The following is a 126,115-nucleotide window of genomic DNA, read 5'->3' as shown; positions in this document are numbered from 1 at the left end:
ATAAATGACACAAAATACAGGAAGTCAGCTTCAGATGGAGAGCAACAGCCCTCAGGCAGTTTCAACAGCATGAGTGTCACAAGGACCATCTCACCTGCAGGACTTACTTGGTGGCTTCTCCAAGCTGGTTAAGCCAAATCTCTCAGCACGTATTTCCTTTCAGATATTCCTAAGGCTATATGGATATCTTAAAAAAATTCCCTTGCTCAGATATAGCATTGCTACAGAAGCCCAGCTTTTTGAGGGGATCCATGTTGTTAGTGAATTTAATGGGTTAATCCCATTATCACAGGATTTATCATGGATGTGTGGACTTTGGAGGACTTGCTCAGGCAACGATGCTGGTGCCTGAGTCACTAAATCACTGGTGGGACAGGAGATCCCAGTCTTTTATGTACAGTCCCTATGGTTTGGGGGGATCTGTTCTGAGAGGAGCACAGTGCACAGCGGGGGCTGTTGGAGTATCTGACACCCTGGCAGGAACACAGATGGTTCAAACCAGATTGGCATTGTAGCATCTGGATCACTTTTCAATTCCTTCCAGATCTTTTAAGACAAAGGTGGAATTTACCCTGTAAAGGGAAGGTTAAAATCATGGAAGTATTCATCAAGCAAAACTGGATTCAGTTGTTGTTGAAGGTCCTGCACACAGATCTGTGATTTACTGTAGGCTGGAAGCAACGTTTAGAGTTCCCTGTCACGGCTCTTAATTATGTTGTGCAGAGCTCTGAGCTTATTTAAAGCTGTAGCAGACATGTGTGATTTGTGTGTTTAGATCAGGGTGATTCACTCAGCCACATGAAAACCCGTGGCCTGCACTGGCAGGGGGACAGCCAGGGACAGCTCAAGGTCTGCTGAGAGGGAGCTCTGCTGGTTTCAACTGCAGTTATTCCCTTACTTTATTTAAAGCCAAAAAGAAGGAGCAATTTGAAGGTAGTAGATTTAGAAGAATTACTAATATAAATCGGGGGGAAAATCCAGCTAAATGGAGAAACCTCTTTTAGGTGCTGCACCTCCTTCTGCCCCATCAGTTGTGTTTCAATTCTTCTTTCCCCAGACAGAAAAATAATATAGGACCTAAACCAACAATCCCATTATTAGTTTGCAATTTATGGCATAGCACAGCTGTCCAAAAGGATGCTGGATTACTGGCTCTGTTTGCTTTTATCTGTTCACATTCTGGGATGATGCTCTTAATTCGGTGTTTCTCAAGTTTTAACTGTGGTTGTGCTTTGACAATTGAACTACACCCTGGGAATGGGATGTCTGACACCTGGCTATCACACCTCCACTAAAAAAACACAGCAAAGGTGACATAATGGTTTTTTTGGTAGATGACTGTAGAGATTCCACATACCACTGAATGGATGAATCAAGCAATTCACCTTTCATCAAAACCACTTTAAGATAGCTTCAGAGGATTAGTAAACTTCATGGGAAATAACAGATGAATGACAAATGTGCTCTCATTTAAGTCATTGCACAGGCCATGACTGCATCCTTACTGGCACCGTTGCAACCACCTTTGTCAGTCTCAGGACTGACAACAAGTTCCTGTTCCTCTCTCCTGGCCAGACAGAATAGCATTAGCAGGTTTGTATCAAACAGTGAATGCAGTTGAAGAACACCCCAGGGAGAATTTTGCAGGGTCTGTACTACCTGTGGTGACTTGTTTCTACACCTGTGATTTGACTTGCTAGCATTTTGATCTTGCTTTTCATAGAAAAGTCTGCACAGCTTTCAAAGTATCAGAGAGTTCAGGAACCCTCTGATATGAAATGAGAGGTACCAGTCTGGCCAGGGCAGTTTCCTGGCATCCCAGAGTTTCATGGCAGGTGTAAGCATTGCCAAGTCCAACAAGGTGACACTATTGATGAGCTGGGCTCCCAGAGAAGGCACTTGCACTTTCAGGAAATATTTGGGGAGTTCTTAACCCAATATATTTTTTGTGGGTGCCTTTCAAGAATGACTTGTTAGCTGGTAATGTGAAAGAAACCTTGAAGTGGCCTGATAAAGCAAGTTACATTCACAGTGGTACGTTAACGATACCCATTTCACCCATCAATACAGACATGTGAAGGGAGGAGGTTTGCCAGAGCTCTGTACAGTTCTGGGTTTTGGCTTGTGACCCTGTGCAGTGCCCCCTGCCCATCCACTCACAGTGACTACTTCCACTAGTCAGAAGCATTGAATGACTGGGTTTACTTTGCCTTTCCACACCAAGCAAACTAGAAGAACTTGCTTGTATAAAATGGCTATATTATTAATCTCTTATTTTCCATATCAGGGAATCAAGAGAATTACTGCATTTTGTAGATCAGGCATCCTGATTGCTGGCATCAGCTGCAGTTAGTAACCTCAGAAAGATGGTGTGTTGTCTTTTGTGCAAGATGGACGTGTACAGTACTAAGGAGGTCTCTGCTAACTGGACTCCAACACTACTTGAAGGGAACAAAGTGTTCCCATCCCTCTTTCCAAAAAACAGAAAAGGGAGAGACAATACTCCTTAAGGCATTTGCCAAAATGATAAGGGAGATGAACAAAAACCACTCCCAGCAGTACTTTGGGCTCACCAGAGTGCTGCTTTACCTATTCCAGTGCTGACGCTGCTGATCCCAAACTCTTGGAAGTCCCATCCCACCTGCACAGGGCAGCAAGAAACAGCAGCGTTATCTTGCCTGCATTTTGAAATAAAATCATTTGAGGGGGGAAAAAAAAATGTTAGTGAACTTCTGAAGGAAGTGACAGACTCTTTGATGGTATCACCTAAGTCGGCATGCCCAGGCCTGAAACCCCACCTCTCACATGTTGTTCGCTGTACATTTAGGTCACTGAAGTACATCTCCAGGGAGGGGCTGTCTCCTGAAAGCTTCAAGATAACATTGCTTCCTGTCTCCCTAATCAGCTGTGCAACAGGGTAAATTTAGAAACAAAAGGCAGCGCAGCAGTGATGGCAAATGGGTTTAATGCACATTAAAACCTGTTTTGGAGAAGTCAGAACAGGTTGTGCATGTCTTCAGCTCAGGCTCTGAGCAAAATAATAAATGACTTGCATACATTTAGCACCTTTCATCCTGAGAGAGCCTGCAGTATTTTACATAATAGGAGTTATCACCTACCCACCCATGAGCAGGCACCTGTGGAAGGCAGGGCAGGCTGCACGGGCCAGATGGGGCACAAGCGTGGTAAAGAGGCAAGTGAAGATGATCATCTCTATTCAAACACACAGGAGGAATTTAGGTGGGCACATGAAATAGCCAGGTTGGAATTTAGCCAGGAAAACAGTGTATGAAATAGTCCTTGCTTGGCAATAAGTACAGTGAATTATTTAATGACCCTGAGCCAAACACAGAGCATTTCATCTTAACTTACTGAAATTGCTCCCAAACATGTTTATATTCCAAAAAGTTCTCTTTCAAGTCTTCTGAAGCTTATTTATTCAAGGGCAGAAATGCGAACAGCAGAAAGTCAGCTACAAGGAAGACCTTCCTCAGTAGGGAAAAAAAAGAAAAAAAAAATGTAGAGAGAAAGTTTTGAGGTGAAGGGGGTGGGAAATATGCCACTCCCTTAAGGGAAATACATACCAGTAAACAAATGATGTGTAAGTCTGCAGGCCATCATTTTTACCACACTGCTCTACACCAGAGAACGTGCAAAAAAAGACTGTTCCATCAGAAAAGACCACACACTTCTTTGGCTGGATTTTTTTCCCCTCTTACCCAGTTAGATGCTTCTGTTTTTGCCAAGACTGGTATCTGGGCTTAGCTTCAAGCTCATCAGTACTTCTCCCCTAGAGTTGCAGCCAAAAATACATCTTTTCCACAAAGGCTGGATGATTTTCAGGATGATTTTACTTCTCTGCAGGAGGTTTTTCTCCTACTAAGTGGGAGCTGTGCTCAATATATTGTATCTTGGCCACACTCGAACTCGACTTGCTGGGTAAATTCACAGACAAATTGCACACATGCAGTACATTTACTTAGAAGACAGATAGCAATAAAGTGCCCCTTACCACAGTGGAAATATTTTGTCCAGTTTATTAAAGCAGCTGACCTTATTTAAAGCATGCAAATATTTTCAATAGAAGAAAAGAGCAGGTACCAAAGGGCATCTTAAGCAGAGAAACAATCAAAGCTGGACAAATGGAACTAGCAAGTAAGTTTTCTTGGATTTAATATTTTGCATTTTTACACCATCAGTATGATGGTCCATTGTAAGGAACTACCAGACATATTTGCAGGGTCAAAAAGGTGCATATTTGCACCTTTCTAAGGTGTTTACCTTAGCTAACAACAAATTGCAGGAGCAACAGGGGTTACTAGCTGATATAAGGAAGGGGTCTATTGATCTGAAACTCTAGGAACCTACATTTTCTAACCTACAACCTTGAGTTGTAGCAATGGCCCCAGTTCTTTGACTTGGTGCTCAGGAGTGGACCTCAGAGGTCAGCTCAATCTTCCAGCCGCCCTGAGGCACAGGGTGCTGTGCTCCAAAGTCAGCTCCAGCCCGTTTCTGAGAGATGGTCATCAAACTTTTTCTTTGAATGCTGCCACAATGGAGCTACTACAGCCTCCTCAGGCACCCCAACCAAACAGCCAGAAGAATAAAAGAAGCTTTTCCTAACCTAAAGTTTACCTTACTCCAATGTAACTTCTCACCCTTTACTCCATGGATAATAGATTCATGGTAGCACTTGCCTTTTACTTGAAGATCATCTTTCCCCATTTAGTCAGCTTTTCTGTAGATAAACAGTCCAGCTACTTTCACCTTCCTCTCTCACATTTTCCTCATCATCACTGCTTGCCTCTGGACCACCTTGAGTGCCTGTCTTTCATTACCAAAGTCTGACCAGCACTCCAGCTGCTCACTGATATGAACCAGCGCAGGATTCCTTTGTGCCTGTTGTATTTGCATTTGTGCATTCCATGAGAGCATATATATTTATCTGCCAGTTAAATAACAGATAAGTCAATTTTGTGTTGATCTCCTGAGCCACAAAAGCAATTTTATCTACTGAACTAGTAGGTCCTAATTTATGATTCCCGTAGCTGACTACTTCTTAGTACATATCTGTGTATCTGTCTCAATTGCTTAGTCTCCATTTTTTCTCCAAACACTTCATTGTCTGATCTTGTCTTATGACACACTTGAAGCCCCTCTGAATTTTGTGTATTTTTAAATACAATTCACAAATATATGCAAAGTATTAGTTCATATAAATGCATAAAATGTAAACATCTCATCTGAGATCTGAGTATTTGGATAACATAGAAAGTATATCATCCATTTTTACAGATGACACAATGAGGAAAAAAAAAAGAAAAACAAAAGAAAAGCCTAAGAGAGTAGCCACTGTAGTCAGTTCTAGAAGCAGTCAGAGCACTGTTTGCCTATTATGGGGTATCAAAATCTCCTCTTTGTTTCAGTAGCAGGCTAGGTCCAGTGCAAGCACAGCACAGAGTCCAAAGGGCTGATGCAAGATCTAAGGTCACATAATCATAGAATCATTATGGCTGCAAAAGACCTCCAAGATCACTGAGTCCAGCCTTTGACCGAACACCCCCTTGTGAACTGGACCGTGGCACTGAGTGCCATGTCCAGTTGTTTCTGGAACACCTAAATGGATAGTGCCTTCACCACTTCCCTGGGGTGCTGAGGGGCCACTCCATCCCCTCGTCCAGATCATTGGTAAAGACATTAAACAGGTTTGGTCCCAGTACTGAGCCCTGGGGAATCCCACTCGAGCCTGGATCCCAGCTGGATGTAACTCCAGTCACCAACCCCCCTCTAGGCTCGGCCATCCAGCCCGTTTCTCACCCGGCCAGCCAGCTGTGCACCTGACCTAGCCATGAGCAGCCAGCTGTTCCAGAACGCTGTGGGAAAAGGTTCAAAGGCTTTACTGAGGTGCAGGCACACAACATCCACAGCCATTCCCTCATCCACAGGCAGGTCACCTGCTCATAAAAGGAGATCAGGCTGGTCAAGCAGGACTTGTCTTTCCTAACTCCATGCTTCCCAGACTTCTGGCTTCAAAAGCACCCCAAGTCTGCTTCCAATGCCTGGACATCTACTTGTCATCTTATATCCAGCGCTGCTGCTCTAACAAAGACATACCTAGCAACAAAGTCAGAGCACAGAAAGAGTTACACTCGAGTGCAGAGTAAATCCATGTTAATACATTTTAAAACAGTCTAGGCCCACCCATGGAGGCATCTTAAATCTTCAAAACTGAAAGAAACCCCAGCAACTGTCATGGGATCTTGGGGATGGGGAAGTAATCCAAAAACATCTTAATCTCTATTTAAAGAAAATAGTTGGAGCAAGTAGCACAGTATGTGCTATGTGTCAGTGGAACATGGCACTCTGTTGTATTAGGCACCCCTTAGGGGTTAATCCTTGCTATGAGTAAACTCTTTACTCCATAATGTACCAGTTCCAGTCTCCACAGCCACACACACACCTTTTTTTGTGACTGTGCAGTTACAGAATGTACACACACTAAGGTGCAGAGCAGGGATTATGCATTAAATGTGGAGGTAAACGTCAGTGTAGACAAATCTGACCTGCAGCAACTTCCCTTCAGTCCCAGCTTAAAAGCAAAACTTACTCTTTCACAGGGGGCAGAGACTGGCAACCCTACTCTTACCCCAGCCCCTTGGGTTTGGGCCTTTTGTGTGCAAGGTGCCTTTAAGTCCCCAGAAGCTGACTGCTCAAGACTGGTTTCTTGAGAGGCAGCACAATGGAATAACAGATGTGTTCATATTCTCTCATTATTCGTTCTGGTTTTCTGATTGAAATGATTCTACATCACACCTAAAACACTAAATATTTAAAAATAAGCAACAACCATGCAGACTTTGTAACTGGGATGACACTTTTACTGTTTTTTTTTTTCCTTGTGAAGCCTAGAACAAACAAAATGCTCATGAGAAACTGAGTTGTCTTTAGGCAGGAACTTAGTGTTTATATATAGTGTCTATATATAGACACACACACAAATGCATGCAATGATATTCTATGCCTGTATATATATATATATATATATATATATATATATATATAATGAGGCAAGATTTTTCTCCCCTCACATTCATGATCAATCAATGTACTTTTACACCTAAAGGGTCACTCTGTCTTCTCAGAAGCAGCTCAACAAGAAAGCTCAATCTAAAAAATAACCTAACACCTAAGGACTTAGGCACAAAAGTTTTCAGAGAAGGAAGAACTGGGGCACATTAATCTGTCAGTGGTAACTGTGCACTCCTTTCTACCAAATAGAAGGGAATTGAAGTTAGCTGGTGAGCAGCACAGGAGGGCTAACTTGAGTCAGTTCACCCTTCCTACTGAGTGTCCACATGCCAGTGAAAACCATAATTTGACATGCAATATATGACCTTTCTATAATGCATTTGTGAGTTTAAACTTGTAGAATCAGATGCATAGCTTATACTACACTGCAAAGATTTTATTCATAGGGGGTGATGTCACTGAGTAGAAGAGCCCTGGAACAGCGCAGTTCGAGAGTGAATTAATAGGAAGCACTTAATGCTTAACCCTCAAAGCATTTTGCAAACATTAATATTTCAGTGCTCCCAGGACACAAGTTAAACCATGCACATGGCTTTCCTGGGAAATGGTAAAATGCCTTGCTGGAAGGCACAGCAGGAAGTCAGATGTGCCATTACAAGGTGGGAGCTGCCTTTATCCAGGGCAACGTGTACCCAAGTAGATTGTACCCAATTACATTTTAAAAACCATCTTTATCCTGTTTCAGATGTCACCAGTGCAATCACTTCAATAATGTGGTCAGTTAGATGTTAGTGACATTGAAAATAAAGTGCAAGCAAATGTCAAGTGCCAAGACCACCAGATGTCTTCAAAGGAAGACATTTCCAAGAGGAGCTAAGAAACATGGTCCTCATGCAGCAGCAGTACACGTCTGCTTGCTTCCCATTTTCATGAACCTCACTGGGCTCCATTACTTTATTTTCAAGGTGATGATAAAGCAAAATCCACATACTGCAATAGCAAATTTCACCAGCACAGATGGCAGTTGTAAAGAACCTGAGCCTTATTGCAATCATGGATTTTCATGTAAAACCAGTTTGTTTTCCAAACCATGGCTAGTACATGGATGAGAGGAACTTGGATGCTGATACTACTGTTTGGGTGACAGGTTTTCTAGCATTCTTGCCACTAAGCTGCAAAGAGAAATTTCTATTTCTCAGTGATTTATTGGTGCTTATCACATTCATATTCATTAGAAGAATCTATATCCACAGAAAGATTACCAGATCCTGAAATGCTGTTCATAGGAACAAAGGCCTTTTTAGTGAAAAACAAACATCTAAAAAGTAAAGGAAGCCACAGTTTTACACACTGGCAAATACAAATCTGAACCCCAGGGCTTTAAAGCAGTTGCTTGAATCAGCTGTGGGCAGGGATGAAGGAGGTGGCAGGTACAGGCTGCACTGACAGGGGAGCTTTAATCAGCCCAGCAGTTGTCACCTTCTGTAGCACTGACACTTTTCTCAACTACAGCCTGAAATCTCTCCTGTATGGCAAGAGTTGGGCTGCCCCACGGGCTTTGCTTTTGTCAGCAACTTCTTGGACTACACAGCCACTGAAAACCACTTTCAGGCTGAACCCCACTGGCCTAACCAGCAGGTACCTCACAGTTACTGCCATTACTGAGGTACCACCACCTAAGTCACATCATTTCTTAACACTGTGTGTTTGGGATTTTATCATACACAAACGTAACCAGTTACCTCATTTTGACTGTAGACTTTGACAGTCCAGGACTGCAGCTGAACCTCTCAGAGGCCTCTGGGTCACAGTTCAACAGCAGATGATGGGTATGAAAGGATTACATCGCTTGGCAAAGTCTGAAAAGGGCCCCTTGTCAGTCAAGAGAGCTGAGACAATTGTATTTGCATGCCTAACAATGAAACTATGAGAGAAAGACTGAATTACTCTGTCAGCTTAAAAAACCCAATCACGGCTAACATCAGGTTAAGTGCTGGGTTGGAGTCCTCCAACAGGCACTGTGGCACTCCCCACTCCTGCTAGGACAGCTGGCTGCGGAAATCAAAGCAATGGTATAGCCAAACTTTGCCAGTCTCCAACAAGAACAGGAACCCACCATCGTCCAAAAAAGTTGTGCTTGCCGATAACCAACCTGTACCTGCTGCTGTTGGGGCAGCAACACGTTTGGAGTCAGACTGTAATTTCTGTGTTAGAATACAGACTTCAAACAGGATGGCAGCAGGATTTCAGGAAGGAGGAACTCTTGCTCTCCTCCGGGGACAAACAGCACCTAGCATTACAGTCCAGTCTTTAGGTGGTAGGAAAGCAAAACTCACAGATGGTAAATACAATATATAATTTAATACACACACTAGAGCAGGTCAGAATTAACATATATGGGAGGAGGAGAAAGAGCATTTCAGGTGAGATCGAATGTACCATTTTTATGGAAATCTAGTTTGTTGTTGCAGAACATTGAAGACAAAGCCTCTCGGGCTGCTCCTGACCCCTTCCCTTAAAAAACAAAACAAAACCACCACCACCACACCCCAAACACACTTGCTAATAGAAGGGAAAATTCCGTAAAATTACTTTGCCTCTCGTGTTGTAATACAAGGCAATTTAATATAGAAAATACGATCATCAGAGTGACCAACTTCATTCCCATATAGAGAAAATAAAACCAGTCTGTGACAGCCTAGATCTGTAGCATTCACTGTTACAACCTCTGCATTAAAGACAGAGGAGTATGCCTGGAAAAGTAAAAAATGGCGAGTTTTCCACAAAATCCATCAGGCAGCTTTGTCAGATGTGTCAGTGTTTATACGTTTCTCACTCAACATGTTCCCTCAGTGCCTAGAGAAAACCACATTGGCTGTTTTAATTAAGAGGCATTAAGTACTGGATATGGCAGTTGGTACAAAGCTCTACCCTCTGTTCTAAAGACAATTTGATTCTTCAGTTAGCGTTGGTTTTACCATTTCACGTCAACCAAGATCTCTCATCCTGTACCAACGTCTTCCTATTTTGATGACACCTAAATTTAGAGGGTGCAGATAACCCCCATTAGCAATAAGAAGTGGTGACAAGGGACAAGACACACACCTTTACTCCTCAACAGGAACATATGAACTCTGGATGCTGATACTATAAATAAAATCAATGGCCCTGGTTTATCTCTGAATGAACCTCCAAAACAGGAGGTGCTATACAGATCATAGCCTGATCTCAAAATAATTATTCTGTTGATGATCCAACATGAAAAATGCTTTCTTTGGCTGATAACTTGCACTTGTTTCCTTGGAAGCATATTATTTCTGGCTTACTGAAATGAATACTTTTTATTTTTAACTAAGCATTGAAAATATTTCAAAGAGAATTGCCAAGTGAGGCTGTAATACCTGGACCAAATATCCTGTTTTGCAGTAATACAGTCTATTTAGGGCTGCCTCAGAAGGTCACCGATACTTCAACTACTGCAATATGTCACCACCTTATAAATGAGAGTGATATCAGCAAACAAAATTGGTGCCTTATCATTCCCTGGCACTGGCTGCCTACTCCCAGGTGGAAGGTGTGATGTTACATTTAAATTTAAAGGATCTGGGTGACTAAAGTTGGCTATGAACTCAGAAGTACAAGACAAACAGACAAAACCATCAAGGGCTGTACCCTTACCTAAGAAAACACACAAATGTGCTGAATTCAACAGGGTTGGGCCATTCAGTGCTGAATAGTAACAACTCTGGAACTGCTAAAATGCTAACAGTGTCTGACTTTGGCCTTTCCAAATTGCACTGCATTAAAAAAAACTCCCATCTTTCAGACTTTCTGTTATACAGAAGGTCAAAATTAATGAAACCTGTCAAGATATTTTAAACTAAAATCTTCAGGCACTTTCAAGGTATGTCATTACATATTTCACAATTCATAAGTCAAAACTTGGAAATGAAAACAGTGTGTCTTTATTGATAGTCTGCCACAAATTAATGCATAAACTTAAGAGTTAGCCAAAACTGTATCTGCCATCCGAACATGGCAAGCATTATCTGCAAAAAGTGGATGTTTTCTTCTAGCAGATACCCAGATGTTCTGTTACCAGGTCTCACTATAGTGCCATATGCAATTAAAGTATTGTTTTACACAAGTTGCATGATGCTCACCAGAGTCACTGTCTCTTCATTACTGCAAGCACACAGAGATGCAAGCACACTTTAATGTTAAGCCTTTACTGAAGTCAGTGGAACTCATTTGTCTCCCAGGTGAGCTTGCACACCGTATTTGCAGGCCTGGAGTTTATGACTACAAAAGCAAAGACAAGGGGGACAAGAACAGATGCACCACAACAGGCATTCCAACAATTCAATGCATCTATCTTACTGAAGGAAATCGTATCTTTACATACCATTAAATGTTAAAAACAAACAAGGATGTTTAAGCACAAAGTATATATTTATACCAAATAAAACAACTGAAAAAGTATTACATAAAGAAAAATAATGTAACAGAATGTACTTAAGTACCTAGCTTACAGTCATGCTCATATCTAAAAATAACATTGTTAAGTAATAGATATAATTTTGGACATAATTCTCTAACATACAACATGATTCTGTGATTCTAAATGTGGAGAGTACTTTTTCCATGATACAGAACACAAATTATTTTATACAGGCACACCTGCTAATTTGTATAAAAAACATGCTTGTAAGTGAAAAGGTCACTGTAGTACTAATTTACCATGTAGTGTTAATCATGTTGAAATTGTCTCTTCTCCTTTTGCATTGGTGAGCGCCAACACTGAATGGTACAATATTTGATCCATATGGTTCACCGACACTGCAACCTGCTCCCAAGCAGTAGCCCTGCCTGGATGTTAACAGTACAGTTCTGTACAGCCCCATCTGTCTGCATATAGTGTATTTAAAACTAAAAGCTATTACAATTATTACAATGATTTCTGTTTCAATATATACATCAGTATAAAATACTACCCAAAACACTTTTGCATTTCAAACAATTTTAACCACTTCATCAAACAATGCATTTGCAGAATTAAAAAAAAAAAAAAAAAAATCCAAATTAATATTGATTGCCAACAGTACAGCATCTCTATGGTATGTTTCCTAATAAATGAGAGAACGGAAATGTCTTAATTAAAGTAAGTATCACAAAACATAATAATGTTAGAGCAGTTCAAGGATTCCCAGTTTGTCAGTATCTACCCTAAGCAGTGCTACCCAAATACAGTATAAGCCATTTAGTGTTTCTACAATGAGAATAAAGCATTCAAATATTAAAGCTGTGACAAACACACAAAAGCAAGGAAAGATAATTTGTTCTGTACTCACTTCTGTTGTAGCAAGGTACAGCATGTCAGGAGTTTGCACTCAGTGCATCATATCGGGCTGTGTGCATGGACTGGGGAATGAGATGCTGGAGAGCAGTGCTGCACAAAGGCACCTGGGAGTCCTGGTCAATGGAAGTTGGACATCAGCAGTTGGAGTCAGCAGTGCCCTGGCAGCCAGGAGGGCCAAGCATGTCCTGGGGGGCACCAGGCACAGCATCACCAGCCGGGCAAGGGAGGAGATTGTCCCACTCTGCTCTGCACTGGGGCAGCCTCACCTCGAGTGCTGGGGGCAGTTTTGGGTGCCACAATGTACGACAGACATTAAACTATTGGAGAGTGTCCAAAGGAGGCCAATAAAGGCGGCTCCTTTGAGGGGAAGCCAATCCTCATGGCTGAGATAACTTGGTCTGTTCAGCCTGGAGAAGACTGAGGGGAGACTTCTTTGCAGTCTGCAGCTTCCTCATGAGAGGAAGAGGGACAGGTAAGATCTCTTCCTCTTGAGACCAGTGACAGGACCTGGGGGAATGGCCTGAGGCTGTGTCAGGGGAGGTTTAGGCTGGGTATCAGGAAAAGACTCTTCACCCAGAGGGTGGTTGGGCACTGGAACAGGCTCCCCAGGGAAGTGGTCACTGCACCAGCCTGACAGAGTTCAAGAAGCATTTGCACAACACTCTCGGGCACATGGTGTGACTCCTGGAGTGTCCTGTGCAGGGCCAGGAGTTGGACTTGATGATCCCAATGGGTCCCTTCCAACTCAGCTTATTCTGCAATTCTCTGTGTGCTATGATACCTGGATACAACTATGGAAGAAACTGAAATAGAATCAACTCTGAATTTCCTTGCTGTTGTGGTTTTATGTCAGATCATTCAAGTTATAAAAACTTAGTGTCTTTTTCTTTTCCTGAAGGGAAGGAGAGAGAGGAATTCATGATGAAATTGCAAAAATACTACTAAAATCCCTATCTTGGACACAATACACTGCTTTAGGAGCTACTGTGTCATTGCACAACATAAGTGGCCTATTAATTGCTGAATTACTGGTGTAGCAGAATATATATCATTGTGAACGTGTTTTAAAAATTGGTATTTTTAAACTTGCCTGTATCCCATAACAAGCCATAAAATTTTGTGTTTTTCAAACACTAATATGTTTATGTAAAGTAGTAAATGTACATTTATAGTGGCAAATTTCAAATCTCTGCCTCTACTGCTTCAGTTTTTAAAATGGGATTTGGTTAAGAGTTTTCCTTCTTTACATCATCCTAAAACAGAATTATTTCTGAAGCATAAAAAAATCCAAATGGCAATAGAAATATGATGGGGGTTTTTTGTTTGTTTTGCTGATTTGTTCCTAGCTTAAAAAATAATCAATGTCTTTAAAAAAATGCAAAACAGTAAAACCCAAAAAATCTCTCCTCAGGAGACGTCCCTGCTAACTGAGAGGTTTTTTTCCAAAACTAAGTTTCATGCTTACAGTATCTTTATAGTCATGTTATACACCCTTGAAAATAAAGGCTCAATGTTGAGAATGGTGACAGGCCCTTAATTATAGAGGTGTTAACTGGTGACACTATTTTTCATCAGAAAAAAACCCGAAAGCCCCACAAAAATTCATAGCTTATCTTGAAAGTTTGATTCATGCTCGCTTTGTTTATTTAAAAATACTCTTTGGAAACTTGTGTCAACTCCTGCAGACAACTTAGTGATACATCTTTTCCTGTTAAAATAAAAATAATTCTTATTCACCTCTACCCCACGCTAAGCTCTACTACTAATATACACTTCATTACCTGCTCATGTCACCATCTAACACGTATCTTTACATTCTTCTACATATAGTGTCCAGGGCTTATTTTTCACCAAACAGAACTTGATAACTATTACACTTTGAAGTTTTTATTGAGGAGTTTTTTGGTGTTCTAGCCTTTTCATTGCAATGCACAGTGATATTAATAGTTCAGAATTTTTTTCAGTGATAACTTAAGAGAAACTTTTCATAAATTTTTGTTTCCCATTAAGGATTTTAAAATCTGAACTCACTTAGAGACCAAAACTGAAAACCAGAAGAGAGATTAGATGTAATTTTAAAATGGTTCTGCTACTTTAAAATGCATTTAAAATTTGTACACATGACACACGATTCTAACTTTTACATTGCTGTAATCAGATTCTAATTCAAAGTCTTGCAAATACACATGAAAAATAAGCCACTGGTCATGAAATCTAATGATTACATTCAAAGCTAGCCTTTAAAAAAAAAAAAAAGTTACAGGCAAAACATACTGGTTCATGTACTCACTAGCTTATCAGGCTACAATAGGCATGGTTTAAGTATAAAAAAAAGCAGACAATTCAGATTTAAATAAGACTGTGTGAAATCAGAAAAAACCCTTAGATTTCACTACTAAAAAAAACCCCAGAACACCTATAATTACTTCCCATCCTACCGCTACAGTTAAACCAACTAACAAAAATAATCAAAAGTATTTTTGACAAATGGAAGTTAGGCTAGAGTATGTGGCAACAATCAAAGTTCATATATGTTTCTATGTAAAATGACTCATGATTTACTATAACATAAAATATGAACAAGAGCACTTCATGACTAATGCAAGAGCTACTAGTAGGAACACTTAATGCCAGTCTTCAGCCCTCCTTTACGTCATATCTCCAAATCAGTATTGACTTCTTTTGACCAGATACATCATTTTTGGCTTGTCACTCCAGTATGTCATGTTTTACCACTTGCCACAGGCAGCAGGAGACAACTAGCTGAGCAAACTACAAGCAGTGACATGCAGAAATTAACTCTCAAATCTGAGTACTTAGATAAAATGATATGCAAGCGCACACTAGGACAAAAGGAATGGCATTCGTCATCCAAAATAGGCTCATCATCCCTCCCCACCCCCCTTGAACAGTAGTTGCAACAGCAATAGAAAAAGATCAAGAAGATGTCTGTTCTTCAGAGTCAACTGTGGAAAAAAGTCAGCAATATATAACAGCAGCGATGGACAAGGAAGAGCAAACCCAAAGAATGTTGTTGAATATTTGTTCATTTACTTTTTCTGAACACAAGCCAAAGTGCACCACACTGGCTTGTTCTGAACTTCAGATACAGATGTCCTAATCTCCTTAGATCCTTCACAGATTTAGAATTCAGTCTCCCTGAGGCCCCTATAACCAAGTAAGAAAGCTCTCTTTATCTAGCTTGGTGGCTGCCAAGACAGATTCCATGTCATTAAGGATGTCAGAGCTCAAAGCCTCTTGCAGACTTGGCATCAGTTCTTCTCCTTCTATATTCATTCCATCTCCTTCCAGTGTCCCAAGGTCCACATTTGTCCCTGGAATGGCTTCAAGGTAGTCTGGGAAACGGTTCTGATGGGATGGTATGTTACTTTGGCCGATACTGTCACCTAGTTATAACACAGAGATGAATATTAAGTATACTGGAAGTACCAAACCTACAATTTATCAGGACAACTGGTAAAGGTTACTCATGTACCTCTTGCATCATACAAGCAGCATGACTCATAGAAATCCATGACAAAACCCAAAGATAACTTGACTGCATGCAGATGTACATTTTGTTTCAAACTTTCACCTACTGACCCAAATCTTACAGATCTTTGATGTCATTTAGCATAATTTAATTTTTATACTTGAAGGAAAAAGACAATACTGGATGAGGTACTATTCTTAGCTCTGAACAACATTACTTCAGAAAGCAAACACACTCAAATTCCTTATAAAAACAGGAGTGATACTACTTATGAGCAATTTCCCCATCCTCCTAATACAGCTGATTACAAATATATTTTTTCACAAACCTAACCATAATGTTTCTATTACAGAAATAGGGGAAATAGAAGAAGGTAGAAAAACAATGCAAAAAGTATCACAGCTTTTCAGAGTTGCTTGTTTTCATTGCAAATGGATACAACTGTATTTGGAAAACATGCATTGAAAATGTACACAAAACCAGACCTGTATCCATCTCATCAACACTGTTCAGGAAGTCATCTGGGGTTCTGGGTACACTGTAACTGCTCATGCTAAGTCCACTATCTGTGCTTTCATCTCTGGAGTGATATGTTCCACTGTAACAGAAGAACAGGAGGAAAAAAGAAATGAGGGTAGAGCACTCAAGAAAATAAAATAGATGCTTGTTTTGAATTAATTTATGGGCTTTTAAAACATTGCTACCATGAGAAATCCTCTATTCTAATAAAAAACTGAAGCATTTGTTTGCATGAGACACCTGGGTTTTATTTTATGCAGACCTTTTCCAATTAAAACCATGTTATTTTGATTCAATTTAACTTGATGAGAACATACTTATGCAGCTTTAAGAAACTGCCTACTTATGTTCTGCATAATTTTAATATTTTCACACTCACCCACAGCTAAAACCTTTCGAAGCATATCAGATAGTCCATAATGATTATAAAAATAATAATTATGGTGTACCCTTTTATGCTTCCATAAGGATAAAAAAAATTACTTCTAAGTAATGTTCCCATATTTAATCAACCACTGAAGTGTATTTTTAGGTCACTGCTGTTATAAATAGTTGGAACTCCTTTAGCAATTCTTCAATTGCTTCCCCCTGCTGCATTACTACTTGTTCAGTCACACATGTCAAGGCAAGAGAGCACCCTAATATAAATCAAATACTGGTACAGAAGCCATCCTGTAAACAAACCCTGCTCAGAATGATCTTGCTGACAGAACAGTTAACCAAACCGATGGCATGGGGCCTTACATGCCTTCACTTTCTTACTGCCATCTCACTGCCGGAGCAGCAAGCAAGACCAAGAGAGCCTCAGTGGAAAATATGGGATGGGGCAGGGAAGCAGGCCAGTGTGTTGAGTATATAGCAAGGTTTTGGTAGCAGGGATCTGCAGGGATGACTGTGTGACACAGCATGAGGAGCTGATCCCACGTCAGCCAGCTGGTTCCAGCTGTCTCCAAAGTGGTCCAGCAGCCCAAAGCTGAGCCCAACAGTGACAATGGTGGTACCTTTGTCATAACATATTTAAGAGGAGGGGGAAAACGCTGAACAGCAGATGGGAGAGAGGAGTGAGAATATAGGAGAGGAACAGCCCTGCAGACCCCAAGGTCAGTGCAAGAGGAGGGACAGGAGGTGCTCCAGGCACCAGAGCTGAGATTCCCCTGCAGCCTGTGGTGCAGCCCATGGTGAGGGAGCTGTGCCCCTGCAGCCCCTGGAGATTGAAGGGGGAGCAGAGATTCACCTGCAGCCCGAGGAGGATCCATGCCAGAGAAGGTGGAGGCCTGAAGGAGGCTGTGACCCCATGGGAGGCCTGTGCTGGAGCAGGCTGACAGCACCTGTGCTCCCATGGAGAGAGGAGCCCATGCTGGAGCAGCTTTGCTGGAAGGAGCTGTCGCCTGCATAAGTAGTTCTTGAAGCCCACCACTACCTCCCTCCCCACTGCATCTCCTAATATTCAGTCTTCACAAAGTATTTTCAAAACCTGTATTTCTTCAGGTTATGGGAGCATTCACTGAGAATCCTTACTGATTTTCCATTCTGCATCCTAAATGAACATCAACTTGATTTACTGTTCAAATTAGCATTTGAAGACATACTGATCCTCCTCATGATGTACTTGTGAAGTATACAGTATATGCCTTTTTGTCAAATATGAAGAACCAAAAAAAATATGAACAGCTATTCAATATTGCATGCCAGTAGAATGCCATCAGCCATGTATATAAATATATAAACATTTTTTTTTTTTTTGATTCCGTAAGGACATCTTTGCTGTACAAGAAAGGAACCTAACATTTCTTTATAGATTAATCATAAATATTTTTCTCTTTTTTTAGATTGATTTAAAAACAGAATCACCACACGTTCGATACAATCCTAGTAATTAAACGATTTAAAACTTCTGTGAACAAAAATGCTGTTTTAATGGGACAAAATACTAAAAACAGAACTGAGACTATGCTGAACTAAATCACTCCAGTGGAGAAGGCTTTTTGGCTGTTTCTCTCACATTTGGAATGTCCAGCACTTCTCTTCAAATCACTCCTTAATACACATTTCCTCTTTCTTCAACAAGGATTTGTTCATTTAGTAGTCACACCACCCAAAATTACCACATGCAACTAAACAGCATTGCCCAAAATAGAGCGGATTCTTCTTCAACTAATAATTGTTAAAATATGTGTATATAAAAGAAGAAATACCAATTTAGGAGTTAAACAGAGAACTACCATCACTACCAATATAAATCTAACCGACAAAAATATATAAACAAGTGTGGCAAATCAAAAGGTAAAATAGTTTAATGCAGTCTGTGCTGATGAATATCCCATTCAAAAAAAAAAAATCAAATATACCTTAATGACTGTAAGTACTGAAGATAGCAGGCAGATTTGACTATGCATTTTAAACCACTACTGAGTATTTTCTCTAATTGCTCCAATGTAGTGATTTTCTGAGATTTTTTAATGTTTCTATTATATAGGCAGCAGAAAATATCAAACAACCTAAACTTTGAATATATAACTTCGGGGCCTAAATTTAGCTCTGTCTCACCAAGAACTTTATATATACCCTATAAAGATAGAAAGGAGCATTTCTCCAAGTCTGAACTTTAACATAAGGAGTATCAACAAGATCTTTAGGTCAAAACTACTGGACTGCTTTCTGAGATAGCAGTGCATATTCACAAATGTCCTTTCTTAAAAATCCCTCTCCTATACCCATATGACACCATTAAGTGTGGTGCTGCACATACAAAACCCTAGAAGGAGACACACGTTCAGACCAAAATGCAAATTAAGATAATCTGAACTCAAGTAAAATACAGATTTTCAATCTTTTGCATGGGGTAAGGGCTACATTTAAAAAAAACCCAGTTAAACATATATGCAACTAGGCAAGCATAGAATTACAAAACATAAATTTGCCCTTCCTAGCTTTTTCCTCTGTTTCCAGTCAATGGCAAAGATCCATCACTTTATATTTTATGTGTGTAGACTCACAACGGATAAACTGCAGCAATCCACTGCTGTGGCCATTTGAAACCTAAAGATGCATTTCCTTCAGGTCAGAAGACAGGTTTTGAAGATGTGAGGACCTGTACGATGTATTAGGGCAACAGCCTTTCAGAAGTTCAAGCTAGTATGTTACTACACCACATCAATACCATCGTCGATCTACAGAGGCTTCCCATACGAGAACAAGTCAGGTTTAAATTGTCTTGTCTCTTTTATTTCTTAGGACAAGGCCAGCACAGTCCAGGCTCACACAAGAACATCCTACAGGATGAATTCCATGTAGGATAATCCCTCCAACAAAAAATCAAGTTTTCTAATCGTAGTTGTCTGTGTAAGAGATAAATCTACCCGAAGGGTTTACCCAAAATACAGATATCACTTATCTCAAGCTGGAGCAGTTTCTCCAAAGTTGCAATGTTTGGTATGAAGCATTTGCAAGCTGTAATTTGAACAGTATTTCCAGCAAAATAAACACTTCAAGTCAGAGGGATTTAGGAAGAAGTTTTATGAAAGACTAGTCTATACTGTAAGATTCTAAATCTTGAATGAAAATACCCACTTCAAAATAATACAGCATTTAAAATGAAACATGCCACTATTTGTAGACCTAACATTAGCAGAGTAAAAATACTGCTAAATACCTGAAGTGGAGGGGAGGGGTGAATGGAGAAACCTTAAAATGAACCTCAAGCTATAATCCTAAATGTGCATCACAGTTCATTTGATCTCACAGCGAGCTATTCACAAATTCTTTGAGTCAGTAATTTGAAATGACTGTTAGTCAACAGATTATGCAGAGCCAAACATGTTATGACTTTGAATAAAAACCTTCCTACAAGTCTGAACAGACTACTTCCTCCCACAGGAGACAGCTTTTAATCTTCAACTTTTACTAGACTTGCCATTTAAGGAAAGATTCATTTACAGCTGTGGTTCTTGGCATAGACAGATGTTCAAAATAAACTATTACATATACCAAACAGAATTTTAAATCAAATTTCTTTCCTCTAGTAGCTACTCCTACAAACCTGTTAAGAAAGGGATCAGAACTATTTGTAGTCATTGTTCTCAGTTCCTGAGACATTCCAGGAGATGACACGGGGTTTTGAGATCCACCGTCTTGTTCCATTGTTGGAAGCTGGCTACGGAGAGCCAATTCCTAGAACAGCAGGAGAGGGAGAAAGCAAGATTAAGTTAGGCATTTGAATGCACTTTTTGGATACATAAATACATGACATTATGGATAACTGATGCTTTTACTGCTTCCAGTTACAAGAGTTAAATGAAATTAAACTAAAGTTTCTGAGGATAAAGCAAGAATCTGTACTGCCTTCAATGAAAATGCAAGTTCCACCAGCCATGCCTGACATTACAGAGACTGCACTGTACATGTATTCATGGATATAAACATCTGTATGTTTACACAAATATTTTCTAGTTCACTTCAGTATCCTTCTACACTTAAACCAAACCAAGAATTGTTAATACTATCTGACCCCTAAGATAACCTGTTTAGCTCTGCTAAATAGCATTTTATCCCCATTTCTTTTAAATTCTGATTTAGTTCCTGGCTTCCTTTGTACCTTTCTTGTTTCAGTCAGCAAACTTTCAAGTCTTTCCCTAAAAGTTCCCATTCACTCCTTCTGTTAGAGGCATGCATTTGAAGTTTCTGACTGATCAAATCAGTGATTAGTTCCATAAGTAAATCTCAAAGCTCTTCAAATTCCGAGTAATTTCTTAGTAAGACCAAGACACTGCACTTCGGAAGCTACAAAATTAAATTGCATAAAATTTTTTACACATCTGAATGTTCACCAGCTTGAATCAAACCATCCATAAAGCTTGTAATTACTAATTAATGAAAGCAAGTTTTAACATAAAATACATTAAATTAAAGGTGGATGGAAATAAGCAACATTAAGTGGTATTTCCAGTGACCCCTCTCCCCTTTTTAAACAACTAATCCATGAGTTATGCATGTGAAAATACAGTAATTTTCTTCAAGCAACTCTATTCCAACATCATCAATGTCTCACCAAGACTGAGCTTTGTTAATGTCAAGACTTGTAAATCCATTGACTATCTTGTTACTGTTATTGGTAGTACGTGACTTCCAGACGGTGCCTGGGAAAATAATATCAGGCAAAACCAATCCTGTCAGTCTTGACGATAGTCAGTATTTCTCACTTGTAAAATGAGAGATCATCCATTTTCATGATAAGCCTAAGGACTACTGTACTGTAGTCTTGTAATACATAAAAATAACTTTTCCCCAATTCTTCAAAGTGATTTCTTTTTAAGAAATTCTAAGGTTATTTAATTTTATTTCCAGCAGACTGTGCATTGAAGCTTCTCTACTGCCTAATTTTCTTTTCTAATCTGCTTCAGTCCCACTCCTATTCTATACATTCCTTTAAGTTTTATGTCATGTACTAGAAAATCTTCTCACTACAGTTGATTAGATCTTTGCAGAAAGTGTACAAGCATACCATTGGTTTTTGTGTTCATCACACCCAATTACTACTTCAAGTAAACCCAGCCCTCTGCTCATCACCACTTACTTGGCCACTGTTGTAACAAACAGTAATAATACTCCATCCGCGTTTTCAGAGCACAGGATGTTAGCCATCTTTTAATAATTTCTAAAGGCCTATCCATATGATTTTCATTTGCTTATGTAATAAACCCAGGTGCAAAGCCTATATAATGACATCTTATTTCACAGCTAAGTTTGCAACCTTGTATCAGTCACAAGTTACCTGATATACAGGTAGACTCATCCATTTGAAAAAAAGAAAGGAAAAAGCATTCTTTGTTGGAATGCTTCCCAAACAGTGATCTGAAGAAGGCAGGAGGTCTTAGAGCAGCCATCCCAGAGATGGCTCAAGAACTGCTCAACCATGTGCTCTGTCCTTTTCCCCTTCCTTCTTGGTTTGATCTGTACATTACATCTTTATTTCCTTGGGCTGCAGTCCCTGACTTGGATGAAGAGGAAGAGCCAAAGTGCCAGCAGACAGCTGAAGAGGCTTAATCACACACCAGTGCCACAAAGAGTGGTAACAAAGCAAAACCTACATGGAGTCATTTCTGTATATAAACTAAAGAGACATTTTATCTCCTTTGCGTGGTCTTTCCAATCAGCACTGCCTCCTGATTCAATAGTTGTGAGGAAGGTAAGAATTCCATACAGATCCCCTTTTCAAGAGCTACTGACACCGGGAAAGAAAAAAACCCACAATTTGTCTTCTTTAATTGTTACTTTAAGAAAAAAAAGTCAGTACAAAGAAAAAAGAAATTTGGTAAAACAGAGGAGTTACCTTTGTATTCTTCTAAATCCTCAGAGTGTAGGAGAGGCTGAAGTTTCATCAATACATGAACTTAAATAGTATGGTAAAAATAAATGTAGCTCAAGACACTACCCAGCTAAAACCAAAAAAATCTCATTTCACTAAAGGCCCACTAAAAAGAGGTGTATTAAACCAGGAGAGAGAACTGTATTTTGCCCATTCTTTGGCATGTACTATGTACTGAAACTAGTATTTTTAAAATTAGTACTACTTTTATCCTTGTTTCAACAACATTGCTAAGAAATGCAAAACTGCAACTATTTTTAACTACTTGCAAGTAGCATTACTGCTACTTTTTCAGGAGTCAGAAGCACTTTCCCCTCAAAAGAATGTTATTACTCATCTAAGTAATAAATTTATGTCATTCTGGGAGTCTGAAAGAGAAAAGAATTACCAAAAAAGACGAGCTATTGAAAAACAAATACAGGGCAATTTTTCATCATTCTCCAAGATAAGCTAAGTTTCCTGAAGGCCTAAAGAGTGTGTTAAGACTATTTTTCCTAAGAGGTGTATATAATGGAAGCTGAAGTTGTGTTGCTTGAAGAATGGTCTTTTCATTTCTCCTTCCTTATAAACCTGTTTTGCAATAAAAAAAGTTGTGTGTTTGCTATACTTAAAAAAATGTATGGGAGTGTCCAAGCCTCTCCCAGCTCCAAACAGAGCAATGTGAACTCTAGGCTTTTAATTCATGCTTTAAAATATATCCTTCATTAGAAGTATTTGAAGTCTGGAGTCAAAAATAAAACTATGACAAAATCCTGGCTTAGATTTCTATGAATTGATCTCATCATATTTTTAAAGTATGTTAAACTTGTTTTAAGTATCTCTGGGAAAATAAAAGTTTAGTATTCCTATTGTTAGCACAAAAGCTGAATTTTGGTTATTACACAGAGACCAAAATGATCTGTCATCTTAAATAATTTTAAAAATAATGTCAGCACTGTGTAATTTATCTGGCTGACTTCATCCACATTTTTTTTTCATAATTGCATACAGATTAAGTTTTACATGAAGTTAGTTACAGGTAATTCACACCATGTCCAAATTAACTTTATAAAACTACCATTTTTAGAGCATTTTTATCTTTACAGGCTTTTGAGGAAAGGCAGATGACTTGTGCAACTCACATTCTTACTGTATTAAACCTATGATATGCTACTCAATTTGACTTGATATATCCTGATAATTTGTTTTGTAAATTTACTTTAAAAGTGCCAATTGTAACATTTCTGCTGCCAACCAGTGCTCGACTTTCAAATGATCTGGCTTTCCTGGGATAGGAGAGAAGTCTTAGGGGAAAGAGAAGACCACAACACTTATGGGTAGACTTACAGCACCAGTTGCTTCTTCAGATTAAGTGTTTGCACTCTTGTGAGGGCCACAAAGTTACACCACATGTACAAAAGAAAGAGGGAAGACATGTGGACAGATGAACACAAATGAACTCAGCTATGAGGAGTTAAGGCAATTTGTGAACACTAAGGGGAACACGTACCATTCACTGCTTCAATCATGACAACCAGCATAGCCAGTGAATGCAGTTCTGATTTACTATATAGACTTTTAAACAAGGTATTTATCCATAAAGTGCTACATACATGAGCAAGCAACACAATTATTTTGTGGATCTGTAAAGCTTAGAAACAAGCTAAAAACAAGCAGCAGATACAGAATGAGCAAGCATATACAGAGGAACTTGTCTCATAAATGTGTAGTATGCTGATCTTACTAGCAAATACTCTAATATTAGCAGCAGATAAATAAGAAATCTTCCATTCTTAGCACAAGAAAGTAGTCCGCACAACATCCAAGAATAATGCCATCAGTACCTCGACATTATTTGCCTCTATTTCTTTCCACAGCACACTGTAAGGGAAGAAATCTGTTACTTAACATCTGTTCAATTTTGTGATAGATACAAAACTCGATTGACATCTGCTCTACGTGAGAAATTGTTGACAACCAAATGCTAACTGCAGGAAAATGGAAGGAGAACTAGTGGGGATGGAGTGAACGTCAAGTCATTCACACTTTTAACTAAGACAGACAGGCATCTTTAAGGTTTCACAAATAACTGATGATGATGAGTACAAGTAACTGAACAGATGCTCAGTGTTTTCAAATTTCCTGGATGTATCAACAGTTCTTGCTTATACCCAGTAAGTCTGAAAGCTGGAATTTTTGCTACAGGTACCTTTGACATTTTTAGAATTACAGTAGAATATATCCTCATTCAAACAAGAAGAGTCTCTTACAGTGCTTGCTATAAAAATTGAAGTTGAGCAATTATTTCCTCTTTCCAGAAGGTGCTAAGGCTTCCATACGTAACACCTGGAGCGTTAGTGTCACTACAGGATACTACAGTAGCACGGCAGAGAGAAAAAACCTGGCAGGGACACTACGGGTACTCAGTACCAAAAAAACCTGACTGTAGATATCAATACAACCATGGTGCTGTATCCAGGCTACATAGCGAAAGATGTCAAGAAGGATGAGCATGTTGGGCTAGATGACCTCTATCAGTCCCTTCTAACCTAGTGATTGCTTGACATGAAAAGCTCAGAGATCCAGTTAAAAGTTAAGGAACATTTCTCAGATGTTTTTAAGCCATCTAAACCAGAGACTTCATTAGAGGCAAGCTTCAAGAACACCGGTGTTACATAATTTCTTTACAAACGAAGGACCTTGGCAATCCCTCTCTAAAACAGACTTAGCCTTCCCAGAATTAAGAGAACTGAACATATGAAGATTTAATTTTTAGTATTCCTTAAAAGAACTTCTAAAATTTAGCAAGAGAAGCTATTACTCTGCAACCAAGCACAACTTTATCATCAGGAACGAAGATAATTTCTCCAAACTTCATTAATTTTATTCAAAAAAAAGACAGACCTGTCAGAAAGAAAAAGTTGAACAAAGAAATTTTTATTTTCTATACGTTTTTCAGATTCAGTAGGTCAACTGTGACCTGATCAGACGTACAGATTGGGACTTCAATAACAGCATCATCAGAGAAGACAGACTACATTTGCCTCTACAGTACAAGGCCTCAAGAAGCATTTAGAGAACCAGAACCCAGAAGCAGTTCTCTGAGCACTTTCTTCCACCTGTGGCTGCTCATTACATTACTGAGGTGACATGAAAACACAAAAAATACATTTAGATGGTACAACACTAATAATCTAATATTATAGAACTTTAAAGGTGACATGGTTGCCCACTCTTCTACCCAACAGATCACTCAAACACAGCTTGACTCATTAGCAAGTGTGGACTAATAAAATTGATCTCAGGCAGGAGGTATGGTAGGAAGCAAGTTTAAATATAAATGGAATCCTGATTTTTCTATGAATCCTTTCATCAGTTCCCATCCCAAATAAAGCAGAGTGACCACTACATATACATTTAATGAATTATCAATACAGTCCCCTTGAGTTTTCCCAATTTTTTAGGATTTAAAGCCATAATTTCAAGAAGTTCCAAAAACCTCATCTGACAGAGTTAAGTATGAAACTGATAACAAACTTCTCCATTTCCTGTATCTTTTTGAATTGGCAACAGGAAGAAGTTAGTGGAAGAGTGAACAATGGTATGACAGGGCTTCAGGCATAGAAGAAAACACAGAATACACTTTTGGCATTCAGTAAGAAAAACATCCCTTATGAACAACCTAATTATGCCAGAAGATAAGGTGTTTTCAACTGGTGTGGAGGAATCCTCCTTTATTTATTCTCTTGTATACCCACAATTCTTGAGGACTTTTTTTTTCTCTTCCAGAATAGGATCAAATATTGATTGATAAGATCATTATGTGGTTAATGCTTTGTAAATGAATCAAGTGACTACATCTCAGTTAAAATGCTTCTGTTTAAGAGCTGCTCTGGTATTCCCAAACAAGAAAGTATTTTTTCCAGGGTGTCAGCACTAAAGTCTGAGGTTCCTATTTCTCAGAACTAGTAACATACAAATTTTGTGGTACTCTTCAGAATGCAACAGTACACCAGTACTCATGGCTTCGAAACAGAGGATACTTTCTTTTATTCCGTTTTTCTTGCCTAGTGCATACAGAGGTTTTTCTTAAAAAACAAAGTACAGTACAAGCCTATATAAATATTGTACTAAGAACCGGTAGATTAAAACACTGTTAGCAATAGTAAACATGAAGTTCTCTGAATATATCCATAAATCCACCCTTCCAGAGTTCATTCTATATTCAACTTCTTTAGAGACTGAAAGAAGATCACATTAAGCTGCTTATTTTGCTTCACATTTTGAACAATTTTATTTTGGTCTGAGCTTGAAAGGCTTTTCATAATTGTTGTTTCCTATACAGAAAATGTATCTGTGCAAGAGCCAGTTAAATGTCAAAACGGAAAAACTACATACTATATCTGCATAGCAATTATTTTGTTAGTCTATTAAGTAATTCTGTTACACTATGCATGCTTAAAAATCGTAACTATTTCAAGTGACTTAATTAACTGATAACATTTATCCTTCTTTAAGATCATACCTGCTTAAACAAACTGATAAGAACATTTATACGAACAGTACTTAAAAGTCAGCAACTACTACCTTAGATAGTTTGCTTTAAATAAACATCTTGATGACATCAGGACTGGAACAGCAGTATCCTCAAGAATGCTAAACAAGAACGTTGTTTCCAATGTAAAAAAATGTGCAATGAATTCCTCGTTTGCTCTTAGATATTGATATAAAGTTGTGGCAATGCAGCACTCCTAAAAACAGTGTTAGGGCCATGACCAGAAAAGTAGTTCAAAAATGTGCATGGCAGAGCTTGGTTTTTGGCTTGTTTTTTTTCTTTTTTAGAATGCTTTCATGTAGCAAAAAGTTCCCTGCTAGCCTAATTTAATGCTTTCATTTTTCTAATTATGCTGAAACATCAGTTAAGAGCCTACCTGATGTTTTGGAGAATTTGCTGTGCTGGGATTGATATTCCGCAATGCCTAAGAGTAAAAATAAGACGGATAAAAATTACTTTAGCTGCACGGTTTACCTATGCAGGCTGTCTTATAAATACCATCTTGTAGTATCAAGCCCCCGAGACAGGCCAGATGAGACAGGATAAGGGAGTTAAGAAACTGTGAAAATCATGACACAGTGAAACAAAACTCACAGATTTACCAAGGATGCATATTTGATAGATAAGCTTAATGACTAAGGACAACAACATGAAGAGAACTGGTTGTAACCTGGTCCAAAGTTAGTCAGGTTCTCAATGACAACTGAGGCAAGAAGACAATTAGAAGGCCTACCTAGAAGCATGCTGGCACAGGGTAAAATATCTGTTTGTGGATTAATTGCAAAGCAGGAACAGCAGAAGCCCAGGTGCTTAAGCGGAGAGAAAGTCCTGATGCCACCTTTGCAATGTATTCTTACCTAGAGTGCTATAAAAAGTAATGGCTGTAAAGATGACCCATCTTACACCAAGAGATGCTGAAGATTCCTACAAAACAGTCCTTGACTACAAAGGGGATAACGGGAGTCAGATTCCAGGACAGAATACTGCAGGTGATGAAGAAAGAGAAAAGCTGTCTTTGAGGACATTAGGGTATTATCCTCTTCTGATACAAGGCCCATCACCCAAAGTGAAAAGGGAAAGATTTTAGAAGGTTTTCCTCAAAGGAAAGATTAGTGCTTTTTCTGGCAGCGTCAAAGACCCAAAGAAATATCCTAAGTGTCTAGCACAGATGGCAGTAACTCTTAGAACATTCAGATTGAACAATCGAAGCAGAAGGCTTAGAGTCAAAAGGAGATCAAGCCCGAATGCCAATCCAGAGATTGCAAAGTCCAGTCCTACACTTTCATATTTGCTACAGCCATATCCATTATAGTAGAAAATACTGAAAGGCATAACTTGCAGCCTTATTATGAAATTCTTCAGCATAAGAAAACCACAGGTTCAAAATGCAGCACAAGTTATTCAGTTGTTCCATGCTCACTCCACTGTTGAAACAGGTAAGATTTTGGCAAAAAGGCATCTCCTTAATGTATCTTATATAAACCTTAAAAATACTTCAAAATCCTACAGACTGCAAACAGGTTCTAAAACTGAAGACTTTCCTCCACTTAAAAGGGAGAACTAAAATAGCTGTGGGAAATAACTTTTTGCATGACTTGGAACTCAGCGAATATGAAATCTATTCTCAGGAGGAATATTCAATCACATCAGCAGTGCATGTTGTCATCCTTATAGTTTATGAAGCCTGCTCTTTAAGAGCATTGTTAGAGGAAGGAAAGCAAAATCCTTCAGTCTAAAAAATCAGATACTTTCACCACCAAGCTGATACCAGTAAGAGAACGAATTCAGACCTTTGTAGATCTCAAAGCTTTTTGTACAGTCACTGGTCTTTAAGACTCACTGAAACAGCAACTTAGAAAAATCAAAATGTAACATACAAAAGAAATAGTGGAAGTAGGTGTCTAACCTGTGGCCTCACCTGCCGAAGCAGTTCTTGATGCTTCAGTCTCAGCCTTTCTTTCTCCATCTGTAGCTGCTGAAGTCTCATCTGTTGCTGCTGATTGGAGCTACTCCCACCCATCACACCACCCTGGGGACTCTGAGGAGCCAGAGGAGGTGGCTGTTTAACTGGAGCACTTTGGCTGATTCGCTGATTCATGGCTAAGGAACCAAAACAATAAACATTTAATAATTAAATTCAAACAAACACATGCAAGGAAAGTATTATCCATAAAAGGTATACATTAAAAAAATTACAAAATTACAAGGCATGACAGTACAAAACATGCAGTTACACTGATGTTTAGAGTGTGAAATGTATGCTCACGTGTGAGCAATCGATGTGTGTAAAATTAAGGCAATAGTCTCATGTTTAAGGTCACATACATGTTCTAAAAGCTTCCAAAAAGAGTTAAATGTGCTAACTGGTGAAAAATTCAAAAGCAGTAGTAAAATATTTCAAGTTGAATTAGAAGGATCTCTCTTTTTTCTAATAAACTATTCTCACTTCAGACACAAATAGTAAATTATCTTGTTTTATTCATGTGAAATCTTAGATTCATTGAACTTGAGAACACACAGAATGACAAAATGGATCATCGCACTTATATGGAAAACCATTAAAGGTTACCCACTGTGGTGCGAGGTCATGCAACAAGCATTCACATCCTCATCACATCAAGATTTTAGTGTTAGAGACTTAATTTGGAGCTTCTTGACAGGCAAAATTAAGAGTTGGTACAGAAGTGGCAGATAAATTATACAGCCATAAATACTAACATCAACATAGGAAACATTTTGCTAGTGCTTCATTTTCTTTTACCCCTCAGAACTATGCAATGCAATTTTCCCAGCGAGTGGAGAAGAAAAGATGTCACCTTGTACGCATAATGCACAATGAGAACCCATCTTCCCTTCCCCCATAAAAGCAAGGCCTAAAACAATTTTATTTTGTAAAATAATACACGACTGGGATGCATCTACTTGACAGGCCTGATTTCTCCCTCACATGAGACCAATATGGTTAAAGTCAACAGAGGCACTAGAGTTCCCAGAGTGAAACAGAGGGTGGGAAATGCTGACTGTATTGCAAGGCACTATTTTCAGGGGCTTTCAGTTTGGAATTAGCTCTCCATCATGTTGTCTGTAACAGACTGAATCTGTTAACATTCACAGTATTCTGCAGAATGCAATTGCTGAAGCAGTGATGCGAGAATGGTAGGGATTTTTTTTTCCTGGGAATGAGGATTATGGTTTACAGAAACTAAGAAAAAAAAAAAAGGAGAGATCTTCTTTTAGGATGACAGGGTGATCTGAGGCAAAAAAACCCCATCTGTAGAATTAGTTTGAATTAATGTTTTCATCATATAGAGGACTCCTGGAATACTAATATTTCTAACTACCATAACAAAAGAAAATTCTCTCATAAAAACATCTGTATCATCTTTTCACTGAAAAGCCCCTCAGTCTCCACTGTCTTTTGAGTGTTCAATTTAAGGTACAGTAGTGCTGTTCTTCTGTTCCAAAAAAGCCTACAAATATTTATCACATAATACTAAACCAGTTAGAGACCCAGCTCTGCAGTCTAGCCTTTCAACTAATCCACTGGTCCAGCACAGACTCAACAGTCTAATGGGCAGAAAGGTCACATTTTCATGAGTCCAGTTAACATAAAATGCCGTCAAACAGCTTAAAGTGATTTGAAACAGTATTTTATTACTTGTGAAAGATTCCTAATAAGACAGAACTTCCTGTAAAGGTAAGCAAACCCATGAAACAGGAATAGAAACCGGATCCCAGTATCAAGCAGAAACAACAGAGTGAATGCCTAGGGCTGCAGTTCAGCTCCAATCCACAAGTCTCATCCCGGCCCAAAATGAAAAAAAAAAATAGTGGGAAAATGACATTCTTGTGGATCAAAGCCTAAAATCAAGCAGTTGATGTTATGAGATATCCAGCACCACTTCACCATCAGAACTGAACTTCAGGAAGGAAGGTGACCAGAGTGAGCCAATTAACCAGCTTTGCCACAAGAGCTGTGGTCTCTGGGCCAGTGACAGGATGACTGGCCCCAAGACACTAGAAACTGTTAAGCAAAAATTCTAACAGCATCAACAACAGTCCTGTAAGGATGTGGGGAGTGAACACTTAACTACAAGCACCAGGAGCTCCACTGAGCAATATCTGCTGGAAGCCTGACTACCTACATTTACCAAAGCTGAAGCTCGAGAAAACAATGCAAAAAGCAAAGCAGCCCATGTAGCAGTTTTATACAAGCTAGACATGACACTGCTGGAGTAGGGAATAGATCTCCCCCCTTTCTCTCTCTTCAGATCTGGAACCAGGACCATGCCTTTTGCTTTATAGATCTTACCCTCTTTCACCTTAAAAGCAGAAATGAAGGGGTTAGTAGGGGACAACAGAAAACAGCCTTCTCCTGCTTTTCGTTAATTCTACAACCCTATCTGAAGTCTGTACTACCCCTCAGAAGTTCCAGGCTTCAAACCCCGCTATTAAACAAGATGGAAGGTCAATTACAGGGTAAAGTCAAGAGGGAGAAAAATTAGAAAATTACAATCACCTGAAATGAACATATTTAAGTTAAAAGCAAACTAGCTTGTAAAATTTAAGTACCCAAAGCTGGAAAATGTCAATTTTCTTTTGGTTAAAAAAGCTGCCTTTATAGTCTAGTCCCAAATTATATATATAATCATGGTTTCAGAGTCCTACCTCAATGCAGTTCACAGCCAAGTCATGTTACAGATAACCTCATAAAAATTTAACAGTGTCTAACCTTAGTTAAACACTTCAGTGCAATATCACTAACATTCCTTCAACATGTCAAGAATTTGTTTTTCCTGCATGCACCATACAAGTATCTCTTTTCCACAAATAGGTGGCTTTGTACTTCTTGCTCCTCTTATTTTATATACGCATATCCTTCTGACAGCTGCCTGTATTTTTCCTGTTCTCTCCAACCACTGTTGGCTCCATTCTTCTCATCTACTGACTTTGCAATTTTAACTTTAAGAAAGAAACCGTGTTTCTCTGATGTTTTTCATTTTATTCCCTCATCGTAGATCCCCAAAATGTCTTCTAATGTCCATTTTGAAAGTATTATTTCTAACTAAAAGTATATCTAAACCAGGAATATCATACAATACTGAGACTTTGGTGTATACTTAAAATTCATCAATAAATATTACGGGATAACTTAATGAGATGGTTTGGTAACTATTTGGAAACTGAATTTAAAATTCCAGTTTCTAAATTATTATTATTATTCACACATCCATTGAAAGGATCTTTCTGAACATTTTATAATTTCAAGAATGAAAGTGCAAAAGACTTCAAATTGGTAAGATCTTAAACTGTCCTCAGAACAGATCATGGAGATGTTTTTATACGAGCAAACTATTTTTAACCATGAAATTAAACTAAAAGTTAGGATATTAGAAGAAGATGCTGCTAACTGAATTTTACTGACATAACATATCCAAGTGAAGAACCAGCGAAAAAACCACAACAGGAGTATCAATGATTTTCATACACCTTGGTGATTACACAAGTGTGCTATCTCTTCAAGAGAAACTGAAAGAAGAATGTAATTATCTATAATTTCCAACACAATATTTAATGAAAAGAGGGGGGAAACACATCTTGTTTCAAGAGACAGGAAAAAACAGAGGGTTTTAAAGCCCCTTTGGGGTTGAGGTTTTTTTGATTGCTTATTTTGTGGGTGGGTTTTTTTTCTTTTTACACTCCAATTCTCCATTACTTACCAGGACACGACTGCAGAAATCTGCACTCTAAAGAATATGCTTATCAATGTGATCACAGATAGCAGATTTTATTTTTTCCACACCTCGTGCATTTGTAGTGATCCTGACATGCATAGGTCTTTCTAAGTACTTTGAATTCAAAGGCGAAGAGCTTCATTTTATCTGTTAGCTAGGACTTACCAGTTTTCTAATGCATCCTGTTCCTCACCTTCCATGGCTATGGAAAGCATTTAAATAAGGGGCTCTGCACCCACACAGCAGAGGCTGCAAAGACCTCACAGGCAGAGCAGGAACAAACAAGTCTTTGTTTCTAGAAGAGGGGGATTTGAGGGAGGAGGAGGGGCAGATAAGTTAAAAAACATGGGCAACTTCAGACAATAAAAATGATCTTGTCCTAAAACATGGCTTCACCATCTGCAGGATACAGTCAATTGCAATTGCTGCAGTAAGTTTTTGAGAAGAGAAAATTACTGGTCTTCAAATGCTACACATTAAATGTTCTACTGTCAACAGCAGAAATGTCTCTTCTGTACTGTACCAGACAATAGCTGACAATTCCTGAAAAAAGTTTAGACTGCTGTCTACATACATGAAAAAAAACCAAACAGCCAAAACCCAAAAAACAAAACCAAGAGAGAGAAACAATTACCAGGCATTGGTGCTAGAGAGAAAAGGCCAACAAATTGTGAACAACTCAAACAAAAAAGGATAATTTCTCTCCCAAGATCCTCTGTCAGCTGAAAATCCTAAGTCCCAGGGCAGTGACAGTTTGCAGCAACACAGCACCTCTCTCCTATGCAAAATTACATCCAGAGATTGCACCCTTAATGATTAGTAGACATGGGAATGTTTGATGTTTTTTCTTTCCTACTTATAATTTCACCCTTCAAAGCTAAACCTAATTTTAATCTGCAATTTGAAGACATTTTTTAGTTGAATAAACAACAACAAAAAAGCTCAGGATGTGAGCATACTATAGCTGACTGTCCTTGCTAATAAGAATCAATGTTTTCATTGGGGGAACTAAAAAAAAAGAACTTGTCCCCTTCAGCTTCATTTTGAAACTAGACAGCTACTGTGCATCATTTTTGGCTATAGTCAGGTTTTTACCTGGTGCTAGTTTGCAACACTACAACAAAGGCAAAAATCCTCTTTGATTACATTTAAAAGAGCTGTGAAGAAAAAAAAAATACCAGCAGAATTTGAAAGAGTCTTGGAAGTAATAAAAACATGTTCCAAGGGGCTTTTTAAGAAAGGCTTGCTACAACACTTTGTTGTTTAATCAGGATATAAGTCATGTATCTGGATTGTATTCTTTATAACGTATTGCTATATTACTCTAAGGAAATCCCAGTTGCAGTTTCATAATGCCGCTGTTATAAAACAACCTAAAAATTAGCACAATAAACTATTCCATTGCTTTCAGTCTCTGATTAATCTGACAATCCTGGATCTTAGAGTATGGGAGAAACCTCAAAGAGACTGTTCTCTGGGCTAATTTTGCTGCTTTAAGTGTACAAAAAAATCTTAGTGTCTTAGCCAGGCAAAAGAAATATTCACAGACTCCTGAGCTGAACTTTTGATTAAAGCAAAATATAGCCAATGAAAATACTATTACAGAAGCATGTCCAAACTACAGACTGGTTACACTGCACTTATCAACTCGTTTAATTCAAATTAAATTAGTATTTTCCTTTTTGTTTTACTACCAGTACTGCACCTGCTGATTAAAACAATATAAATTAAGTTTCTTTTTCTTTGATAAATCTGCCATTGTTTTTGAAGTCTTTCTGTATTGTAAAATGTAGATGTGCAATAGCCAGACTGACTTGAGCACCATTAAGACTCTACAATGTGTACAGACAGACTCTTGAATTGCTGGTAACTAAACCAGAGTAAAATGCTGTGTCAGTTCTTTTCCCCCCATAGCAGTAAACAGCAGTATTTATAAAGCACTTTCACTCAATGTATGCCAGTTTCAGAAGAACTAAAATATTCTGGCCAGCCAGAAAAGCAAATATCAATGATATTCAGCAGTAAAGTAAGTTAAGTAAGTAGCTTTTAGGAACTTCTGCTCAGTGCACACAGATAAAACAAAACTCTTTAAATAAGGGGCTCTTACTAAAACTCTCTTAGAAGTCTTTAAATAAATCTTTTCCACTTTCTAAAAAGAAATCAGTTTTAATTTTGGAAGTCTAAACAAGTTTTGAATTACTGACACCGTAAGTATTAGTATTACAGAACTATGTAAGACATACTGCATTGGAGAGATTATGAGAAGAAACCTGAACTAATGTTATTTAAATTTCAATTCTGTGTATGAAACACTGATGACTACAGTAAGTGCAGGGATCTGAGCTCACCAAGGCCCCAAATGTCTGTCCAGTGAATCTCTGGCAACATGTATTTAATAAAAGCTAGTCCACAATTTAGACCCAAGTTTAATCAGTGAAGAGTCTACATAAGGCTATTAGCTGTGAACAGTTTCACTGTTTAATCACCACATAATACTTCCTTGGGTTAACTAAGCCAGAAGACAAACTTCTTTACAATTTCTTATAAAATAATGTGAAAACTTCTTAAATGCAGGGTTCCTTTAATTTATTTGAGTGGAACAAACCCTGTATATATGTATCTGCATATCTTCATCTTTTTTTTAATCTCTGTCATAAGACCATTAGAAATGATTAAACAGAAATTACAAAATCCAGTAAAAACTACTGAAAAAAAATCAACAGTATACTGTCAAGAAACATTTCTATGGATAAGAAACTGCAATCATGTTTCAACACGATTGAATTCAAAGACAAAAAAAACAGCTGCATCTTTGAATTTAGAACATATATGATTAGATAGAGAGTATATAATTATTGTGTATACATATATTTATTTAGATTACAGATAATGAATCATGTTCAAAATGATCCACCTTCAACTTTTAACATTAACATTAAGAGAGAAGTGCAAACTTCTGTATTAGAAGGATATCGTGGAAAAAATGTCCCTTTTAGGAGTTTCACTGTCACAGCTGCTTAGTACAACACTGCAAGCATGCATTATTTTTACTGGCACTCAGACATGATTAGCAATAAATCTCCTTTCTCAAAGGATTAAATTACTCTGAAAACAAAACAAACCCCAAAACAGGTATAAACTTACATAAACCTACTGTCCCGATAAATTCTTAAGAAAAATGTGGGTTTCTCTCTCTTTAAGTCTAGAAATATTCTACCTAAAGTAGATAACTGCATCCTGACACAATACTTGTGGACAGATTTAGTGATTTCTTCGGTGACCTCTGTTCAGTTAAGAGGTATAAATACATCCTGCTTTCAAACAAACCAAGACTTCACTTTCTGATATAATCATGCACAACAAATAACTATTTATCGTCATTACCATAAGGCAGCATCTGCCTTTTACAAAGGGATGCTTACCACTGAAATTTCATCTGCCTCTGCAGATTCCCAGCATGCTTTGACAGAAGTCACTGGTTCACTGAAAAATGATGCTGCTTCATCTGTACACATCTCTGACACACATACCAAAATACAGAAGTCTTTACCCCATCCTAAGAGATCTCCTGAAACTGTTCTTCTGGAAAAACAGAGACAGGGAAGTGAAAAATCGAATACCACTAGACCTTTTTAGATGAGTCAAATCCTCTTTTGTTTTACAGAGCATGCAAAATAATATGCCACTGCATTTGCAGATCAAAACCACTTGTGGCTCATGCTCTGCTTTTTGTGCAAAAACCTGAAGGCAGATCTGGAACTTAAGAAGTCTAAAATACTATGACCAGACACAAGGTCTGGGCCTTTTTTTTTTTTTTTTTTTTGACTAGACAAAGACCAAAACCCAGGTTTGCAGTCTAGAGTTCCAGTTCTATCTTGTCCAAAAATCTGCATTTTGAAGGGCTCCTACAAACTAGCTTGAAGGAACATATATTAAACAAAGTGCTAGACAGGTAAGGGATGAGAAAGCAACACTGTGGAATAACTCCTTTTCATTTCTGATACTTAAAAATTAGCAGATGCTCTGAAGCTTAAACTTTTAGTTGAATTTCAAGCTTGTTGTGTGTTTGCTTGCTTTTTGTTTAAATAGAAATTAAAAATACAGGTTTCAATGAAATGTATGTTTTACTTCAGTGTTTCTGAACAAGCTCTTTTCCCTTTTTCAAAGGTGTAATGTTTTTAGACTACAAAAAATAGGAAGCAGAAAATCCTGGTGTGCATTCTCTATAATCATACTGTCATCATCAGTTTTATTTCATTTCCTAATTATGCTGTCAAACAGCTACTGTACACAGAGCCCCTATGGCACTTTCCATAATGATATTAAACACTGTCTTGCTCATCCCTCATCTAAAATTCCCCCTCATCCAAAATTCATGCAGAACTTCAAAGAACATTAATATAATCTCTAAGTGGGAGTGATAAAGTTGTGGAAGTGATTTCAACCTGAGGTCACATATTTTGCTTCATACCCCATATCACAGCTCCAAGAATTGAAAGAACAAAAGGAAAGAGACTGGGAGTATGTAACACTGGTATGACCACTAGTTACAAGCCTTTAAAACCCAAGTCTAGAATAAAATAATGAGGAAACTGAAACAATATCTTGTTTTACTCCAATCCCTACAGACACTTGTTTGACTACTCTGCTGGAGTACTAAGGTCTCCACACCAAACGTAACCCAGCAGAGACAAAGAAATCAACTGCCAGTTTCCAGTATTTTCCCACTTCATCTTTGAATTTAACATACTAAGCATCCTCAAAGGGCAAATTATTTAAGGCTGCATTTCAAAACCAAGTACTATCATTGGCAAACTTAAATAAGAGTTAAAATCCCTCTAATAGTATTTAATACAAAAGCCAATTCTTGGAAACTTATAGCAAAAAAGCTGAACAATTTCAAACTGCAACTGGTACTAGGAAATTTAATTTTATAGAAAAAGCAGATGTTCTTCTACCTCACCAACTCCAGCCACTCAGAACGCATAGCTGACCTGCTTCCTTATCCAGATGTTCTTTGACTATCAAGAAAATGCATTATGTTATCTGAAAGGCTTAAAAATCCAGTAGGATCTGTGAAGACTGACCAATAAACAATAGCAGAAAAGACAAAACGGTCCAAAAGACAAGCTCAACCTGACAGTCCAATTCCTTTAAGGAAAAAACCCTCCTAAAAAAAAAAAAAACAAAACCACCAAAAAAAACCACGGCAATTTGAAGCCCCTTACTATGAGGCCTGCAAAGGCACTGAGAAGGTAGGACAGCATGTTTTTACCAGATGCTCCACTAGACAAGAATCCCGCTGACACAGGCCTAAGGACCAACCCCCTCCCATCCCCACTCCTTTGATCCCATGTCATCTTCTATGACTGTCTGTGCTTGGCATAAGAAGACCCTCCTTTCATACTTAGTTCTTTCCTAGATATTAAAGTTTGTGAATTGCCTGAACACAAAACTGTTTTAAAGTTGTATTTGCAGACTTGGAGGATGAAGGTCTGAGTCACAGGGCTTCACTGATGCTTAAGTGGTGTAGCCAAAAACCTCAAACCCATTTCAAAGATGTTTGACTTGAGTCTTGGAACAAAGTTCTTATCTTCAACTTGGAGCACTCAGGTTTTAGACCCAGCCTAACCCCCAGCTGACTATTCTGACAGAGGCTCTTTTCTGATGCATTATTTCTAAAAGTCTGCTCCAAGAAAGAATACCTGCTAACTACATTCTTTTATTTTCTGTTTAAAAGCATGAATGCTCCACCAAAATGCCCCTTACCAAGTCAGTCCATCTAAAATAATTTTTTCAAACTGATTCTCCTTTCCCCTCTCTCTGTTCTAGCTACAATAATGGGAAATTCCAAGCACAATTCAAAAAAGAGCTATATCCACACCTACTCGACAAAATAAAGATGAATGCAAAGCTTCCATCTGATGAGGAACATACAGAGACATAAAGCTGGGAATTCAGAAGCAATAAGGGCAAAGACTCTTCATACCTTCTGCTTCTGAATACTGGAACAGAGTATGTTTGCGCATACCATTCAATAGCTTTGTTTTCTTCAATGGTTCTTAAGATTGTTGAAAGTGGCAGAGAGAGAAATTAATTCCTCCTTCATTTTCAAATCACCATTAGCATCACTGTAACAACCAAAACCTTCAACAAGACAAAGATGAATTCATCCTGCTTCTGGAAGTATTAGCAGTCAAAAATACTGAAAACCAAACCCTTATATTAAAAACAGTGATAGATCCTCAGGGGCAAAAATGCCAACAGAAGTTTCAACCTATATTAAGCACAGAAAGGTAAACTTCTGAGTCATTCGCATGCTATTTAAGGTCACAGCACATATTTGTTGAGGATCTCCACATGATAAATAAATGCAAAGCTCAGTAATTTAACTCTGTCAAACAGATTTTTTTTCCTTCCTGACTGGAGTGACTTAAGAAGGTCACAAGTAAGAAACCAACAGGAATAGGATTTTGTATTTTCTTGGCTCAAATGATAAAAACATAAACCACAATACGATGTGTACAACTTAGGTTTTCAAGGAAAACTCCTTCAAGCTCAACAGCAGCTAGCAGCTTGTCTCTATTTGCCGTCACTCTAGATCAGAAGAGCTCACATGCTTTTTTTTCCTTTCCTGCCCCTTTCAGTTACACTTGAGCTCTTTGACTGAAAAGGTCTGGAACAGATTAAAAGTCCGACCACAAAATAAAGAGCCTTGGCATGTACTCAAGCCTGTCTGGGATACACATACACAGTGGGCCCAAAAAGGGAAGCTATGCAGCAAGAAACCCTTAATCAGTCTTTTGGACATTTCTAACTTCTTTAACTGCACAGCCTTAACATTTGATGGAGTTTAGTATGCACAAGACAAGTATCTTTTGCCCTTACAGTTAGACCACTCTATTTGCAGCAATACAAAATAGTTGTGAAAAGCAAGATTCATCTCACTCATGACCTCTGTCCATTAAAGCATTTTCCACACCCCTTTTTAATTCCAGCTCGTCATTGGAAACTATAAAGTCATGCATGTAAAGAAAAACAGATACCCTGCAAGATTACCTGAGTAAACATAATTGCAAAAGGCAACATTGATTTTCAAAATGACTGCTTCCTTTTCAGCCTTATTCACATACTAAGTAATTGTGAAGTTGCAAATTACCCACACACTCCTCCTGCAACATGCAAACAGGTCTGTAGCTCTAGCTGGTGTTAAAGCCAGCATGGACATTTGCCAAAGCTGACACCCCACCTTTGGGTTCAAGTTGCATAGTGGTTCAACTTGTCTACGAACTGGTGAGCAGTTTAAAAACAAAGTGTGACAATCTGGTGTTCTCTGTAAGAGTGAACGGATGTTGTAAATAAGCACTCAAGCCTACAAACCAAAAATGCAAAATTTCTAACAGACATTTCAGAAAACAAAACAGAACAGTGACTGTTGAGTTTTGCAGCTCTGTATTTATATGGCATTCATGGAGTTAATGCCTCTCCCAAAAGGGGCCCACAGTTGTTGTTAGGTCAACCCCTGTAAAGCTTCAAAGGTTTTGCATCCCCTCAGCCTGACCTACTCAGTGATCTGCACACTGTTTTCATTTAGCTGCATTGAGTCCAAAAGTAAAGCCTGAAAACCACAATGATCTTTTTTTTTTTTTTTTTTTTTTACTCCTACTGTTTTTCCATGGCTCTGGAAAAATAACTAAAATCCAAAGGAGCTGAAAATAGTAAGTTATTGGGAAAACAAATCAAGGGCAAGTTAATACAGCTAATAAGGCTGACACACACAGGTCATGGCTTCACAAAAAACCAGAAACTGTAATGCCATATTAAATACATCACTTGGACAAACTAAGAAAGTAGTTTAGAGTCTTCACATTGTATGTGATTTCCATTCATAGTCATCAGTGCCAATATTTTATTAAAAAGTTTGCACTTCTGCTCTTCATACCGATCAAAAACATTACTGAAAAAAATACATAAAAGTTTGGTTTTGTTGAATTTCTCCATCTAGACTTTGTGATCCTTAAGTTACTATTTCTATTTCCAATATTACATAGTTCTTACCCCACAAAAAGGTTATTAAAGTAGGAACAACAAAACTAATAATTCCTCATCATATAGTTTAAACCAGAAAGTTTTGTCATGATAATCACTGTGACAAGCTGGAATTATAAGCTGGTATATGTTTCAAGTGTATTTAAACAGCATGAACTATTATTTGATTATGCCCTCTTAAGATAGCACAAAGGAAAGTAAATATTTGTTTGGGAATTAAAAGATAGATTCTTCTGTAGTAGAGTTTTGATAATTTAAAGGGATGACCAAGCTTGACTGAAACTGTCTTGATAATTTCTGAATGTCACCTCTTTGGGGAACTGTATGGATCATAAGGCAAATATAAATACCAACCTGCAGCATTAGAAACTTGGGTAACATACAGCCCTGAAGGATATAAGCTAATAGGTTTTATCTTAAAAAAATATATATATATTTAAATAAGGCCTCTATAACTCAAAATATATTTTAATTGTACTATAAAAAGTTTTCAAAATATGCCTGCAAAATTAAAGCTGAGTGAACTGAAGCAAATCGAGAATTCTGAATTGAGATGAACTTTTACCAAAGCGTGGGTCAAGCCTTGGGTCTAGCCAAGATGTGGTCTTGTTCTTATGGTTTATGTAGTAAATTTCTCCATCCTGGGTCATAGCTTGTTCCCATCCATCGGGGAGTGGGCCTGCAATATAGAAGGAAGGAGTTGATGGTGGGCTCTTGTTTGCTCCAGCTGAAATTGATCTAAAAAAAATTTTAACATTTTACATATATAACAGTACATGAAACAGAAGAGTTTCAAGCTCATGTCTAACATTTCTGGGATAAGGGCAAAGAATTGGTGGGTGGGAAAGCAAGAAACAGGAAACACTTCTATAATTTTTATTTAGGATTTGGACTTTAATTTTCAAACTTGTTTGCATCCTTTCATATGCTTTTGACACTTCTTTTTCCTATGGCATTCTAGTATAAAACCAGCAATAAGTCAAGCCTGCCAGAATGAAACCAGCATGAGCACCAGGAAAAAGCAGCATAGAATAATTCTACCTCTCATAGGAAAGTTCATCTAGTGATTAAGACACAGCTGCAGCAACAAGCTAACACTGAGGAGATCCTGAAATATTCCTGTATTTCACAAACAATTAAAAAAAAAAGTGACAAAACTAATTTCCCCTTTACCTCATACTCTAACTTTCTGTGAAAGCATTCAAGGCTTAAGCAGGCAAAAATGCAAACCTCACGAACACGGCAGGCAAACAAGCAATGACAAAGCAAAGGCAAGAAAACACCATGAGCAGCCACAAAGACACAGTGCTATCAACACAGTGCTACGCCTCTACAAGCAGAAAGGCACACACAGGGGAAACTACTTCTAGAAAATTGTCAAAGGGAGGTACATAATGATGTTGTGGAGTCCACAGCTGATGTCTGAACACAGAGCCTGAGGAGTGGTTACCATATGTTCCCATCAGCAGCTTTCAAGAAACCACCTTTCATTCCTATACAGTTCTTAAACCCCTCATTTCCATCTCTATATGATCGTGTACATTCACCTGTACTTTGCTTAGACTGAAAACTATTTTAAAAAGTTAGATTTATCTCATCTTATCTGGCAGGTGCTTTACAAATACATAGTTTTGAATTTCTATGCTCACATTGACATGGACTTTTAAAAATATCTAAATTAGATAAAGGAAGATCTTCCCTGTATTTTAGATTTAAGTACAATCCTCAAATTATACAACAAAAGATTCACTACAAATGTTAAGAATGTAAAAGCAATTAGAACAAAACCTGCTGTAGCAGCAGGCCATTCTATTTCAAGTTCTTCTACTCTTCCTCACTGTAATACAGTAATAAAACAGCAGAAGCCATCCAGCTGTCAGACTTGGACTAACAGATTATTCTGTATAATGTAAGATACACAAAGTATACATAAACATCATTATTTCACACATGAGATTCAGATATACACAAAACTATATGTGTCTATCTGATAAATGTCTACTATATTAATCTTCAAACTACATTAGTTCTTGACTGTAACTTTGTCCTGAAGTCATGCTCCTGCTGAAATTCAGTCTTTAGCTGGGAGGAGAGGTGGGGAGGATAGATTTGTTTGCTTCATCTCAAAAGATGTTCTTGGAGAAATGTCAGAAAGAGTAAAAAAATAATTCAGTTGCATTCCAGCAATATCCCAAGGCATAACCAGGACAAGAATTTCTTACTGTGGTCTTTGAAGATCCCTTGCAAACTATGTTTCTAAATTAAACTTTCATTTTGGCTCAGAAAACAAAGCCCTTCTCTAGCAACTTCACTACTCCATCATTAGACCTACAGGTTTTTGAGAGAGGAAAAACAGTGAACACTAAGACATTTTCTTCCCACCTCTAATGCTCATAAGCTTTAAATGTTGCCTGCAAGTAATGAGTACCCCAGCTTTTATCAGAAGCTAGTGAACAGAACAGGCAAGGAAGCATGACAATATTACAAATAATTCCTAAATCCTAACATATTAACTGTACAAAAGGACTTCGATGCAGAAATGAAAGCTCCAGTGCAAAGAATGGTGTATTTTGTTACCATACCCAAAGACCAGCCAGCTGATCAGTGAGATGCTATTTTATAAAACTGAGGCATAAGGAGCACAGTGACATGCCCCCCATCATCCAAGTGTAGAAGCCAATTAAGAACCAAACCCACTCCTTTACTGCTAAGCCAACACGCTAGCCATGTAGGCAGACCTTCTCACTACCATTCTCCTCAGAGTCCTGCTAAGCCACACATCCCTTGGAGAAACTCAGCAAGAAATTCTTTGTGAACTGCAAAGCCAAAAAACCCCTGTTTGGCTTTAGGAAAAACAAACCCAGCCTTGGGGTGTCAGTCCTGCTGAACACTGAAGTCTGTACTGGTCCAGCATGTTCCTTCGTAGCAAGTAAGAACAAAATGCCTTTGAAGAAGGTTGCCAGGAGCTGATCAGTCCATCCACCTGGTGAAACAATGCTACTTCTGAGATTCAGTGATCTGATGAGTACTAGAAAGCACAGCTGTGGAACACGACAGGAAAGGTCCATCTGCTCACCTGGTTGTCACATTAGCAAGTCTTCCTTGCTAAGTGCCACAAATGACTGCAGAAGCAGAACTTCTATCTCTAGAATCTTTTGGCGTTACTAATGTTGCTTTCTTCCTTGGAGAACAAACTGCTCTTGGGTTTCTGCTGTGATCCTTACACATTGAAATGGAAGTTCAAAAATTGAAATGACTTCCTTCTGTAATTCCTGAATGGTTTTGTGAGTAATTGTGAAACTAGAAGACAAGTCTGATTTTCTAAATGGTCACCTGACAAACTTTGTATTAGAGGCAAGTACTAGAGGAAAGAACTAAATCCATGCTGAGGAACAGCAGACACATTCACCCAGAGCATCTAGGAAAATTCCTTTGCAATTACACGTCCCTTTTCACCCAAAAGGTACAATAGGAACAGAATTTCCAGCATTAGCTTTTCTGACCTAGGTTATCTAAGTCCTATATTGCTGATATTCAGACCTTCTCACTAAAATTTCCATATTTACTGTAGCTTATGTTGTACAGAATCAGCAATACTGGGTCTATTCAAAAGTCCATTTAGTCCAGGCATCTAGCCTGGGGTGATGGACGGGTCTTGTTGGTTGCTGAAAGTAGCCCATTTAGTGACTGTCACACTCTATAAACTTTGAAATAAAGCGCTGAATACATACAGAGACCTAAAAGGTAGAGAGGTTATGAATAGTCACTCGGCCTCCAAGTATGCTGGGCACTGGAACAGGCTCCCCAGGGAAGTGGTCACAGCCCCAAGCCTGACAGAGCTCAAGAAGCGTTTGGACAATGCTCTCAATGGTGTGAGTCTTGGGAATGTCCTGTGCAGGGCCAGGAGTTGGACTCGATGATCCTTGTGTATCCTTTCCAAATCAGGATATTCTGTGATTCTATCACAAGTTATTCTTTGAGCCAGTTTCTGTCTGCTTACTAAGTGCCAAAATATCTCTCTTTCAAGTACTTCTCCAGTCTCCCCTCCAACTTTTGTAAATATTTAGCACAAACAATATCCCTGTGACATGGTCCCCTACTAGTTCTGTTTGGTGCCTCCTATGACCATTGAACACTTTCACAACTGTAAGTTTAGAGTTCGATGAAATAATTTGCACAGGGAGAGACAACCCTTCTAGATAGGGAACTCAGCCTGCACTGTGGTGCTTTTAAGGACAAAGTTACCAAAAAAATTAAATGCTAATTTCCAAATGTAAGCCATCTTTACAGAACTACTGATAAGTCATACCCCTGTAACTAAATATTTATGTAATGGTGTAACTTCATAAGCCTGTGTGCATGCCTCTTTGGTGCATGTTTCCACTTTTTTTTTTTTTTAAACTTTCTCATATGCCATGAAATCTGGAATGCAAAGCAGACCTCGCTGCTGGCAGATAGAAAGCAACCGGAGGAGTAACTAAAGCAAAAATGCAGTAGAGATTCAGCCTATGCTGGGATATGAAGTAAATCTTCCAAGACTCTCCAGTTCCTAACACTTAATTTTAAAATAAATGTAAACAAAGCCATATTTTATCAATAAGTCAATGCATGTAAGAGGGCAGCTGTATCTATCTACTAGCTGAATATGCATGGACAACCTAGGAACTAGAACACCTATGTTTAACAACAGGAATCACCTTCACCTAATACAAACACTGATCTCCAAGACCTTTCCTAATCTTTCTCTCTGAAAGCTGAACTTCTCCCCTTCAGTCACTGTCACTGTGGTTCTAAAACTTCTAAAAATTATATCAAAGTCTACAAAATTTACTTAAAGTACACCTTTATCTAGTCAAATTAGTATAAAAAGACGCTATTTAAAAAGGGGCAGTTTTTGCAGATGAAGAAATAAAAGAACATTACTGTCACGCAGATACTCAGAAACTCAAGTTTCACAAAAGATCATAGCGTCAACTGCACACAAACCAGAATTTTTTGGTATGACTGACTACGTAGGAACAATCTGCAACTGAAGTGAGCAAGGATCTAAGAGAAGAGCTAGAACTTGTTTTAGTTATTGGCATATTCCTTCCTACTCTCCTGTCCCTCAGGAATTATGAATTCAAGTGTCCATTTTCTTACCAACATTTAACATGGCACTACAGCCTTACCCTAAGAGACAATGGAACTGCATGCACTAGGTCTACAAACTTTCACTGGGAAACTCAATTCAGAACTGCAACATAAGAATGAAGACAAAAGAGGAGAAAGACACATAATCTGCTCCAACGCTAATTATCTAACGTCTATGTGCAAGCAGAAGAGGCTGAAGTATGCAGTGCTGTCAAGCATGATTCAGGAAGTAAAAGTATCTGAAGAACAGATTCTTTTGTATAAATAGAATTATCCCATCTCTGTTGTATCAACTGTAATTGTAGAAGAAACAGCCACTGTTTATTTTCAAATGCATAACTTTACCTCAGTAGGAAATTTATAGATGTTCCTCAGAAGAACAACGTACCATTATTACTACCTTTTTGTTTGTTTTAAGGCAAGACAGAAGAACAAAGTTTCTTCTGTCATACCTTTAGGGAAAAAATGGTTAGAAACGTAACACAAAAAAATCAGAACAGTCACAATGTTCATACACATGTGGCATATTTACAAATAATGGGCTTGTTTCAAGACCACTGTGCTGCTTCTCTGCATACACGTGGCCCAAACCATTTTAGTTGATTACACGTAGCACGCTAAGTTCAGAAAGATTGAGACAAAACCCCCGTCACTTTTCACACACTAATGAGTTCCTATAAAGGATGTAGCTAACTAACACTCATAGAATAATTCATTCACAAAATCATTCCCAAAACAGATAAAGCTGGTTCAGATGTCCATTAACTTCCTTAAAGAAATGTAACTTGCAGCAAGATACCTGGGTTCTCATCCAGTTTTAAGTGCCTCAAGAGCTGGAATTTCTTAAGAAAGATAACCGAAAGATTTCAATCTCATGCTGAACTACAACTTTCCCATTTTTATATTTTAAACAATCTTTTGACTTGCCCTCACCCTTATCACATCTTTTCTGAGTTCTTCTTCCCCTACTTATCCAAAAAGACAACAGGTTCATCTTCAATATGCATACATCAGCTTTCAGAGTTCTCGTCTCTCTCTGCATCTTCAGTTTGTTTTCTTGTTCTTAATTCTAGATAATGTCAAGAAGTCTAATTCTGTCTAAATGGTTAAAGCTTCTAAAGACTCTCAAGACAGCTCCCAGAAATCTCTCTTACATTTCAGCACAGTAACTTGACTTACAGGCTCCTGGGGCAGTACACTAAAACTTGGACAGTAACTTTGGGTAAGGGCTAAAATTAACGAGCACCATACAAGGTCTATACAGAAAGGAAAACATTCTCCTTTGTGGCATTTCAGAGATTTTTTTGCAAGTCAGTGATCTCCAGCTGTCACAATACTTACACTCGTTTTTTCCCAATATCTTTCATGAAAGACTCTCATAGCACTAGGGCATGTTTCACTGCCAGCCATATTTCATAACAGGAAACTTCTGTCTTAAAGGTCTCAACTTGATTTCCCGGTTCTTGAGGATGAATACCCAAATTAGAACATTAAGTAGTCTTAAATCTGAGTGCCAACATCATGACTGTAAATTCCACTATGCTGAAGTGGTACATAGTTACTTGACTTTCCCATTTCTCTCAAAGATTATTTAAGAGGCTACCAAGGAAGCATAAGCTACCATGAACTCAGCAGTATAAAGTAACAAAACTAGATATGAGACTTTAGTAAAAATAAATATATAGTAATAATTTAAAGTTAGTACATAAACATTTGCCAGATCAAGTATCAGAAACAGAATCGCACCCAATAAATGCAGGTTCAGTATTATTTAATTCAAAGCAGACTTGTGTTAATAGCAAATAAGGGTAAGCAAGTGCATCCAAAGAGCCAATTCCAAGTCCCACTACCTCAACTGACTTAAGCTTAAAAAGCCTAACACCAGGTAACATGTGGTGTAATTCAGTATACATAGGAGTTCTGAGTCCTTCATGCACTTTATCAAATTCAGAGCACGGAGGGGAAAAAAAACTTCATGGGATTTTCAGCTGATATTCAACACAGTATCATCTGTGAAATTAAAAATAAATGTTCAATGAACTTGGATCCAAGTAAGTGCTTTCTCAAATCACAAGACAACCCACTTAAACATCTCAACTGTCCTTTATTACATGAGCAACAATAGCTACGAAGCAATCACTCTTTCACACGCTTACATCAGGCAATTACATGTAAATTCTTCATGTTCTTTTAAAAATAATCCTTCTGTCCAGATTGCTGGCTTCTTTCCTGGTTTGTTACCACCCTGTTACAACTTAACAGTACATTGTTTTGCTAAGGACCCTTCATTTCTTTCTAAGTATATAAAGTGAATCCTACTTTCCTATCAATATTTTTTCCTGTGAATTCTTGGTACAACTGAAGGTTTGAGGAGTTAGCTTAAAATACAGAATTTATGTCAATGTTGAAACAGCGAGCATCTAGTTTTAGCACAAATAAGCGAAAAAGCAAGACAGAGCAAGGGAGTTGTTTCCTTTCTCCTATTCTCTCTACTTTAGAAGTGTCCCTGCAAAAACATGCCACCTCTATTGCTGCAAATTTCCTGGGATAAATTTACAGAAAAAATAATCACACTGTTTTATTTTCACATCAGAGCCTGAGACCTTAATTGCTGTGAATCACGACTTCCTGAACTTGAACAGGACTCATTTGTTTCAGTATAATCCAGCCTCCTGGCCTAGCCAGCAAAAAGTTTGATTAACTTCCCTTTCTAATACTCAGTCATGAACAGCACAGTTTGGTCACGCCTGTTAATCTTTCGGTATTGTCTGCAGCACATGAATTGGCAGCATGAAACAAAGCTGTCTAAACAGACCACAAAAAGCAGCACCAGAGAATAACCCTTGTGAAGTACAGGAACAACAGACATACACAAAATACAGTCAGACTGTGAGAAAATAAATGTAACATGAACCTCAGTGACAGACAGGAGGTGACAAAGCAAGGGGAAGACGAAGCACTCAAACTAGCATGGCACCAAATTATCTGCTTGCTCTTTGCATAATCAGATGAGAGAGCTCTGAAAACATACAGTAGATTCTATATCAAGAACAAGAACATTTTAGTGCTGTCTAGTGACAGCTCTGTCCAGGCCAGCTGAAGAACAATTCTATATTGCAGGAAAAAGACATCAGACTTCCTCAGCTAGAGCAATAATGATCATGATATTGGATTTTGGCGGTAATAGAAAAACAAGAGGAAAACCATTAAACATTTTTGCTTCTAAACAAGATTTTCAAGGTGTTTGCTCAATCCATTTAGGGAGGACAGCAAAAATGATATGTTCATAATAAATGTAGGAAACGTAAAAAAATGGCAGTATACCATGTCTACTCAGTGAGCAAATGGATGCAGAAGAACAAAAGCTTTAATGTAAATTGCTTTTAATTTAATGGGAATTCTGGTCTTCATCAATTTAACAGCATTTTTCAGGCAGAAGAAAACAGACAAAAATTCTGCTTCAAGAGTTTGAACCATTCATTTGAAAAAATAAAAGCACAAATCAAAGAACTACAGTGTACTTTCTACTGACAACATAAATATTATACAAATTCTCTTACTTCAACTATCAGCCTCTTGCTTGATGAATCAGGTATCAACAAATTTGAAGTTTCAAACCAGGAAAACTAGAAGAATATTTATTAAATTTGGACTTCCTCCCCGCCAGTTACAATAGCTTGTGGTTTACTTGTATGATCTTTTTCATAAATACAGATTTTGCTTACCTGATGCCGAGTTCATGATGTTCTGCTGCACAGAAGGACTGGTGGGAGCTGTAACATTCATCTGGGAAAGCATGGCCTTCCTAGGATCTTGCCATGTTGTTGTTTGATCAATGTGACTAAGACAAAACAAAGCAAGAGTTAGGACAGTCATGCATTCAAAACAATGACCTGCTAGCACAGAAAGTTTAACAACAAAAGGTTAAGCCTGCCAACAACAGCCACATTCAAAACCCAACAAGAACTGTTTGGATTCTCTCCAAGCATCACTGTATGTCAGATTCTCAAACCCTTATCCTGGCCACCACCACTTTCCAAACCAACAGCTGTAGCAATCACAGCTAGAGCAATGGCGAGATAAGGTTCATCATGAATATCTAAACTGTTGTACCATAACTAGATGTTGTACCCTTGAACTAAACATTCTCTTCCTTCTCTCTTTGATCAGTTATTTGCCATTTTTAAATGTGACTTCAGACTGTCAAACCAAGCCAGTCATAGCTGGAATCTCAAGCACAGTCCAGTACCTCGGCATGATGAGTTCATAGTCAGTGCCTAGGGAGTGGTAATGAACTGGCTAGTATGCAATCATTAGTCTTCCCAAACTTTCTGTGCATAGACCACATCCTCAGATTATGGGACAGACTACTCTCATCACCACTGACACCTGAACAACCTCTCTGCGGTAATTTAAGTAACCAGTCGCACTAAAGCAGTAACGTGAAAGTGACGCGCAGCTGCCTTTCAACTTCACGTGAGAAGATGAGAACAGTGTGACTGCCAAGTAACCCACCCAGCTCGCTGCAGAACTTTGGAAGCTTGGATTTCTCTGTTTTGAAAAAAAATGGCAAGTACATTCACCACTGTCATTCATGGAAGTATTCAATTCAATGAAAATACAGAAGTGTAATGAATCATTATTTCACTTTTGGAGTATGTGATTAGCATGTTTTGCTAATGAACAACGAATGCAGTCTATTCATAACAAGCATCAACATTATCTTGATGCCATTAAGCAACATTACTCTGAGAAGCACACGGGGACAAAAATACAGCTTCAAATGCACATGAACACTGACAATAAAATTTGTTACCCATTTATTCAGAACTGGTATAAATTAGAAATCATATTCAGATAGTATTGTTATAAATTAGAATCCAATGCATTATTAGCAGTACCATTCTTTTCTTAAATTAATTATCATTAAAATTCTGCTTTTCTGGATTACATGGAATGCTCATTTTCATTTACTTCAGCAAAACCACAACATTTAATGAATTCAGAAGAACACAAAATGAGGCAGTAGTCACCAAAATAATTACTTACGTCAAATTACTTACCACATCCTAATCTAACCTTCTGTTACAAGGTAGACATACCATGAACTGGCTTTAAATAAAGTTTTAAGATCTGTATATTTTACCCTCTCTAAACATGCACACAAGCAATTCTAGATCAGAGAGTTACAGACCCTACTCTATTGTAGTAGGGTCACAACAGAGCTCACTTAATACAGTATGTGCTGGTTTTGTCTGATTTTCTTCACCATGGCTAGTACTGGGCTATGTTTTGGATGAACCTGACCGCCCTCTGATCATCACACCAATGAATTAAACTGTTTCATTAAACCTCAACAAGTCATCACTAAGCACACTGCATCTTTGGTTGCACAGGTTTTCAAATATTCAGCTTCACTGAGAAACATGAGACATACAGCAAGACTTCTTTATTTCTTTTTTAAGCCTATTTATTAATAAAACATGGTGCAACATAGTAAAGACTGCCCTATAGTCCCTACTGGACTATACATAAACCTTCATACTAGAGAACAATTTTTCACTTTTCTGCTGGTCAGTTTTGCAAAGCAACGAAAACAGGTAAAGATAATACAGATGTAAAAACACTGCACTGTAATGCTTCACAGACTGTGTGTTTAAATTACTGTACCAGCATGTGCTACTCCTCCCCCACATTTCTGGTTTGTTATATTTGTTCTGGGAATAGTGGAAGCTGGGAAAACACTACTGTATCCATGATAACACATTCATCTATTTCCATTTAACTCATGTAAAAATACATGTAATACTATGAACTTATAAAATGTAAGGTACCTCATTTATAGCCTTTGTTTTTATATGCTATTTGAGTACACAGTAAAAAGTAGAAGGAAAAATATTTTCTCCCTGAAAATGGTTACAGAACCATTTTTGCAGTTAACTGTAGGAATGCACTGAAACAACAACATTTATCAATTTTTCAAAACATATCTGAATATGGGATAGATGAATGGGCTATGGAAGAAGAAGTTTTAGATGTACCTCCAATTTTGAGCACAAGAACAGCATTATCAATTCCTCAAGACTGCGTAAGCATACCACGCAAAGTACAGTTAATGTTCATATGGAGTTGTTAACAAGGATAGCTATTTTAGGCAGCAGCAGCTTCCAGCTTTTCCCTAGCTCAGTATCACTTGAGAAAAGTCAGCATGTTCCTTACTTGACCAGCTGAACTACAATCAGCAGTCTTAGAGCAAAGAGCCATGGAGGAAAAGCCTCAAAGTAAGCAAGCCGATTATATTAATATCATACTGATCATATGACTGGTTCAATAAGGCAAACTTTTTTCCCCTTCCCATTCAGCTCAGTGTTTCATGACCTACTCTACATATCCATTTCCCCCACACCTTCCCTCAAAACCTTTCTTCTTCAACCTCCATCAAATCACAGTCCTCATATGTATCTTACCTGCTCCATATCCTGAGTGTTTGAATGCTATATACTAAGAAACCACCCCAAAACACATCACAACAGATCAGTTCCTTCCTACAAATTCCAAATAATGCTCAGCAACTGATGGAATACAAAGTAGGCAAGCCCCCACTTATCTGGATGAAATGTTTAAATAAATCCTAGTACTACAGGGAAGAATACAGGACTTCATTTTGTTCCTGTTCGCGGCATGTGGACCAGGGTAACTTACTATAAACACCATGTATTTTTAATTATCAAGTTAAGTATTGAAACAGGACATTCTCCACAGGTAAAGAGCTTTCCCTGTGTTTTGAACAGCAGCGCAGAAAAGGTCTAAATGGATATAACAAGAACTGACATTAACACTAAATTATCTTTCCCTGCATTAAGTAGATTTTTTTCTCATAGTATCTGCTATACGTGACAACTGCCCCATCCTTACATTCAAGATCTTCTCTTTTACATGATCTTCACCATATCTCAATAAGAAACTAGTGTCAAAACAAAATAAAAGATTAAAAAACATTAGCGAACAATATGAAATCAATGTAACCTATAAATCAGCCACCATATGTAGTATGTATTATCAAATTAAAACTTAGATTCTACCTACTCAGGAACAAGAAACACAGCTCTGTACTGTGTGAACAGAACAAAGTGAGTAAATACTCCTGGAATTAAAATCAACATCTCTAGGATAATCAAGGAATGTTAGACACTTTATTTCACAGAATAAATTCTCAAATCTAACATATATCTATCTATCTATCTGGCACTATTTATTATTGCTCATTTATGTAGGGAGAAGCAAATTCTTGTTAAAGTGGACAAACACAGTATAAACTAAGGAAATCAATTCAGACTGTACCATAAATGTAGGTCTGTGGTAACAGGCCTTAGAAAAACAAAGCTAAAACACCCACCACATGCTAAACATTTGTTAGCAAACTTACGTCAATTCCAGTACCAAGAAGAGTGACTGTTCCAAGACAAATCACCCACCAACCTCTACCAAAAAGGACTCTCAAAGTGCTGTGCATTACAAAGAGCACAAGCTGCATCTCTTCACCCATCCCCAAGTTCTACAGTCAAATACAAACTATTTGCCATTTTGACAAGAACAGTTTCAAAGAAAAGAAAAATGTTCCCATATTATGTACACAAAGAGCACTTCTGCAGCTACTAAGGATCAGAATTTCCAATGGAAAGAAATCTTTACCGGCATTAAACACTATCACATGCTTGAAGATTTGTCAGATTCAAATTCTAACCTAATTTTAGAGTTTAAGGTTTGGGTTTGTTGTGGTGGTGGTTTGTTTTGTGGTTTGGTTTTTTGGAATTTTTTTTTTTTTTTTTTTTTTGAGGGAGAGGGGTGCTGAAGATTTTGATTTGGGTATTTGTGGTTTTTCTTAAAGTACAATGGAAAAGAAGCAGGAGATCTAGAGGCCAAAAAAAGAAAAAAAAATTACTTTTGATTTTAAGAACCCTCTGGATCCTAGCAGACTAATAAAATAACACCATTTATAAAACAAGGAACTCTCATCTGCCCTTGTACGAAGTGTAATATACCTTTCCCAATCATTCTTCACAGTTGCTGCACTGAAAAGACAGGTACTGCTTTGTTGAAAGCCATGTCAGAAACTAATTAACACAAAAAAGACACTCAAAGAATTACTTAAGAATGAAGAGGCCTTCAGTTTTGATATTCTGTAGTATGTATTGCAACTACAGTGTCCCCACTGGCAGTTACACTTTCCAGGGTATGCTGAGAAATTCATTTGTATAACAGAATTCCCATCATTACAAAATCATGTCTTTCTCCCCCTTTTTGCCTTTATTAGCATAGAGTCACCTTATACATGCTACATCATATGTAATTAGAACTTCCCTTTTACAAAAACAGATCTTCTTACAACAGACATTATTAACATAAGCAGCTCAGAACTTCAAGACTATTTTACTTAAGTGTGCAATAGACATGTAATGTTAGGAAGAAAAGCAAAAGAGAATGAAGAGATGTTTTAATCCTCAGTACCAGATGAACATACTGTATAAAATTTCTGCAACAGCAAAAAACCTGAAGAGGTCTCATCTACACATAAAAAAATAGATAAGAATAAATAATCCATCGCTTCTCAGTACATTTGGACATGACTCTTCATGAAAGGACATTTCAAAATTTAGTCTCAAACACTCAGAAAGAGAAGTTGTTCTTAAGTATAAAAGCATCACTGTAAATAACTATGCAAGTATCTCTCCATAATGCAATGCTTGTGTTTTAACAATCTAGACAAGACTTATATTTTATGTCTGTGAGAAAATCATTTTCCGTCTCTAGTGAACTTGAGATGACTAACTTTGGATACTGGTTTTCAGGTTTTTGGGACTGTTTTAAGAATTCACTGGAAATCACAATTTATGAAAAGCAAAACACAAACACACACCACTGACCACATCATGACAGACCTCCCAAGACTGCTGGCATGGCATTGAGTACTTTTTGTTCTGGGGACAGACAGGAAAGTCTTTGTGTAACACAAGCAAGTGCACAAATTAAATGAAACCTAATTATGTTCTATTTTTGGTGTGAAATTTAAACTTTTCATTAAATCCCAAATGTCAGCTGCTCCATTGACAAGCATGTCACCTATGATTCTGTTTGACATTAAATGAATGAGATACAGATTCTACTCTTTCATTTTTTCGTCTTCCTAACCACCTAGTTTCTTTAATCCACATAATGCATCACTTTCTGAAAGGTTTTCCCTTTTTATTTATATTTGTCTATAAGGATTAGTAAAGAGTGAGTGTCTCCTCATAAATTCCAGAATTATTTAAGAGTGTGCACCAGTACATTTCAGTATGTCAGGTCTTGATGTATATACTGAAAGTCAGCTTTCCTGGTGATGCCAGGAGAAACTTGAGTATTTCTGCTCTTGAAACTATCATAAATTGTTCAACAAAATCAACTAACCCCTTTACCAAATCTTATACAAACTTGCCTGTGCACAGGCAGTGTAGGGTATCTTGGAGATATTCACATAGCTATTATCGTAGCAGGCAGAGAAGAAATCAGAATATCTACTTCTGCAGAGGCCTGAGCTCTACAGCAGAATACCAGTGTGGTGGTCTGACCATAGGGCAGCTGTGAAAGTGATAGTATCCACTAATTCAAGAATAGAGCTGGATGTATATTCCTAAGAAAGTTGCAATAGCTGGAAGGCCAAGATCAGTTTGACAGGGCTGATGAGCTTGGGGGATTCTCACAGGTAAATTTTCCATAGTTCCATTTAGAAATGGGATGAAAGAAAAGGTTTAGAGTATAAGGAGCCTCCACATGAACTGCTCTAATTACCACTGTCAAAAACTGGAGTGCAGCATGCAGAGACTTCTGGGTTATGGCTGCTGATGATCTTAGGATATTTACACACAATGGAGTGGATTCAGCTTTGCCTGAGGATAGAAGGCGTGACATTCTTTGTGCATGCACACTTTTCTATCCTATTCAGGGGATTTCAAGAATTGGAAAAGATTAAAACACGGATCTAAGTCTTCAGATATATGGGCCATTTTTATTTAGTGCAGCTGACTTAAAAGTGAAGTACATTCCTTTGCAGGTGTTGTAACAAAATTACAAATTTATACTTTAAATACATTATTTGAGATTATTTCAATTCCAAGCAGCAACAGTACAGAGAAAAGCCTGAAGGGGAGATGAGACAGCTCAGTTAGCAATTACCTCCACCCTCAGTTCAGTCCTCCATAAACACTTCCCTGAATCCACACCATTCTTAGACAAGGACACACACTTAAAGTGCCCCAAACCCTTTGAGGACCTTCCAGCTGGCTTTGTAAAGAAAAAAATCCAACAAAATCCAGCAAAAGAAAAGCCTGGTCACAGAGCAATGAAAATCTCATCTGCCATTCCTGGGGAAAGCACTGTCTCTCCACTTGTGCTGTCCATTTACTTGCAATATTTCCTTTCCAAGTTTCAGGACTGTTACAGTCTAATTTATGTAAAAGCACATGGCAGTAACATTCAGAACTTCCTAATCTCACTGTTTCCCAAAAGCATCAGAAAAGAAAAGTTTATCTCCTAAGGATGGTAATGTCTCCAGGCATGGTCTAATTGCCTCAAAGAAATAGAAACACTAATACAATTTTCTGAATACTGCAATACATAAAATGGCTGTATTTTTGAGTTTTCCTTATTCTTCCTTCTGCTTGACAGAGCATTAACTAAACAAAGCTTGTGTTGGGCTACTCCATCAACACCAATTATGTCCTCATCGAACGGCACCACAGGCATACAATGCCAGAGCACAGTGATAGCTCTAACCTTCATTCAACTTGCAAAAGCATACCTTAAAATTGACATACAACTGTTCCATGTGCAATTGTGTGGTGCCACAGTAGTGATTTCATTAACTTTGAAATAGAACAAAAGTCAAAAGTCAGAGAATGGTGGGCACAAACATCCTGTTGACCAGGTGGGAAGACAGCCTGTCAGAGCTCAAGTCCCTTAACCTAAGTATGAAATAAAACCACATATGCTATCCTATGAAATTACAGTCTTAGGCAGCAGGAATTCTTCTAGCAAATTAATGGTTTGAGTCTGAACTAGAACGATGCAGTAATGGAAACTTAAATGCATCTGACAAAAGTCTAATTCATCAAGAAGTAGATTTTGCACAGTCATTACTAGTCAGACAAGTTCTTCTACAAACCCCTCTGGAATTTATTCCTAAGGTGGCTGAATATTGCAAGATGCTAAGAGCTACCAGAAATTCCAGAAAGCATGGCCCATAAAGCTGTGGACAGAGATACATGAAAAAAAGAGCTTTTACTGATACACAAAACACAGTATTTAGTATTAAGGTATTCAAAGGCAGCTTTCATTAGCACTGGTCTGCCTGCAGACAGTGCACAATACAAACACCAAGGACTTAAAAACTAAGCTTCCTGTTCTGAGTATAAGCACCTTGCTGCTTTGAAGCTGCAGAATAGCACTGCACTTCTTAGAAAAGCACTCACAGAAAGGTCCTCACTTCAGAGCGTGTAATGCTAAAATGGATGTGTGGGCAGTAGGCAGTCTGACCACACATGCCTGAGTAACAGAAAGAGATGAACACATGATATGATGTTCAAAGGTTTGCACCACTTTTACTATAATGTTCTCTTGAAACAATTACCTTTTGTTAAAGCAAAAATGGAGCAAGAACATGCTTATTTTTGCATTTATTATTCTTTTTCCTCCTGCCCCTCTTCCTGCCCTGCACTCAAGGACTTCATATAGAAAGATAGGGCTAGTATCACAATGCTTAGAAGTTTTAAAATTGATTCTCAAAAGTATTGTTCTTGGATTCCTCTGTGGATTTCCAAAATAAAGTAATTTTCTGCATTTCAGGAACAAATACGAAGTACAAGGACATTTTCATTTCCAGAGCTTTTTCCGTTACTTTGAAAACTATAAGACATAGCAATATTATAGATGCTAAAAAGTCCTTGTTTCACCAGTTCAATTATTTTCCAATAGCTATTATCGTAGCTATTATTAGTCTATAAAAGACTAAATGCTGTGATCACATTCTATGTCACCAGATTTATTTAAACTTCCCCTCTCAGTTTCACAGAAGAAAAAGAGGCTATTTTTAAAGGTAACCTCCCTTTCTTTCTACCCTACCTCCAAAGTTAAGAAATTTGCTTCCCATGGCTAAGTCATTCAGCACACGCAGAATTTATCTTTTTTTCTCTCTTTAATTTTCAATGAAAGACATAAAGATATATCACCAAGGAGGAAAAATCTAATGAAGAACTGTCTCTACTGCTATTTCAAGTGAAATTACCATAATTGTTTAACTTTACAGATACCCTCCTACACTCCGCTTAGCAAATGCAGAAGACCTTCTCAAGATGTAACCATTTTGCCTTCTGTAACACTAAAGACAAGATTACACAAACAGTAGCTTTTATTAAGAGAAGGCAGATGATTTTCAGAAGTGATGGGCAATGGAATACTTTATCACTGTCGTGTCCTTTTATCTCTGAGATTCTATCTCATTTCTCTCTCTTAAAAGGAGACAAAGAAAGCAAGAGGGAAATCAAGTGCCTCTTTGCATGAAGAGAAGCCAGGCAATTTTACGCCCCTCTCAAAACACCCAACTTTTGTTGCCTGAAGGTCTTCAAGTCAGAGAGGCTTGCCTAAGCATGCTGCAATAAAAGCTGCTACAGCCAGCTGTCTTAGTTTCTTAAGGGGGTTCCTAGCAATCCTGTCAATTAACCCTGAGGCTAACCACCACCAAGGAAAACGAAATATTAAGATAAAAAGATTCTTTAGGTTGTTTCCTTATTGCTCTAAGTAGGAAGTCTCAGAGGGCAGCTCAAACTGGTTGCTCGAGTGTTCAGACAATGATCACTCCCAGATGGCCTTGACAGGATGAGCTGACTCTTAAGAAACCATTAGGTAGGACCTACTGGAAATGAATGCACAGCTTTCTACTACAAAGAATAAGTGAACCTGTTTTTCTTGCCATTAAAATCATTAGTATTGACATCTCTTTTTATTTTATGCTTCAGAGCTCACACTTCACACCTTAAGTTGATCAGCTGTTTAGATGGTCTTGGTTTTAGTCATACAAATAGTCTTACAGACTATCTTTTCCCTCATTTGAGGGCTGCATTTTATTTAGTAAAAAACCCCAACTCATCTGTTTCCTTCTTACGACTCTGTCTCAGGGAGAGCTTTTTATTTTCACAATTCAGACAAGCACCACGTGCTGCTGAGGTAGGAGGCAATTATTCCTGTCCCTGAAGACTCTGCAGACTGCTAAGTAAAACAAAGGAGAGAATCTTCCAACAGCAAGTTACTGCCTGAGTCAGTACTTGTAAGATACCTGCCCAGTCAACTCTAGGCAATCTTGTATACTCTGTTTTTCGCCAGCAGATTATTCTTTTTCCTCCCCCACCCTTCAACTCCCTGAAGTCAGATTTCCCAAGTTGCAAATCCACCAGAGGCAACACATTTCTTGACCCCAGATACACCATATTGTCTGAAGGCTATGCTTTGAAAAGTTATTTTTATTTACCCATTTAACACAGAGTGGCAAAGAAAATACAGAGCAAAACCCTGAGAAGAAATTAACCTACTTAGTGTATAATTTTCATTATTATACCTATAATTTAAATGCACAGTATACTTAAATATAATAGCTATTATATTTCTTTTTAAAAGTGGCCTAAAAATGTTTTTGACCTGAGGATTTTAAAGTTTCAGGTTCGACATTTCTCTTCACCATTCACAGAGTTTAAGGAGCATCAGTTTAAGTAGTACTCAAATGCCCACTGTAAAATAAGCACAGGAAACTAAAACTAATTTTGAACTCAAATTTCACTGCATGTTTCAGAAGTTATCAGCTGGAAATATTAATTTACTTTTTGGTTTATTATTAAGAATTTGGGTATTCACAGAAACTGAAAGGTTGAAGGGATTACTGGAGGTCATCCAGTCCAATCTCCCTGCTTGAGCAAGTGACAGAGTAATCAGGAAGAACAGGACTGAACAGAAACCAAAAGTTTGAGTGTAAAATCATCATCAGCAAAACAAACCCTAGCTTTCTAGAAACAAGTAAGTTTTCATTTACTTCATTAAATCATCATGATAAATACCAGTATCTCAGCATTTATGGAATTGATTTGCAGCAATTTACTTTGCTTTCTGAGTATCTTTTGGTACAGAGGGAATTACAAATCGCGATTAAAAAATATGCCAAGCACATGATTTTATTTAAAAGCATATAACTTAAATTACTAACAGTTCTTAAAGTTTAGTCTTTGCCAAAATTAGCAACTACCATGTTTTATCAATAAACATAGTGAAGTACTTATTTAGAAATTGATCCTACCCTTAGACACAAAACAGATCACAAAGCAAAAATCACAGATCTCCTAATTTCACTAAATTTCAGTAGATTTGTAAGCATTGAAGTTCCAAATAAATCCTAAATAACTTAAAGTTAACACCTTAACTTAGTATAAATTAATCCCAAATTTATAATCACTGCAGTCTTTAACTACTAGTTATGAAAATCAGCATTCATCACTGGTGGAGGGGAATGGTGAAGGGGCTGTGCTGCTGCCATGAGAGAGGGGAAAAACCACTGTATTTACTTATTGGCATACATTTTTAAAAAACGTACTCATCAAACATATGTCTAGCATTTAAAATCATGTTTACTAGTAACAGGCCTCTCTAAAGATATGAATACATCCTACCCACACAAGAGATCAGACTACAGGTCACACACTACTGATTACTACTAACTTCTGTCTCAGAAGACAATTGTGTGGGTTTTTAATGGCTAACATAATTATAATCAAGCTTTCCTTCCAGCATCGTCCCTTCCCACTTTCTCATAGTCCAGTTTAGACACTTCCCCAGCCCAAACTTTATGCTTGAATAGTATAGAGTTTATTTTCCTTTAGGAAGTGAGGTCAGTTCTTAATACAAGAACTCCCTTACACTGTTTGCTCACCATTAGTCAGCACTTCCCTATGACCCATCCCTTTCCTCCACTCCCTTTCAGTTCCAAAAGCTGTTATTATCACCTTCCAGCTTTTCGGTTTTTTTGCCTGCAAAGTCACAAACTATTTTAGAAATCCCCTGGAGGGTGAAGCAGTTTTTTTTCCATGAGTATTGTCACTTTGAACTCTTGGACAAACTGAGTTCCTTTAATCTCTTCTATAAGATACACTTCCTATAGCCAAGTCTTATCACCATTTTTACAGGACCACTTTTGCCCATCAACTAGGCAGCCAGAATTGTTTTGAAACCTTCAATTCAAATAAAATTCTAAGTGCAAGCTCTGGAGGTTGCTTAGGTTTTGTCTGTTTGCTTGGGTTTAGCTCATTCAGTAGCTAGCATATAAAATTCCAAAGACAATACATATTTGCTTCATAACCCATGTTTGGAAAATATAATGCTCCTGATGTCAGAAGAGCCACTATGTACTATCACATATCAGTAATTTCAACAGCTGAGTAATAAGACACAGCTTTTTGAAATTTAAGCAGTAGATTAGAGAATACAGTTAATGGAACAATACTGATCCCAGTTCTACGCCAAGTTCTCAGGAAGCAAGCCTGTAAAAAGGTTACCTGATACACACCTGCTGGGGCAAGGCATCTAAACTGCACATGAACAGTTACAACACTCAGTGACTCACTGTCACTGCAAACTTCAGAATATATCCACTCTTGTCCTTTAAACTCTGTACTCTAGATTGTAATCTTCAGATCAGAGGATGTAAACCAGTACCTGAAGGCAAAAGATGAGGGATACATCAAGAGGAGACAAACTCCCAATGTATTTTTTAATTCATAATACTTCATAGTCATCCACACTTAGCTTGCTAATACTGAACACCAAACTAATATAATCCTTTTGGTCTGCCCCGCTCCAGTAATCTTTAATATTCCCATAAATGTCTGAACTGTATTTATCAATGTGAATCAACTGCTTCTAGTCACCATGTAAAGGAAGCTTCTTGTAACAGATGTCTTTTTTTTTTTTTTCCACGTCATTTTTTACATTCAGAATTATGGAAAAAGGAAATAAACACTCTGCTCTTCATCTCCGAATTTCTTAGGTTTGAACTAAGATGCTTGAATAAACCAAAAAAGTAAACATTTACTTGGCTAATGCTTTCTAAGATGTGGTTTAACACTTTATAGTTCCAGGTACATACACAGCAACTTCCTTCCGGAATTTATCACTCAAAGTTCAGTAGCAAACATTCACTGTTTAGTGTTATCTTAAAATTTATTTTGCAGTCACTTCATTATCACTACACAGGTCATAATTTTAAACTTTATCTCAAAACCTTTTAAAAGTAAATTGCACATTAAAAAGAAATAAATCTATTCCTAGATACTGTGACTCTAGTTGTATAAATTGGGACATTAAACATTCTGGTCACTCTTCTCTGATGTCTTGTTATACTTTAAATGTATTTTCAGAAATCTCTTCCTTCAGAAAATTGTTACAAAATGTTTATGTTCAAATGAGAACTGAAAAGGACTGTTACAGATCTGACAATGTAACATGCTTCTCTACAAGAAATCTACTTACATTTTCATGTATACCAAGAACAACAAAATTTAAGAGTATACCAAGAGCAAACAATATGTTGCAGAAGACAAACAAAAGAAAGTCAACAAGGCCCTGGAGTTGAGTGGCTCTATTTCAGAGTTCCATTTCTACATTTCTCCTCACCTCTGACTTGACCACTTATTTATGCTGAGCTTGTCAGGATTGCAATCTTACTTAAATAACTTGCAGTAGTCCTGTAATCTTGCAGTCTATCTGCTAACTCTCCTACTCTACTACAGAGAACAGCTGCTTGGACAGCAAGCATCAACCAAGCAGCCAAATACCACCTTCTGTGCTACAGAGTGCATCGAGCTGGCTGGAAGCTGCTGCTGCCAACACTGCTCCCACATGAGGGAGGAGCAGGGCCTGGGGCACCCCTCCTCCTGCTCACAGAGCAGCCAAAACTGCTCTTTGCTGATTCTGTTGGTGCAATCAATGGGGGAGGCAGCAGGCAGATGTTGGATTTGTCCCTTAAATACAGTAACTGCAGTGCAGCCATATCAAAGTGTCAGTACACACAAGACAAATTAATCTGCTGATGGACTCACGCTGCTACAATATACTTAGAAAATCATCAGTGATGAGGGATTTCGAACAAATCAATCTCCTGAATATCTTCATCAGATGCTGTTATCTAGTACCTTATCTGAAAATCACTGTATATGTTAGACTAAAAATGTCCTGCAGGTGAAAGCTGCTGAAGAGCAGTTTGCACTAAAATAAATCACACCCATTAAAAATTAATTTGCATCCTATCCAGAACTGTGCAAGGATCTAATAAACTGTTTAATTACTGAACACCTGTAGCTATTTTGTGAGATAATGACAGTCATGTAACTTCTGTACTTTCATAAAACTGAAAGGCACTACATTTCAAAACGGCAGATGTGAAAACATGGTTTACCTGACTCTGTAATTGCTATTTATTTATTTATTTAGCCAAGTAAAAAAGAAAATCAGTGTGAACCACTTCAGCACAGTACTAGGGGTGATTAACTAGGGAGCGGCAGAGGAAAGGATGAAACATCAGAAGAAAGTGGATAGTGAAAGTGAAAAAGAAGAAACATGTCTTGCAGAGGGATCTGGCAATCTTGTAATACCAACATCTCCCAAGGAGTCAAGCCGCATGAAGAGAAGCTGAAGCAGCCAAGGAAGGAGGTCAAAATCTGCAAATTTACAAACCACAGGAAGAATTCTTGCTGAGAATGAATGAACTGTTGGATCCACTGGACAGAAATATACTGGTCTGGGAGATTAAACTGGGAGGCAGACTCTCACTGGAGTGGAAGGAGTACCGAATGAAAACATTATGAACCCCCTCCTACTCTCAGGCAGAGGAATAACACAAAGCACATCAGCTCAGGTGGGAGAACGAACTCAATTTGTTGAGCAGAAAACTACCACAGATGAGCAACACAACTTATCAGACTAGCAACAGTAACAGAAGGACACAGGCATTTGTGTATTATCAGCAGAACAGTGAAAGAACATCATGGAGAAGAGAAGCTAAAAACTAATATAAAATTTTCCCAATGTTAAGCACAGATTTGGTTTGGTTTTTGATCTGTACATGCCAAAATAAAACTTTACATACTTGAAAAGCAAAACTACTGTTCTTTCTTTAAGCACGCATCTGAAATGCACTGTAATGGAAAAAAAATCATCAAAAGCTGCAAAGCAGTAAGTTTTACAGTAAAAAGTATTTCAGCTGCATACAAGAAATGATCACTTCCCAATGCTAGAATTATATTTTTAGCACTGTGCAATCCTTCACTTTTGAAAATCTTGCCCTCCAAGAAATAAAAAGTTTCCTCACTCTCACATTGCAAATTATTAGATGAAATGCTTTTACTTCACCATAACCGGTAACAACCAAGATTTTCCCTTAGTTTTGAACTGGAGGGTTTTCTAAATGTGCAACAAATATCCCAGTACTGTATATAAATGTGCACATACACTATGTAAGGTGGTAACACTGCTCTCAGCACAGAGAATGCCAGTACTGACTTAGCAGTTTTGTGCACAAAGCTGCCCACTTGCTCCTTGCTCTCCTTGTTTTTGCTTTGCTGATCAAAAGACTTGCCAAGTTTTTTCTTTACCATTACAAGGCAGGAAAAATGGCTCTCCTCGGAGAGGCCCCTTGTGAAGGTCACAAAGGTTAGCTCCACAAGCCCTGGAGTCCGCTCTGATGCTGGAGTGATTGGCTGGCTTCCCTGCAGTTACCCTGCATTTCCCCTCCTTCACAATAGTGCACTGGTTATGGAAACTAAATATGAAAGAACGTGGTGGGGGAGGAAAGAATTTCTATGGAGACACATTCTAAAACACAAGTTCTACTTGTTTGAGCAGCCTGGAAACCTAGCATTCTAAAACATTTGATTTCTTTCTGGAAAACTCAAAAATTTCAGCCTGCAATCCTCTCTATTTTGAACAGAAAACTGACAAACCTTGCTTTTTTTTGGTATACAAATACATCGATACTAGTCTGCCTTGATCTGGAAAAAGTTTAAGATGTTTACTTGCCCCATCTCTGGACTTCAACAAGTGGAACCCACACATCACACCATCTTAATGAAGACTAAAATGAAGTCAATTAGTCAGGATTCAGATTTGTAGCACTTTCCAGCTGCAGAGCAGTATCACACCAAAGACACTTTTAAAATCCTACAGAATATATGAAAATTTATAGGCATTAGGCTCCAATTACTTTTAGGTCCTGAAGTTAAGTAATGAAGACATCTTGAAATACCAAGCAAAACAATCATTGTGTTTTAGATGGCTGATTAAATTCACTCCCCATTTTCTACAAATTCAAACCTACCAATCCACAGGTAGCCACAACTATTCAGGTTTTTCTTATACATAAAAAATTTAACCCAGTGTATACACTGAAAGCTCTAAGCCACGTAAAAGCATCTACTCCTAGGAAACAGATTCAATATCGGTCCAAGTAGGTGAAAGCAGTATAAATTTTGTATATTGAAGAAGGAACTTTCTGAGGCTTCATACTTTGGGGTCACAATTTCATACCGCTTTACAAATAAAACTCTGATTCTCAGCATTGCTCAAAAAGCTTTCTTACCACCCTGAAAGTAAAGCCAGGCTCTTTCTAACTGTAGGTGTCAAGTTTTGTCTCCAGTGCCATCACCCATATGTTTGGACAGATGAAGCCAATTAAAATTCAGCCGGTGTGTTTGATGCTGAACCTACCTCTGCAGCTGTTCTGAGTTCATTATGTTACCAGGAGTCAAAAGTACTTCCAGAACAGTCAAGATGTACAGGCCCACCAACTAGGTATTTCAATCTGTTTAAGTACTCTAAAGATTTAACAATACCTAATAAGAGAGAAGCTCATACTACAGCTTTATCTTCCTAGGTGGAATCAACAGGCTTCCTCTTCTTAACCAATCATCTCTGTTCACAAAACATTAAGGAAAACAAATCCCCTCTATTGGGAGACAGCAATAAAATACGAGAATGCCAGAATCCTAAGCTGAAAACAATAAAATACATAATTGAAGAAGGAATATTATAGTTATAAAAGCACATAAGTTTAAGTGAGATTTTTGACCCAGTTACTTGGATTTGTTCACCTGTAAAAAGATGTAATGAAAGTAGAGACACCTCACGGGGTCTCCAGAACGACTTCAACAAGTCCAGATGTAGATGCAAGGAGAAATCCATAAAATAGCCATATTGCAACAAAAAGCAAAAAGTGTATGTAGGAAAGAGCTGCACCTGATCATCATTAATATTTACTGGAGAGACTTCTAAAGAGGCACAAAAACACAATACCAAATTCCTCTTTTCATCCTCTGTAGGAGAGCTTTTATCACCAACACTTGCCATTTCTTTGCTAGCTGGTATATATAAGGCATAGCACTTCTGACTAAAAACTTTATCAAACTTCTCAAGCCTCTTTAGGGATGGGCTGCAAAGGTCAGCACACCTAACACCGACCAAACCCAAGCCTTCCTCCACTCTCATGCAAATGCTGGGTACACCATGTGCTTGCCAACAGAAAGCACAAGACACCAGATCACCTGAGACATTTGCAACACCAACACATCGTTAACTTTCAAACTTGCCGTGACAATAAAACCCCAGTGGAGAAAGAATTGAGTCAAGAGTCAGTAATACATGCTATTTTGCTACCAGGCCCATCTTTGACCCCCTTGGTATAGAACAGAAATTCTTATCCTTCTGGCTGATGTTGCTATGCAGACAAGAAACCTCCCATGGTATAAGTTGTGATAACATTAAGGCATTTCTGCTGCTTTTGTTACTCAGATGATACAAGGCAAAAAAACTTCCTTATGCCACCACCTTCCCAAACCACACTAGGGGACTCTGCTGATGTCATCACATTTTCTGACAGGTATTTACTTAGTGATTATATTAACCCATTCCCATCTAGGGATTTATTATCTGAAAAATGTGGAGCAACATCAGTTTATTGCAATTCCTGTGTTCTTGCAGTCCCCACAGTTAAGATGAAAGAAAAAACCTTGTTCCAAAATATCTAAAATATCAAAAAGTATCAAAACCAACAGTAGACACTAACAGATGAACAAAAAACCCTCTCTGCAAGCAGCAGTAAGACCAAGATACCACCCAAATCTGTAACATGGGAAAAGGCTAAAGTTTAGGACTACAGTTTTGTAAGTTTTTATGTTAAAGGTTCAGATTGCTGTAATGCTTTCATAATGACACAGCTGGGCCATGGAATAGATGCACTGTAACCAGCCTCTTCTTTTTGCTTTATGTAATGCAGGAACGATGTCCAAGACTGCTTTGGAAAGCAACCCCCTACAAAAACACTTCATGAAAATTCTGAGTAATACCCTGATACAGGATTCAAGCAATATAAGAATCTTTGGACTGGCTGGAGGACAAAGCATCCTGCCTCAATCCTGCAACTATACAGAAGAAATATGTTCATAGCTATTGCCTTTTTTTGAGCAAGTTACAGAAAAATTACTAAAACCAGACTGAACACCCATTTCTCTTAAAATTTGAATTGAAAAGAGTTTCATATATGGCAAAAAGCTTAAGCATTTATTTGCACCTCAGTTTCCTTCATTTTACGATTTACAATGTAACCACGAGGTCAATAAGCTTATAATTTCTAAATTAACAAAAAAAATTTACATAAATTGATATAAAACTTAAAAAGAAAAGAATTAGACAAAAATGAGGATGAAGGTCAAAATAATTTAGTTTAAAATTTTCCACTTGAGTAATATGGATGGCTCAACTCATCAATATCGCACATGACCTCCAAAGTTAGGTTTTTAGCTTAAAACTGTGACAGACTTTTATTTTTTGATTTAGCCTATAAACACCAGTAAACCTAACACTATGTTGTTAAAAGTGCACAGTAATTTTTGGAAATATAAATTCCAACATAATAGAAAAGTACAACTTGCAAAATTTTTACACCAGAGCAACTGAACCAAAGCAATCTTTACTACAATTTAATTGTTCACACCAGACAACCTCATATATCCCCACAGAGGTAAAGATCTACTAAAAACAAAAATGAAAACCACTTTGTTCCTGATATTTTAAATACAGTTAGAGAATGCAGAGGTTTTCCAATAGGAAAGGGGAGCAGGACAAAGAACACAACAAAAATACACATGCTGAAATATTTGTTACAAGGTAGCTTAGACCAGTGGTCTTCAAACTTTTTTACCACAAACCTTATCAGTAAAAATTTTGAGTATGCACCCACAATATATGTACATTTATAAATAATATACATGTCACACATGATGTACCTTATAAAACATATACAAAAACAGGAAGAAGAAAAGGATGTGCTAAAGATGGCCTAAGCACTATTCAACGTCTTAATTTTTATTTATTAACAGTCCAAAATACATGTTCCCCACCCCACTGGACTGTCTTTCATACCACTTGGGATACATACACCCCATGTTGGAGACCACCAGCTTATACTGTCCAAAAGATGAATGTCATCCTTTTGAAATGCACTCAGTTTCAGTAGTTGGTCTTTTATATGTAAGTTAAACAGCTATTGGAAAGGCTGATGAGAGCTACACTTTAAATAAAGGCTAAAATCATATGTGTTTTGATTCTAACAAGACTTTTATTTTTAACAGGGATAATATTTGTTACATTCCACCAAAAGTTTTTGACACTTCTAGAAGTGTAGGGAAAAGACAAGACAAAGGTGGCAGCATTTAACAGTACAAAATACTATTTTGTAAGAGATTACATAGCTTCACCTTTCCAACTGGGGAATCCATTTAGGCACATTACTAATACTACCTGAAATTAGAACTCTACACTGAAAGCTACTGGAATTTGTGTTGCCTCTTTTCATAAATGCAAAAGAGAAATCTGATCTGAGATTCATGCTGAAGGAGATTCAGTCTGAATTAATTCTCCACCAAATACAACAGGATTGGGAGAGGGGGTGAAAGGAGGAAAAACGATTGTTCTAGTCTAAAGCCAAGTCCGAGTCCAGAAGACAAAACAAAATCGTATGTGGCAATGAAACCAGGCCTAATGTAGAAGGCACCATCTACTACAAAGACAAGGTTCCTCTGTTTGCTGCTTGATGCAGACAAGTAACCCTTTAGTTTGCCACTATTTTAACATCAATTCGCATCTAAAAGGTGACTAGATAGTGACTGATCACCTCCTCCTGAGAACTATTACTTCAGAGAATGCTGACTTTAGCTCGAAGGAAGACACTCTATTAAGAAAACAGCTATGACAATCTGTAGGGATACTTATTTCTTCTAAATGCTATTACTTTTTGCTAGATCAAACAATTAGGTGGTGTATTCAAGCTATTGAAAAGAGGGACAGGTTCAGGAATACTCTTAATGATTTCTGAGCCACTGGGCCACAAGGTTCCATTTCTACATATGGATAAACAGAAAAAACAAATAAAAATCATATGCCTAGGAAAGTCAGGAAGACAGACAACACTTTGAGAAAATCAGCCTTAAGTTGACCCAACACTCCCTAGGCACATAGCATTAGCACCCCAAGACAGTCATCATAAAGACTGAAATTCTTTGTGAGTACAGTTGCCTAAAAACCCTGGTAAAGTGGCAGGAGAAATTATGGCCCACTTACTAAGCTTACATTTGTTATGAGAGGGTGCTATTTATAATGTCACATGCTGGAACTTGTTCCCAAGCTCGCTAAACCTACATGCTTAATTGACTCAATAGACAATGCTGCATTGTTAAGACTAATCTCTTCCTACAGGCTACAGTTTCTAAACCATGAAAGCTTTTATACATTTTAATTTTTTCAGCAGTTCTGAAATCAGAAAACTTCAAAATACACATGCTTCAAAATACACATGCACATAAAGATGCACAGTGTGATATTGACTACCACTAAAATTCACATATCCATATGCAAACTGAGTCATCAGAAAGTCCAAGTATTTTAAAGAACATAGGAGCTTAAAGTTGCTATTTCAGACATCCAAGATGGAAGGGACTACGAAAAACCCTGGGAGTATGTTCATGTCAGCATGGAGCAGCAGCTCTCACGTCACACTAGATTTTGACTAAGCCACCTTATAAAGTATTTGTTTCAAGTTACTTCCCAAGAGTAAGGTTTTGGGAACTTCTAATTAGTTTAAAGTCTGACAAGTTCACAATTAAGAACCAATTTTAACTAAAATTACCCTGAATGCTGCAGACAGACTGGATTGCCAACAACTGCAGACTACCTTGGTTTTGCATAGTAAACAAGTTGCATGAAGTAATTCAGCCATGAAAAAGAACTCAAGTTTTTAAACATTTGCATACCAACTATCAAAATAATTGCCGAATTTTAGGAATTGAAGTGATTAAATTACTATTTGTTTGAAACAGCAAATTGGTTCAATCTCCTTTATAACCAGCTTCAGAAAGCTGAATTTTGATATCTTAGGATCCATCAAGCTACTTTTGTTTTTTAATATTCCTTCTGACTCCACCCCAGTCCCAAACTGATGAAAAGAAACAACTTAGAGAACAACACCATTAAATCTCAAAATTTCTTGAGCAGCTTTAGGAAAAAATAACAAATAAAGAAGAAAAATAATTAAACTATGCCTTCTCAAACTACTGCCAGATGTAAGTGATTAGCAGAACTGAAGTCTTCATAACACCGCCAAGCAACTCTGACAAGAGCACTTGAGTTCTTTAAGTCAATTGTGATTGGGTGCTCTAAATGCCTATAAACCACACAATTACACACACCTAACAGTTACCAAAATACAGAGACTAAAAGTCAAGATAAACATTAAAAGGCATCAGTGTACAGATGTACATATATCTTTCTGTACAGACTTGCTGTTTAATGAGTTTACCTTTGAAATTTTTACTGTTAATATAATGAAGATTTGTATTTGAACTCCCTCTTTGTTGCTAGTATCTCAACAGGATAGCACTCAACAACCAAAACAACCATCCTCTTTAAACAGCAATGTTTCAATGTAAAGACAGCCTCCAAAAGGATGTATTTACATACATGCAACATTTCTCAAATAACATGACAGCAGGAATGACATGCTGAGCACTGCTGATAAAACCTGTTTTAGATAGTCTCCCATATCTCATGTTTCATTGCCTTCTAAAACATAGGAAGGTTAAATTAACAACCATCATGGCTTTCCTCTATAACACATCTGATCTTCCCATACCAAGAAGCCATCAGGTTTATAACTGCAGAAGGATAAAACAGCTTTGCAAAAACAATGTGTGATTCCCTTTAATCTCAAGGGGTTTTAGGCTGAAGGGCATCTGGTCCCACTTGTTTCACTGTTTTCTGATCTTCACAAAAACACTATTATTCAACCTGATTGCAAAAATTAAAAGAAAAAGATGTAGATAGAAAACTGCTAAATTACTTAAAGCATAAAACATGGACTCCAGAAAGTCAAACCATGTTGGAAGATGCTCTTTCAATCGCCACAGGGTCTAATGATATTTTGACAAGACTGCAATTATGCTTCTGTTATAAGAACAGAGATCTTGTTCTCCACGTCTTGCCAGGATAATACTGCTTTTAATTAATGCTTTTGTTGTGAAGTGTTCCCTCAGGCAGTAATAACTTTTATAATAATTTCAGTATGTAGCATGTATTTCCCCACACCATTTATTCAGAATTTCTCATCATTTGGCTTCACAGATAATGCCCAGGCCCTTGCTTCCCAGAAGGCTTCAAAACATGGCTAACCACTGCCATGCTGAGCAAGACACTGTTAAAACATGTCTTTGTACGATTGTTTTCCTCTGCTTCCCTCAGGAAGAAAGAAACATTACACGCCTATCAGACTGGCACAACCACAAGAGAACCAAATTTCCTTAAAAACATCAGTCCCAGTTTCACTTTCAGGAAGCAGCACGCACATCTTTCTTCTTTTCAAGTAGTTGGTACATGACTTTAGTGTACATTTGAAAAAGAGTTGCATCCATTGCCAAAGTGTCATATGGTGCTGATCTTCAATTTAGTGATCTTACTGATCACTAAACCGGGGTAAAACAATACAAGTGCAGCTTTTCTTCCTACAGTCCACTATATAATGCACCTCTCGAATTTGTAAAGTTATGTTCAAGGAACCTCCAAACCAGAGTTTCAGCAAACAGGCCATGACTGAAGCTGTGGAACTACAGACACACATTTATCTGAAGCTTGAGACAAGTACAATGATGTGTGGAAATACTATGAAATCCCTGTCAAGAAAACTAGGCCTCAAATTTAATCCACTCACTGCCTCTTTCTACCACAAACAGCTGTGAAATAGCTAACTTGTTTTTGATTTAAATGTTACTAATTAATAAAACATGACTGTCTAATTAACTGTACAAGAAGGTGGGAAGTTTCAAACTAATTCCTACATGCCAATTAAAATTGGCTTTACAAGGTATTTTGATAGATTGCATTGACTTGTAAAGTCAATACACATACTGCAGGGACTCATTTTTATGTCACATGTTCTCTGACCATTTTCAAGAAAAGAAATTAAAATATTAAATCTCACTTTCACTGAAATATTTAAACTTTGTGCTTTTTTTTCTTCCTTTAAAGTGGTCTCTGAATTTCAGCAGATTCTGTTCTCCAAAGTTTGAGCACTAAAAGCAATAGTATGTTTATATCTTCAACAGAGGGAATAATTAATGTTACAAACAGAATTACAAACATGATTTCCAATTATTTTCTATTATTCTGTCAGATCTCTCAAAAGCAAAATTAATTTCAGAATCCTGTCCCCATTTCATGCACAAACAATTTCTCCTGCATGATCTTTGCAAGACTTCACTGGAAGTCAATATTTAAATAGACCTCTATTTGTTAAGAATAAATGTATATATTGTCAATAGCAAAACTGATGGATTACATCATATGGCTTTTATCAAGAAGGTCAAACTAGGTGACAGATGTCTCTAGTGTTTCCAAATTCCCTGGCTGTAACTGGAAAGTGCATCTATCTAGAAGGGCATCACTTAAATTTTTTAACCAGGTTGGATTTGTGTTTAGTCTAAAATCTGATGAACGAGTAAGATAACAAGTTTTGTGGCTGTGATTTGCAAAAGCAACCAGTGAAAAAGTTCCAAGGCTTTCAATGCCACAAAAAATGAAGTTATTTAGTATGAACTCTATTTAAACAGCTTAATAGACATAAAACCACTCACACACTGAAACAAAAATTGGAATTGTGATCATGTAACTATTTTTAGACTCAAACCTACCACAATGTTGAGTTTTTGCAATCTTAACTGCCAATTTCTTTTACATTGCCGATATATTTGCCCAGAAAATAACTACTGATGGACTTAATCAGAGGTCAAATCCAAACCAATAATAAACACAGGCTTTCTTTATAAATGGTTGAATTGCCACAATCAATAGAGATCCACTGATTGCCTCTGAACAGCAGGCTACAAGCATCGATTAAAGAAATTATCCTTTTGACCCTTCCCCTTTTCTTTCAGAGGAAGCCTTACTGCATTACTCCATTCCCAACATGTTTCTCACAATAAAGCAAACATAATGTTGGAATTAAAATGGACTCACCAGACAGAAGCAGATTGAATAAAGAGTTGAAATACTAGACTTTTGGTAATAAATCTTAATACTATTAATACCAAATCATTCACTAAAGAAGACAGTATTCAATCTCTAGAAACCTGTAGATTGGCTTCAATTAACCCTACAATCAGAAACTTGTATTCTGAAACAGAGAAGTATTAAAAGGAAATCAAAGCAATTAATTTTTACTGTCTCTCTCCTGTAGTTACTGGGTGACATTTCCATCAATGGCACATCTAGGGCTACTAGAAACAAAAAATAGTTCACAACCAAAGTGAAAAGTGCATAACTCAGAATTGAGATCTCTTTCTTTCTGATTTTGTCACACTGGCTAAGCTGTATAGTTACTGTGTAAAGACTATTAAAAACCACATGAAATTACTTCAAATACGAAAATTTCCAGAATCAGAACTACCACTGTTAGATCTCAGGCATACCTGATAATTTCTACTTTGAGAGAAATTTCATGCTATACAAAACCCTTGACTGAATTTACACGAAATATTTAACAGTGCTGTACTTTTTCGTTCCAAGGATGTGTCAGCCATTGAAATTCTGTATTGAACACTGAGAATTTTAATGGCACTTATTTCTTAAAACATGCTTTTGTGTTACAATTCTGACTTCTGCTTAAAATCAAATTGTATGTATTTCGATCTATTTATCTGATTATACACATATGGGAGAATAAAAGGTTCACAGATGAGTTGAATACATCTTTCTGTAATGAACACATACACTGAAATGATTTGCTCTATCATCATATAGTATGACAGTTAATTAAAGCATTCAAAGTTTACTTTAGTTTTACACAGCACAGCAGCTAAACCAAGCTGGTCAACTGGAAGAACAAGTCATAAATCAAAAAGGAGCCATGTGTAGAGAGGAACAAGGTCATTATTTATTCTGGTGTTTGAGATGAACTGCAACTGCAGTAACTATTTACATAAGGAACAAGAGATTTTAGAAAAGGATTGAACTTTAGAAAATTTATTAAATACTTCTGTTTACTCACACTTTTAAATGTTTAGTAGAATATCTGAAGACAGACAATGGTACAGGCTTGAATTCGCTGTTAGTATCAGTTCCTCCAAGAATAAACCATGACAAATTCCTTTAGTAGCAGACTTGTACCTACATGTTTCTTGTTTTCTTGTTTCCCTACATCAATTCCTATTGGTCTGACACTCAGTATTCTTCATCACCCTGTTTAGCCTACGGCAAACAAAACAGCCATGTGTATTTTCTGAGAAAAAAAAAACCTCAGCAAAAACCCAAGCCCATCCCTCCTTTTAAGCTTCCATATCAAGCCTAACTTTACTACAGGACATAAAGCAGTAGCATGCTAATTTTGTCACTAAAAAGCATAATACACTGTACTGTGTAAGCATGCCATTGTAATTTCAAACTGTCATTACTACTTAAAAGTGAGCTAAATCATTATGTCTTTTATTGCTTCTGTTGAACAACTTTTCTTTAGCACAAGAAAGAAATGAAGAAATGCCAACACTGCATTATTTTTCAGTTCCTTTCTATTTCAGTCTCCCTCTAAACCCTACCTCACATTACCTGCTGTATGAATTTGAACATTGCTCTACATTTCAATTTTGCTGGTAAGTGTGCTTCAAGAACTTGCAACATGTTCAGCAACAAAAAATCTAACCAAGAAACAAGAGTGTGGATAAATTTATGAAAAAATCTATGCATTTACCCTTCTTAATAAAGCTTTCATTTTCTGTGACTTATTCTACTGACACAGACCTCCACAACACCCAAGACTTTTGCTTGCACAGGTGTACTACAACAAAAAGCTTTTGAGAACAGAAAATACTTGTTCTGATTTTACCTGGACCAGGAGCAGTCAGAGTTCCAACAGACCTACTACTTAAGAGTTGTGTTGGTAAGTACAACCGTTAGTGTTAAATATCCCACTTAAATCTAGTACAACTCAAGAGTATTTATCAATACCTCACTTTAGATCTAAACCACTCAGCTTTTGTAAAAGCTTTTTTTTTTTCTCCCTCCATTTTATTTTTAGCATGCTTTGATCAAATTATTACAGTTTTGTGCCAACAAGGCAGATATTTTAGTGGGAGCCTGTTACAGACCACCCAACCACGACGAAGAGGCAGATGAAATATTCTATAAGCAGCTGGGAGAAGTCCCACCATCTCTGGCCCTTATTCTCATGGGGAACTTCAGATGTCTGCTGGAAGTACAACACATCAGAGAGGAGACATTCCAGGAGATGTACCTGGAGTCTGTGGAAGAGACTCCCCTGACAGCTGGTGAGGGAGCCAACTAGGGAAGGTGTGCCCCTGGAGCTGCTATTTGTGAGCAGAGGACTGGTGGATGGTCAGAGGCTGTCTTGGTCACAGCAGTCACAAAATGACAGTTCTCAATTCTCAAAGTACAAGGAGCATCAGAAGAACTCCCACCGTGGACTTACAGAAGGCAGATTTTGGCCTGTTTCGGAGCCTAGCTGAGAAAGTCACTTGGGAGGCCATCCTGAAGGGCAAAGGACTGCAGGAAGGCTAGACATTCTTCAGGAAGAAAATATGAAAGGTGTGGGAACAGGCCATCCTCACATGGTAAAAAAGACAAGCTATTGAGGAAGACTGGCCTGGTTGAACAGACAGATTTGGCCAGAAGTAATGATAAAAAGAAGAGTTTGTGACCTTTGGGAGAAGGGGCAGGCAGCTCATGAGGACTACAAGGATGTCGTAGGTTATGCAGGGAAAAAATCAGGACCAAAGCACAACTAGAACTTAAATCAGTTACTGCTGCTAAAGACAGTAACAAAATGTTTCTGTGAATGCATTAGCAACAAAAGGAGAGCTAAGGAGAATCTCCATCCTTTACTGGAAACATGGAGAAGCATAGTGACAAAGAATGATGAAATGGCTGAGGTACTTAATGCCTTCGTTGCCTCAGCTCCTCTTATTATTAAGACCAGCTGTTCTCTGAATACCCAGCCCCCTAAGATGGAAGACTAGGATGGGGAGCAGAATGAAACTCCCATAATCCAAGGAGAAACAATCAGCAAGCTGCTACACCCCATAGACACATGTCCATGGAGTCAAATGGGATCCAACCAAGAGCCCTGAGGGAGCTAGTGGAAACGCTCACCAAGTCACTTTCCATCACCTACCAGCAGCTCTGTTTAACCAGGGAGGTCCTAGTTGACTAAAGGTCAGCAAATGTGATTCCCATCTATGAGAAGGGACAGATCTGTGGGATTACAGGCCTGTCAGCCTAACCTCAGTGCTGGGAAGGTCATGGAACACTCAGCATGTGCAGGACAACCAGGGGATCAGGCCCAGAAAGCACAGGTTTGTGAAAGGCAGGTCCTGCTTGACCAACCTGATCTCCTCATGTGACCAGGTAACCCTCTCAGTGGATGACAGAAAGGCTGTGGGTTTCATCTACCTGGACTTCAGTAAAGCCTTTGGCACCATTTCCCACAGCATCCTCCTGGAAAAACTGGCTGTTTGTGGCTTGCAGGGGTACATTGTTCACTGGATAAAAATTACCAGGATGTCTGAGTCCAGAGAGGCGCTGTGAATGGAATTACATCCAGCTGGCACCCAGTCACTAGTGGGGTTCTCAAGGGCTCAGTATTGGGGCCAGTCGTGTTTAATGTCTTTACTGATTGTGTGGATTAGAAGATCAGCAAGCTCACAGATGACAGAAGCTGGGTGGGAGTGCTGATCTGCTGGTGGCTCTGCAGGGCAATCCGGACAGGCTGGATTGATGGGTCAAGGCCAATTGTAAGAGGTTCAACAAGGCTGAGGTCAGATCCTGCCCTTGGGGTCACAACAACCCCAGGCAGTGCTACAGGCTGGGGGGAGGGGCTGGAAAACTGCCTGGTGGAAAAGGACCTGTGGGTGCTGGTCGACAGCAGCTGAACATGATCCAGCTGTGCCCAGGTGGCCAAGAAGGCCAATGGCACCTGGCCTGCATCAGCAGTGGTGTGGCCAGCAGGACCAGGGCAGTGACCGTCCCCCTGTACTCGGCACTGCTGAGGCCACACCTCCAATCCTGTGTTCAGTTCTGGGCCCCTCACTGCCATAAAGACATTGAGGGGCTGGAGCGTGTCCAGAGAAGGGCACCGGAGCTGGGGAAGGGTCTGGAGCACAAGTCCTGTGAGGAGCACCTGAGGGAGCTGGGGGTGTTTAGCCTGGAGAAAAGGAGGCTCAGGGAGGACCTTATCCCTTCTCTACAACTGCCGGAAGGAGGGTGTAGCCAGGTGGGGGTCTGCCTCTTCTCCCAGGTAACAAATGACAGGACAAGAAGAAATGGCCTCAGGCTGTGTCAGGAAAGGTTTATGTTGGGTATCAGGAAAAATTTATTCACTGAAAGGTTTGTCAAGCATTGGGACAGGCTGTCCAGGGAAGTGGTGCATTCACCATCCCTGGAGGTATATAAAATACATGTAGACATGGCACTCTGGGATAGTGAACACAGAGGTGTAAGGTTAGCAGTTGGGCTCCATGCCCTTAGAGGTCCTTTCCAACTCAAATGATTCCATGATTAAAAGTCAGTTGTAGAACAGTCATTAGTTCAGGTCAGTATGTTTCTTTTTACAGTAACTTTCTAATACCAGGTATACAAAATTTACACTATTAAGAAACTAAAATTAATATTCTGTTCCCTCAATGAAAGTTAACTACAGTAACATTATACCTTTTGTGCACATTTTAGATCCTGTTAATGGCTTGAACAGGCTGAAAATCGGTTGAGCACTTGTATGCTTAAAAATCAACACTTATATGCAGTGACAAAAATCCAAGTTGTCTTCCTCCCACCACTCCTCCAAAAACCCACACTATTTCAGATCTTCCAGTTAAACCAGAAGTTTTTGACTCTGATAAATTACAACGAAACGGAAGATTCTATACAAAGGCAATAACACAATTTTATTTCAGAACAGCTTTATTAGCACATCATCTTTGATAACAGATATCAAATGAGCTAACAGCTCAATTCAGTGTTCAAGTTTTTTAACTTAAGAAAAAAAAACAACAAACCAACCAAGAACCCCAAAACCACAAAAAAAAAAAAAAAACCACCGAAAAAACTAACCACAAAACCACCACACACACCCCTTGCTGATTTCAGCTAAATTTATTTCACACATCAAATCAGTAATTGCAGCAAAGCCAAGTTTATGCATACTGTTAGAATAAAACCAAGCTCAGACTTCAATGAATTAGCTACAGAATGCAGACTGGATCACAACCAAGAACAATACTTATCAAGCATTAAAGTATGTCTTTTTTTCTGGATTGTCCTTTTACTTTTAATTGCCAGTCCTAAGTAACTAAGATGTGTATTGATGAGATTGGAAGAACCATTGTATCCCCCTAGTCCAGTTTCTATGAAAAAGGAAGGTGGTAACTCTACACAGATGGCTGCAATAAAACTTGAAGAAGTTTACAAGCCAGACAAGCATGACTGCTTTTTAATTTTTTTTCTTCATATGGCTCACTACAAACTCCTTTTCCCCATTATTTTTCTGCGGCTTGTAAAGTTCATATTGAGCTACATATTAATGCATGGGTTTATTTACTAAAAAGAAAACAAAACCACCAACGACCCCCCAAAATCCCCATCTAAACCAAAGATTCATTTCATGAATTTTTCTATACTATTTTCCCTGTCTCCCACTGATGTACCACATATTCGAACCAGAAGATTGACATTTTCAGTTAGGCACCAAAGCAGACCATCTTACACCATGTTTCAGGCTACTCCACTCAATGAGACCTGTGCTTCTACAAACAGCACAAGAATGCAAATTCCACAAACAGAAGATTATGATCACCTACAGGAGCTTAAAAACAAGGGGGGGGGAGGGAGGGGGCGGCGCCTTGGGGTGTTTTTAACCAAGTACTTCAAGATATAATTTAAAGAGTGAAATTCTGTAGACCTTTTAAACTAACTTCTTGAGGACTGCAGTCAATCAGCTCTCTGAATTTTAGGTTAAGGATTGTTACATTTGTTGAGCATCACCATAGCTGATATGATGTGCATAAAGATTAACAGAAAAACCTAAAGGACCCCTTTTCTGGAGGTTCATAATAAAATTTGTATTCAAGATAGACAAGAATAAACATTATGCCTTACTACTCACTCTTGCAATGATTGTGTTTAATATCCACAGTGAACTTGTTAGCAAGAAGAGTAACAACAGAACTACACTGCTTGGAAGCTTTAGTCAAGAATTTAAAAGTAGTACTTCAATAAAGCCTTAAAAAAAAAGTATGTTGTTTCTCCTGTACATGTAGGTTTATGTTCAGTTACTATAAAGTTCATTAAAATTGCATCACAGGGTAAGAGAGTAAAAACAGCATCAGTTAAACGTAAAATATATTTACTGCAGACAAAACAAACAGATCAAGTACTCACTGAAGCTGCCCAGAACAGGGCAATATAGAATTCACCTGTTTGTCCACAGGAAATGGTAACCATGTGATTTTGAATTTCAGAGAATAGTATTGACAGCAAATGTGAAAAAATTAGCAAATTATACAACAAAAACCCAACACACACTCCCCCAACCAAAATCCGTAACCTACCACACAACCAACAAGCTCCTTCTCTAAACCCCCAATCCCATTCAGTACATCCCAAGTGTAAATGAAAACAGCTTCAAAATTGCATTTGGTCTTCTAGGAAAATATTACTGAAAACATGGGGGGATGAATAAATAATATTAATTGATTGCATAACTTACTAGTTCTGCTAAGTCACCAACATTGTACAAATTATTTAAAACCTCTAAGAACATAAAGTATTTGGTTCATGATTATATTGAATTTTAGATGAACAATAGTAAATTCCTTCAGAAATACCTTATGGAATAAAGGCTTGTTTTGACAAAAAAGTACAACTAGATTCTCATGTCAGATGAAATGATTCCACATGCATCTCTCCCTAGTGCCATCACTGATTTGAGGCTTAATTAACTCTCAGAAAGCATCTACCTCACTTCCTCCTCTGAGCAGTCACACCATGACCTGGATCAGAGAAGGGGTCCAGTTGAAAAAACATAATCACAGAAAAAACTGATATATGGCTTATGACATAACTACACAAGAACTATGCACAGCTTCAGCTACAAAACTCAGAGAAGCTGCCTTGAACAAAGACTACAAACAAAGCTTGCTTTCACTCTTCAAACTCAACCCATTCTAACATCTTTAACCTCATTAGGATCTGCTGTCTTCCCATGACTTATTCACATCCCATCTGCCATGACAAGTTCAACAACTGAAAGAGAAAAATTAAGACTGACTGTAGCACCAAGTATTGGGGAGTACCACTGCTGACAAAAGACCATCCCCATGTACCAATGTGATGAGCTCACAGTACAGGCACATGACCGGAATCAGATGTGAAGTCAATGCTGTAAGACCTCTTTCCAAAATCAAACTACAAGACACACTTTCCCAATGGAAATAGGCTTCTCTCGTTCTATCTAGTTTCCTCTTTTCAGTTCTAGCTTGTTCAGAAACCCATAATTACAGTACACTGAGAATACAAATATAGAGTATGATTTCATAGACAAGGAGCAATTTCTTCTATTTTGAATAGGATTCCCTGCTATTATGACTTAACACTCACCCTGTACATTTAAGAAACCATGTCATATGCTGGCTGAAATGCAATTATTGTATTACACATCCAGTAACCTGTCAGAGCTTCATGAAATTTAAAAGAAATTGCATAAATACGATCACAACTGTAAGCAACAACCAAGAAAATGGTTATATGTCAACCAGGATAAGTAAGGCAGATCTCTGGATGAATTATTGAATACATACTGCACTGTAAGAGTACAGCACAGTCATTTGGAGAACTTCCTCAATGTAAGATGGTCATGGGATATCACAACACAGGACTAACTTAAGTATATGAAACAGACTGAGAAAATGTAGTAGGCTGACCCTGGCTGGCCACCAAGTGCCTACCAAAGCCACTCATATCACTCCTCTACTCAGCTAGAGAGAAAATATAACAAAAGGCTTATGGGTTGAGATAAGGGCAGGGAGAGATCACTCACCACTTACTGTCACAGGCAAAACACTTGATGCAAGGAAACAAGTTCAATTTATTGCCAATCAAATCAGAGTGGGATAGTGAGAAATAAAACCAAAATCTAAAAAACTCCTCTATCTTGCCCTTCCTTCTCCCTGGGCTCAACTTCACTTTTGATTTCTCTACTTCCTCCCTGACAGCAGAGCAGGGGGACAGGGAATGGAGGTGGCTGTCAGTTCATCACATGCTGTCTCCTTAGGGGAAGGATCCCTGCTCCAGTGTAGGGTCTCTCTCATGGGACGCATTCCTTCACTAAGAGCTCCAACATGAGATCTACCCATAGGCTGCAGTTTATCGTGAACTGCTCCAGTGTGGATCCTCCCCACAGTGTGGGGTTCCCTTCAGGAACAGGCTGCACCAGTGTGGATGCCCCATGGGCTCACAAGTCCTGCCAGAAGCCTGCTCCAGTGTGGGCTTCCCATGGGGTCACAGCCTCCTTCAGGCATCCACCTGGTCTGGCATGAGGTCCTGCATGGACTCCAGGTCAATCTCTGCATCCCCATGGACCTCCGTGGGCTGCAGGGGAATCTCAGCTCCAGAGGCTGGAGCACCTCCTGCCCCTCCTTCTGTGCTGACCTTGGGGTCTACAGGGCTGTTCCTCTCACATATTCTCACTCCTGTCTTCAGCTATTGCTGTTCTACAGCAGTTTTTCCCCCTTCTTCTTAAATACATTATTCCAGAAGGACTACCACTGTCACTTAACGGGCTTGGTCTTCACCAGCTTCTTAGAGCCAGATGGCAGTGGCTCTGTGAGAAATGGAGGAAGTTTCTAGTAACTTCTCAAAGAAATCATCCCTGTAGCCCCAGCTGCTACCAAAACCCTACTAATGCAAACCCAATATAGCAACTTCCTTAATCACTTTCTTTTTTTAATAGTAAGAAAACAACACCTAAAGAATGACATATGTTTCTTTTGGCTACTAAAGAAACTTCAGCTCCTTTACAAAATCATTGTGTCCATCAGGAACTACACAAGATATTGTGCTGTGCTGCAGAGAAATAATCTTATGAAGGACCAATTCCTTCTTTAATGGGAAGAAGGGAGGATGTGGTATCTCCAACCTTGCATGTTTTCCAGACTTGGCTTAACAGTCACTTCTGACCTGATTAAGCTTTAGCAACATTTGTGTGCTTTCAAGCAGAAGGCTGGATGGATGACCAACCTTCACTAAGTACTAGGTTGGATAGATAATAATAAAGACACTAATGACTGTGTTTGTGAACTTTAGGAGAAAAAAAGAGAAAAAAAACCCCAAACCATGGGGGGTTTGGGGTTTTTTTCACTTGGTAGATTCATGGCTCTTTGAACTTCCAGTCAACTTAAGACCTTAACAATGCTAAACTGTCTATGCAGAATTAATCAGCATTTACTGGTGTGAGAAGAAAGCTTCCACTGAGGTAATTACTGATGTATTTTTCAGACACAGATAACTGTCCCTTGTTACCTATTTATAATTGCCACATTTGAAACAATATATTCAATATCACAAAATCTGTTACAGAGGGTTGACAATCTTTAGAAAAATCACAACTCTGGAGACCCAAATACTTCTCTTTTGGTTACTGAACTGTTGTGCTACTATGTAGACATACTGCATGACACAGAAAAATATGGTGTAAGCATCTGGCATTCAGATACTAGGAAGTAAAGCATGGTATAAGCAGAAATGGCTTTGTAGCAAAACTTAGGTAGAGTATCAAATGACAGTTCCAAAACATGGTTGCGACTGACATTGTTTCAGCATCACTGAAATTGAGTATAGGAAGAAACATAAGCCATCTTCCAAATACACTGCCACTGCTCACTTCTTTAATCACATTTCCATTCAGTTCAAGACCTACATACATTGAGTATGTCCAGTACATCTAGTAGGTCATTTAGTACATGGGTACTATCATCCACAAAATATTTTATTCTAGAAATGAATCGTGCTTGGGCATTTTAAAGCACATACACATCATTTTATCACACCAGCATACTTCCATTTGGTTGGAGCAGCTCCCAAACATAAGCCAGATGCAAGTGCAGATGACCTTTCTCTTTCAAGGTGAATGCACCAATATAAGTATTTGCATCCCAACGTTCATACAGAAAGCTCAACTTCTGGAGTCACAGCAATCATAGCAGGCATTAAGCTTCAGAAACCAAAGACTACAAGACCTGATTAGGAACAGCACGTATTGCTGGTTTTTACTAAAACAAAAGGCAGCGACAGGATGAGGATAGGTCCTGATATGACATGAAGAAACAGTTACCAGTAAGAAACTATAAAGCAAACACGCAGCACTAGGAAGGAGGAATCAGCAGCTCTTGCACCAGAAGTAGGACTCTGGTAAACTTCCACAGGGGCCTATAGGCTAGAATCTATCCAAGAGAAAGCAGCAGCAGTTCCTCAGTGATACATATTTACTTTTAGTCAACTGCTAACTGCAAAGAACTGGGGAGAACAAAAAGGTATATAGAGCAAAAGGACAAGTGGCGGTAAGAATAAATTGAGTATTTTTTAGATGAAAGGTTCGGAACAGTGAATGCTGCAAAACATCCCTAAGCTTTCATTTGAAAAATAAGAAAAATAGGAAAACGCGTGAGTTAAGGATATGAAACAGATGGGTTGCAGGGATAAATGAAAAAAGCCATCTTATTCCAGGAAGATCCAGCAGGTTAGGACTCTTCATATTTCAAAAGAAGTAATTTCCAGAGTAAAATACAGCAATCCTGAGCAGAACAAATATGTACCAAGTGTTCATTGTCACATTTAAAGTGAGAACTGGGCACCACTGAATGCAGCTGATGGGAGCCAAGATTAGAAGAGATGGAAGACATTTCTTCATGCAGTGGACAGACAACCAGTTGAGACAGGCTCCTTGCCAAAGCATGCAGCCAGTGCTAAAAGGGACCTCAAGGGGAGACAACACAAGTCTTGGAGGACAGCTGGAAGCCAGGAGAGCTCTCAGAGAAGAGTATCTGCTTGAAGAGTATATGCTTGCCCTGCTTAGTCTTCCCAAGGAATTTGCTCATGACCACTACTAGCAACAAGACAGTTACCTGGACAGGCACCTGGACTCTGTGTAAATGGGGGCAGTTTCAAGTGATGCTGTTAACAGCCTCTCTTACGAAAGCAACACTGGCAGGGCCCAGCAGTTGCTAGGTTTTAAAACTCAACATCTTGAAAATCCCCAACATCTCAGGAACAGCAAGAGGAGACTTAGGGAGAACAGCATAGCTACTTCTACTGCATCCCTACTGCCAGTATTGCTGGTTTTTAGCTTCACTTCTATCACATATTACCTTTTGATTTTTTTCCTCCACCTGATAATTCGAAGTATACGTTACATGTGTTACTTAGAAAGACACCTCTATGATAAACAACACAACACTACAATCTGATTCTGCAGCTCTGCCTTGCTGTAGGATCCACTAGCGCTAATCTAAAATGCTGGGCATCAACATGAGCTAAACAGCCTAATAGCTTTGACAAATAAATGGTCTTTTCTTTAGCAGAAATACTGCCTCAAATGGTATGCAAGATTTATACTAACCTAAATAAAAACCTACTAGTCCTAACAAAGTGCAAATGAAAGGATTGTGTATAAAGCCCAGTGTGACAGCACCAGTTGCTACTGCACTGCAGTCCGTATATATTAATTTAATAAAACTTTTTGGAGTCTGCTTACAAGAATTTGCATCTTCTTTATTCTTCTGCAACTTGCAGAACAGGCAAGATTTTTAGCTAGAAGTCAAGAACTGAACTGCATCCTATACAATAGAATAACACCTTTTATCTAAAGTGTATCTTGCAGTTTGACCAGATGAAGAGACATGGTATGTGCATCAATACCTGCATGTGATAGTTGAGGCTGGAAAATTTTAATCGATTGTGGGTGTGTAACTGAATGGTCACATTCAGTTTTTATATACTTCAAGTAAAGTATTCTAAGGTTTGGTAAGTTCATGCCCCAGCTGCAGGAAAGGGCAATAACAATCAAGTATATTTATCAGGACAAATCGGAGAGAAGTTAGTTACACAAGCTAGTTAAGAAGTAAAAGCACCACACATTAGCAAAACTGTCGGTTTGCTTGTATCTTTCACATAAAGAATTTTATGAAGTTATAGGCAAATTATTCACAGATCCTGGCAAAGTAATTAATAAGCATCAACACTAGAATCTCCTGTATTTCAAATAAATTCCATATGAACATGCATGCATGTTAGCATGAACAAAACAAGAGCTCAACAGTTTCTTGTGAGGATAAAAGAATTCTTCCCATGAACTGATTTACATAAAATTTATCCATGACAAATGCCAGCAATTTTCACTTTATTGCAAGTCCTTCAACTATTTGGTAAGTTAGTTGTTACCTTGGCTTGGAAACCACTTGAAATCCTCCCCCTTATGTTTCAGAGAGCCATCATTTGAGGCCATTTTAAAAAGGTAAAGATTGGCACAGACAGGAGCCTACTACACTTCTATTCCAACAAGATTGCAGAGCAAAGGAATCAATTAAAGTTCATACGCAATCTCTGAGTTGCTCACCATCACAGCATAAAAAGGATTCAAATTGAAGCTGTCAGCAAAAGCTACACAAATAGTTGCACCAGAAGAAAAAAAAAAAGGCAACGCCCTTCTGCTTCCCTGCTCCCTACTCCAATGCAACACTAAAACCGAAAGCCGGAAAATGGGTACCACAATTGTGAAGCTGATTGACTGAATCATTTTTCCTGGATACATTACCACATACAACTGAAATTTAATTCATTAAGAAAACAATGAACTGTCAAAGTTCCTCAAAAAATTTGCACAACACAGAGCTGATCATATCAGGACCCATCTGACAGCGTAATAAAAAATGGGGACAATTTTGAATTGAAAACTATTTTTTTAAAAGCACGTAATTAAGACTTCCTTTGACCTTGCTACACAGATGCTAAAATGTTAATTCTTAACTAACTGTTTATGCTAAGGTCTGTTTCACTTTTTCTTTTCCTTATGCCTAACCAGTGTCTAAATTACCAGGATATTGTTAAATATCCAATAGATTTTCTCCTGTTATTAGTCATTACAGGAAAAATAAAAAGACAAAGCCAAACCCTCACAATCATAAAGATTAACAGTTCTAACACTACAAATCTGAAAGTTCCTGCCCTTCGTTACTTACTAATTATTCGGTTCCAAAATCTTAGCTCTGCTTAATTTCAGAATTAAATCTCATAAAAAGTGAAAACCTGAAATACCTGTTATGAAAGAGAATGCTTACTTCAGTTCAAATGTTACACTCATTGGCCAGAAGTAAGTGATATACACAGACAGAAATTAACCATGCATGTGTTTAGAGATCAAAGGTAAAAAATGAAACACAGGTCCACACTGATGGTAACATAATTCTGTCAACAGCAGCATAACAAAAAGCTGTCAAAAATCTATCCATACATGAACTAGAACACAGGCAGTTTTATTCAGGCTCTTGCATACACAACCCTGTAACCACACAATGTGCTATTAACTGTTTTCACTAAAACCTGGAAGTATTTGAAACATTTCACTGTTAAATGAGTACAATTCATCATGACCCAAAGACCACCACAGAAGTCAATGGACACCTAAACTCCAGTTACAGCACAGTATCACTTTTTTCTTATATATAGAAAAATGACCTCTAAAGATGGCATAGAACACACTTCAAAGCAACTGTCACAGATTACACCTTTTTAAGTATATATATTTCACATCCTTAATTCATGCAAAGCTGGCTGCTCTGAGAGTGACAAAAGTTTTGTAAATAAAAATCACTACTGAATTACGTGTTCATTGGACATTTAGGTCTATTAACCATATTAACTATACCAACAGCATAGTCAGCAAACACAGGAAGAAATTTCTCTTTTACTCTATTTTTCACCATTACAAAGAGACTACATGAAATGTTGCAATCAAAGTAATTGCAGAGGACTTGCCAACCAAGCTTTTCAAATAAGTACAACAAATTGGAAAAAAAAAACTTGAGAAGTGAGATCCAATAAGAAAGTACACCTGTGAGTTGCATTTATTTCCTTGACTCAAAGAATTCCATTTGGCCTATAAATTTATGCTTCTTTGCTGTCAGATGCTTTATTCAGGCATAGATGTCTAACTGGTAACACATCCAGTAAAAGCAAAAAGTTTACTTGCAACAAGGGAATCAGAAAGGGAAAGGCATCCTTGAAGTTGGAACACTGTTTAAACAAATCTGTGTAGTGCAGACAGACTTCCAACAAAGTTCCCAATAAATCAGAACTCACTGGAGATAAACTAACAACAGTAAATGACCTTTACTTGACTTTCCTATAAAACAATTCAGCAGAAAAAAACTGGCTTCACAACCTCAGTGTAATGATCAGTACTATACTGAACCCCTTACACCAATCTAAGTTACCAAACAGCATGTCAGACTCAACATAAGGGATCTGGTCTTTCACTACGGCACAGCAAAGCCTCATTAGCAAAATTAAAGCAAAGTCCAAGACTGTTCTCAAGACAGCTTTGTCTCCATAGCAACTGACATGACTGACAGGCAATATACTGGCAAAAGTCTTACTTTACAAGGCAGCTTTATATTATTACCTTGACTTAACCAGCAATTTAGAATACTTGCCTGAAACACAGCCTGAAGTAACTTAGTTAAAAGCCAAATAAAACAGCAGCAGAGTGAATCCCAGAAAACAGACTCCAAGAAGCACTTCAGGAGGCCACGAAACAGCGACACAGCTTAGTCACGCCTTACAAAAACTTTTGTTCTCCAAATAAAGCTCCAAGTTTTATTTAGCAAAAAGCAGCTATGAGGTACTGTTTTTGTATTAAAAGCAATTTTCCCCCATGCTGTAGATTCCTATTCAAATGCTCAACAAAAAACACGGTTCATCTGGTAAATTTCCCAATAGAGCCTGACATCAAATTCAGGTTTATCAAACTGTTTGGGGGACAGTGTCCAGCTAGTACATGGCGTCTATCTGTTAACATTCCAATACAACATTCCCCCAAGAATTTGTTTCCCATCATGCTAACCATGCTCTTAAATTTCCCCTAGATACAATTCTATCAATCATTCTCTTGGGCCAACTACATGGTACCCTGCCTGTATCTTAGGGGCACTTACCAGAGGACTGCTACTCAGAGAAATCTCCTGTGAATTTCTTGCATTTAACCAAGTGAAATTTTCTTTAGAGTTTCCATGAGAAACTGAGTCAGGTAAATATCAACCTTTACATAATCACTCACAGCTTGTTGCCAGGGTGGGGGAGAGGAAAAAAAAAAAAGGAAAAGAAAACAAAAAAAACCACACCTTAAAAAAAGGAACAGCATTTACTCAAATAGCAAAAGACAGCAAGTTCCACCATTACTGAGTTTTACTACACAGGTATACGAGAACTGTACAAACAATGAATGCAAGTATGTTGGAATGTATAAAAACACAAGGACACAATACAAGAACTGAGCAGCTATCAGTTTTAAAAGGTTAAACTAAATCTAATTACATCATCTGAATTTCTTCCCAGCTATGAAGATAAACACATGAAGTGCTCTGGCCACATAAAAAAGAAGACAAACATCCCTAGTTTTGGCTGACAGACCTCTGTTGATGTTTACCTCATTTTTGGGGTTTTTTTCTTTGCTTGGTTGCAGAGGAGAAGTGTCTAGTCTTAATCAAGATCACTTGTAACTCAGACTAGTTTTCACAGTTAATCTTGTACCTCGGCCCTGAGCAACACTTCTTGCTCTCCTGGGCATCACCCCCTAAGTGCTTACATCCAGTGCTTACGTCCAATATGCAAACATGTTTCTTTGCGAGCAACAGGAACTCTGCTTTAATTTTACATGTGACTTAATTTAGGTCCTGATGTTAAATATTTCAGCACTCTCAGTGCTAATAAGTTACTTTCACTGAGGGTTTAGTCTAAAACCAGACAGAGTGAAAAATCCAACTTGCTTGCTGTGTCAGCTTTTAAAAATTTGCAGCTGTTGTGCCACAATTGCAGAGGGAAATTGAGCAAAGTATAAATGGTGGCTTTACATTTCAAATTTTAAAGCTACTGGGTTTTTTCATTTCCAGAAGGAGACAGATCAGAGAGCAAGAGATGAATCTTGTGAAAGTTGGTATGATTTTACCTAAACATGCCACCGATCAGTTCAATAGCATTCACCCATTAGAAGCTTTTTGCAAAAATATGGTGTAGCAGTGCCCAGTCTTACATTCACGGGAATTTTCAAATTAACATTCTTTTATTATTTTACTGCTTTCTATCAAGCAGGAATTTTCATCATGTGACCGATGGGTTACAGACTACCCTATGCTACAAACCAGATGACTTCTAAAAACCCCACTACTGTAATTCTTTGCCATCTTTCACATACGGAAAAATAAAAGGCAAAAGGATAAAAATCCAGGAGACACTCATCTTGATTTATATCAAATTCTTTTTTGTCTTCAGAAGTCAAGACCTCAGAAAACAGAGGTAGTTCCATTGCAATGTAATTGCACCCACAGAGCTAAAGGCTACCACTCTAAATCAAATATAACCAGACAAAATATTTACTAAGCAGAATTGCAGAAGCATCTTTTTTTAAACATGAAATTCTGATTAAACCTGTATTAGAAGACTCTTCTTATTACTAAACAGAGATACTTTAATATTTTTAATTATAAAAGACTGGTTAAGACTTGGTCACAATTACAGCTTTCAACATAATAAAAAGTTTTCAGATCACCAATAAAACTGATCTCAAATTTGATTCAGGAGATAGGAAAGCAGTGCTACAAAGTAGTATGAGATACCTAAAGCATATAACCCCCAAATCAGACACTATAAAGCACAAAGACTATTTTTATGAGAGATAATGTGAAAGACAAAACCCATGGGAAGAAGACAGGTACAGAACAACAACTAATTTCAGAAAAAAAAAAAAAATCCACAGAGGTAATTTAATTATTAACTTCCAACTAGGTGCCACAGGTGCTATATTTTCTCCAGTTCTATTTTCTGCTGAAGATAATAAATGTCAGTATGCTTATAAATAAAAAGAAAATACATTAGTGAAAACACAAGACATGTTTTTTGTTTACCTGAAATCATATCTACTAAAATGCTTTTTTGAATAGTCTTATAAAATCACCTTGTGCAGCAGGGTATTGAATGCACGGATATCGTTGTTTGACCAAACACAAGAAAACGTGTGCCACTGCTTTCACTGATGCCCAGTCTCAGTGCTAACACAAATGAGGCAGGTTTGCCCTTATTCTTCCTTGGCCCTTTGAAAGATATCAAAATCTTCATTAGAATTGTGAATTTGAAATAACTTGTGTTATTGCTCTTTCATAGGACTCTTCAAAGTAAGAGGCAGAAGGAAAAATATACACTTAGTAGTACTGTAACTGTCTTCCCCTAAACTGTCAAAAACATACCACAGCAAGCTTTCCCTTGAAAGTGTTTTAACGAATGTTTTTCCTTCAGCTGTGTTCTTAAACTGACAGTGTCCACAGTGCCTTTTTTTTCATGGCTTTTTCTAGGTAGATCTTTGATCTTTTGAGTATTTTCTTAAATAGTCAAATCATCAATACAAAAATGCAACTAACTTGACATATTACAAATAAATTTAGCAACCGAAGATCTTTGAAAGTACAGAAGCCCATCAAAAGCAGTGGCTGCAGTTTTGGCTTCCAACAATACTGCTATTTTACTGACCAGCTTGCCTGAACTATAGAATTATAAACACAAGAAGTCATACTGATGACTCAGAATATGTATTTCCACAGTAAATTAAGCTATTCAATAAAATATGCAGCTGTGGCTGCAGTTTTTCCAATTAACATCTTTGTCCTTGAAAACTAAGATTACTTTGGTGGGGTGGGGAGACCGAGGGGAGCAGAGGATATTGGTAGCTCCAGTCAGGGGTAAAAACAGGATGCAAGAGAAATTTAACAGCATCACTGGATATTTTTCATGTGTGACATGAGGAAATTAAAAAAAAAAAAAACCAAAACCAAAAATCATAGCAACAAACTTCCCTGTTGTCTTAAAACGGCTTGGTTTCATAACATCCAACGCCATACCTCTGTATGGAGCACGAGAAATGTGTAACAGCAATCTTTTTTTCTGCCAGATGGATAAACACCTCAAACACACCCACAAATACTAATGAAAACCACCTTGGCCTCCTTCAGGAAGTCATTCAACACTTCACAGAAAAAATAGGAAGTTGTTGATAAACTGCTTGCAAGAACTACTTCCTGTAGGAAAAATAATTACAAGACTTGTTTGCTGGACGATCAGTTAACTTTTCCTCACACTACAACATGAGAAGAGGTATTACACAAGCTCTGTAAGAATTAAAAGCGTAAGTCTAATTTAAAATGATTCAAGAGTAAATCTAAAACTGAGCAAAGTTAGTTTTTTCTTTCTGCAAGATGATGTCTGCTACTCCCATGGCACATTATCTTTTGCCTCGAGAGCGATCCCCTATCTGTCTGCACAGTTCACCGAAATGTCAAGCAGCAGCTGGCTAACAGGAAGCGGTTAAAAAGCAATGCAATTGACATCACCACACAAACCAAGCTCGGCTTTTTTACTGTATGTTTAAGAATGGGCTAAAGCTACCGCACACCAGCGAGAGATGACTCAGATGTGACCACTCAGTAACCAGGCAAGTCTCAACTTACGAGCTCCACTGAGGGAGCAGTACCAATACAAAACAGTTTTACCAGCTGTAGAGTAAGCAGGCCTTAACCCACTGCTCAAAATCATCACTAACGGAAAATTGAACTCAGCAGTACTACTCATAACAGGGAGATGAGTGCTAATGAGTGGAATCCTGGTAAATCATATGTTGGGCATTCATATGTAAGGGGGTTTTTTCCAGATGACAGACTAAATTACAAGAGTAGTTCTGGTTCAAACTCGATAGTACCACTCTCACCTTCTCTTAATATGTATGGATGCACGGGGTGTGTATGTAAAATGTCTAGCCAAAGAGCTCTGTGCATCTACCTATCTATATATATACACACACACACAGATGATTAAGTATTTTCTCTCCCATATACACCTTTGCATGAACTACTATGTTTGCAGTGCTTGACCCACTGACTAGTGGAAGTGACTGTAATTCCAGAGTGTATTAAGTATGGTACTCAGTTTTATATTATTCTCTTTGCACTGCAGCATATTATGGTAACTATAACCATAAGGCTTACTGACATCTGGAAAAAATCTAATATTGTTACCTATTCTGCAAAGATCTTTCTAGAGCCTGATTACCAGACTGTTCATGGAATGGCTACAAAACAGAGCAAGTGGAAACAAAGAGCGATGCAGCCAACCAAAAAAAAGAGCTGAATACTTGGAAGAGACACCAAAAATCTGCATATGGTAGAAGGAACCACATCAAATGTATTTAGAATCAGAAATCTTAGTACTCACACTTCAAGCAAATGTTAAAGGTATAACCAGGCAAGATGTGAGCTTTAGCAGGCGTGAGACAGAACCTACCACTCACCACTGAAAAAAGCTTTTACTATACAAACTTGCTACACAAAACTAAGTCTTACATTTCTTTGAATTTCCTACACATACAGAGCAAAGATTTTGCTAGTACTTTAAATGCTTTTTACGTATCTTAACGAACTCCAATGAAGTTGGTGGATCTCACCTGTAGATAGCATTAAGCAACCTTTTTACGAACAAATGTTCTACAAGTGTGAACAGAGCTGTCCTCATTACTCTCCCATCACAGCATCACCCAAGGAAAGCCAAAAGGAAACAGCCCATTACACTGTTTAAAATCTCCCAAGGTCAGCATGTGACCCAGCAGGGAGAGGTTCAAAAAGTACAGCCTTTATTTTTCTTCCTAACAACCTGGTTTGTTTCCACTCCTTTCCCCTTCAAGACACATCCTTCACAGCTAGCAGCTCTTTCAATCATTTACTTTGGATGTCTGCTTGAGAACAAATGATCTTGCTCATGCAGATGAGTTTGCCAGACTTGTGTGTACTTTCCAGTCTCAGGCTCTTTATTGTTCTTGCTGAAACCTGACCCTTTGAAATGGATACCAGGACACCAAGAAAGGACAAAAAAACTTGCAGAAGAAAAAGGACAGATTTTTCTGGTAATAATCAAACTGCAGAAGAAGCTTTCCAAGAATAAATCTTTCACTCTGATTTCACCTAGATGAGCACAATTAAAAAAATTCATCAGAAGAGCAGGAAGACATTTTTAATCTCTTAAACTGTTTTGTTTTCTGTAAAATTGACAGTGCTATCAAACCCAAACATTTGTGGCAGTAAAACTTAAAAATTAAATAAATACCTGTTTTTCATGCTTCATAAGCTGCTCTTTAAGAGCTCTCACTAACACAGTCAAAACAAAAGTCTGCTTTTCATTTCAAAACTCATTCTGTTCTTTCCTCAAGGTTCAATGAGCTACAGTCTCAAATGGCATAAACTTACACAGTTCAAAAAAACCTTCTACTTCTGACTGCTGAAGAGCTCATATTCTAGAACACACTGATCTGTAAAACTTCACCAAAGAAAATACCACATCTTCAAGATCTATAGCTAATGCTTATTTTCACACTTCTAATAGAGAATGACTGTTCTCAAAAAGGAACCTTCAGGCTCAAATAATTTCAGACAACTACTGCAACCTCTTTTTGGTTGAGAAGAAAAAAAATCTAATTTCTCTGTATGGAAATACCACTGCTACTGGAACAATAAACATTTTTAAGAAGATCTGCAAGTTGGTTGTGTATTTAAACAATTGTCCTTAATCAAAACATAAGAAGTCCTGACATATTATTACTACAATAGTCTCTAAAGTTAACTCTGTATTTTTACATCTGTATTATTAAAATCAGGTAAACTGTATCTTGACCTGCAGGACAACGCTGACAATGTTCAGCAAATCCAAAAGTCTCATTGTTTAAGAATCACTATGCTCATTTCACTGATTTTTAGTACACAATATAATGGATAACATTCTTCAGCTAAGATTAAGATAGGACAAATATTCACAGAGTACCATACAGTTTTCAGAAACAGCAGAGGTGATATGGGAGAAATATCGAAGTGGTAGGGTCCCCTAAAATCAGGAGCATGTTTTTAAAAATACATATTTTAAACCCAATGAAATTTACTCAAATTCTAAGATTGTAAAAACAAAACATATAACCCAACAAAAAAATAAATGCCAGAGATACAGCTAATTGAAAAGAAATTTTACTTACTTAAGAAAGTATCTCTGTCCAGATGGTGTCTTAGCCATCTCCCAGCCTGGTGGCAAAGGTACATCATCAGGGATCTCAAAAGAAGACTGGCGGAGGTGTTGAGAAGATGGAGCTCCAGGTCCAGTCACTACTCCAGAGGGTGTAAGTGTCCCTGGAGAAACAGCCCCCAGCTGCAGTGATGCTGGAGAGGAATGAGCTCGGACATGCTGTGGGGTCAGGGCTCCTGCTGTCCCGGCATCAGTGCTGGCCTGCCAGGAGTGAAATTACTTCCATTAAGATTCTTATATTTCAGCAGAAATGCAGCTGTCAGAAGACATTTCACTTTAAATGAATGTTTCAGGAGAAATTCATAGCTCAGTTGTTCTAAAGTTCTGCTTATTTTCCAGTAGTTACTGTTCAAGCAAGCCTCCACATAGCTTGGTTAATTAGCATCACAAAAGCCCTTGTGCAAGTCAAGAAATATTAACTGTATGTGCTGAGAGCCCTTAGCTTTATTTTGAAAACTAAAGTTCTTACTCCTCAGTGCAGGTTTAAGAACTAACCTGCCTGCAGTCAGCAGACCTCATTTAGCACACTGAGTGGTTTGTTACTGGACTGCACCCCCACTCACTACCATCACACCCACTTTCTGCTGGAGGAGTTAATTTCCCACTCTCCTGCTCAAGTGGGGGTGTGGAGGTTCAAGTACATGCACACACCACCACCACCACCCCCCCCCAGGGGTTTAAAAGATCACACAAAGAGAAAAGCAATTGTGAAATGCCAACTGGCAGCAGTGAGTTCCAATGGAGGAAGACTCACAAATTCAACCATAAAAAAAAACCCCATACAAGAAGACTGAACATAACATTTCCTAACAACTCAAACTTTTAAGGGTATAAAGAGTCTGTCCATGCTTTATCCAAAGCAAAGCTTCAGCAAACAGTTGAACCAGTCAATCAAAAATGACTCACAAACCCATTCACCGCAGTCACCAGTCATAAGTACACAGAACGTCCTTGCCAGTAGTAAATTCACGTCCAACATGGAACAGAAAAGGCAGCTCTGAAAACTTGATTAAAGTAAAAATGGCTTTTAAAAATATATTTACCAATTAACTGGTTTTATAGATAGATCAGAACAACATTGACACCTATAATGAGATGCATGTATCAGTCCTTGTCACACCTCTCTACACAACACATTGCACCATATGAGGCCCCACTTACACTCTTACATACAGTTCTGCTTCACTCCATCTGTATGTAAGCACATGCAAAGTTTCATGTATTCAACTGGAAACCAATTAGTTTGCATTTGCACTCATTTAGAATAGCCAAGTAGTAAATCAAGTGGATTTGCAATACTTTAATTCCTTAGAATCACAGAATTACAGAAAATAGAGACCTTTTCTTTAAGCAGAATGTTTATGTGGCACAACTAAACAAAAAGGAAAAATGAAAACAGTCTTATTTTAAAAGACAGTCCACAATGAAGCAAATGATCTTGCTTTGGCTGGATTTCCAGTTTATGTTTTAGGAACCACTGAGTGGTACAAGGAACAGTGATCCAACTAAATATGCTTTCCAGACGAAGACTAACATATACAAGGAATATAAGGCTAAGCTTAAAAGTACAACCAAAAGTTGTCTGACCATCACATATGTTGAACACGATAGCTATTTAACTGCACTTACTGTATTTAACAAGACACAGCACCAAGTGTTAGATGAATGCCTACCCCTTCAGATTTGTACACAATGGAACCGCAATGAGATTTGCACACGTTGGGAGAAGACTATACATAAACCCTTTATTCCTTACTGGATTTCAGTACGTTATTAAAGGTCTGCAACTCAGAAGCTAGCAAAACTACAGAAGCAGTTCAGCTCCACCCCTTTCAATTTTCTTCTCAGTCTTCCTATATGAAGGCCAGACTGCTGTTTTGAGTATTTGGAAAATGAATTAACTCCTAGGCTGGGAGAGTACGTGCCAAGGTTCAGCCTGGAATGAACTTCTGAAGTCAAGTTATAAATCGTTCAAAACAGAAGTTTAATAATGGAAATGTTGACAGACTCTTAACAACACGGGTACCAGGCACCAGTACACAGCGAATTTCCCTCTTACTGGCTACACAGATAAAGTGACAATAACCAATTAAAAAAAAACCTATTTTATAGCTTAGCAACCAAGTTCATTACTTAATAACACTCCACTAGGTAGGCACAGCCTCCTACCAAAAAGTTGGTAACAGCATTAGCTTTCGCTCGTATTCACACCAGCACTTAGGTCTTGGTACCTAAGTCCCTCTGCTTTAAGACCAAACGCACCCGGACACCGAGCGACGACCCTGCTCCGCATCCCCCACCCCACTCCTCCCCGGCCCTACCCCCGCATCGCCCCTTCCCCCCGGAGCTGCCCCGCCCCCTTCCCAGCCCTGCCCGCATCCCTCCCCCGCTGCCTGCGCGGCCCTGCCCCGCATCCCTCCCTCCCCCGGGCCGGCACGGCCGAGGCCCCACGGCTCCGAGCCCCGCTCCCAGGCTGCCGCCGCTGCCCTGGATGCGGGCGCTGCGCCCGGCGGACCCTGGACGCCGTCAGACCTGGCGTCTGGCTCGGGAATCAACTTCGGATGTGCGTGCGTGCGTGTGTGTGTATGTGGGGGGTTAATCCTACTCTACCCAGCGCCGCGCTGAAATGGTGGAGAAGTCACATCCATATTTATTGTCTGACGGGGCGAGGGGGGTGTAGGTTTAGCACCAACTCATCGCCCCCCTCCACAAATGGCAGGGAATTGGACGGCAAAGCATTTTCACCCAAGTTTTAGGGGCTCACCCCCACTGCCGCCCTCCCGGTGAGGCCGAGAAAGCCAAGGAGCGGATGTGGAGTTCGAGGCCCCGCTGGAGACCGGGACGGGGCCAGCGCTCGCCCGCCCTCCCACCGCGGTCGCAGTCCCGGTCCCGGTCCCGGCCCTGTCGGAGTCCCGGGGCGCGGGAGGCAGCCTTGCCCCTGAGGAAGAACAAATAAAGGGGTGTGGGGGCGGCAGAGAGCGCCCCGACAGCCCCGGCCGGGCGCCCCCCGCTTCGCTCGGCCCCGCGGATTCCCGCCCCGGCCCCCTCCCCCACACGCCTCCCCCGGGAGGAGCTCGGCGGCGGGGAGGGGGAACCCAGCCCGGCCGGGACGCCCCCCGCCCGCCCGCGGCGCGGGCCCCTTCCTTCCCTCCCCCTCACCTGGCGGGAGTGGGCCTTGGGCTCGGGCGGCTTGAAGAAGGAGTCGGGCAGTTTCCGCAGCCGCATGGGCAGCGTGTGTGGCACGTTGGCGCCCTTGGGGTTCATCACGGCGTTGAACAGCGCCTCCAAGTCAGTCTCCGAGTCGCCCCGCACATGGACGATCTGGTGCCCCGCCGGAGGGGGCCCCGCACCCGGGGGCTGCGCCGCGCCGGCCGGGGCCCCCGACACCGCGCCCGGGGGCTGCGGCGGCGGCTGCTGCTGCTGCGAGGCCGGGGGCTGCGCTGCCTGCGGCGGCTGCTGCGTTTGAGGCTGCCCAGGATCCATGGCTCCGTCGAGACCCCCCGGCGCTTCCCTGGCGGGGCTCGGCGGCTCAGAGCCCGGATTTCAAGTCCCGCATGCCCCGCTCCCCGGGCCGCGGGCTCGTCCTGCTGTCGCCGGTACTTCTCACCCCTCGGTCGGGAAGCCGACTCGGCCGCGGCAACTGGCAAAACAACTCTGACCGTGCGGCGCTTCCCCGAGCCCGGCCCAGCCCGGCCGGCGCCTCTGTCCCGGCGGCGGAAACTAACTCACACAACACACCAAACAAAAGTTCGCAGTTACGCCCGCCCGAATCACTCTCCGCCGCCGACTCCGCCCCTCCTGAGCCCGCCCGCACCGTATCCGACCCAGGCAGCCCGTGCTCGCAGCGCTCCTGCGCGCGCCCGCCCGCACCGCCTCCCGCCCGGGGTGCGCCGGGGGCGCTGCGCGCTCCCCCAGACCCCGCCCGCGGCCCCGGCCCGGCCCGCACCGCCCCTCCCTGCGCGCCCGCCCGCGCCTCTCCCGCCTGCCGCCCGCCCGCTCTCGGCCGCCACGGAGCGCTGCCGCCAACCACAACTTTTTCTTCTCCTAACTTCTATCCCAACTTTCAGGAGGCCGCTCCGCGAGGGAGTGGGGAGGGGCACTGCGCTTCCCTCCCCCCGGCCGGAGTGGGCAGCGGCCCGGGACCCCCTCTGGCGGGTCTCCTCCCGCGCTTTCTCCCGGTTCCGCAGAGCTTTCACCGACTGCAGAGCCTTCCCTGCAGTTACGCGTCGCGGGTCTGTAAAGCTGGTTCATAAAAACGACGAGATCTCTAGAGAAATACTTTTTATTAGATAAAACGGGTGAGGGAAGGGGGAAAACGGCCAAGAAAACAGCTTCAAGAACCGGAAAACTTTTGTCATGAACCACATAGTAACATCTGAGTGAACGGGAAGCACTTCCGAGCGTGTCATCAAGTAGAGTTTTCCTCGTCAGAAAACTATGCAATGTCTACCTGAACCCATGCAGAGAGAAGGCAACCTCCATTATAAAACTGGGGACCAGCCAGGTTTATAACTAGTTTGTAAATAAGCTTCCACCGAAACAGTGATACAGAATATTCACGTGTCGCTTGCAGGGATCCACAATCAAGTAGGCAAAAGTCTGCTGGTGGCTTTTGCTTGAAGGGTAACACAGGCCATTAGCATCCTGACGGGAAGGAAAAAAAAAAACCAACAAAACCAAAACAGTATTAGGGACAATATGGATATCTGTAAGAGAATTAATAAAATCTGAAGTTAATAATTTTGTTCCAATTGTAACAGTTTATTGCATAGCAAAATAGAATAAATATACCAAAGTTTATTTAAACAATATTATGTCTCCATATATAATGGATACTGACACTACAAAATGCACAGTAATTCTGGCTGAATGTTCCAAATAACCTTGAGGTAAATGTAAGATTAATATAAAATGTAACATTAAACATGTAAGCATGTGTTTACACAATTGGAGCCTAAAATACAAATGATTAAATATACAGCAGCCCATCATGTTTCCTTTGAAAGACAAAAAAAAAATCACGGACTTTATATTAATACATAAAGCTGTTCCATCCATAATTTTTTTTCACTTAACATTTGCTAATGCATCTGTTCAGGTTCCAATATTTGCATTTAAGCAAAACACTCATTACAGATCACATTAACAACTTTGGACTATTACTGAAAACATTTTGTGTGCCAGTCCTCAGAAAGGGTTTGAAGGGATTCTAGGCACCTAGCTCCAAAATCCTGGTTCTGAAAAAACATGTTCAGCTGACAATCAGCATGGGAACTGGGCTTTTCAGGTTAACATCCTACGTCTGCACGTCAATAAAAGCTTCAGTGTTGACAGAGTAGCACAGCTGGACACACCTCAAATCCAGTAGGGATCCAGAACTAGATGGAGGGATTTTTAAAGGGTTGGAGTTTTTTATTTAGTCAGTGTGGTAATTGAACATGTGAAAGATCATTCAATATACAGCTGACACCTCCTTTCTTTTACAACATGTAACAGTTTTCTCCTGCTCCCCAACACCTTTGTACCACAGTTGAAGAGATGTAGGTTCTGTTTTCTTGGTTGAGGAAGTTGCTTTATTGCCTTTATTGTTCATTTTCTCCAGGAAAATTTTAAACTCACAGACTACAGACTATTCCAGATTCCACATCTCTCACATTCTTTTGTTGAAGCTGTCTTCCTTTGCATAAAATAATCTTTTTTTGGACCAAGGAAACATGGAAACTGTAACATCTCTCAGTGATTAAATCAGTCAGCTGAGAAGGGAAAGGGCTGGGTTCCCATTTCTGCTCCAAGGACCATATGTGAATTTTATCCTTTAGCTGTTGCTGGTACCCCATTTTCTCCTGCTATTTCAAAGAGAATGAATCCATTATTAGATGTTCTGGTGTCTTCCTTTGGGGGATTATTCAACCCCCTAAATCCTAAATTAAATTAAGCACCTCATAAAAACACTGTTTTTTAGACAGGTAGTGATTTGATGATGTTTATTCACAGAATTTTCCAATGGTAGTCAAATGCCACAAGCTAAAAATAGCATTCTATTTTTAAGCAGCACAGAATACAAGCTCTGTAGCTCCAGTTGTAGGATACCTAGCTCTCTTCAGGTGTTTTTTAAGGATACATGTGTAACAAACACTGGATTCTCAACTGCAGTAAGGAGAGCAAGTTTTAAGATTTTATAGCGCTCAGCCACTGCTCAGCATCAAAAGGCCTTTGGAATTGGATCCAAAAATAACCTAAGTTCATACGTGTAACTGAAGAAAAAAAGTAAGAGAAGATAAATATCAAGATGTGATTGCTAGTTAAACTCTTTTCCCATTCCTACTGAGGATCCCAGTCCTGCAGTCTTTACTGAATTCATGGATAGCAGTTGAGGTTTTGACTGTTTAGAGGCAGTGTGAGCCCACTAAAAATTTGTTCAACAACTCAAGAACAAAAACAATATAAGTTCTGGTGATGAAGCATTTCAAGCAATATACCAAACTTGGTATCAGGAAAATAATCAGAATAACCTAATTAAATGAAAAGGGTTCTTAAATTAGTAAAAGAGGTCATAAAAACCCTAAAATACTTGAGGAGCATAAAGGCTCTGAAATTTACATTCATGCATGTACACAAGTTAAGAATCATACCAATTCCATCTGCAGTGTGGACTTTGGTTCACACATGCAGGGGGTGTAATGATTGATTTACTGATGTTAGAGTAGGATCATTTTATTTTTTCTTTGTAGCAACACAGCTGATGATTTAAGAATACATATGCCTAGCATAAAACAGAAATAAAAATACTGCTGAACATTCTCAAAATTGCATAATTTGACAATTTTTTAAAATACTTCTTGAATAAACTTTGCATTATGCTGATTTCTAACACTGCCACAGTTTGGGTTCAGGTAAAGAAATTTCTAAAAAATCAGTGAGCAGTCCAATACTTAAGCTGTAACAGTGTTTCATTATATGCAAAGCTCTAAAGCTCTCAAGGGTATTTGGAGTTCAACAGAATGATTTCTCTTGTGATGTCCAGGTCTATCAGGTTTTGATGCTAAAGAGCTCTACAGACATTTGTAGGAGAGACCTCAACAAATTAGAGGGCTGGACAATTACCAACCATATGAAGCTCAACAAGAGAAAGTGCTGCATTCTGCATCTGGGATGGAGCAGCCCTGGATGTGTGGACAGACTGGGGAAGGAGATGCTGGAGAGCAGAGCTGTGGAAAGACACCTGGGGATCCTGGTTGGTGACAAGTTGTACACGAGTCAGCAGTGCCCTGGCAGCCAGGAGGGCCAAGCGTGTCCCGGGGGCACCAGGCACAGCATCACCAGCCGGGCAAGGGAGGGGATTGTCCCGCTCTGCTCTGCACTGGGGCAGCCTCACCTCGAGTGCTGGGGGCAGTTTTGGGTGCCACAATATAAGACAGACATTAAACTATTGGAGAGTGTCCAAAGGAGGGCCATGACGATGGTGAAGGGTCTTCAGGAGAAGCTGTATGAGGAGTGGCTGAGGTCACTTAGTCTGCTCAGCTTGGAGGAGACTGAGGGGAGACCTCATTGCAGTCTGCAACTTCCTCGTGAGGGGAAGAAGAGGGACAGGCACTGATCTCTTCTCTGTGGTGACAGGACCCAAGGCAATGGCACGAAGCTGAGTCAAGGGAGGTTTAGGTTAGATGGTAGGAAAAGGTTCTTCTCCCAGAGGGTGATTGGACACTGGAACAGACTCCCCAGGAAAGTGGTCACAGCACCAGCCTGACAGAGTTCAAGAAGTGTTTGGACAATGCTCTCAGGCACATGGTGTGACTCTTGGGGATGGTGCTGTGCAGGACCAGGAGCTTAAGAATCCTCATGGGTCTCTCGTAACTCAGCATATTCTGTGATTCTGTGAACTATAACTTAAAACCTTGAGCTATTTACATCTCTAATAGCGTGCTTTTTTAGCTACTGTTTTTAAGTTGTGCTCGGCTGCACAAGTCACTTTTACCAGATCAGTTTTTAAAAATTAATTTATTTTAAAAATGATTTATCTATTTACATCAGGCTAGGAGAACAAGTCCTTTTCTTCCAGATACAAACCAAGAAAACTTGGCTTAAAAACTGTCAGGTCAACATAAGGATTATAACACTCTACAGTTATTTATCGAATGAACTCAGAAACACTGCAGAAATGCAGTTATCTCCTTGAGAGAAAGTTTTCATCACAAACACAAGGCACTTGTGCTCCAGTAAGTGTCCTTCCTGTAAGTGCCAAGTAGAGTTGAATAGTTTTGATTCACATAACCATCAAACAGTCTAGACACACCGTTTAAGCCTTTCTGTTTTCTGAGAGAAAATTCTTCAGGATGTTCTTTAATAGAAACCATAATTTCAGAATTCTCCTTTACCACACAAATTTTCAGAATGTGCAGTAATGAACAATTTTCCTCCAAGGCTACAAGGAGGACAGCCTGCTCTGCATTAACACTGGATTTTCGTCTATCTATTTTGTTTACAAAAAGTTGCTAAAATTTGGTTGGGGTTTTGTTTGTTTGTTGTTTTTTCTTTGTAGTACTGATGACATTTAATGTATGGCTAAGATAGATAGGGGAGCTCTTCAATGTCCATCTACCTGAACATAGAAATCTGTAGTTCACATCAATGCATTTGATTCAGAGGTGGGAAAGGAACAGTAAAAACAGAACATCCAGCTACCAGGGTTTTGCTTTTTTATTTTTATTACAGTCTGCAACATAGCAGAAAGATAAATTTTGATACACCCACGAAGTGTTTATTTTCAAAAGCCTTTAATGAATCATACAGAGTACTTAAAAGATGATGACCAACACATGAACAACTGGGCTATTGGCAACCTACAGGGAAGTTTGTGCAGTCTGAAATGACATCAGCTATGGCTGTTGAAAGTGGGTACATTATCTGACATTTAATTATTACATATTCTGGTTACTCAAGAAGAATTTGGAGTAGTTCATCCTACTGTAACAACTTCAGTGACAGATATGCTGAATCTAGTAAACATGCAGCCAGTTCTCAAACTTATCTTGATGGTGAATGTATGATTTTGCAAGGGAAACAGATAGGAATGAGACTTGACAAGGAAGGAGAAAACAGGTTAGCAGTCACCTCACCACCCCAACCTTTTTGTATACTAAACTTCCTTGCAGTCTTTACAGAAACAGATGCATTACAAGCTATTTGGAAAGCTCTAGCAACATTTCCAAAAACAGAACTATAGGAAGTCAAGAGTGTATCCTTAATCCTTATGGCTATCTCAAGTTTTATTATTATCTAAACCCAGAATTACTCAGATTTTTTTTTTAACTAGTTTCTGGATGATACTTATGACTTCCAGTGTAATCCAGTAAACCTATTTTTAGTGAGCTACCAAATAAAACTTTAGTTGGTGGTTACTGATGAAGAGTTAGTAAAGAGGATGAGAAAGCAGGATGAGATCAGGCACAGAGTTCATGAATAAAAAAAGACAATTACGGGAAAATAATCCATTACAATGGAATATAATGTTTTCTTTGTGTCAAAGTCAATTCATTATTTTCATGTTATGTATATTACTGCCAGTAAAATCCCATATAAAATTATTAATACTTACATAAGCAGACACTCTGAAGACTGTAGAAATAATATGTATTTCTTTTGTTTCAGGGTTCTTTTGAACACTGAAATACAGGGATATAACACATACTTTATATATATAAGTACTGATAATTAGAATCTTTAATTTATTAAATACACTTTAAACATATGCACTGTGTCATTGCTCAAATTTTATGAAGGTCAAATTTATAGCCACAATTCAACTTATGTCACATTGAACATGAAAAGCTATGTGGCCACTGTTAGATAACATGGTTACTATGACATTTTACTGCAAAATATTGAATAGATCTGGTCATTCGACTTAGTTTCGCTGTTCTCAGCTACTAAATCACAGCAATATTACCCAGACCTAGACAATTCCAAGTACAGAGTTTGTATTTTGATAGATATGAAAAATTATGCAGCTAAACATTTCATTAAAGTATTTTCACATATTCTTCGAGAAAGAAACCTGCAAAGTGAAATGCATCTTAATACAGCAGCAAGAAAGAAATACATTCTTTTGCTCATTTTTGATTAGTATATAATTATAGTTTAGGTTTATTTTTACTCCTTTGGAATTTTGTATATATAATCAGCTATGCAACTTGGGATGGGATTAGTTCTGAGCTTTTACATTTCTAGACTGTTTGTTGTAAAGATTGCCATTTCTTTCATCACATTTACTAGTAACACTGAGATATTATTGCAATGAATCCAGGCATCTCAACCTATTTAAAGTACTTTAATGTATCATTTTTCCTCAGGTCTGTTTTAAGTGATGCTTACATTTCTCCAGAAATTAGATCATGCAACTGCTATTCATTTATCTAATCTTGCACATTCCCATTTAAATTAACTCACTGTGGAACAGATGCCTGAGATGGCCACCTAAAACCAGAGACTAGGCAAGGCTTAAAACTTCTGTACTTACACACTTCTAAGAAATGCATAGTTCAAACCTGCCTTGTCGCAAACAGGTTCCATTCCCAGGAAAGGTCCCAGTATAGACAAGTTACAAGAGGATTTGTGAAACACGGCCTAGTTGAATGCCACACCAGGTCCAAGCTGTGACAGCAGTCCCCTGCTACCAGTGCTTTGGCAAAGCTTCTTTTTATAAGAACAAACGAACCCCAAATCAACCAAGAGCACCCTTGTTGATTCAATCTCTCCAGCCAATAAAAGAGATTGACTCTCCAATTAACTGATTTCATCTACAGAGTAATGATACAGTCATGTTTGAACCTATACTGTGAAGCTGATCTTCCCTGTGGTCAGTTAGTAATGAGGCTTTCTCAGAACTTTTTGTTGCATCTGACATGTTGACATACTCAACAGTGGATGAAGACAGCTTTGCTGAAATTGGTACTGACCCCAGCTGTCTCCCTTCCCACCTCTCCAGAGATGATTTGCCTTCCCAGCAGGACAGCTCAGCTACTTCATGACTCAGCTTCTGAACCACTGCAGTTTATGGACCGGCACATTAAGCCAAACTAACACAGATGCCACTTTATGCTGACACACCAGGCTGTAACTGCAGCAGTTCAGAAACTCTTCAACCATCTCTGTGGAAAGAGTGATGACTTTCAGAACAAGACATAGAAGATTAGTGGCATTATTTCCTTCTAACATATATCACCACCCCCAAAAGCAATGGCTGTATTTAAGTTCCTCTGGCTTCAGATTCTTCTGTTTGAAAACTATGCTATCAGTTTCTGGTTTCTTAATTTTTATGTTATATATATATCTAGGATAGCAAAGTAAGAGGTGACAAAGAGTAAGTCTTCCTATTTATTCCATGACCTTGAGAAATTTTCTCCTTGTGGTTATCTTCCTGTAAGTAATTTTTCAGAATGAGTGTTTATTTCCAGTACTTTGGTTCTTTTTTAAGGCAAAAAATTGTCTGTTAAAATCAGATGAGATTCTTCGTTTGCTGACTTGAAATAAAACCAAGAGGTTGTCTTTGACACGCTCGTTTGCTCTATTTCTTTTTCTCCTAAAAGGTTTTAGAAAAAACTATATTTTCCTTTTGAAGAGGAGAGTATTTCCTCAAAAATAATGTTAATAGCCCCATGTTCTTTCAAATTGTTAACTTCTAAACTATTCATTGGATATGGCAGTTCATCATTTTAATGTGCATCTATTCTCTTTTTATGGAGAGCAAATGTCCTCATGGTCTCTCTATTCACTTTGGGCTTTATTTATATCCTAACCTTTACTGTCAATATTTTATTAGACTTTGTAAACAATAAAAGAGCAACTTAATACTTTCACATACATTCATTCATTGTGGGGGAAAGGGCATGGAGATGGAGATGACAAAAGGAGAAGAAAACAATGTCTACAAGATGCTACAGCAGCTGTCACCATGGAGAGACACTGTCAGAAAAATCTGGTTAAGTACAAAGGACAAGATTTATCAACAGAGATTCATAGATTATATTTTAATTAACAAGTTTTTGTAGTATAAATATATTCTTTAAATCAAAATACTACAACAAGGGATTTGAAATTATTTAGGTTATACAAGATACTACACTAAACACTAGAATTTTGGATGGATTCAACTGATCACAGACAATTACCGATGGATTAGTAGCAGACTACAAGTTGTGCATTGATTCATTAGTAAGAATATACCACTCTTTTTGCAAAGAAAAAAAGTCTGCCATTTAGTAGTTGTATTTGGAAGTCCCTAGCTGTGCTTGTGAAATATCTAGAGCTGTTAATTTCAAAAAGATTATTGCATTCTCTCATAATAAAGCAACGTAAATATAAATACTTTAATAAAAGGAAACCTCAAACCTTTTGACACTATTTTGAATGCTAGTGCCTTGGAGTTAGAACTCAGCTATGGCCAGAAAAAAACAGCTGTAATAAAGATTAGGGAAAAGCTCATTAATAGGTCTGCTGCTCCCAGCAGTAAAGACACTTTTGTGGAATCTTTGTGTCCAGGCTCTTGCCCATAAGGAATACTGTAACAGGACTGAACAGTGGTAGTTTATACCTCCATAAGGTTATTGTTATTAGACTGGGTTAATCTGTGGCAGCTAATTTTTCAATGCATATCAGCCAGCAACTAATAACTATTGTAGTATCCATTTGTGTTTTACCAAGCCTTCTGAACCTCAAACATAAAAATTAAACCTTAAGGATAATACAGTTTACAGAATTTTTAATACCATGAAAAGCTTTTAATATCACTTTATGAAGAGTAGAAAATGTCCAATGTGACTGTAATCCAAGATGCAATGAAACCAGACAGAATAGCAGTCTAAAAGAGAATTTAAACAATACTTGGTATTCAACAGGAATTTGAAGGGGAAGTTTTTGGTAAAAAATTTAAGAGATTACTACGATCATTAGCAATTGTTTACTGAAAATAAGAAGCTGTAAGAAAGTAATTTTAATTGCTTTATTTTATGGTGTAATTTGTGCAAGAATGAAGTAACACAGTGCATAGCATGGAATAGAAACTAGAAATTAAGTCAACACTGTCATCAGTGTCCCTATTCAGCACCTTTCACTGGCTTTTTCTCTCTCAAGACAGTGGAAATAAAACAGAAGCATCATTTTGGATAAACTGGGAGCAGGGGGAAATGAGACCAAGAAAAAGACAACCGTGATTATGAAGAGGGAGGGAAGGTCTGAAATGTCAAGATCAAAAGCTTTTCTCATGGGACTGACAAAGAACTCAATACCAAAGGAGCAAGATAAAAGATTTAGTTAAATGGTAAGTTTTGTTTTCAACTGGTAACCAGTGCTAACACCAGCTCCTCTGGCAGTGAGAAATCAGCAGACATTTACAGGCACAGAAATGGAGAGACACATGGTAGATAAATACTGAAAATCAGTGATGTCACAGGAACAGAGTAGATGTACTTCAAAATTTGGGAGGATAGGAAGCAATCTGCCAACTGGCAAAAAAACCCCTCAAACAGCACAGGAATAGATCTTGAAATATTTTCTCCTAAATATTTTATAAAGGACAGAAGCAGCACACAAAAGGAAAATACAAAGGGCTAATAGGGAACATGTTGAGGATACAGAAAAGTAAACTTTGAAACCACGATGAAATTGTGGGAGGATCTTGGCAGAGGCTTTTTTTTTGTTTGTTTTAAGTAACAAGAACTATTTGACATCTTTATCATATTTTACAGCATGAAAAGGAAAAAGAATGGAAAGAGATTTAAGGAGATAGGAAGGTATCAGCAGCAAAGGGGAGCAGTAAAGTGAAGGAACTGATTGGATTTGCACTTTGTCCTAGATTAATTCAACAACATAAGAGCAGAAACAGCTGCAGTCAATGCAGAGTCACCTAAGGCCCAGGACTGAAGGAACAAGCAGCTTGACTCAAGTGCAGAGTGAACAGTTTAAAAGAAAAGGGAGGGTAGAGTTAAACATTGATGGATCCTTTTATGTCAGATGCTGTATTTCTGAAGAACTCACCTGATTCTCATCTATGTATGAGATGAAAATACCAAAACTAATCATACTGACAAAAATTTTAGTAATATCTTTTACAATCTTTATATTCCCATTACCTTAACTGAGACTGAGTCTGTATAACCAATAATTACATTCCATTTCCCACTAACCAGGATATAAGTTTTGTCAGTCAGAGCAGTCAGCATATGGATATATCAAAGCAGAGTGAAAATTGTGTTTTTCAGTCTAAATCTGAACCTCTGATCAATTACCTCTAATTTCAAAGGAAAAAAATCCCTCACATAAAGTTCCAAACAATTCCATACACCAAACCCACTAAAAACCGTGTTAGTTCACTGTGTTATTTCACTGTGCCATGTTAACAGCAATATTCTATCTCCCTTAACTTTACACTGTGAGAAGGGTGTTTGCAGAACTAGGAAGAAGCTGTATTTTTAAAAAAATCAGCAAGGATAAAAAATATACAGAACTAAAAGTTTCAACTAATTATTTCAATTTTTAAATCCTAAATTAAAAGCAGTCTAATTGAAAGTAGCCCAAGATTATACAGCCAAGACTTAATTGTTGATATTTTATCAATGACAGTGGGAACACAATCTGTTTCCAGTACCGTGCCATGTTTTCAGCTGACGATTACAGAAAACAGTATCTTTAAAATGGGAATGAATTATAAACCATCAATGTCCATAAATGTAATATTAAAAAAGTTCTTATGTGGGACTGATGCAACTAAAATTGCATTTATTTTGCCACTGAACTACTACCATTGTTCATGGTATTTTGATAGTTGGACACAAATAAGCTTGCAGGTGGATTAAGTAACAGCCCCATTTTTCAACCAGTAATGCACAATAAATTTACACAAATCGACACAAAGTATCTATGGACAGTACATGTACACAGTTGTACAAAACAGAGTAACACTTACCTCACCAAGTCTTTATAAAAAGCTTTTGTAGTTTCTAAATATGGGTCAACTGCATCTTCAAACTGGCAAAGAGTTCCTCCAATGCAAAAATGCTTAAAAAGGCAGAACAGAAATTCCTCACGATCCAGTTGAGAGAATAAGTCATAATGGTCGGAATCCTCTAGAAGCAAGACCTTGTGGAACAAGGAAAAAGCAAGGAAGTCAAGTTCATAAAAATTCATTTAAGATTCATCTAATAAATAATGCAACTACTTTGCTATATGGCACACAGAAATTATGTTCATATAAAATATATGGATGAGGGATGGAAAGAAGTATTTCTAAATCCTTCTTCCAGTGATGCAATTAGGTTCAAAATTCTTACATATAATATAAAGCAGAATCACTGTCAGATTTGTGCCCAAAAAACGTAAAGGAATAGTTGTCAAGTCTTGTTATTTCACTGGTTAATTATCTGTGATGCTAATGAAACAATCAGACTGAAAATAATCTACCTACATTTGATACGTCAATTACTGTTAATCACTTTGGTAACTGTTTTTGGTAACATTGCTTTTTCACTTTTAAGTTGACACAGTTACCTCAATTTGCAAAGGAATCCTGAGGATGTCCCAAAGGAGATCACTCTCAAACTCACATCATTCTTTACTGCAGACTCCAGTGAGCCCTGATCCATAGCCTGGATTAGCCAGACACGCACCCAGCTGCCTCCCTGTGTCTCACCTGCCTTTTGCTGAGATATTATATGAATACAGAGGACTTGCTACATTAGTGTCAACACTGGTTCATGTAAATGTGGACAGGAATTATAACTCACAATGGCTACAAGACATTTGAGTCATGTCAGCCAAACTGCAGATGCCAGCCCAGGCAAACTGGTCAAAGTGAGACAGGAGCCCTCTGCTCTCTGGCCAGCTTTATAACAAAGCTACACAACCTGAGTAAAAAGGGGCCAGGGCAACAACTGTTCTAGATGGCCACCTCATACATATCCCCACCTCCTCTGAAACAAGAGAAGACATGGCAGGTAGGAAAGAAACATGGAGTCTTGCAGCCAAGGGCCACCCTCTGACACCAGGAGACAGTCTGGTGCCCCCTACAGTCTTCTGTCCTAGAGCCCTGACTAATTGATTTGAAGTTTTGTTGTCATACCTGGAAGATTTTGACTCTTATCCTTTCTGCTGTCTTAGGTCTTATGAGTAGGAACCACCTTTGTTTCAAATCAATGTTAAACCCTCACCTTGCAAATGCTGACACACACATCACTTCCATGGGAAGGAAACTGGGAAGACACTGAAACCCCAATAACTTCTAATTTTAAATGTTGCCTCTAACCTTCCTACACACAATATCTTTAATTTTCAGAAAACATTTCACATGTACCCAGCTTATAAATAAATACATAGTATTTTGAACTGCAAGACTACAAACTACATCTGAAATTCAATCATGAGCTTGAGTTCTCACCTTTTCCCAGAACTTTACAAGACAGACCAGTATTTCAGGCCACATCCTGTAACCAGTGTCACTGGTTCAAATACGTTGCCTTCAAAGGATTTGCCAAGTGCAAATGAGTGCAACTCTATAATTATTTAGTACTTATGTTGATTATATATACAAGGAAGAGCAAAATCCAGTTCTCCCACACTATGCTTTGCTAATGCTACACAAACATAAGTTTAAAAAATTGTTTTAGCTTATGAAGTCAAAAGAAACACAGTAAAGACATACATTGATTAAGAGGGTGCCACTGTTAAGAGATTCTTTTTCAGATAATCTGCTTTCTGACACCTCCACTACAGTATAACAAACAGTTTTACATTGCAGGCCAGTTCAGGAGTTGTATTTAGTCATTTTCCAGTGTTACACTGAAAAATAATTTCCTCTTTCATAGTTCCTCTTGCTTTAGAGAAAATTTATTAAGATGGCTTTCTTTAAATGCCTTCACATGTAATATGATCAGCATTCCTGTCCAGGAATGCTTCAGGATGTAGCTAACAAATACATTCAATTTCATCAACTACCTGGAAGCCTGGATGAACCTACAGCTCTGAGTATCACAGCACCTTCTCTTTGGCACCCTTTGTTTCCCCCTCCTAAGCAAATGAGCTGCATTTCCCCACACACCCCCCAGCACTGACTACTTGAAACACAGGTGGGTAGAAGAACGCTTTACCTTTTCCTCCCACCTACAAATGAAAGAGCGCTCACCTAGAAAACAAGTAATTGCTTTCACACATCCAGGCACTGCAGTACCTCAGTTGTTTGTAAACTATGGATATTGATGCCTGTTTTTATCACTGTCAGAAAAAAACAACCTGAAAAACGTGTCCTTATGGTACCTAATAGAGCAAGAAAAATGATAATAAATTATTCATTATTATACTGACCTTCCTTAATTCATCAGAGATAAGAATATCATCATAATAATCATCATAACATTTCACAATAGTTCCAGTTTCTCTAACAACTCCTTCAGAGTACAGCCGATCAAAAAATGACATGGAAATCTGTGTACAGGGTACCAGTGTAGCTTCAATTTTTGTCACTTTGGAACCTGGAATACATAGGAAGCTGGTTGCATGTTTCATATTCTTAAAAAAAACACAGATCATGTATGTATGACTCAATCACAGAGTCCCTCAAAAAAAAAAAAAGTCAAAGAAAGGTAAGAAAGAAACAAGTGTAAAGAAAACAATAAAATCATCTGAATACTACTTTCCATTAAGGCTCATGTGTCTGCTCCCCCTGTTGGTAAATACCATCAACCGAAACTAGGGATAGATGGAACACCGTGTGAACCCAGCATCACATTAGATCACACCCTTAGAAAATCATATTCCACAGCTTAAGCCTGAAAGCATTTCAGGACAGATGCCAAATTTGGCATGATGAAGTGCAGAAGTCAGCTGCTACCAGCACCCACAAACTAAAAACTAAAATGAACACAGTCTCAAAGACTTTTTGGCTTGTTAAGTATTATACCTTAACTTTTAAGAAAGTTATTTTGTAGGCACTGTGAGCTTTATTAACCAGCTATTTCAGAAGACGAAAACAGTACTATGGGCACTTCGTATATGAATCTGGAGTATTATCTCTGTAATCATTAAGCACAGAATATGCTTTTCTAATTTTTTTCCCCTCTGCTTGGAAATCATCCAAGACTTGATCCTGTTGCTCAGACACCTAGTGCCATTTGAGATGCCCTACAATATTCTCCTTAAAGAGGTATCAGTCCATAAGGGTACATACCTTCTCTATATACAGTGTTACATCTACAAATCTGTACGCATGGTGTTGGATAACTTATGGCACCTCAAACAGCATTAGGCCCTATGTTTAAGAAGCTTTGGACTCAGCCCAGTTCTGTCTGCTCTCTGCAGTCCAAGTGTTCAACACAAATGTTAGAACATGTTCTCTACCCATCTCCAGGTCTGCCTGAACACCCTTCAAAGTGCTTCTGAACAGGAGAGGGGAGGAGAGCACAAGTGACCATTCAGCACAAGGGCAATGTGTCTCAGCAGAGAGAATATTCACAACATTCCAGCTGTCCATGAGTTTATTCTTATCTCTTCTCCTCTGTAGGTACCCTTGATGGGAGACTGGCAAGCAAAATCATAGTATCAAAAGGCTTTTTACCATACAATTAAAGATAAAATTCAGTGCTGTTCTGACAAACAGACCTAAGGGACCACTAAGCATTACTATTTAGGAAAAGTCCAAATTTCCCTCTAGATGACAGTATTTCAGGAACAGAAACATGCCAAAAAGGGATGCATGAACTATGATGCTTCCAAGAGTACCTATCATTTCACTCCAACCCTAATCTTCGTAAGCACAGCATAACCTAAATTTTTTCTTGCCCCCACACTTGCAGAAAGCCTTGGGATTTCTGCCATATACTATTACACAGAGACTATTTATTCATAGGTTAAGTAGGACTGGCATTTTAATATCTAAACCTGGGTAAACTGTACCACCCAACCAATCAACACCAGGAAAAAAAATAAAGAGAAGTTATAAGCTGATGGCTTAAAAATGTGCCTACTTAAGCAAAAATACTGACAGTAGATTTTAAAATTATTTTATTGGACCAATGTGATGTAAATAAAATCTGTTAAAGACAAAAGCACGGCACTTAATTGCTTGGTTTCCCATCTACAGACAATGGTTATGTAAAATGGTACCTTTTATTGAAGAAAAAAGGTTTAGGACATAGAGTGACTATCAAAAAATAATCAAATTATATTACCAAAACCACAAGTCAGAGAAAATATGAATGACAGTCTTAAAACCTATGAAAAAAACACCAGACTGTTTTATATTTATTTACTTATACTTCCTCCCACCCCCTCATTTCCAGCTCCCTCTAATTCTCCACCTCCCTTTCACAGGGAGAGAATTTTTATTTTATAAGGGATTTAACAAGAGCCAAAACAGCCTTTATCACATAAATTATTTTAAAATTAACATTACAACCTGAGTCAACTAACAAACATCAGATGCTAAATGACTTGAGAAAAATGAAAAATCTTACATTTTTGCAGTTACTGAGCTAAAAGTATAGAAAATTGAGCTATTTACAGGCCTTAAATTATAAGGATTTTATTAGTGGAAGGGAAGGAGACACTTCTGCTCTGAAGAAAGGTTTTATCAAAACTTTAATCATGAAAAAAACCCAAGAGTTTTGTAATCTATTCAGTAGCTCAGAAAACCAAACTATACATGGGAAAGTTTAAATACACTGGAAGCTCCTACTCTCTATTTGAAAGGTGAGATTTGAAATTCAGAATTTCCTGGACAAGAGTAATTGGTTTTAATAACACTATAAAAGTAAGCAGTAAAAGAGGAAGAAGAAATGCCTTGACAACTCTACAAGTGGAAAACAAAGAGCTGAGAAGTCCTGAAATAGTTTAAGCTTCCTTTAACAGCCAATTCTGGAATATCTATAAAGTGCTGCCAGTATACTTTTAAATTAACACGTTGCATATCTAGTATGGGGCAGATAAACCCTGGATTAGATATACTTCGAATTCCTCCAAAATCTAAGAAAGTTTTTTATATCAGAAAAATATATTTTAACTTACTATTTACAAGACAGTTTATATATAATGCCAGTTCCGTGCTCAGTATTAAAAAAATAGGGTATTCCAAAAGTAAAAGGTGCAGGTTGATGATTTATGGGTTCATATGACATCTAAAATTCTTTACAAATTATAACCTATAATAGTAGTTTAAAAATTGCTGATTTAAGATTACCTTCCAGATTTTAAAACCCTGAAGACAGAAATCATTGATGCTTCAAGTATATAGGGCAACTCAAGAATCCTTTTTTAAGCGAATACTAATTTTTTATTTACACAAAAAGATGGTAACTTTATCCCTTTGAAGATAAATTTTCAAGTGTTAATTGAGCTTAAGCAGACACAGTCCTGCCTCCCTAAGACTGCTGACAGGTGCAAGGCCAGCAATGTGTCCAGGGAAAAACGACTATTTAGCTCTCACTGAAGCTATTTAAAAAACACGACACTCAATACATAAATGGGTAATGGGTATGCATCAAATTTGTTCCTTCTGCTGCTTCTATTTTTGAAATATCAGAATAACAGATGAATAGGTGGCTTAAAGCATGTCAGAAGTATCAGATACTCTGCCATGCAGCCGGAAGGAGGGGAAAAATATCCCTACTACAACAGGCAAAAAAGTGTGGTGTGAGAAGAGGTCATTAAGTATCTTTCCAATCAGATGAAGCAGACTAGAGAATATCCTTGTGTATCATTTACCTGAAATGTTTTATTTCAAGTAATGTTGAAGCTGGAGTCTATGTATTACTGTGGAATTCTACCAGGACAAAAAACAGAAGTGAAAAGGTGAGAAGGGACCACAGTCTTAAAAAAGACAAAATTATTATGAAAAAACCACTACTGTAATGTTTTATTAATTTCCTTTTAATGCTGACATCTTTCTGTGAGTCCATAAATACTTTCTGCCCAAGCTCATGGAGGGCAGGAGAAGGGAGGTTTCTATGGATCTATCTAAACCCCACCTACATTATGCATTCAAACTATCTCCCCCATAAAAAACCAAAATTACTAACATTTTTGTTTGTAACAGAATAAATGCAGTATTTGAATCAACCTAGACTATGTAATTTTCTTCAGATTTTCTAAAAAGGAAAATAAGCACATTTCCTGTATTTTTTTAACAACAGGAATGTTGTTTTTAAGTTACTCCACAGTGATAAGCAAATGGTCTATCTGGATTAATGCATCAGCATGTCTGAAGAAGAAAACACTAGAAGATGATTTTTACCTCCTCCCACTCACAGCTAATTCTTAGTATATTTTCAAAAAATGCACATGAAGACTAAGTATAGAAAAATGTGCCAACATTCCTCACCAAAAATAGGCAAAGAATGGGAAGATGAAATTTTACGCGCAAATAGGGTATACCAGCTGTTCAGGATTTAGAAAGGGAACCCTTCCAGTCCTGGGGACAAAATGTTTCACTTCTGTGTGGAAGAAGATTGAGCAGAACCAAGAGTTAAGCTGGGTTACTTGGCAAGAGACCCTCCACTCTTAGCACAAGGTATGTAACCTACTGACCTTCACTACAGGGACTGTCAAGTTGTAGACTAGACAGATAGCCTAAAAAAAAATCCTGTCTAAAGCAAGAAAAGGTTTACTACTGGCTTAAAATACATCTATTTTCTTTCTGTTTGCCAGAGAAAGAGGTACCTGAAGGCTACTTGAGATATTTTTTGCATCTTATATATTTCAATTGTTTTAACAGTTGGGTGCAGTGTTTGGAAAATGGATTTTTGCTGGCAAAAAAGTGGCAATGTCTAGTGTCATTGTATATAGTGGGAAAAACCTACGCCAATTCCAGAGAGCTGAAATGGAAAAGTTAGAAAATTCCCAAAGCTCCATTAAATATTTACACACAGTAAAGTATTTGCAGACAAACCAAAAGAAATGAAGGCTTCCCACTACCCTCTTTTAAGATATTCCTATTATGGAAAATCACTTTGGCAATATCAGAGATCACATTATGCACAAAATACCATTACATTATCACATGCAATTGCCATGAATTTTTGTGTGCCATTTACGTAATGAAAAATGCAATTTCAAAGTGGTGCCATAAATTTGCTATTTCCTTTTGGCCTTCCTGCTTTAGCGTCTCATCTGCATCTCCAGACGTAATGGAGTGTGTTCACAAGTTTCTGATACATCAACAAAGTTGAAGTGTCCCTCATGGCATGGCTGCAACTGGAGCAACCTGTCACATGGGACTCTTCTGTCCCAAGCCAGGTCAGTGCATCTACAGAAGAATGCCCTTCTCCAAATATATCTGAATAAGGTACTACCGTAATTCCACAAATAATGCAGTTGTTTATGTCCTGACACAAGATCAGGTCAGCTGGATGCCACAAACCATTTATAAACAGCTTCAGGTACTTAATTTATGAAACAATGCAGGGGTCAAGAGAAAAAAGGTATAAAAGGCGACAACTTAGTTATTTTATTCTAGAAGTACAATCTCTTCCTATTACTGAGTAAAAGAAGTAATTCTTTAAGATATTTCAACTAGCTGAAAATACATATATATTAACTGTCATTACTAGAAAATGGTAAATTAGAGCAAAATAGTTAAAACACTGACATTTTTATTTAAGACTAATTTATTCTAAATTTACCCAATGTAGTCCATTGTCCTGAAGATGACAGCAACTTCAAACTGGAGATCACACTTTGATCATTAAAAAATGCCTATAATATTCAAATAAGAGAATACAAGTTAATGAAATGAAGCATAAAATCATCAAATATAGTGCCTTGGATACTTTCAATCCAAATTATAAGGCTCAAATAAGTAAGCAGATTCTGTATGATCTTTCAGTTTGTATACGAAATATCACACCACCAAATCCAAGGGTTTGTAACTCAGTGTATCCAGTGTCTTTTACACACTGAAGACATCTTCAGGTGCATATTTATATATGTAGCATTAAAGTTTTATAATAAAGCAGTTTTAGTCCAAGAACACATAAAATGTATGAAATTCATGGAGGTACAGGAAATTGGGGACGAGAGGAAAGAGTTCTATCTCTGCACACAATGTTGTTGAAGCTAAAAATGAAATGCTAAGTATGATTTTAAAATTTACATTTTTAAATAAATTTGAAGCTTGGAGAATTGTAGAGACACACAAAAATTATTAAACAGACACAGAGGAGATCCGTAAATTATTGAAGGGACGGAGAATATATTCCACAGTAAGATTTGAAGTATTCGATCTTATTGATTTATCAATTAAAAAAAAGGAGACATACATAGTAATGTTGATAGCTGGCAACTTTACATGATAGATAAGCCAAGTAAGAAAACCCAGAGTTTTGTATATGCATACAAGCAGAGTGAATAATCATTGAAGAAACTGCTAAGAAAATGAAATAATGGATATTTCAATTTCTGCATCACTAGATTTCTTTATCACCCCTCTGGGATACAGAGAGATCAGACATTACATGTAATGGTCCTTTTTTCCCAGTTACTTCCCAGCTATTCAGGTATCATAACTTCATAGTGGTATCTTTACATTTTTAATTCAAAAGCATTGAGAAGGTAAATGGGTATTCTGTAAACTTCAATAATTCAAAATGTTTATCAGTGAAAGATAAAATATCAGTGCATTTCTGTGTGAATTTCTTTAAAATACAAAGAGGCTGAATTCTTTATCCAGGATAACAATATAAAGTAGACATACAAAAAATCAAACAGTTGTTTTTAAAACAACAGATGTAAAAATCACATTGTTTTTAAAACCACAGGTTTAGGGTTTTTTCTGTCTGCCAACAGATGAAGAGATTTGACTTTGCAGACAACAGAAATGGAGGACACAATCAGCAAGAGATTTGAGTCTCAAAAAGCTGGGAGTTCAAAATTCTAGTATAAAGCAATGGTATCCAATAAATTTCAAAAGTTGTATTTCCAGATATGTGGTGCACATGCACATCTAATTGCACTGTGAATTTACTGTGAGAAATTTACCGATAGCTGTGAGCATGTACATTGTTTAAAGTCTCACACTAGGTGGACTTCCCAACATGAAATTCTGTAGCCAAGATCAGCATCCAGTTCAGATTTCCATTCTTGGGAATCCTGAAAGACTAAGTTGTTCCTTCATAAAGCAGAGTAACATTAGTACAGACTAAAATATTTTTACTGGACAATGCAGTTAACCCACAAAGTCAGACTTGAGCACCACACCTAAACCACCTCCTTTCAAGGAGACAGTGAGCAGGCCACTAGCATTCAACACTGTTACATTGTTCGCTGTTATGCAGTTTTGCAGCAGCTATAGTTTCATGGCGGGGAGGGGAAGTCAACTTAAAATACAAAGGACTTAGAACTACCATAAGAAACTCATCCTTTTGATAGGGCTTAAACTGCTGGTCAAAACTGAATGCTTGTGCTGTGATCCTGCCTTGCATGGACCTGAAATGGAAAAATGAGATTAAATATTCTGAAGAGATACATGAAGCCCTATTCTGACCAATTATACTTCCCCCCCCCTTCCCATTCTCAGTTTTAAGCGCCCCAACCCTTCCTTGGAGGGCTGGAGCCGCACTGGAGCCGCGCTGCGAAGCCGAAAGAGATCTCGGCTCACAGTGGGAGGCGAGGACAGACGCCTCACACCTCAGAAGGCGCGGTTTGCGTGCCGGGAAAATATCCAAGAGACTTCAGATTAAGGGGTTGGGGGGGAATAAATGAAAAAAAAAAAGTAAAATTAAATATAAGAGAAAGAGACGCGGCCCCGCCGCCACTGGAAAGGCAGTCCTGAGGGCGCAGTGGCGACTCCAGCCCTCAGCACCGCCCGCCTGTTCCTCCGCCGCCCCTGGACAGAGGCATCCCGCAGCAGGCGTTCCCCCCCACCATTTGAGGAGTCGGTCCGCGATGTCCCTGTCCTGCAGGCAGGAGAAGCTTTTCTGCGGCAGGGCTCGGAACACGAAGCGCACCGCGCCGCGCCCGCCCTCGGCGGACATCTTCCCGCGGCCCGGCGGTTGCCGTGGAGACGGCGCCGCTCCGGCGCGGAGCTCGGCCCCGCTCACGAGCGTTCCGCTCCCCGTGAGGGCCGGACACGGCTGCCCTCCTTTTCTTTGCTGTTTGCCTACAAAAATCCCCTAATTCAACAACAACCTTCTCCCCTCTCTCCTCTCATCCTGTCTATGCGCCAGGAAAACTGAGGCTTGCCAAGGGAGAGCCCAGCAGGCAGAGGCAGGGGCTGCCATTGCTGCCTTTGCCAAGGCCACCTCAGTGACCTAACACCAAAACTAACCAGGAAAAGGCCAAAATTATGAGTTATGAACTTCTAACGAATCAGGGCTGCTTCTTGCTTCCCAGGATGCAGAGCCATTTGGGAATAGCAAAGTCGTGCTTTCAAACTCTTCCCAGTCAAAATTTAAGGAAAGACCATTGTTACTTCAGGAAATTATTTCTTTGAGTCTACTAAAGCAAGGGACACCTTGCACAGGTTGGGGAATTTCCTGCCCTTTGCAGGGAAAGCAGTGATAATTTAAGGCTGCTGCACATCTCATGCTATATCCTTCAGCAGCCCACCCTCTCCAAAGCCTGTGCTTGCTTAGCCACAAATTTCCAAAAATGTTGTATTCCCATTAATCTATTGCTCAGGCTTAGCAGCATTCCCATTTCTAAAAAGTTTGGCAGTGGTATTGTTGGTTTCTAATTTAAAAAAATTAAAATTAGGCTGGTCCACATCTGGTTTGATTAGAAAGCAGAAGAGGAAGGTCCAGGACACCACAAGAGCAGGGAGCCAAGTCAAAACTGCCAGCACACATTGCCTGATCTCATCAGCCTCTAAAAGGCTCCCAAAAGTTTAACTTGTGAGATGTTCATCAAACAGGCTTGTACCAAAGGAATTCAGAAGAAACTGGTATCATAAGCCTGTTAAGAAGCCCTGTGTTAACACAGTTTCAGTAGAATTCATTGCTCACTACATACTCACTAAATTTTCTAACAGTGCAGTGGGCTGCAGTTCAGCAGACCAGGTTGCTGTATAACAGCTATGTATGTGAGATTTAAGCATATTTTCTCCATTCTGTTTTCTCCAAGTGTTTTGCAACACACTTCCATTTTTTTTTTCCCCCCAATAAATTTTGCTTATACCGAAGCAATGAGGGAAAATAAAGCTACGGTATACTTCAAGGTGTTTAAATGGGTAAAGATGTTTTAATGGTAGCTCAAGAGGGGATAAAGAAAAAGTGTGCCTTTCTTCTCAGTGTTTAAAAACAATGTAAACTGGTAGCACCTGATACAAATTATTATAACCTTCTTCTCAGCATGTCTCCACCTACTGCAGCACTACCCAATCTGTTAAATTCCTCTTGCCACTAATATTACTAGCCAGCAATTAAATAGCCAAAGTGAAAGAACTGGTTTGGGCAGGGAGTGATGCATAGCAACAACTACCAAACACATAAATTCTTAATTTCAAGTTGTGTGGACTCAAATGCAGGATTTAGAAAACAAACAAACAAACAAACAGAAGACCAAAACTTTAGGTCTTTAGGGAAAAAAATTCCTACTGACTTTAGTGAGGATTTTATCTGATTAAAGTGTTGAATCAACTAGCATATGCTCAAACCCCCACTGAAATCTAGAGTGTTTAAACACTTTGATAGACCAGGAGTAAGGAAATGAGCAAGGACTTCTGGACTGGCCCAGAGGGATCAGGACAGGAAACTCTAAACTATGGAATTAATTTCTTTAATGTTGTGCCATTTACCTATCATAGTTTATGATTCAATAGTTCCAGTTTAAGCAGTACACAATAATAAAAGTTAAACTGGGACTTTCAGTTTAAACACTGACCTCAGTATCCTCTGATGTCGTGACCAACAGCCTGAAGTAAAAAGTCAGGCACAGTACTCTTTTAAACAGACACTGAACTTGTTTTTTTTAAATGTTATGGATTTTATCGTCTCACAGAAGACATTTGGAGGGTGGAAAATGTATTTTTCTGTTGTAAAATGAAGTCTGGTAATTATATACTATTAAGCAATAGTCATCCCTCTCTTTTAAGCAGACAATTTTTCAGCATTGTTTGTTTTTCACTTATTTACTTATGTGTGATTTTGAAGGGTTTTACAGTCCTGAATAAACTGTGGGGCTTAAGTGCAAAGCAAACAAACCAGCCTTTCCATGGCAAACAAAAATCAAATTACAGGGGACCAGCCCTGTTGTACCTCTGCAAAGTGCATCAGTCTTTAAGGCAAAGGTCAGCTGGTGACGGAGGAGCAGCCTGTTCCAGTCGGGGAGGTAGTGAAGAACCTGAATGGCAGCTCCTCCCTCCCTCCTGCAGAAGTCTTCAGCATCGCTGAGGGATAGTTAAGCCATGTGAATTAGCCAAATGGAGGAGGAAAGGAGTAATTATCAGTATATATATTCATCTGTGAAATAAATTAGTCTTTCCAGTGTTAAAATAATGTAGGATAAGTCTGATGGAGGGTAAATTAACGTCCTGGTCCTGCATCCAGTCTGTAATGAGGACTAGAACCACCCAGCATAGAAGGCACTGTATATTACAGTGAAGTTCAGCTCCTGCAGAAGATCTATGGGGTATCAATGTCCAATTCTAGGCACTGATAAAAGATTCCAAGTTCAAGTCTGTGACAGACAGAGGTCAATTGGAAGCCAAATAAAAATGTGTCTAAATAAGTGAATAGAAAAGTCTGTGGTATATCTGGATTTCCCCCTTTCTCCACCACCATCCCAAGGGTTACTCTTCAGTAATTCAAGATTGCAAGTCAGGAGTCATTGCCTGCTCCAGAGTCAGACTCTGGATCCTCAGGTGAGGGCGGGCATTACACCTCTGCTTGCAGAGAACTTTTTTCTTTGGAAAGGCCTCACCCAGGAAGAGGAAGATTAGGATTTTACTGTCTTTCAGCCTGAGGAAGTCCAAGCTTGCAGCTCTCAAGTGCCTCAAGTACTAGGGCTGTTGTCACATCCCGAGTTAACCTGCTGCTGTCCTAGCAAACGTATTTCTGGATCAGTGTCAGGACCCTACAGAGACTGAGCAGCCACTTTTTCCTAGTGGTAGGGCCACTGCACTCAAGGCTAACTCTAGTGTGAACTTGGATCAAACACCTGGGTGGGACAGAAGTGTAAAGAACCTCAAAGGGACCCTAATCCTCCTGGCTTGGGAGCTGCACTTCAGCCCCAGCTGTTGCCCCAGCTTCTTGTTGGAGCTGCATGGACAGCATGCTTGTGCCAGGCCATAAACCCACCAGTCCTGAGCCTGACCTCAGATTCAACGTGTCTCATCCCTTGGGACTGGTCTGATTATCTGGACTCATGGTAGGACATGGTCATTGTCACAGACCTGCTTTGCTGGTTAGGGTGCTGTGGGATGGGGCTGTGTCAGGGAGGGTACTGTCACACTTTGCTGCCAGCTCAGCTGATTTTACAGAGCAACCCCGTCTTGCAGCTGCCTGACACTCAGTGTGTGGTTAAAAGGTTGTTATGTTTATGGCAGATTTGTCCATATTTTCTGTCTTAGTTTAATCAGCTTCATATATCTGAGTGACTGTGCCATTAATAATCTCTGCTTCCAAAGGGTGTGTGGTACATTGCTTTATACGTGCACTACAACCTATTACGAGGCTTAATTCAAAAAGTAGTATCTATATCTAAAATATAGATAATTTACAATTTGCATCTTAAAAAGCATTTAGAAGTAAGTAGTAAAGAAATTACATGAGGTTTAATACCTATAGAAATAGGTATAAAAATAGAATATAATAATGTGAGTTTAGGTATCAAAGCAACAATCATTGCAATATCTAGATTTTCTCTGGTCCTCAAGAAAGAGATAGGAGATTCTGGAGATGCACAGTTAGAATTAGAGTGAGGCCCAGGAAACTCAACAGAGTGTGTGTGAAACCATCCAGCCCTATTCCCCCTCACAACAGGGAAAGGAAGAGGATTCTTACACTTAAGTCTCATTTCTCAATTACAATTTATATACTGTCCTGGAGATTCACTGCCTTCTTCAAAGGCTGGTGTCTAAACACACTTTCTCTAAACCAGGTATGGGCCGCTGCTACTTTTAAAATGAGCAGAGGGAAAAAAGGGTTTCTGAGCTGCTAATCCTCTTTTCAAGCAATACACGAGATTATCATCTACACAAACAGCAGCTGAGATGCCCAGTTTCAAATTCACCTTATGCTTTGAGAGTTCGGCAGTACACCCCCTTTCCTGTACGGCTACAGTCCAAACATATACTTGCATACATAGTTTTCTTACACAGTTTACATACAAAAGCTTACGAAGTTGTGTCTCAGAAACTCACTGTATAGAAAATAATATTTTACTGCAGTAGTTGGAGAACATAGACATGAATTTCTATCTATAACTCCTTGGTTAGGGACTTTATGAACGAGGGGACAACTCTGGGGCCAGTTTGAGTTCCAAAAGATTATTACTTTTATCCAGTGACTGCCTGCCTAATATCAGATACTGAAGGAATCTTGGATTTAGGCCTGCAAATTCTTCAGAAATCCTATTTTTAAATGCTTTTTACCTATTCTGGCTCATTTTTTGTCCTTATTATTTGTGTAGCCATACTTTAAGGTGTTCTGTTACAAGCTCCTTTGAAGTGTAACAGTTTATCTCCCTGAATGTGCCTAATCACAGCAGTACCAGGCTACTGGATGTGCTTTTTTTCTCTGGACAGTGATTTGGGTGTTTGTAGGAGTGACTGAAGGCCTGGGTGCTGGAAGCTTGATTCAGTTGCTTGAACTTTGTGTCTGCTACTATTTAAGATCCCTCAAGGAGGCTGTAACATCTTCATGGAGCTGTCAGGTATGACACAACACCTAGAGGAGACCTGTGCTTTTCCAGACTGACGGCTGGAGGCCAGGTGGGAATTTCAAATGGCACTAGACTTAGAGGTGAGAGCTGAGACCTGGGGGTATGTTTCCGGTTCAGAGACATAATTTTAGGTGTCTACTTGTAGGTCTTTACAGGTCAGATAAGCTTCCATTATCATCAAGGGAGATCAAGATCTCAATTTAATTGCAGAGAGAGGCATTTCAGATGCCCAAGGTAGCTTTCAGATTGCCTCAGATACCTCTTTTCTGGTTTTCTGGAATGGCAGCTAGAGGCTGAGTCTCCTCTTAAGTAATGGTGTATCTGCCAGCTCCAGAAAGGCCATACCCTACTTTGTCTCAGATGGAACTAGGTGGCCATATGGAGGCAGCTGAACTGAGTCCCAAGTCAGTACTGTCCTTAGAGTGAATAGATTTAGTCAGTTGATGAGATTAATAAATCTCCATAAGGTGAGCACAAAACATCCTAAGCTCCAAAACTGAACAACAAAACTGAAAGCACAACTGTCTCTTCTATTGTAAAGTTATTTACTATCCCTCTTAGCTCTGTGCACCTGATTCTCCACCTATACTCTCAATAAAACATCTAAGACTATTATTACCTTCCCACCAGTATTTTGTACATCCTAGTTTAGCCCCTCTCCCCCATGAGCAAATTACAGCTATCTACAGGATCCCATCTTTCCCCTTCCCTCCCTTGCTCTCAACTCTGGCACGTTTAACCCAGCCTACTTTGTCCCTTTTGCCCGCACTGATCCTCAGGGTTCTTTGCATTCTCTGCTGCTGTCTGTGCCATGACCTTCATGCCTCACTCACCAGCCCTTCACTTTGTGTACCAAAGCCAGACAGTTTTTGTCTGTCATTACAAAGAGAGGGCAGAAATATCACCACTATATTTTCACCACTTCTTCTCTGAAAAGGGGACACAATACTAG

At 38.6% G+C, this 126,115-nt stretch overlaps 2 protein-coding genes across 12 annotated transcripts; both read right to left on the bottom strand.

The window, feature by feature from the left end:
• Positions 1–14,009: 14,009 nt before the first annotated feature.
• YAP1 (Yes1 associated transcriptional regulator) lies at positions 14,010–99,110 on the bottom strand. 8 transcript variants are annotated; one of them, XM_032099244.1, is made up of 9 exons: positions 98,470–99,108; positions 95,264–95,511; positions 49,941–50,056; positions 41,648–41,761; positions 29,205–29,398; positions 27,675–27,722; positions 20,440–20,570; positions 16,367–16,479; positions 14,010–15,795 (listed from the first exon to the last, which is right to left on the bottom strand). In XM_032099244.1, the coding sequence occupies exons 1-9, from the start codon at positions 98,791–98,793 to the stop codon at positions 15,557–15,559; spliced, it is 1,527 nt and encodes a 508-aa protein (XP_031955135.1). In that variant the 5' UTR covers positions 98,794–99,108; the 3' UTR covers positions 14,010–15,556. The 8 variants fall into 8 exon arrangements, with proteins under 8 accessions (XP_031955135.1, XP_031955136.1, XP_031955140.1 ...); XM_032099245.1 differs by having other exon boundaries at positions 29,217–29,398; XM_032099249.1 differs by lacking the exon at positions 41,648–41,761 and having other exon boundaries at positions 98,470–99,110.
• A 463-nt stretch (positions 99,111–99,573) lies between these two features.
• CFAP300 (cilia and flagella associated protein 300) lies at positions 99,574–120,360 on the bottom strand. Of its 4 annotated transcripts, none has more exons than XM_032099241.1 (7): positions 120,208–120,357; positions 119,688–119,769; positions 117,969–118,041; positions 112,660–112,826; positions 110,270–110,442; positions 104,906–104,972; positions 99,574–99,954 (listed from the first exon to the last, which is right to left on the bottom strand). In XM_032099241.1, the coding sequence occupies exons 1-7, from the start codon at positions 120,315–120,317 to the stop codon at positions 99,823–99,825; spliced, it is 804 nt and encodes a 267-aa protein (XP_031955132.1). In that variant the 5' UTR covers positions 120,318–120,357; the 3' UTR covers positions 99,574–99,822. The 4 variants fall into 4 exon arrangements, with proteins under 4 accessions (XP_031955132.1, XP_031955133.1, XP_031955134.1 ...); XM_032099242.1 differs by having other exon boundaries at positions 99,577–100,016; positions 120,208–120,359; XM_032099240.1 differs by lacking the exon at positions 99,574–99,954 and adding an exon at positions 100,024–101,156 and having other exon boundaries at positions 120,208–120,360.
• Between the last annotated feature and the right edge of the window lie 5,755 nt (positions 120,361–126,115).

This window comes from Corvus moneduloides, chromosome 2 (genome assembly GCF_009650955.1).
Source record: "Corvus moneduloides isolate bCorMon1 chromosome 2, bCorMon1.pri, whole genome shotgun sequence".
In the NCBI taxonomy this organism is placed as follows: Eukaryota; Metazoa; Chordata; class Aves; order Passeriformes; family Corvidae; genus Corvus; species Corvus moneduloides.
This window is presented reverse-complemented; position numbering and strand designations above follow the sequence as displayed.

Coding starts and splice junctions, on each gene's coding strand:
- YAP1 (XM_032099244.1), bottom strand. CDS start 98,793: ATGGATCCTGGGCAGCCTCAAACGCAGCAGCCGCCGCAGGCAGCGCAG. Junction 50,057..95,263: donor GGACAGAGATACTTTCTTAA/GTAAGTAAAATT, acceptor GTTTTGTCTTAG/TCACATTGATCAAACAACAA. Junction 27,723..29,204: donor TTCGGCAGGTGAGGCCACAG/GTTAGACACCTA, acceptor TTTTACTCTTAG/GCATTGCGGAATATCAATCC.
- CFAP300 (XM_032099240.1), bottom strand. CDS start 120,317: ATGTCCGCCGAGGGCGGGCGCGGCGCGGTGCGCTTCGTGTTCCGAGCC. Junction 118,042..119,687: donor AAAAGGATGAGTTTCTTATG/GTAGTTCTAAGT, acceptor TGAATATTATAG/GCATTTTTTAATGATCAAAG. Junction 101,157..104,905: donor TCTTCAGAGTGTCTGCTTAT/GTAAGTATTAAT, acceptor TCTTTGAAATAG/CAGGAGAAAATGGGGTACCA.